The sequence below is a fragment of the Anomaloglossus baeobatrachus genome, chromosome 10, assembly GCF_048569485.1.
Source record: "Anomaloglossus baeobatrachus isolate aAnoBae1 chromosome 10, aAnoBae1.hap1, whole genome shotgun sequence".
NCBI classification, from domain to species: Eukaryota; Metazoa; Chordata; class Amphibia; order Anura; family Aromobatidae; genus Anomaloglossus; species Anomaloglossus baeobatrachus.
In genome coordinates this window covers 209,819,485-209,952,092 of record NC_134362.1, presented here as the reverse complement: position 1 = coordinate 209,952,092, position 132,608 = coordinate 209,819,485, and the positions used below count along the sequence as shown (strand labels likewise).

The window sequence follows — 132,608 nt, the reverse complement described above, 5'->3', positions numbered from 1 at the left end:
TAATACTGCCCCTATATACAAGAATATAACTACTATAATACTGCCTCCTATATATAAGAACATAACTACTATAATACTGCCCCTATATACAAGAATATAACTACTATAATACTGCCTCTATGTACAAGAATATATCTACTATAATACTGCTCCCTATGTACAAGAATATAACTACTATAATACTGCCCCTATGTACAAGAATATAACTACTATAATACTGCCCCTATGTACAGGAATATAACTACTATAATACTGCCCCTATATACAAGAATATAACTACTATAAAACTGCCTCTATGTACAAGAACATAACTACTATAATACGGCCCCTATATACAAGAATATAACTACTATAATCCTGCCCCTATATATAAGAACATAACTACTATAATACTGCCCCTATATACAAGAATATAACTACTATAATACTGCCCCTATATATAAGAACATAACTACTATAATACTGCCCCTATATACAAGAATATAACTACTATAATACTGCCTCTATGTACAAGAACATAACTACTATAATACTACCCCTATGTACAAGAATATAACTACTATAATACTGCCCCTATGTACAAGAATATAACTACTATAATACTGCCCCTATGTACAAGAATATAACTACTATAATACTGCCCCTATGTGCAAGAATATAACTACTATAATACTGCCCCCTATGTACAAGAATATAACTACTATAATACTGCCCCTATGTACAGGAATATAACTACTATAATACTGCCCCTATGTACAAGAACATAACTACTATAATACTGCCCCTATATACAAGAATATAACTACTATAATACTGCCCCTATATATAAGAACATAACTACTATAATACTGCCCCTATATACAAGAATATAACTACTATAATACTGCCTCTATGTACAAGAACATAACTACTATAATACTACCCCTATGTACAAGAATATAACTACTATAATACTGCCCCTATGTACAAGAATATAACTACTGTAATACTGCCCCTATGTACAAAAATATAACTACTATAATACTGCCCCTATGTGCAAGAATATAACTACTATAATACTGCCCCCTATGTACAAGAATATAACTACTATAATACTGCCCCTATGTACAGGAATATAACTACTATAATACTGCCCCTATGTACAAGAACATAACTACTATAATACTGCCCCTATATACAAGAATATAACTACTATAATACTGCCCCTATGTACAGGAATATAACTACTATAATACTGCCCCTATGTACAAGAACATAACTACTATAATACTGCCCCTATATACAAGAATATAACTACTATAATACTGCCCCTATATACAAGAATATAACTACTATAATACTGCCCCTATGTACAGGAATATAACTACTATAATACTGCCCCTATGTACAAGAACATAACTACTATAATACTGCCCCTATGTACAAGAATATAACTACTATAATACTGCCCCTATGTACAAGAATATAACTACTATAATACTGCCCCTATGTACAAGAACATAACTACTATAATACTGCCCCTATGTACAAGAACATAACTACTATAATACTGCCCCTATATACAAGAATATAACTACTATAATACTGCCCCTATATATAAGAACATAACTACTATAATACTGCCCCTATATACAAGAATATAACTACTATAATACTGCCTCTATGTACAAGAACATAACTACTATAATACTACCCCTATGTACAAGAATATAACTACTATAATACTGCCCCTATGTACAAGAATATAACTACTATAATACTGCTCTATGTACAAGAATATAACTACTATAATACTGCCCCTATGTACAAGAATATAACTACTATAATACTGACCCCTATGTACAGGAATATAACTACTATAATACTGCCCCTATGTACAGGAATATAGCTACTATAATACTGCCCCTATGTGCAAGAATATAACTAATATAATACTGCCCCCTATGTACAAGAATATAACTACTATAATACTGCCCCTATATATAAGAATATAACTACTATAATACTGCCCCTATGTGCAAGAATATAACTACTATAATACTGCCCCTATGTACAAGAATATATCTACTATAATACTGCTCCTATGTACAAGAATATAACTACTATAATACTGCCCCCTATGTACAAGAATATAACTACTATAATACTGCCCCTATATACAAGAATATAACTACTATAATACTGCTCCCTATGTACAAGAATATAACTACTATAATACTGCTCCTATGTACAGGAATATAACTACTATAATACTGCCCCTATGTACAACAATATAACTACTATAATACTGCTCCATGTACAAGAATATAACTACTATAATACTGCCCCCTATATACAAGAATATAACTACTATAATACTGCTCCTATGTACAAGAACATAACTACTATAATACTGCTCTATGTACAAGAATATAACTACTATAATACTGCCCCTATGTACAACAATATAACTACTATAATACTGACCCCTATGTACAGGAATATAGCTACTATAATACTGCCCCTATGTGCAAGAATATAACTACTATAATACTGCCCCCTATGTACAAGAATATAACTACTATAATACTGCCCCTATGTACAAGAATATAACTACTATAATACCGGTCCCTATGTACAAGAATATAAGTACTATAATACTGCCCCTATGTACAAGAATATAACTACTATAATACTGCCCCCTATGTACAAGAATATAACTACTATAATACAGCTCCTATATACAAGAATATAACTACTATAATACTGCCCCCTATATACAAGAATATAACTACTATAATACTGCTCCTATGTACAAGAACATAACTACTATAATACTGCCCCTATGTACAAGAATATAATTACTATAATACTGCCCCTATGTACAAGAACATAACTACTATAATACTGCCCCTATGTAAAAGAATATAACTACTATAATACTGCTCCTATGTACAAGAATATAACTACTATAATACTGCTCCTATGTACAAGAACATAACTACTATAATACTGCCCCTATGTACAAGAATATAACTACTATAATACTGCTCCTATGTACAAGAATATAACTACTATAATACTGCTCCTATGTACAAGAACATAACTACTATAATACTGACCCCTATATGCAAGAATATAACTACTATAATACTGCCCCTATGTACAACAATATAACTACTATAATACTGCCCCTATGTACAAGAATATAACTACAATAATACCGGTCCCTATGTACAAGAATATAAGTACTATAATACTGCCCCTATGTAAAAGAATATAACAACTATACTGCCCCCTATATACAAGAATATAACTACTATAATACTGCCCGCTATGTACAAGAATATAACTACTATAATACAGCTCCTATATACAAGAATATAACTACTATAATACTGCCCCTATGTACAAAAATATAATTACTATAATACTGCCCCTATGTACAAGAACATAACTACTATAATACTGCCCCTATGTAAAAGAATATAACTACTATAATACTGCTCCTATGTACAAGAATATAACTACTATAATTCTGCTCCTATGTACAAGAACATAACTACTATAATACTGCCCCTATGTACAAGAATATAACTACTATAATACTGCTCCTATGTACAAGAATATAACTACTATAATACTGCTCCTATGTACAAGAACATAACTACTATAATACTGCCCCTATGTAAAAGAATATAACTACTATAATACTGCTCCTATGTACAAGAATATGACTACTATAATACTGCCCCTATGTACAAGAATATGACTACTATAATACTGCTTCTATGTACAAGAACATAACTACTATAATACTGCCCCTATGTACAAGAATATAACTACTATAATACTGCTCCTATGTACAAGAATATAACTACTATAATACTGCTCCTATGTACAAGAATATAACTACTATAATACTGCTCCTATGTACAAGAATATAACTACTATAATACTGCTTCTATGTACAAGAACATAACTACTATAATACTGCCCCTATGTACAAGAATATAACTACTATAATACTGCTCCTATGTACAAGAATATGACTACTATAATACTGCTTCTATGTACAAGAACATAACTACTATAATACTGCCCCTATGTACAAGAATATAACTACTATAATACTGCTCCTATGTACAAGAATATAACTACTATAATACTGCTCCTATATACAAGAATATAACTACTATAATACTGCCCCTATATACAAGAATATAACTACTATAATACTGCCCCTATATACAAGAATATAGCTACTATAATACTGCCCCTATATACAAGAACATGACTACTATAATACTGACCCCTATATGCAAGAATATAACTACTATAATACTGCCCCTATGTACAAGAACATAACTACTATAATACTGCCCCTATGTACAAGAATATAACTACTATAATACTGCCCCTATATACAAGAATATAACTACTATAATACTGCCCCTATATACAAGAACATAACTACTATAATACTGCCCCTATATACAAGAATATAACTACTATAGTACTGCCCCCTATGTACAAGAATATAACTACTATAATACTGCTCCTATGTACAAGCCTCGACTACTGCAACCTCCTGCTCTCTGGCCTCCCTTCCAACACTCTTGCACCCCTCCAATCTATCCTAAACTCTGCGGCCCGCTTAATCCACCTCTCCCCTCGCTACTCCCCAGCCTCGCCACTCTGCCAATCCCTTCACTGGCTTCCCATCGCCCAACGACTCCAGTTCAAAACATTAACCATGACATACAAAGCCATGCACAACCTGTCTCCTCCCTACATCTATGACCTAGTCTCCCAGTACCTACCTGCACGCAACCTTAGATCCTCACAAGATCTCCTTCTCTGCTCCTCTCTTATCTCCTCTTCCCACAATCGTGTACAAGATTTCTCCCGTGCATCCCCCATACTCTGGAACGCTCTACCTCAGCACATCAGACTCTCCACTACCGTGGAAAGCTTTAAGAGGAACCTCAAGACCCACCTCTTCCAACAAGCCTACAACCTACAATAGCCCTCAGCCCAGTAGACCACTGCGCAACCAGCTCTGTCCTCACCTATTGTACCATCACCCATTCCCTGTAGACTGTGAGCCCTCGCGGGCAGGGTCCTCTCTCCTCCTATACCAGTCTGTCTTGTACTGTTAATGATTGTTGTACGTATACCCTCTTTCACTTGTAAAGCGCCATGGAATAAATGGCGCTATAATAATAAATAATAATAATAATAATAATAATAACTACTATAATACTGCTCCTATGTACAAGAATATAACTACTATAATACTGACCCCTATATACAAGAACATAACTACTATAATACTGCCCCCTATGTACAGGAATATAACTACTATAATACTGCCCCTATGTAAAAGAATATAACTACTATAATACTGCTCCTATGTACAAGAATATAACTACTATAATACTGCCCCCTATATACAAGAATATAACTATTATAATACTGCTCCTATGTACAAGAACATAACTACTATAATACTGCCCCTATGTACAAGAATATAACTACTATAATACTGCTCCTATGTACAAGAATATAACTACTATAATACTGCTCCTATGTACAAGAACATAACTACTATAATACTGACCCCTATATACAAGAATATAACTACTATAATACTGCTCCTATGTACAAGAACATAACTACTATAATACTGACCCCTATATGCAAGAATATAACTACTATAATACTGCCCCTATGTACAAGAACATAACTACTATAATACTGACCCCTATATGCAAGAATATAACTACTATAATACTGCCCCTATGTACAAGAACATAACTACTATAATACTGCCCCTATGTACAAGAATATAACTACTATAATACTGCCCCTATGTACAAGAATATAACTACTATAATACTGCCCCCTATATACAAGAACATAACTACTATAATACTGACCCCTATATGCAAGAATATAACTACTATAATACTGCCCCTATGTACAAGAACATAACTACTATAATACTGCCCCTATGTACAAGAATATAACTACTATAATACTGCCCCTATGTACAAGAATATAACTACTATAATACTGCCCCTATATACAAGAATATAACTACTATAGTACTGCCCCCTATGTACAAGAATATAACTACTATAATACTGACCCCTATGTACAAGAATATAACTACTATAATACTGCCCCTATATATTATTATTATTATTATTATTGTTTATTTATAGAGCACCATTGATTCCATGGTGCTGTACATGAGGGGGTTACATACAGAATACATGTACACGTTACAATAGACAGACTAGCACAGGGGGAAGAGGGCCCTGCCCTTGCGGGCTTACATCCTAAAGGATTTTGGGGAGGAGACAGTAGGTGGGGTGTAGGTGGGGCGGCAGCTCCGCACGGTGGTGGGGCGGCAGCTCCGCACGGTGGTGGGGCGGCAGCTCCGCACGGTGGTGGGGCGGCAGCTCCGCACGGTGGTGGGGCGGCAGCTCCGCACGGTGGTGGGGCGGCAGCTCCGCACGGTGGTGGGGCGGCAGCTCCGCACGGTGGTGGGGCGGCAGCTCCGCACGGTGGTGAAGCAGTGAGGTCATTGAAGGTTATAGGCATTTCTGAACAGATGAGTCTTTAGGTTCCGTTTGAAGCTTGCGAGTGTAGTAGATAGTCTGACGTGTTGAGGCAGTGAGTTCCAGGAGACTGGGGATGCTCGGGAGAAGTCTTGGAGTCGGTTGCATGAGGAGCGAATGAGAGAGGAGGATAGAAGGAGATCTTGGGAGGACCGGAGGTTACGTTTTGGAGTGTAGCGAGAGATTAGTTCAGAGATATATGGAGGAGACAGATTATGGATAGCTTTGTAGGTCAGTGTTAGTAATTTGAATTGGATACGGTGGAAGATTGGGAGCCAGTGGAGGGACTTGCAGAGAGGAGAAGCGGGGTGGTATTGAGGAGAGAGGTGGATCAGTCGGGCAGCAGAGTTAAGGATGGACTGGAGAGGGACGAGTGTGTTAGCAGGGAGACCACAGAGGAGGATGTTGCAGTAGTCGATGCGGGAGATTATGAGGGCGTGCACTAGAATTTTTGTAGATTGGGGATTGAGAAAAGGGCGGATTCTGGAGATATTTTTGAGTTGAAAACGGCAGGAGGTGGTGAGGGATTGGATGTGCGGTATGAAGGACAGGGCAGAGTCAAAGGTCACTCCGAGGCAGCGAACTTTGGGTGCTGGGGAGAGCGTGATGTTATTAATTGTAATGGATAGATCAGGTGGAGAGTGCAGGGGAGATGGAGGAAAGATGATCAGTTCAGTTTTGGCCATATTGAGCTTTAGGAAGCGAGAGGAAAAGAAGGAGGATATAGCAGATAGGCACTCTGGGATTCTGGACAGCAGAGATGTGACATCTGGACCAGAGAGGTAGATCTGAGTGTCATCAGCATATAGGTGGTACTGAAAGCCATGGGACTTTATGAGTTGTCCCAGGCCAAATGTATAGATAGAAAAAAGTAAGGGTCCCAGGACAGAGCCTTGAGGGACACCAACCGAGAGATGGCGGGATGAAGAGGTTGTGTGGGAATGGGAGACACTAAAAGTGCGGTTGGAGAGGTATGAAGAGATCCAAGAGAGAGCGAGGTCTCTGACACCAAGGGAAGAGAGGATCTGTAGTAGCAGGGAGTGGTCAACAGTGTCAAAGGCTGAGGATAGGTCTAGAAGTAGGAGTACAGAGAAGTGGTTGTTAGCTTTGGCGGTAAGTAAGTCATTTGTGATTTTAGTCAGGGCAGTTTCAGTGGAATGATGTGGACGGAAGCCGGACTGTAGGTTGTCAAAGAGAGAGTTAGAGGAGAGGTGGGAGGAAAGTTCAGCATGGACATGCTGTTCCAGGAGTTTTGAGGCAAGTGGGAGTAGCGATATGGGTCGATAGCTGGTAGTAGAGGTTGGGTCGAGGGAAGGTTTCTTTAGGATAGGTGTGACTGTTGCATGCTTAAAGGCAGAAGGGAAGGTACCAGTTGTTAGAGATAGGTTGAAGAGATGGGATAAGGCGGGAATAAGGATAGTGGTGAGGTTGGGGAGGAGGTGGGATGGGATGGGGTCAAGTGCGCATGTAGTGAGGTGCGCTTTTGAGAGAAGATGTGCAAGCTCTCCTTCGGTGATAGTGGGGAGGAAGTTTATGGGGGAGGGGCAGTGGTCTGTTATATAAAGGGGTTGTGGTGGTTCAGCAGAAAAGACTTGTCTGGTTTGGTCGATCTTTTCTTTGAAATATGTGGCAAATTCTTCTGCGGAGATGAGGGAGGTTGGAGGGGGCAGCGGTGGGCGAAGGAGGGAGGTAAAAGTGTTAAATAGCTGTTTGGGGTTGTGTGTTAAAGAGGATATGAGGTTTTTGAAGTAATTCTGTTTAGCCGAGGTAAGGGCCAAGCGAAATGTGTGAATTGCATTTTTGAATGTGGTGAAGTCTTCCTGGGAGTGCGTTTTCTTCCAGCGCCGCTCTGCGGCTCTAGACACTTGCCGTAGTTTTTTAGTGAGGCTGTTGTGCCAGGGTTGTCTATTGATTCGTCTTGCTCTGCCGTTCACAAGAGGAGCGACTGAATCAATAGCTGATGTGAGAGTGGCGTTGTAGAAAATGGTGGCACTGTTTGTGTCGTGGAGTGAAGATATGGAGGACAGCGGTAGGATAGAGTCAGAAAGGGTGTGTATGTTGATGTGTGCAAGGTTTCTGCGGGGGTGTGATATGTGCTGGACAGGGGGGGCAGGTGAGGAGGACAGGGCTGAAAAGGTCAGCAGATGGTGGTCAGATAAGGGGAGAGGGGAGGTAGTGAGGTTAGATAGAGAGCAGAGACGGGTGAAGATAAGGTCTAGTGTGTGGCCATCTTTGTGGGTGGCAGAGGTGGACCACTGAGTTAGACCAAAAGATGAGGCGAGGGAGAGGAGTTTGGAGGCCGCTGACTGGCGGGTGTCAGTGGGGATGTTGAAGTCACCCATGATGATAGTGGGGATGTCAGCAGAGAGAAAGTGTAGAAGCCAGGCGGAGAACTGGTCGATAAAGGCAGTGGTTGGGCCCGGGGGTCTGTATATGACGGCCACTTGGAGGTTGGAGGGAGAGTAGATGCGGACAGAGTGCACTTCAAAGGAAGGCAGGACAAGGGAGGGTAGAGGTGGCATTGGGGTGAAGCTGCAGTTGTTAGAAAGGAGGAGGCCCACTCCTCCACCCTGTCTATTGCCAGGGCGAGGGGTGTGGGTGAAGTGGAGGCCGCCGTAGCACAGCGCAGCAGGGGAGGCAGTGTTGGATGGTGTCAGCCATGTTTCGGTGAGGGCCAGAAAGGATAGATTGCTAGAGATAAAGAGGTCGTGAATGAAGTGCAGTTTATTACAGATGGAACGGGCATTCCAGAGCGCTCCAGAGAGAGGGGGCTGCGGAGTGGCAGAGAGGGGAATGGATTTTATGTTGGAGAGGTTGCGGTAGTTACTACTAGATGGGGAGCGGTAGGGGGGTGATAAAGAGGAGTGTCCCATCTGTGGGGGTCCAGGATTGGGAGATATGTCGCCAGCAGCGAGGAGAAGTAGAGAAAGGGAGAGCAGGTGGGAGAAGGAGAGTGGACGGCCTGGTCTGCGCGATACTAGAAGCGATCTGCGGTTTAGGAGCAGGTCAGCAGATGAGGACAGGTGGGGAGGTAAGAGGGAAGGGGAGATGAATATTTGTTTGGAGAGTGCTGGGGTTTGGGGATAGCGAAGGAGAGTGAGGAGGAGTGGAGCAAAGACTGTGAGGGCGTAAGTGAACATGGTGTGAATTGGGTTTTCAAGTGGGAATAAGGGGGAAGGAGCAAAATGCAAGTGAAAGACACAGTTAAAGAAGTAGAGTATATACAGGAATATAAGTGCTATGATACTGTATAGAGGACTATGGGGGCACATTAATATTTGGAGGGCTATATGGGGCCATTATACTGCATGGAGGGTTGTGTGGGGGTCACAGTTGGGGATCAAACTCTGTAAGACACATAAATTATTGAGCAATGCACATCTCGTGTTTAATGCATATGCCACTGTCATGATGTATGTAGTTTTCTCCATCCCATATTTTTGTATAAGATGCCATGTGATGTATTTTACCTTCTCACTGTATTTGCTGTAATACTATGTCTTGGGATGTAAGTGACCATACCTTCCCCCCGGCCTGTATCATATTGCACTCCGGCTTCAGCAGTAGCTATTGTCATTGATTTGGTGGGGGTTGCATATATATATTGTTCTTCTCAGCATGGGACTTCTCCAATCTACAACTTGGTAAACAGAACAGAGCCAGCAGTCTAAAGTCCATTCATGCATCAAATGGCCAGGGGGAGGTGTGCCCACCTAAGGGGCTGATCCCAGGAGAGAAGAACATGTTAGAGTAGTTAGTTGGAGCTCGGCTGGAGAAGGACTAAGACCTATAGCTGAGGCTGGATCCTGGGGTCTGTGTGTATGGACTGTTACAGACTGGAGATCCGCGGCCACGTGGGATTGTGTTTTGTTGTTCACCTGTTGGACTCAAGGAACTCATATAAGGACCATTGCCCTAATTCCCCTGGCATCGGAATACCAGGCGGTGCCCCTGGATCTTTTGTTTTTCTGTTGTGGACTCCTTGCAGATTTGAAGGATTTATATTTATGTTTGCTGCTTATTCTTTGTGGTTCCAATAAAGCCCTTTGGATTGTTCCTTGGCCTGTTGTCCCTCCTTGCTCTGTTGCATACCCCATCACAAACTGGTTGGCAGCGGCAGGATCAGAGCAGAAGAAATGGAGGACAACGGCCAATCAACGTCTGAAACCAGAACCTCAGGATACAGGAACTGGACTGTGGTGAGTCTACAAACAAAGGCCCGTGAATTAGGTGTCGGCTACAAAGGACTCTCTAAGGAGCAACTAATTGAGCCATTGGAAAACGCTTGCCTGCAAGATGGCACTGAGGAACAATTTCCACAGCAAGGGGAGCAAAGACGGGAGCCGGAGGTAAATAGCCAAAAAAGTCAATGGGTTGTGTGGTACGAGGAGGAGATGGCACTGCTTGGAGATGAGGCCACCATAGAATATAAGATGGAGGTCATGCGTGGAGCTAAAGAGAAGGAGCGCAGGATGGAGGAGATGGCATTGCTGGATAAGCAGCTCGCTGTGGAAGCCGCGAGAGGTTCCAGACAGACTGTAACCCCAGCACCCATCATGAGGGAACTTCCCAGGGTGTCCCGCAAAGACTTCAAGCAGTTTAATGAGGCTGCTGGTGACATTGAGGGCTTCTTCCAGGACATTGAGCATCAGTGTCGATTAATGGAAGTCCCAGAAAGGGAGCGCGTCCGGCATCTGGTTGGGCTCTTAGAGGGTGGAGCTGCTGCAGCCTATAGAGCTATGGACCCTCGGTGGAACTGTGAGTATGCGGATATTAAACAGACTATTCTAGAACATTATGCTGTAACGCCAGACACTTACAGGACTCAGTTCCGTACTCTAGCATGTGATGAGGAAGTGTCCTTCAAGATGTATGCCCACAAACTCAAACATCTGTGGCATCGTTGGCTGGAGGCAGAGGAGGCCTTAACCTTGGAGACCGTCCTCCAGGTCCTCCTAAAAGGGCAGTTTTACTTCAAGTGCCCCGCTGAGATCCGGGAATGGGTGCGTGAAAGGAGACCAGCCACTGTGGAGGAAGCTGCAGCTCTAGCTGATGAGGCTCTCACCATCAAGCCTCAATGGAAGAAGCTGCTAGCAGAGGGAGCAAAAATGACCAGCTCCCCAACACCAGAGGTTCCTTGTCCTTCAGTGTCCAATGTTCCTCGACCTAGATCACCACCTCATGTGGATACCCGTGTGTACGTGCCTCCAGTTGTTTCTACCACATTTTTTGGAATACGACGAGGAGAGAAAGTAGAAGAGCGGAGATGTTATAGCTGTGGGCATCCCGGGCATCTGCGGGCCACATGCCCATCTATCCCGTGGAGTCATCCTCCAAATCGACAACCACCTCCAGCACCTGCACCTCCCTATCAGTCACCAAGGTCTCCTACCTACTTCTCCAGAAGGCAAACTGGACGGAGTGAGACGCAGCGCAGATGTTATGGTTGTGGGCATCCTGGTCATCTGCAAGCTCACTGTCCAGGTGTTCAGAGGCAGAACAGCTGCAGACCACCTTTGCCTGTGCATTATCTACAGACACACTCAGCAGGAGAAGAGCTGGATTCAGGCCCTGATGATTTGCCAAGTGACTCTGATATGTTGACTTCCCTACCAGGAGTCTATGGGGTGCGAGCCACAGCTGCCCGTTCTTCTGATCTTCAGCATAAACATCTACAGGAGGTCGTGCTGGATGGCCAAAGAGTTGTTGGCTTTCGTGACACTGGGGCTTTTCTCACCATAGCAGATCCCCGAGTAATTCAACCAGAAGCAATTTAACAGGCACCAGGAATTGCCATTGAACTGGCTGAAGGTACTCAGAGATATATTCCAAGAGCGAGTGTAACCCTGGATTATGGCTTTGGGGCAAAACAATGCATCATCGGTGTGATGAGCGGCCTTCCTGCAGACATTCTCCTAGGCAATGATGTGGGAGATATACAATGCCGATTTGTGGGTGCAGGAAGCAGAGTTTAAGTGAAGGAGGATACGATGGAGCCGAACATTCAACCCTACATCTTCACCATACACTAAAGAACCTGGAGCCAACACCAAAATGCAGATGGACTGTCCAGGCAAGAGGAGCCTTGAGTCCTGTCAGCCATGCCTGCGTGTACTTAACCAGCGACCTGTAGAGGTCCCTAGTACATACACAAGTTGGGAGGGGAAGGAATTGTCATGATGTATGTAGTTTTCTCCATCCCATATTTTTGTATAAGATGCCATGTGATGTATTTTACCTTCTCACTGTATTTGCTGTAATACTATGTCTTGGGATGTAAGTGACCATACCTTCCCCCCGGCCTGTATCATATTGCACTCCGGCTTCAGCAGTAGCTATTGTCATTGATTTGGTGGGGGTTGCATATATATATTGTTCTTCTCAGCATGGGACTTCTCCAATCTACAACTTGGTAAACAGAACAGAGCCAGCAGTCTAAAGTCCATTCATGCATCCAATGGCCAGGGGGAGGTGTGCCCACCTAAGGGGCTGATCCCAGGAGAGAAGAACATGTTAGTTCAGTTAGTTGGAGCTCGGCTGGAGAAGGACTAGGATCCATAGCTGAGGCTGGATCCTAGAGCCTGTGTGTGGACTGTTACAGACTGGAGATCCGCGGCCACGTGGGATTGTGTTTTGTTGTTCACCTGTTGGACTCAAGGAACTCATATAAGGACCATTGCCCTAATTCCCCTGGCATCGGAATACCAGGCGGTGCCCCTGGATCTTTTGTTTTTCTGTTGTGGACTCCTTGCAGATTTGAAGGATTTATATTTATGTTTGCTGCTTATTCTTTGTGGTTCCAATAAAGCCCTTTGGATTGTTCCTTGGCCTGGCGTCCCTCACTGCTCTGTTGCATACCCCGTCACAGCCACTCCATAGAGGACTTTCAGAAAAAATTTGGAAACAGGAGTTTTAAGGCTGAGTATAAAATATAACAACTTTATTTATCTTTGGGGATCAAACTCTGTTGAAGTCACCATAATTTTCCGGTGTAGTTGAGGGGGGCACAGTAGGGTCTTTGTTCTGTGTGTGGAGGGATCTTTTGTTGGCCTCATATTTTATTGGGGGCATGGTGGCTCAGTGGTTAGCACTGCAGTCTTGTGGTGGCTCAGTGGTTAGCACTGCAGTCTTGTGGTGGCTCAGTGGTTAGCACTGCAGTCTGGTGGTGGCTCAGTGGTTAGCACTGCAGTCTTGTGGTGGCTCAGTGGTTAGCACTGCAGTCTTGCAGCGCTGGGGTCCTGGGTTCAAATCTTACCAAGGACACCATCTGCAAGGAGTTTGTATGTTCTCCCCGTGTTTGCATGTGTTTCCTCCGGGTTCTCTGGTTTCCTCCCACAGTCGAAAGACATACAGATAGGGATTCTAGATTGTGAGCCCAATGGGGACAGTGTTGTCAATGTATGTAAAGCGCTGTGGAATTAATAGCGCTATATAAATGAATAAATATTATTATTATTATTATTAATATTATTATTGTTATGAACGTGCAATCTTGGGGCTTCAATAGGGGAAATTACTTGGTAATGGCTGTAAAGTGACATTTGCTATTATGTGACCCAGCGGAATATTTTTCGGGTGAAGTGCTGTGGAATATGTTGGCGCTCTAGAAATGTGATTCTTCTTTATTATTTGCCCTCTTTTATGAGTTCAGGTGGGTCCTTTGGTAGCGAGGTTTTTTGGTTGCGGGGTCCACTGGTTACATGGTCCATTAGTTGCGGGGTGAATTGGTTGCGGGGTTCCATTGGTTGCAGGGTTAATTGGTTGCGGGGGTCCATTGCTTGCGGGGGTCCATTGGATGCGAGGTCCATTGGTTGTGGGATCCTTTGGATGCGGGGTCCATTGGTTGCGGGATCCTTTGGTTGCGGGATCCTTTGGTTGCGGGATCCTTTGGTTGCGGGATCCTTTGGTTGCGGGGTCCATTGGTTGCGGGGTCCTTTGGTTGCGGGGTGCATTGGATGTGGGGTTCTTTGGTTGCGGGGTCCTTTGGTTGAGGGTCCTTTTGTTTCTGGGTCCTTTGGTTGCGGGGTGCATTGGATGCAGGGTCCTTTGGTTGCAGTTTACATTGGTTGCGGGGTCCTTTGGTTGCGGAGTCCTTTGGTTGCTGGGTGCATTGGATGCTGGGTCCTTTGGTTATGGGGTCCTTTGATTGCGTGGTCCTTTGGTTGTAAGGTCCTTTGGTTGCGGGGTGCATTGGATACTGGGTCCTTTGGTTGCGTGGTCCTTTGGTTGTAAGGTCCTTTGGTTACGGGGTGCATTGGATGCTGGGTCCTTTGGTTGCGTGGTCCTTTGGTTGTAAGGTCCTTTGGTTACGGGGTGCATTGGATGCTGGGTCCTTTGGTTGCGTGGTCCTTTGGTTGTAAGGTCCTTTGGTTATGGGGTCCTTTGGTTGTAAGGTCCATTGGTTGCGGGGTGCATTGGATGCTGGGTCCTTTGGTTATGGGGTCCTTTGGTTGCGTGGTCCTTTGGTTGTAAGGTCCTTTGGTTGCGGGGTGCATTGGATACTGGGTCCTTTGGTTGCATGGTCCTTTGGTTGTAAGGTCCTTTGGTTACGGGGTGCATTGGATGCTGGGTCCTTTGGTTGTGGGGTCCTTTGGTTGCGAGGTCCTTTGGTTGTGTGGTCCTTTGGTTGCAGGGTGCATTGGATGCAGGGTCCTTTGGTTGCGGGGTTCTTTGGTTGTGTGGTCCTTTGGTTGCAGGGTGCATTGGATGCAGGGTGCATTGGTTGCGGGGTTCTTTGGTTGCGTGGTCCTTTGGTTGCAGGGTGCATTGGATGCAGGGTCCTTTGGTTGCGGGGTCCTTTGGTTGCATGATCCTCTGGTTGCGGGGTCCTTTGGTTGCATGATCCTCTGGTTGCGGGGTCCTTTGGTTGCGGTGCTGTGGATCGCAGCTCCCTGCTCTGTCCTTTGCTTGTCTGTAAGGCTATGTGTGCACAGTGCGTTTTTCGCGGCGTTTTTGCGCATTTTTCGTGTGCGTTTTTGGCCTCAAAACTGCAGGACTTTGCTTCCCCAGCAAAGTCTATGAGTTTTCATTTTTGCTGTCCGCACACATCTGTTTTTTTTACCTGCGTTTTTGAGTTAAAAAAAAAAATGGACATGTCAGTTCTTTCCTGCGTTTTTCTGCGTTTTCCCCCCATGCAATGCATTGGAAAAACGCAGCAAAACGCAGAGATCAAAAACGCAGCAAAACGCAGCCAAAAACGCACCAAATCGCGGCAAAAACGCACCCGCGTTTTTTCGACACAGGTGCGTTTTTGTGCGTTTTTAGCGGCCAAAAACGCACAAAAACAAAGCGTCAAAAAGACGCAGTGTGCGAACCTAGCCTAATTCCTCTTCGGGGGAGGAGGGGGATGGAGGTGGAGGGCGCAGTAATTAGTCGGGGAGACCACCAGATCCAGCAGCTATAATTATGCAGAAGACGGAGCAGGCAGATTAGTGTTCCTGAGTAATTAGGATTCGCTCGCTTTCCATCCTGCAGAACTTCTCTGGGATCCCGTCCAAGGTTCCCGCATTGTTCTCGTCGCTCTATAAATACACACATTATTCTCTCCGACGCTTTTGCTATTATTATTTTTATTCGCTGCGCGCAGTTTTGGGTAATTAGCCACTTATTTGCTGCGCTGTAATTAGTGTGGAAGCGATAAGTTCCCGGACGACGGCGGCGACTCGCCCCGATCTGCTCTCATTTCTCTAAGATCAGTTATTTTCCGCTTCTTTATTTTTTCTACTGTATAATGTAGGTAGTGGCAGGATTAGATACACAGATCACGCATGGGAGGATTAGATACAGCAGGCAGTATCACATAGGGTAGGATTAGATACACAGATCACGCATGGGAGGATTAGATACAGCAGGCAGTATCACATAGGGTAGGATTAGATACACAGATCACGCATGGGAGGATTAGATACAGCAGGCAGTATCACATAGGGTAGGATTAGATACACAGATCACGCATGGGAGGATTAGATACAGCAGGCAGTATCACATAGGGTAGGATTAGATGCCACAGACCGTGTAACATATGATCAGATGAGACACCATGCTCAGCACAAAGGATCATGCATGGAGGGATTAGATACAGCAGACAGGATCACACATGGGAGGATTAGATACAGCAGACAGGACCACACATGGGAGGATTAGATACAGCAGACAGGATCACACATGGGAGGATTAGATACAGCAGACAGGATCACACATGGTAGGATTAGGTACAGCAGACAGGATCACACATGGTAGGATTAGGTACAGCAGACAGGATCACACATGGTAGGATTAGGTACAGCAGACAGGATCACACATGGTAGGATTAGGTACAGCAGACAGTATCACACATGGGAGGATTAGGTACAGCAGACAGGATCACACATGGGAGGATTAGATACAGCAGACAGGATCACACATGGGAGGATTAGATACAGCAGACAGGATCACACATGGTAGGATTATTTACAGCACACAGGATCACACATGGTAGGATTAGGTACAGCAGACAGGATCACACATGGTAGGATTAGGTACAGCAGACAGGATCACACATGGTAGGATTAGGTACAGCAGACAGTATCACACATGGGAGGATTAGGTACAGCACACAGGATCACACATGGTAGGATTAGGTACAGCACACAGGATCACACATGCGAGGATTAGATACAGCACACAGGATCACACATGGGAGGATTAGATACAGCACACAGGATCACACATGGTAGCATTAGGTACAGCACACAGGATCACACATGGGAGGATTAGATACAGCAGACAGAATCACATATGGGAGGATTAGATACAACAGACAGGATCACACATGGTAGGATTAGGTACAGCAGACAGGATCACACATGGTAGGATTAGGTACAGCAGACAGGATCACACATGGTAGGATTAGGTACAGCAGACAGTATCACACATGGGAGGATTAGGTACAGCAGACAGTATCACACATGGTAGGATTAGATACAGCAGACAGGATCACACATGGGAGGATTAGATACAGCACACAGGATCACACATGGTAGGATTAGGTACAGCAGACAGGATCACACATGGTAGGATTAGGTACAGCAGACAGTATCACACATGGTAGGATTAGGTACAGCAGACAGGATCACACATGGTAGGATTAGGTACAGCACACAGGATCACACATGACAGGATTAGGTACAGCACACAGGATCACACATGGTAGGATTAGATACAGCAGACAGGATCACACATGGCAGGATTAGGTACAGCACACAGGATCACACATGGTAGGATTAGGTACAGCACACAGGATCACACATGGTAGGATTAGGTACAGCAGACAGGATCACACATGGCAGGATTAGATACAGAACACAGGATCACACATGGTAGGATTAGGTACAGCACACAGGATCACACATGGTAGGATTAGGTACAGCAGACAGGATCACACATGGTACTATTAGATACAGCAGACAGTATCACACATGGTAGGATTAGGTACAGCAGACAGTATCACACATGGGAGGATTAGGTACAGCACACAGGATCACACATGGTAGGATTAGATACAGCAGACAGTATCACACATGGGAGGATTAGGTACAGCACACAGGATCACACATGGTAGGATTAGATACAGCACACAGGATCACACATGGTAGGATTAGGTACAGCACACAGGATCACACATGGTAGGATTAGGTACAGCACACAGGATCACACATGGTAGGATTAGGTACAGAAGACAGGATCACACATGGTAGGATTAGGTACAGCCAACAGGATCACACATGGCAGGATTAGGTACAGCACACAGGATCACACATGGTAGGATTAGGTACAGCAGACAGGATCACACATGGAAGGATTAGGTACAGCACACAGGATCACACATGGTAGGATTAGGTACAGCAGACAGGATCACACATGGCAGGATTAGATACAACACACAGGATCACACATAGTAGGATTAGGTACAGCAGACAGGATCACACATGGTAGGATTAGGTACAGCACACAGGATCACACATGGTAGGATTAGATACAGCAGACAGTATCACACATGGGAGGATTAGGTACAGCACACAGGATCACATATGGTAGGATTAGATACAGCAGACAGTATCACACATGGTAGGATTAGATACAGCAGACAGGATCACACATGGTAGGATTAGGTACAGCAGACAGTATCACACATGGGAGGATTAGGTACAGCACACAGGATCACACATGGTAGGATTAGATACAGTACACAGGATCACACATGGTAGGATTAGGTACAGCAGACAGGATCACACATGGTAGGATTAGGTACAGCACACAGGATCACACATGGTAGGATTAGGTACAGCACACAGGATCACACATGGTAGGATTAGGTACAGCACACAGGATCACACATGGTAGGATTAGGTACAGAAGACAGGATCACACATGGTAGGATTAGGTACAGCCAACAGGATCACACATGGCAGGATTAGGTACAGCACACAGGATCACACATGGTAGGATTAGGTACAGCAGACAGGATCACACATGGAAGGATTAGGTACAGCACACAGGATCACACATGGTAGGATTAGGTACAGCAGACAGGATCACACATGGCAGGATTAGATACAACACACAGGATCACACATAGTAGGATTAGGTACAGCAGACAGGATCACACATGGTAGGATTAGGTACAGCACACAGGATCACACATGGTAGGATTAGATACAGCAGACAGTATCACACATGGGAGGATTAGGTACAGCACACAGGATCACATATGGTAGGATTAGATACAGCAGACAGTATCACACATGGTAGGATTAGATACAGCAGACAGGATCACACATGGTAGGATTAGGTACAGCAGACAGTATCACACATGGGAGGATTAGGTACAGCACACAGGATCACACATGGTAGGATTAGATACAGTACACAGGATCACACATGGTAGGATTAGGTACAGCAGACAGGATCACACATGGTAGGATTAGGTACAGCAGACAGGATCACACATGGTAGGATTAGGTACAGCACACAGGATCACACATGGTAGGATTAGATACAGCAGACAGGATCACACATGGCAGGATTAGATACAGCAGACAGGATCACACATGGCAGGATTAGGTACAGCACACAGGATCACACATGGTAGGATTAGGTACAGCACACAGGATCACACATGGTAAGATTAGATACAGCAGACAGGATCACACATGGCAGGATTAGGTACAGCACACAGGATCACACATGGAAGGATTAGGTACAGCAGACAGGATCACACATGGTAGGATTAGGTACAGCAGACAGGATCACACATGGTAGGATTAGGTACAGCAGACAGGATCACACATGGTAGGATTAGGTACAGCACACAGGATCACACATGGTAGGATTAGGTACAGCAGACAGGATCACACATGGTAGGATTAGGTACAGCAGACAGGATCACGCATGGTAGGATTAGGTACAGCAGACACTGGCACTTTTTCCCCTCTGATACAGTTGGTTGCATTGTACGGCTGTGTTCACACGTCCAGTAATCCCCGGGATCTGTTGACAGAAATATTGTGCAGAGTAGACACAATTTTTTGTCCAGTTAAAAAAAAATTATTTGCATTAGATCCATTGTTTTTTAACATTTTATTATCTGGAAAACAGATCCGTTATCTTCCATATAATAATAATAATAATAATAATAACTTATGTCTATAGCACAGACATATTCCGCAGCGCTGTACAACTAAGCGTGGACCTATACAGACAATAAAAACAAACCCCCCTCGTTCCGCCATTCTTGGGGGGACCCGGCTCGTCTCCATTAGAGGATCCTTTTTTTTCACACTTGATCAGTTTCAAATGGAAGAAAATAATTTCTATTTATTGGATCCGTTTTCCATAGACTTCAATGTTAAAATAAAAACTGATCCAGTTTAAACAAATTTTTTTTAGCCGGATTAAACTGTGGCGTCTGCCCAACTTTTAGTCATCAGAAGGGATCCAGCCTCGATCCACTGGCAGATCACTGTGGGTTGATTAACCCCTCGCTGCCCCTTTGTTTCCAGTTGGCAGCTGGTGTTTCCAGCCCCTCCCTGGAGCCCTGGAGACTGGAGCGGCCTCCTCTGCTGTGTTGTGTGTTACTATGGAGCAGGAGAGACGCTGCAGAAGGAGGAGAGCAGCTGCAGGAAGACACTGAGCCCCCACCGCAGAGACCCCCACCACTGCAGAGACCCCCACCGCTGCAGAGACCCCCACCGCTGCAGAGGCCCCCACCGCTGCAGAGGCCCCCACCACTGCAGAGACCCCCACCACTGCGGAGACCCCCAGGATGAACATCGTGCTGTCCAGGTGAGATGCCCCCAGCATGGCGCTGCCCGCTCTGTGGGGGCAGCACGCTTCATGGGTTACAGATGGATCTGTGTGGGGGGCTTCCCGTGCTGACACTTTGTTGCAGTGTATCAGTCTAGAGTTCAGGCTCCAATGGTGTTACTTGGCTGTATACAATGTTTCCATTCACTGGCTGCAATCAGAGGTATTGATATCTCCATTATATGTCTGTTAAATAGCTGTTATCATGCCTATTGCTCCGCTATTAAAATGTTTACTCATGTGCCCCCCTCCCCACCACTTAGAGATGAGCAGAGTCGGCCTGGTCAGATGTGGCCGGGGGGCTGGCAGGGGCATCTCTGGCACCTTGTAATCCTCTCTGCTACAGGGCTGTGGAGTCGGTAAGCCAAACCTTCGACTCCGACTCCGACTCCTCAAATTCTCTTGCACCGACTCCGACTCCGGCTCCTCAAATTCTCTTGCACCGGCTCCGACTCCGGCTCCGACTCCGGCTCCGACTCCGGCTCCGACTCCTACATATATTGCTTATAGTTAGGTGAAAAATTTATTGTAGTACATGAATATGTGTATGTGAACATCAGACATTTAATAATTTTTATGATACAATAATCAAGATATTTGGATAGAACATAAAATATATTTATTGGAATACAACTTTAGAACACAAAAAACTGTAATAAATTGTAAATATGTAATACACTATGTAATATACAGTAGATTACATATATATCTTGTGTGTGTATATACACTGTGTGTATATGTATATATATATATATATATATATATATATATATATATTACATATTTACAATTTATTAGTTTTTTGTGTTCTAAAGTTGTATTCCAATAAATATTTTATGTTCTATCCAAATATCTTGATTATTGTATCATAAAAACAATTAAATGTCTGATGTTCACATTGTACTACAATAAATGTTTCACTTAAATATAAGCATTATACTAAATGTTATTATTTAGTAAAATATTCAGCACATTCTGCATTGCACTACTGTCCCCAATTTATTATATATTTTAGGAGTCGGAGTCGGTGCATTTTATACCGACTCCGACTCCACCAAAATGAGCTCCGACTCCGACTCCGACTCCACGACTCCGACTCCGACTCCACAGCCCTGGCTACAGCGGCACAGAATGGCGGGGGGTTCTCTACCTGGGGACCCCACTGATCTCCTGCTCTGATGATTGTCACAGCCAGGACCATTATAATCACATCCCAATTTCTCCCACTGCACCCCGACTTAGACTGACCCTCGGGGAGCCGGTCAATCCCCTGGTGGGCCCAAGTGCTGGAGTTAGACCTCCACCCCCTATGTGAGTAGTGTTTTGCCCCGTATACTTGCTGCCCTTACAATGGTGGACACAGACCTGAAAAGACCTATGTTGAAGAACAATATATGGGCTCCTGTGCAAGAACAATATATAGCCCTGTGCAAGAACAATATATGACCCCTGTGCAAGAACAATATATGGGCCCTGTGCAAGAACAATATATGGGCTCCTGTGCAAGAACAATATATGGGCCCTGTGCAAGAACAATATATGGGCCCTGTGCAAGAACAATATATGGGCCCTGTGCAAGAACAGTATATGGGCCTGTGCAAGAACAATATATGGGCCCTGTGCAAGAACAATATATAGCCCCTGTGCAAGAACAATATATGGCCCTGTGCAAGAACAATATATGGGCCCCTGTGCAAGAACAGTATATGGGCCTGTGCAAGAACAATATATGGGCCCTGTGCAAGAACAATATATGGCCCCTGTGCAAGAACAATATATGGGCTCCTGTGCAAGAACAATATATGGGCCCTGTGCAAGAACAGTATATGGGCCCCTGTGCAAGAACAATATATGGCCCCTGTGCAAGAACAATATATGGGCCCTGTGCAAGAACAATATATGGGCCCTGTGCAAGAACAATATATGGGCCCTGTGCAAGAACAATATATGGGCCCCTGTGCAAGAACAATATATGGCCCCTGTGCAAGAACAATATATGGGCCCTGTGCAAGAACAATATATGGGCTCCTGTGCAAGAACAATATATGGGCCATATGCAAGAACAATATATGGGCCCCTGTGCAAGAACAATATATGGCCCCTGTGCAAGAACAATATATGGGCTCCTGTACAAGAACAATATATGGACCCTGTGCAAGAACAATATATGGGCCCTGTGCAAGAACAATATATGGGCCCTGTGCAAGAACAATATATGGGCTCCTGTACAAGAACAATATATGGACCCTGTGCAAGAACAATATATGGCCCTGTGCAGGAACAATATATGGGCCCTGTGCAAGAACAATATATGGGCCCTGTGCAAGAACAATATATGGGCCCTGTGCAAGAACAGTATATGGACCCTGTGCAAGAACAATATATGGGCCCTGTGCAGGAACAATATATGGACCCTGTGCAAGAACAATATATGGGCCCTGTGCAAGAACAATATATGGGCCCTGTGCAAGAACAATATATGGGCCCTGTGCAAGAACAGTATATGGGCTCCTGTGCAAGAACAATATATGGGCCCCTGTGCAAGAACAATATATGGGCTCCTGTACAAGAACAATATATGGACCCTGTGCAAGAACAATATATGGGCCCTGTGCAAGAACAATATATGGGCCCTGTGCAAGAACAGTATATGGGCTCCTGTGCAAGAACAATATATGGGCCCCTGTGCAAGAGCAATATATGGCCCCTGTGCAAGAACAATATATGGGCCCCTGTGCAAGAACAATATATGGCCCCTGTGCAAGAACAATATATGGCCCCTGTGCAAGAATAATATATGGCCCCTGTGCAAGAACAATATATGGGCCCCTGTGCAAGAGCAATATATGGGCCCCTGTGCAAGAACAATATATGGCCCCTGTGCAAGAACAATATATGGCCCCTGTGCAAGAACAATATATGGCCCCTGTGCAAGAACAATATATGGGTGTGAGGTAAATCCGGAGATATGACGATAAATCATGATATTCAAGTATGTCAGGAAGCCCTCTCCTGGTGTCACCCCCCCCTTTCCTTCACACAACTGGTTTAGCAACAAATCCCATGGCCATGTCCTGTGATATGGAAATTAGGTGGCTTTAGGACAATGGACACAGGATGACTCCCTGCCGTCACCCTGTAGTAGGAGCTGCTAGCTAGTTAGCAAGGCTATGGAAATAGCCAGACAGAACGACTCCAGTAAAAAATGGTTCATATCTCGCAAGCCATATTTCCGATAAATATGGCAACCATAAAAATGGTGTCTCCGCATGTGGACGATGCCGGCACCCCCTTTTTATGGGAGCAGGACATTGGGAAATGCCCCAGGCGTGATATCAGCCAATGGGGAACTGGCAGACAGGTCATGAGTCCCCTCGTTCTGTAGCTAAATTCATAACTGTCACAATGAGAGCATTGGCGTCTGCCTACGACGCTCCCAGGCAAAGTTATGGCCAATATCCCCTTTGCTGGATAATTCTGATCCATGCAGGGGGAGTGGCAGTGCTTCCCTGTGAGGTCACTAAGGTAGGAGGGGACCTGGATTTGCCCAGGTTGATAACCCTACTTCGGCCATTTTCCAGTGTTCTTCTGCTCGGGGGCCTGGTTGGGAAAGACCTGTGAGGGAGTTCCTGGAAACCTGGTCTACAGCGCCCCCCTGTGGCCAGACGCAACAAGGTAACTGCTGGAACTGTGTATGCCTGTTTGTAACCCATGCTTTGATTGTAACTGTACTCTGACATATGTATATTCTGTAGATTCCCTATTGTATATATTGTAGTTTCTAGTGTGCTTTAGGCTGATTAAATTATATAATTAATCTTGGGCTGTTCTGTTATCTCGATCTTGAATCCCACGTCTGTGTGTTCGGCTAATAGTTACCGTGAAGCGGTTGGTGGCAGCGAGTTTGTGCCAAGGATTATTGTGGGGAGGCCAGTGAGATTCGGGGAGATTTTATATATTCCGCCCGCGGAGGTCGGGGGGAATATATACCCTACTCTCACCGGGGACCCTTCAATAATCGGCATAAGTAGTATAGCGGCCTCCTTGCTTATCGTCGGGCAATTCCATAATTGGCCTGACTATAAGAGGGGCGCTAGAGAGCGCATCACGTGCTCTGTCTGTCGGTCGGGAGGTATAAAGGAGGGGTGACCCCCCACTTGTTACACCCCGATTGTGACGTACTGGTAGCCAGCGCGGGGGATTTCTGAGTGACCCCCCCGGTGGTTTGTGACATATTGGTGGCATAGCGGTGGGATCGAGATAATAGTGTGTGTGAGTGTGAGACCCATACTCCCAGACACTAAAGACTGCCTGCAGCAGCTGTGGCTGCTGGGGTCTTCAGACTAGCTCAACACTAGAGTGTCAGAGTGCAGATACTGTAAGGTGTGTGGAGGCATCAGGTGTCAGTTCTGTGTCAGTGACCAAAAGTCTGCAAGAATGGCTGATGGCACCAGGAGCAGAGCTATGCAACTGGCCAATGCTAAGGCAGGAGCCGAAGAGAGGGAGGACGGTGCTGTGGACGGCAATGAGGAGGTTGCCCACGAGTCCTCCAGGAGCTCGACGCCAGAAAACCGTTCTGCCGAGGACATTGCGCAACCTGGCACTGCTGGACAAGATGAGGAGGAGCTCACCCAAGGTTCCTCAACGAGCCAGATGCCAGCCCTCCGCTCTGAAAGGGACAGTGAATCGCCTAGCTCTGCAGCGTGCCGCAGATCACCACGTGCCATTCCACCGAGCCTGGGAGGCTCGGATAGCCTTCTTCAACTGGCTATGGCCCTTCTTCAGGCTGGAGACCAGAAGGGCTACAAGGAACTCCTGGCAGAGCGCAGGGCAGAGCGGCAGGCAGCGCGTGACGCTGAGGCTGCGGAGCGGCACGCAGAGCGTGAGGCTGCGGAGCGAGAGCGGCAGGCAGCGCGTGAAGAGCGAGAGCGACAGGCAGACCGTGACTACCAGCTGCAGCTAGCTCAGCTCCGGCCCTCATCAGCCACATGTGACCTTCGAGACACCAAACTTCCAAAGGTCCGTGTTGAGGACTTCCCAGTGCTGGAGAAGGATGGAGACTTGGACTCTTTCTTGACTGCTTTTGAACGGACTTGCTTGCAGCACCATCTGGACAAGGACCAGTGGGCCAAATACCTGACCCCCCGTTTAAGGGGTAAGGCCCTGGATATCCTTGGTGACTTGCCTGCTGAGGCAGATCAGGGCTACGACACCATCAAGCGGGCCCTGATCCAACAGTACAACCTCACTCCAGAGTCCTACCGCAAGAAGTTCCGGAGCCTACAGAAGGGACCAAAGGACTCCTGGGCTGACCACCGGCGGGCACTTGCCCGAGCTGCCGACCACTGGACCCAAGGCCTGCAGCTTTCCACCGGACCGGAGATCCTGGACTTGTTCATCACGGAGCAACTCTTGTGGAACTGCCCTGAGGATCTCCGCCAGTTCATCCGAGACCAGAAGCCAAAGGGGTCCACGGCTACAGCTGCCCTTGCCGATGACTACACCAACAACCGGGCCCCTGAGGCCAGGAGAGCGGCCACCAGCAGCACCTGGAGAGGGGGTAAGATGAATTCTGCGACTGCCCCACCTGCCCCTAGACTGCAGGGGGTGTCCCCCTCAACTCCCCTCTCCAGGCCCGTGGCGGAACCAAGACGGTGCCACCAGTGCAACCTACCTGGACACTTCAAGGCCATGTGCCCTCAGCGTCCCAAGGCCCCGGCTCCGTCCCCGTCCCAAGGGCCGCCCAAGGTGTATTGTGTGGGTGGGGGTGGTGGTAGGTCCCTGGACAGCTTCCAACCTGTCACCGTCGGCCGGTCTGTGACCATAGGACTGCGAGACAGCGCCTCGGAGGTGACTCTGGTGCGGCCTGAGATGGTGTCCCCCCAAGACTTGATCCCTGGAAAAACCCTCGCTGTCTCCGGGATTGGAGGCATTGACCCGGCGCTGCCTGTTGCTGACATTTATGTGGACTGGGGCGCAGGGCGAGGGGTGAGGGAGGTGGGGGTAACTGATCGGATCCCTGCAAACGTGCTACTTGGGACAGATTTGGGGCAGATAACCTCCCAGTTTGGGCCCCAACCAAGGGCTGAACCTTCAGCCCGTACTGACATGCCTCCGGACAATGTTAATGTGTTATCTATGAATGATGTAAGGGAGGAGGGAGTGAACTCTGATATTTCTGCTTGCATAGACACCATAGACACACACTCAGCTGCAGCTGTGACAGGGGAGGGGGTCAGAGAAAGGTGTGACAATGCCTCTACAAGTAACCAGCCTGTGAGCTGGGATCTGTTGCCCTCTGCAGGGATAAGCAGAGAGCAGGGTGCTGCAGGGGGAGGACCAGTGTGTGGGGTGGGGGCTACCACAGCAAATGTGGGGTCCCCAGAGATTTCACAGCGGGGTTCTGTTGCTGCAGGAGGGGAACAGGCAGGTGAGATTGGGGCCGGTCCAGGAGCGGAAGTGCTCCCAGGTAAGATCTCGGTGCATGGTTCCCCCACAACCGGGGTGTCAGGAAGCCAGGTAGGTCTGCCTGAACCGGCGACTTGGTCAGGAACGGAGGAGGAGCAGGCACGACCCACGGTCGCAGCGGCTGTGGCCGCTGTCACCCGCAGTGGGAGTGCTGGAAGCCAAGGGGCCTCCCGGAGGTCCGATAGCTCTTCCCCTTCTGACCAAGTGGCAGCCGAGTCAGGTGGAGGCCAGGACACAGGTCCCGGGGTACTGACCGAAGATGTGACAGTCTCGTCGATTCTGGCCACATCTAGTCAGGGGTTTCAGGCAGCGTTAGAAGCTGACGACAGCCTGAAAGCTCTTAAGGAGCAGGCGGCACAGCCTCCCTCGGACTCGGACCCGGAGCGAGTGGTCTGGGACCAAGGACGGCTGTACCGGGCCACGGTCCAGCAGGGTTCACCGGAGGCGTGGCCCAGGGACCGACAGTTGGTGGTACCCTATCCGTTCCGGACGGAGTTGTTGCGGATCGCACATGAGATTCCGATGGCCGGACACCTAGGGATCGCTAAGACCAAGGCCAGGTTAAACCAGCATTTCTACTGGCCAAAAATGGGGGCCGATGTGGCTGCCTACTGCCGTTCGTGTGAAACCTGTCAGAGAGTGGGGAAGGCGGGGCCACACCCCAAAGCCCCACTAGTATCTCTGCCAATCATCGATGAGCCTTTCAGGAGGGTGGCTGTGGATCTGGTCGGCCCGCTGGCCATCCCCAGCAGCTCCGGGAAACGCTTCCTACTGACGGTAGTGGACTATGCCACCCGGTACCCAGAAGCAGTGGCCTTGTCGTCCATTCGGGCTGACAAGGTGGCCACCGCATTGCTGGAGATTTTCTCCCGAGTGGGTTTTCCCCAGGAAATGCTCACTGACCGGGGGACCCAATTCATGTCCCAGCTGATGGAGGCCCTCTGTAAGCAGGTCCAGGTGCGACATCTGGTGGCCAGCCCGTACCATCCACAGACTAATGGCCTGTGCGAGCGGTTCAATGGCACCTTAAAGCAGATGCTTAAGATGTTGGTCGACTCCCATGGGCGTGACTGGGAGCGGTATCTCCCACACCTGTTATTTGCTTACCGGGAGGTTCCACAGGCCTCAACAGGATTCTCACCGTTTGAGCTCCTGTACGGGCGACGTGTGCGGGGCCCCCTGGCTCTGGTGAAAGAGGCTTGGGAAGGGGATTTGGCCACCCCTGGAGTGTCGGTTATCGAGTATGTCATGCGCTTCCGGGACAAAATGCAGGCCTTGACGCAACTGGTACACGACAATATGGCTCAAGCCCAGGCCGATCAGAAGCGTTGGTACGACCAGAACGCTTGTGAGAGGACCTACCAAGTGGGTCAAAAGGTGTGGGTACTGGTCCCCGTACCACAGGACAAGCTTCAGGCAGCCTGGGAAGGCCCATACCTCGTGTACCAGCAGCTCAACCCTGTGACGTACCTGGTCACCCTGGACCCTGCCCGTGGAAGGCGGAAGCCCTTCCATGTGAACATGATGAAGGCACATCATGAGCGGGAGGCATGTGCGCTCCCCGTGTGCAACCTGCCCGAGGAGGGAGAAGCGGAAACCCTCTTGGATATGCTAGCCCAGGTTAGGGCAGGCGGATCCATTGAGGATGTGGAGGTTGGCCACCAGCTCTTGGAGGACCAACGGTCCCAGCTGTGGGCCACCCTACACCCCTTCCGGGGGTTGTTTACCAACCAGCCCGGAAGGACTGACTTGGCTGTCCATCACGTGGACACTGGGGATCATCCCCCGATCCGGCGTTCAGCATATCGGGTCTCCCTGGAGGTGCAGCAACACATGCGCCAGGAGATTGACGAGATGCTGAAGCTGGGGGTGATCCAGGCATCCAACAGCGCTTGGGCCTCGCCTGTAGTCCTCGTCCCTAAGAAGGACCGAACCACTCGGTTCTGCGTGGACTACAGGGGGCTCAATGCGGTCACGGTCGCCGATGCGTACCCAATGCCACGCATCGATGACCTGCTCGATCAGTTGGCCGGGGCTCAGTACCTGACCATCATGGATCTGAGCCGGGGATATTGGCAGATCCCCCTGACTCGCAAGGCCAGGGAACGCTCTGCCTTTATTACCCCATTTGGACTATACGAGTCCACGGTGATGCCATTCGGGATGAGGAATGCCCCTGCCACTTTCCAGCGGATGGTCAACACCCTGCTCAAGGGACTTGAAGGGTACGCGGCCGCGTACCTAGATGACATTGCCGTCTTCAGTCCCACCTGGGAGGACCACCTAGAGCATCTAGCACAGGTGCTCAGGCGGATCCACCGGGCAGGTTTGACCATCAAGCCGGGAAAGTGTCAGCTGGCCATGAGCGAGGTCCAGTACCTCGGTCACCGGGTAGGTGGGAGAACACTGAAGCCCGAGCCTGAGAAAGTGGAGGCCATCGCATCCTGGCCCACCCCCAGGACCAAGAAGCAGGTGATGTCCTTCTTGGGGACCGCTGGGTACTATAGGAGGTTTGTTCCATGCTATAGTAGCCTGGCAAAGCCCTTGACGGACCTCACCAAGAAGAAGCTGCCCTCTGCAGTCGATTGGACAATGGACTGCGAGACAGCCTTCCGGGCCCTAAAGGACGCCCTGTCCAGCCCGCCCGTGCTACAGGCAGCCGACTTCACGCGGCCGTTTGTAGTACAGACCGACGCCAGTGACTTCGGCCTCGGTGCGGTGCTCAGCCAGGTGGACTCTGCGAGCCAAGAGCACCCAGTCTTGTACCTGAGCAGGAAGCTGTTACCAAGGGAAGTTGCCTATTCCACGATGGAGAAGGAGTGCCTGGCCATAGTGTGGGCCCTGCAGCGTCTGCAACCCTATCTATACGGGCGCCACTTCATCGTGGAGACGGACCACAATCCCCTCAGCTGGTTGCACACCGTCTCTGGGACGAATGGGCGATTGTTGCGATGGAGCCTTGCGCTCCAGCAATACAACTTCACCATTCGCCACAAAAGGGGCCGTGACCACGGTAACGCAGACGGGCTGTCCCGACAAGGAGAGGTCGCGGACGGGCGCACGGGGGAACACCGGAGTGTGCTGCCCCCTAGCGCCCTCAAAAGGGGGGAGGTGTGAGGTAAATCCGGAGATATGACGATAAATCATGATATTCAAGTATGTCAGGAAGCCCTCTCCTGGTGTCACCCCCCCCTTTCCTTCACACAACTGGTTTAGCAACAAATCCCATGGCCATGTCCTGTGATATGGAAATTAGGTGGCTTTAGGACAATGGACACAGGATGACTCCCTGCCGTCACCCTGTAGTAGGAGCTGCTAGCTAGTTAGCAAGGCTATGGAAATAGCCAGACAGAACGACTCCAGTAAAAAATGGTTCATATCTCGCAAGCCATATTTCCGATAAATATGGCAACCATAAAAATGGTGTCTCCGCATGTGGACGATGCCGGCACCCCCTTTTTATGGGAGCAGGACATTGGGAAATGCCCCAGGCGTGATATCAGCCAATGGGGAACTGGCAGACAGGTCATGAGTCCCCTCGTTCTGTAGCTAAATTCATAACTGTCACAATGAGAGCATTGGCGTCCGCCTACGACGCTCCCAGGCAAAGTTATGGCCAATATCCCCTTTGCTGGATAATTCTGATCCATGCAGGGGGAGTGGCAGTGCTTCCCTGTGAGGTCACTAAGGTAGGAGGGGACCTGGATTGCCCAGGTTGATAACCCTACTTCGGCCATTTTCCAGTGTTCTTCTGCTCGGGGGCCTGGTTGGGAAAGACCTGTGAGGGAGTTCCTGGAAACCTGGTCTACAGCTCCCCCCTGTGGCCAGACGCAACAAGGTAACTGCTGGAACTGTGTATGCCTGTTTGTAACCCATGCTTTGATTGTAACTGTACTCTGACATATGTATATTCTGTAGATTCCCTATTGTATATATTGTAGTTTCTAGTGTGCTTTAGGCTGATTAAATTATATAATTAATCTTGGGCTGTTCTGTTATCTCGATCTTGAATCCCACGTCTGTGTGTTCGGCTAATAGTTACCGTGAAGCGGTTGGTGGCAGCGAGTTTGTGCCAAGGATTATTGTGGGGAGGCCAGTGAGATTCGGGGAGATTTTATATATTCCGCCCGCGGAGGTCGGGGGGAATATATACCCTACTCTCACCGGGGACCCTTCAATAATCGGCATAAGTAGTATAGCGGCCTCCTTGCTTATCGTCGGGCAATTCCATAATTGGCCTGACTATAAGAGGGGGGCTAGAGAGCGCATCACGTGCTCTGTCTGTCGGTCGGGAGGTATAAAGGAGGGGTGACCCCCCACTTGTTACACCCCGATTGTGACGTACTGGTAGCCAGCGCGGGGGATTTCTGAGTGACCCCCCCGGTGGTTTGTGACAATGGGCCCCTGTGCAAGAACAATATATGGGCCCTGTGCAAGAACAATATATGGGCCCTGTGCAAGAACAATATATGGCCCCTGTGCAAGAACAATATATGGCCCTGTGCAAGAACAATATATGGACCCCTGTGCAAGAACAATATATGGACCCCTGTGCAAGAACAATATATGGGCTCCTGTGCAAGAACAATATATGGCCCCTGTGCAAGAACAATATATGGGCCCTGTGCAAGAACAATATATGGGCCCTGTGCAAGAACAATATATGGGCCCTGTGCAAGAACAATATATGGACCCCTGTGCAAGAACAATATATGGCCCCTGTGCAAGAACAATATATGGCCCCTGTGCAAGAACAATATATGGGCCCCTGTGCAAGAACAATATATGGCCCCTGTGCAAGAACACTATATGGGCCCCTGTGCAAGAACACTATATGGGCCCTGTGCAAAAACAATATATGGCCCCTGTGGAAGAACAATATATGGGCCCTGTGCAAGAACAATATATGGCCCCTGTGCAAGAACAATATATGGGCCCTGTGCAAGAACAATATATGGCCCCTGTGCAAGAACAATATATGGCCCCTGTGCAAGAACAATATATGGCCCCTGTGCAAGAACAATATATGGGCCCTGTGCAAGAACAATATATGGTCCCTGTGCAAAAACAATATATGGGCCCTGTGCAAGAGCAATATATGGCCCCTGTGCAAGAACAATATATGGGCCCTGTGCAAGAACAATATATGGCCCCTGTGCAAGAACAATATATGGCCCCTGTGCAAGAACAATATATGGGCCCTGTGCAAGAACAATATATGGCCCCTGTGCAAGAACAATATATGGGCCCTGTGCAAGAACAATATATGGCCCCTGTGCAAGAACAATATATGGCCCCTGTGCAAGAACAATATATGGCCCCTGTGCAAGAACAATATATGGCCCCTGTGCAAGAACAATATATTGGCCCCTGTGCAAGAACAATATATGGGCCCTGTGCAAGAACAATATATGGGCCCTGTGCAAGAACAATATATGGCCCCTGTGCAAGAACAATATATGGCCCCTGTGCAAGAACAATATATGGGCCTCTGTGCAGGAACAATATATGGCCTCTGTGCAGGAACAATATATGGCCTCTGTGCAAGAACAATATATGGCCCCTGTGCAGGAACAATATATGGCCTCTGTGCAAGAACAATATATGGGCCCTGTGCAAGAACAATATATGGCCCCTGTGCAAGAACAGTATATGGCCCCTGTGCAAGAACAATATATGGCCCCTGTGCAAGAACAATATATGGGCCCTGTGCAAGAACAATATATGGGCCCTGTGCAAGAACAATATATGGCCCCTGTGCAAGAACAATATATGGGCCCTGTGCAAGAACAATATATGGTCCCTGTGCAAAAACAATATATGGGCCCTGTGCAAGAACAATATATGGGCCCTGTGCAAGAACAATATATGGGCCCTGTGCAAGAACAATATATGGGCCCTGTGCAAGAACAATATATGGCCCCTGTGCAAGAATAATATATGGGCCCTGTGCAAGAACAATATATGGGCCCTGTGCAAGAACAATATATGGGCCCTGTGCAAGAACAATATATGGGCCCTGTGCAAGAACAATATATGGGGCCCTGTGCAAGAACAATATATGGGCCCTGTGCAAGAACAATATATGGGCCCTGTGCAAGAACAATATATGGGCCCTGTGCAAGAACAATATATGGGGCCCTGTGCAAGAACAATATATGGGCCCTGTGCAAGAACAATATATGGGCCCTGTGCAAGAACAATATATGGGCCCTGTGCAAGAACAATATATGGGCCCTGTGCAAGAACAATATATGGCCCTGTGCAAGAACAATATATGGCCCCTGTGCAAGAACAGTATATGGCCCCCGTGCAAGAACAATATATGGCCCCTGTGCAAGAACAATATATGGGCCCTGTGCAAGAACAGTATATGGGCCCTGTGCAAGAGCAACATATGGCCCCTGTGCAAGAACAATATATGGGCTCCTGTGCAAGAACAGTATATGGGCCTTTGCAGTCCAATAATGCGCAATTCCTCTTTTATTGGGAGGTGGATGTGGCCCCTGACCTCTCGGGCCCCTCGGTGGCCGCACAGTTTGCACCTATTATATGTCCGCCCTTGTCGGTTTAATGATAGATGAGATAATGCAGCATTTACACAATACCACGTTCATTATTCTATAGCAGGAAGGTGTGCGCAGGGGTCCAGTAATCCTGCACACACTGAAGGTGGCCCCCAGAATCCGTGTCCTGGGGGGCTTTTATACACTCCGTCTGTCCGTGTTCCTCGCCTTTCATGTATCAGTGAGGTCTGTCATTTCGGAGTCCTGGCGTTCGCTGCGGGTCGTGATCGCCGCTGATCATTACGTGTCCTTGTGGTTGCAGCGAGGAAGATACAATCCGAGAATCTGTTCCATAGGTTACACACAGAGGCGCTATATGCCTTGTGCCGCTAACCTCTACTTTAACCCCGTATGGGCTGCAGTTTGGTTTACAGTGTCGCAGAGTGTTTCGCCCGTTGCTCAGTATACCCCTTCTCATCCTTCCCTCCCTTTCCTGCAGAGATGCTCAGGTCAAGATCATGGAGACCACGGTGTCCAACGCAGAGCATTATTTCGGACACTTCTGCTCCATACTGGCCTCTTACACCCGCAAAACGGCCAAACTGCGGGACAAGGCGGACGAACTTGTCAAACAACTCATCGACTTCGGAAACACGGAGAATCCGGAGCTGAGGAGCGCCATGAAAAACATGGCGGAGGAGCTGGCGAAGATCCAGGACTACCGACACGCACAGGTAGGTCTTATGTGTAGAAATAACGCGGGATAAGGCCCCGTCACACGCACAGATAAAGCCGCGGCAGAGCTGTGCTTGCAGTGAAATCATGGACATATTGTTCCATTTGTACACAGCCACAAACCTGCCACTGATTGTCCACAATTTCACTGCAACCACAGATCTGCCACAGATCTACCACAGATCTACCACAGATTTACCACAGATTTACCACAGATTTACCACAGATTTACCACAGATCTGCCACAGATCTGCCACAGATTTACCACAGATCTACCACAGATCTACCACAGATCTACCACAGATCTACCACAGATCTACCACAGATTTACCACAGTTCTACCACAGATCTACCACAGATTTACCACAGTTCTACCACAGATCTACCACAGATTTACCACAGTTCTACCACAGATCTACCACAGATTTACCACAGTTCTACCACAGATTTACCACAGATTTACCACATATCTGCCACAGTTCTACCACAGATCTACCACAGATTTACCACAGTTCTACCACAGATTTACCACAGATTTACCACATATCTGCCACAGATCTGCCACAGATCTGCCACAGATCTACCACAGATCTACCACAGTTCTACCACAGATCTACCACAGATCTACCACAGATCTACCACAGTTCTACCACAGATCTACCACAGTTCTACCACAGTTCTACCACAGATTTACCACAGATTTACCACAGATTTACCACAGATTTACCACATATCTGCCACAGATCTGCCACAGATCTACCACAGATCTACCACAGTTCTACCACAGATCTACCACAGATCTACCACAGTTCTACCACAGATCTACCACAGTTCTACCACAGTTCTGCCACAGATCTGCCACAGATCTGCCACAGATCTACCACAGATCTACCACAGTTCTACCACAGATCTACCACAGATCTACCACAGTTCTACCACAGTTCTACCACAGATCTACCACAGATCTACCACAGTTCTACCACAGATTTACCACAGATTTACCACAGATTTACCACAGATCTGCCACAGATCTACCACAGATTTACCACAGATTTGCCACAGATTTATCTCTGTGTGTGACAGGGCCTTTACTATGATGCTATGTGAAACTGTATGGCCGCCATGTAGTGCTCCACCCTCGGCAGTAAGTCCAGAGTGATACTGGCAGCCCCCAGATGGGGTAACCTAAAGCATCAGGGACCCAATGCAAAATCTGTGCAAGCCACCTCAAGTTCTGTGCGGCAGAAACGCTCTGAGGTCCTCTCTCGCACCCAGGTCACTGATTGCAGCTTCTGCATTGCTAATAGCTGTGCCCCTTTGAAGACCCCACTAATCAGGGGAATGAGCTACGTCCATTCCATGGTGAATCCGGCTCCACGCCTGTCTGCAGCTTGTGTGTGGTTTTGCAGCTCTGCCCCATTTTCTACAGTTTAGCCGCGCTGCAGTACCAGACACAGCCTGTATACAGGGGCGGCACTATTGTTGGCAGAAGCAGCCATGTTTTTTTAATCCTCTATGAGGCGCTGCTGATTGTCGCAGCGTATCATTACTGTCCCCTGTGTGGTCAGTATAGATTTGCTGGCACACATCCCTTATTACGTCGCGCAGTATCGTTACGCCGGGGTTACGAGGTGTCGTATGTGGATCCTCTGCCGCAGTTACGGGTAAAATACGGTATCAGAACGCGATGGCCGCAGCGGTTATGTCTGTGCGCATCAATATCAGAGTGCGGCGCCGCGATCGTCTCCCGCAGCCTCGTCTCCATATGCGGCGCTCCGTAATCCTCAAAGCCATAATCTGCATGTAATGATTTCAGCTCCTGCTGCCGCACGCTGCTCGATGACCTTTGCTGGGTAATTTGAAACACAGAAGCGTGTTAATGAATCAACCCGCTGGCAGCTAAATGATCTCTCGACAGGAAGGAGGGCTGAGCGCAGAGGTGAGGGCAGCCGCGCAACCTGCTTAATTAGCCACTTTTCCTGGAAGCTAGACTGCCGGCGAGCTAATGATTTACTCGTTAATTGCCGGCTGCCGATCACTGGGGAGGGCTCTGCGGCCCGGTCATGTCCAGATCATCAATAAGACCCTTTAGATTACATCTCGGCGGACAGCGAAACGCGTTGGTGTGAAAACCTTCCTATTACAATGGGATATATGAAGGGGACCAGGGGTGTAGAGCCGCCCGCAACGAGGACATTGTGATTGGATGACGTTGGTGAAATGCGCTGGTATTGTGCGCGTTTCATGGCGGCCATAGTGAAGCAATAAATACCTGTATCCAATAGGAATCCTTATTACCTATAGACTATGTACTATAAGGGAAGGGGTCATCGTGTAGATCTGAATCAAAGCCCTAATGGTGACGAAGAACTGGGACCAGCACAGGATTTACACCAGATGATATGTAATGTGGGGCCCAGTCCCTGAAGTTACCGTCCACCTTCATATTTTGGCCAGTGACCATGGCCAGTGACCGTGGCCGGCTCCGTGGGGCCGTGGTCTGTGTCCTTGTGCCTCACAATATTCTCTATTCTGTAGGTGGAGAGACTGGAAACCAAAGTTGTGAACCCAATGAAGAGCTATGGCCCCCTAATAAAGGAGAAGCGGGTGAGGATATCTGCAGGTCACGTGACCGGAGGGCGCGACGTCTGTACACACCGGATACATTGTATCTGTCCAAGTGTTACACTATACACAGAGGATATCCACATCTTATCCTCCTCCTCCTTCCACTCTTTCTCTTCTATTTGTCATTATTTACTTTCACCTCTTCTTATCTTTCTTTTCTCCTTCCATGTCTTCTTCATCTTCTACTTCCTTTTTTCTTTTCTTGTTCTTCTCCTATCTCTTCTCCATCTTCTCCTTTTTCCTCTTTCTTTTCTTTTTCCTTTTTTCTTTGCAAAGTTCGCATTTTCCTCTTCTCTTCTTTCACGTTTTTGATCCTGTTCCCTCTTTTCTTCCTCTCCTTTTTCTATCTCCTCTTCCTTTTCTATTCTTCTTTTCTTTTCCCCTCCATATCTTCTCCACTAATTTATTTTCTTTTATCTATTCATCATTCTTCCTTTCATTTATTTTTTTCCTGATCTTCCTCTATCTCCTATTCTTGCCCTTTTTTCGTCTCTTCATTCTTCTTCTCATCATCTTCTTCCATCTTTCTTTTCTACCACTTCTATTAATTTGCTTCCTCTTCTCTTTTTCACGTTTTTGATCCTTTACCCTCTTTTCTACCTTTTCTATTCTTCTTTTCTCTTAACCTCCACATCGTCTCCTCTTTTTCTTTTCTTCTTCCTTTTCTTCTTCCTATTTTCTTTGCAAAGTTCGCATTTTCCTCTTCTCTTCGTTCACGTTTTTGATCATTTTCCCTCTCTTCTTCCTCTCCTTTTTCTTCTAACTCCTCTTCCTTTTCTATTGTTCTTTTCTTTTCCCCTCCACATCTTCTCCTCATTTCTTTTATTTTACCTATTCATCATTCTTCCTTTTATTGTTTTCTCCTCCTTTCCTGATCTTCCTCCATTCTCTTCTCTTCTTGCCCTTTTTTCGTCTCTTCATCCTTCTTCTCATCATCATCTTCCATCTTTCTTTTCTATTAATTTGCTTCCTCTTCCTTCTTTCTTTTCTACCTCTTCTATTAATTTGCTTCCTCTTCTTCTTCCTTCTTTCTTTTCTACCTCTTCTATTAATTTGCTTCCTCTTCCTCTTCTTCTTCCTTCGTTCTTTTCTACCTCTTCTATTAATTTGCTTCCTCTTTCTCTTCTTCCTTCTTTCTTTTCTACCTCTTCTATTAATTTGGCTCCTCTTCTTCTTCCTTCGTTCTTTTCTACCTCTTCTATTAATTTGCTTCCTCTTCCTCTTCTTTTTCCTTCGTTCTTTTCTACCTCTTCTATTAATTTGCTTCCTCTTTCTCTTCTTCTTCCTTCGTTCTTTTCTACCTCTTCTATTAATTTGCTTTCTCTTCCTCTTCTTCTTCCTTCGTTCTTTTCTACCTCTTCTATTAATTTGCTTCCTCTTCCTCTTCTTCTTCCTTCTTTCTTTTCTACCTCTTCTATTAATTTGCTTTCTCTTCCTCTTCTTCTTCCTTCTTTCTTTTCTACCTCTTCTATTAATTTGCTTTCTCTTCCTCTTCTTCTTCCTTCGTTCTTTTCTACCTCTTCTATTAATTTGCTTCCTCTTCCTCTTCTTCTTCCTTCTTTCTTTTCTACCTCTTCTATTAATTTGCTTCCTCTTCCTCTTCTTCTTCCTTCTTTCTTTTCTACCTCTTCTATTAATTTGCTTCCTCTTCCTCTTCTTCTTCCTTCTTTCTTTTCTACCTCTTCTATTAATTTGCTTTCTCTTCCTCTTCTTCTTCCTTCTTTCTTTTCTACCTCTTCTATTAATTTGCTTTCTCTTCCTCTTCTTCTTCCTTCTTTCTTTTCTACCTCTTCTATTAATTTGCTTTCTCTTCCTTTTCTTCTTCCTTCTTTCTTTTCTACCTCTTCTATTAATTTGCTTCCTCTTCTTCTTCTTCCTTCTTTCTTTTCTACCTCTTCTATTAATTTGCTTCCTCTTCCTCTTCTTCCTTCTTTCTTTTCTACCTCTTCTATTAATTTGCTTCCTCTTCCTCTTCTTCTTCCTTCTTTCTTTTCTACCTCTTCTATTAATTTGCTTCCTCTTCCTCTTCTTCTTCCTTCGTTCTTTTCTACCTCTTCTATTAATTTGCTTCCTCTTCCTCTTCTTCTTCCTTCGTTCTTTTCTACCTCTTCTATTAATTTGCTTCCTCTTCCTCTTCTTCTTCCTTCTTTCTTTTCTACCTCTTCTATTAATTTGCTTCCTCTTTCTCTTCTTCTTCCTTCTTTCTTTTCTACCTCTTCTATTAATTTGCTTCCTCTTTCTCTTCTTCTTCCTTCGTTGTTTTCTACCTCTTCTATTAATTTGCTTCCTCTTCCTCTTCTTCTTCCTTCGTTCTTTTCTACCTCTTCTATTAATTTGCTTCCTCTTCTTCTTCTTCTTCCTTCGTTCTTTTCTACCTCTTCTATTAATTTGCTTCCTCTTCTTCTTCTTCCTTCGTTCTTTTCTACCTCTTCTATTAATTTGCTTCCTCTTCTTCTTCTTCCTTCTTTCTTTTCTACCTCTTCTATTAATTTGCTTCCTCTTCTTCCTTCATTCTTTTCTACCTCTTCTATTAATTTGCTTCCTCTTCTTCTTCTTCTTCCTTTGTTCTTTTCTACCTCTTCTATTAATTTGCTTCCTCTTCTTCCTTCGTTCTTTTCTACCTCTTCTATTAATTTGCTTCCTCTTCTTCTTCTTCCTTCGTTGTTTTCTACCTCTTCTATTAATTTGCTTCCTCTTCCTCTTCTTCTTCCTTCGTTCTTTTCTACCTCTTCCATTAATTTGCTTCCTCTTCCTCTTCTTCTTCCTTCGTTGTTTTCTACCTCTTCTATTAATTTGCTTCCTCTTCTTCTTCTTCCTTTTTTTCAGGCAGAAATAAAGAAATTCAACACCGTGAGGAACAAAGAGATCAAAGAGCTGCAGAAGTTGGAGAAGTTGCGGCACCGGGCGCCGTCCGACCGTCACATGATCGTATCCTGCACATTTGTTACATTGTGTGGCTTTTACATGAGAGGAGTCATCTGCAATCTGCAGCGTGCTGATACTTGTAGTTCCTCAGACACTGACTGCCTGTAGATATATTATATATACCGCCCCTGGGTGTAGATATACAGTAGCTGCTATATTTTCAGGCCACGCAGTTCTTTGTGAATTTACCCTTCTATTATTCTGTTCTGCCATCATAGTGGGCATTGTAGAACCTCAGCGTCCAATCACAGACGCTTCTGTGTTGCCCTTGAGGAGTTGGGGCCAAGCTCAGAGGGTCCTACGGGTGAGGACTCTGCACCGGGAGCAGAATATGTGGCATTTGTAGTGGGAGGCCCTGGTGTCCTTCACTCTTCTGGAGGACGAGATCTCCCCCGGGGGAATATTCGGGCTGTTCACTCCTGTGGAATTTTACTCCTTGACTCCATCATCCAGTCCCAGGTGAGTGTCTAATACTGAGAAATGTCAGATGAGCAGGTAAGAGACTATCTGTACCAGAGAGAGTGTCAGCTCCTTGGGAAAATCCACCGTCCTCCTACATGGCCTGGAGGCTGCATGTCCACTGGATGAGTAAAGAGGAACTATAATGTATATGGTAGCATTGCAAACATACGGGACTGCCCCAAGTATGTACAGCTGGTATAACCCGGGCATCTCCTGTATATAATTATATATGTACAGCCGGTATAACCTGGGCATCTCCTGTATATAATTATATATGTACAGCTGGTATAACCCGGGCATCGCCTGTATATAATTATATATGTACAGCCGGTATAACCTGGGCATCTCCTGTATATAATTATATATGTACAGCCGGTATAACCTGGGCATCTCCTGTATATAATTATATATGTACAGCCGGTATAACCTGGGCATCTCCTGTATATAATTATATATGCACAGCCGGTATAACCTGGGCATCTCCTGTATATAATTATATATGTACAGCCGGTATAACCTGGGCATCTCCTGTATATAATTATATATGTACAGCCAGTATAACCCGGGCATCTCCTGTATATAATTATATATGTACAGCCGGTATACTCATATGTATATTGCACGGATGGTATAAGATGCGCTTGGTCCGGTTCTGTCCCGGTTACAGCACACACATAATAGCGGTGGATAATACCGCTCCTCTTGCGGCGTTGACCTCGCAGTTCCTGGAACATGAGACCAAGCTGAGAATGACCAGACAATAATAGTAAATGATGGCGGCTCCTAATCTCCGGCTTGTTACATTTGCATTATCCGCCGGTATAACGCTGCCGCACCCGCAGCACCGGAGCCGCACTCCGATGACTCACATTTAATTTCCCAGCTATTATCAGGCACTTCATGGCTCCAATGATAATATAAAGTTTATTTAAAGGGACAGAACATCAATAAATTCCTGCATCTAAAGATGTTGGAGCATGCATATACTGTGTGTATATATATATTATGCTCAAATCCTTCACTGCTATTTCTACCGTACAGAACGCAGAACAGACATAAGAAAGCCGCATGTCCTAAAGCTAGCGCTCAGAAAGAGGGGGGTGTCTGTAGCAGCCAATCAGATTCCAGCTGTCAGTGTTCTCCTGTTGGATTGGTAGTTGTGAGCCACTCCCCCGTCACACAGCACTGCCACCTGCTGGTGAAGAGGCCTCCTTGCAGCTCCTCAGGTCATACTTTACAGTGTAAATTGTGTGGAGTTTTCTCGCTTTCATCATTTCTGTCCTTTTGTTGCTTTTCAGTCTTCCAATGACGTCCAAAACAAGGTAACCTGCGGCATGTGCAGCGCGTCTGGTATACGTCACGCACAATACCGAGGTGGGGGAATGATAGGACAGTGATGCCCCGGGGTCCAGTATTAGGGGGTCACAGGATCCCCGGGGGGCACTGCATGCTCTGTCACACGTGGATGGGTTATTCCAGCTGCCACATTCCGCCTGTGCTGTAGATGTGAGGCCGCCAAATTGTGACTCTCCAGATGTTACATAATCCCAGCTCCTCGGACATGCTGACAGTTGTAGTGTATGGAGCCGCAGCTCGGAGGGCTCTGATGTAGACTCATCACTTTCACAACTTTTTATTATTGCAAATATGGTAAATAAAACCACTATGGCTGCAGTTACACCGCGCTGAAGACCTACATAAAGGAAGCTGTGAACATTGTGTGTGGGGGGCTTTGGGCTGCGGCTGTCAGGTGGGTGTTTGGAGTTGGGGTCTGACATTGCTGCTCTTGCTTTTCTCTCCCATGCTGCTTGTGAAGCTGCAGGTACAAAGCTCGGTGGGTGTTACCTGTGAGTCTGCTGTCCTTTCTCTAGCCCCTATATGTGCCCCCCCCCCTGCTCCTGCCTCTTCTCTCATACACACATGACTAGCACACGAGGACCTGGAGGACCTGCATTCTGTAACACTCCGCTCGCTGCGCTGCAGGCTCTGAGCCCGGTGGGTGTCTCCTTTGACTCCGCTTCCGCTCTCCTCAAGTCAATATGTAGCCAGTGTCTGTGTCTAACTGTCAGGAGCTGGTGCTGAAGGCTCTGAGCCCGGTGGGTGTCTCCTGAAGCTGTTCTCATTTCCTCCTTCCGTCTTACAAGACTGTAGGCGGTATCTCTGTTCTCTTACATTACTATGTATTTTGTGACTTCCCCCCCCCCAATATAATTACTTACAAAAAGCAATACGTTAGGATCACGGGATCTAATCTCCCTTTTTATACACCCTAAAGTACAAAAAGCAGAATATGATGCATATAAATAGCACCGCCCTGCCATGAATACAGTCATCCTGAAAATGTTAGCACAATGTAAGGGACTGATGCATTTCTGTAGAGTCACAATGGGCACAGGGTTATAATAATCCGGTAGATTATGGAGACCGCTCACACCTGATGGCGAGTCTGCGGAGCGGATGTATGTGGAACAGAGGAGACTCGCAGCATTCATCACATTTCCTTAAATACATTGCAATGGAATAATAATGGCTATAAAAATGTGTCCAGCCTGTGGTCTGTACCCTCACTCTGTAGCACTGCGCCCCTGGTGGTCAGATTGTGGTATCGGCAGTGTATATACAGTCATATGAATAAGTTTGTGCACCCCTATTAATGTTAACCTCTTTTCTTTATAACAATTTGTGTTTTTGCTATTTCAGTGTCATATATCTAATAACTGATGGACTGAGGAATATTTCTGGATTGAAATGAGGTTTATTGTACTAACAGAAAATGTGCAATCCGCATTTAAACAAAATTTGACCGGTGCAAAAGTATGGGCACCTCAACATAAAAGTGACATTAATATTTTGTAGCTCCTCCTTTTGCAGAAATCCCAGCCTCTAGTCGCTTCCTGTGGCTGTTAATGAGTTCCTGGATCCTGGATGAAGGTAGATTTGACCATTCCTGGTTACAAAACAATTCCAGGTCAGGTAAGTTTGATGGTCGCCGAGCATGGACCGCCGCTTCACATCATCCCACAGATGTTCAATGATATTCAGGTCTGGGGACTGGGATGGCCATTCCAGAACATTGTAATTGTTCCTCTGCATGAATGCCTGAGTAGATTTGGAGCGGTGTCTTGGATCATTGTCTTGCTGAAATATCCATCCCCTGCGGAACTTCTACTTCGTCACTGATTCTTGCACATTATTGTCAAGAATCTGCTGATACTGATTTGAATCCATGCGACCCTCAACTTTAACAAGATTCCCGGTGCCGGCATTGGCCACACAGCCCCAAAGCATGATGGAACCTCCACCAAATGTTACTGTGGGTAGCGAGTGCTTTTCTTGGAATGCTGTGTTATTTGCCTCCATGCATAACGCCTTTTTGTATGACCAAACAACTCAATCTTTGTTTCATCAGTCCACAGGACCTTCTTCCACAATGTAACTGGCTTGTCCACATGTGCTTTACCTCAGGCGACTCTGTTTGTGGCGTGCTTGCAGAAACGGCTTCTTTCCATCACTCTCCCATACAGCTTCTCCTGGTGCAACGTGCGCTGTATTGTTGACCGATGCACAGTGACACCATCTGCAGCAAGATGAAGCTGCAGGTCTTTGGAGGTGGTCTGTGGATTGTCCTTGACTGTTCTCACCATTCTTCTTCTCTGCCTTTCTGATATTTTTCTTGGCCTGCCACTTCTGGGCAAGTGGCCACCTTAAATACCTTTTCTCATGATTGGATACACTGGCCTATGAAGTTCAAAGCTCAATGAGGTTACAAAACCAATTTAGTGCTTCAGTAACTCAGTAAAAAGTAGTTAGGAGTGTTCAAATCAAGAAATTGATAAGGGTGCCTATACTTATGCACCGGTCACATTTTGTTTAAATGCGGATTGCACATTTTCTGTTAGTACAATAAACCTCATTTCAATCCAGAAATATTGCTCAGTCCATCAGTTATTAGATATATGACACTGAAATAGCAAAAACCCAAAGTGCTATAAAGAAAAAAGGGTAACATTAATAGGGGTGTCCAAACTTTTTCATATGACTGTATATTTATATGTGCAGCTGGTATAGACTAGGCATCTCCTGTATATAATTATATATGTACAGCGGGTATAACCTGGGCATCTCCTGTATATAATTATATATGTACAGCCGGTATAACCTGGGCATCGCCTGTATATAATTATATATGTACAGCTGGTATAACCCGGGTATCTCCTGTATATAATTATATATGTACAGCCGGTATACCCTGGGCATCTCCTGTATATAATTATATATGTACAGCCGGTATAACCTGTGCATCTCCTGTATATAATTATATATGTACAGCCGGTATAACCTGTGCATCTCCTGTATATAATTATATATGTACAGCCGGTATAACCTGGGCATCTCCTGTATATAATTATATATGAACAGCCGGTATAACCTGGGCATCTCCTGTATATAATTATATATGTGCAGCCGGTATAACCTGGGCATCGCCTGTATATAATTATATATGTGCAGCCGGTATACCCTGGGCATCTCCTGTATATAATTATATATGTACAGCCGGTATAACCTGTGCATCTCCTGTATATAATTATATATGTACAGCCGGTATAACCTGGGCATCTCCTGTATATAATTATATATGAACAGCCGGTATAACCTGGGCATCTCCTGTATATAATTATATATGTACGGCCGGTATAACCCGGGCATCACCTGTATATAATTATATATGTACAGCCGGTATAACCTGGGCATCGCCTGTATATAATTATATATGTACAGCCGGTTTACCCTGGGCATCTCCTGTATATAATTATATATGTACAACCGGTATAACCTGGGCATCTCCTGTATATAATTATATATGTACAGCCGGTATAACCTGGGCATCTCCTGTATATAATTATATATGTACAGCCGGTATAACCTGGGCATCTCCTGTATATAATTATATATGTACAGCCGGTATAACCCGGGCATCGCCTGTATATAATTATATATGTACAGCCGGTATAACCTGGGCATCGCCTGTATATAATTATATATGTACAACCGGTATAACCTGGGCATCTCCTGTATATAATTATATATGTACAGCCGGTATAACCTGGGCCTCTCCTGTATATAATTATATATGTACAGCCGGTATAACCTGGGCATCTCCTGTATATAATTATATATGTACAGCCGGTTTACCCTGGGCATCTCCTGTATATAATTATATATGTACAACCGGTATAACCTGGGCATCTCCTGTATATAATTATATATGTACAGCCGGTATAACCTGGGCATCTCCTGTATATAATTATATATGTACAGCCGGTATAACCCGGGCATCTCCTGTATATAATTATATATGTACAGCTGGTATAACCTGGCATCTCCTGTATATAATTATATATGTACAGCCGGTATAACCTGGGCATCTCCTGTATATAATTATATATGTACAGCCGGTATAACCTGGGCATCTCCTGTATATAATTATATATGTGCAGCCGGTATAACCTGGGCATCTCCTGTATATAATTATATATGTACAGCCGGTATAACCTGGGCATCTCCTGTATATAATTATATATGGATGGCCGGTATAACCTGGGCATCTCCTGTATATAATTATATATGTACAGCCGGTATAACCTGGGCATCTCCTGTATATAATATTATATGTACAGCCGGTATAACCTGGGCATCTCCTGTATATAATTATATATGTACAGCCGGTATAACCCGGGCATCTCCTGTATATAATTATATATGTACAGCCGGTATAACCTGGGCATCTCCTGTATATAATTATATATGTGCAGCCGGTATAACCTGGGCATCTCCTGTATATAATTATATATGTACAGCCGGTATAACCTGGACATCTCCTGTATATAATTATATATGTACAGCCGGTATAACCTGGGCATCTCCTGTATATAATTATATATGTACAGCTGGTATAACCTGGACATCTCCTGTATATAATTATATATGTACAGCCGGTATAACCTGGGCATCTCCTGTATATAATTATATATGTACAGCCGGTATAACCTGGGCATCTCCTGTATATAATTATATATGTACAGCCGGTATAACCTGGACATCTCCTGTATATAATTATATATGTACAGCCGGTATAACCTGGGCATCTCCTGTATATAATTATATATGTACAGCCGGTATAACCTGGGCATCTCCTGTATATAATTATATATGTACAGCCGGTATAACCTGGGCATCTCCTGTATATAATTATATATGTACAGCCGGTATAACCTGGGCATCTCCTGTATATAATTATATATGGATGGCCGGTATAACCTGGGCATTGTATTTGGTGCAGTTGCCCGGTTTCCTGCGATGTTATCTGGAACCTCTTGTGGTGTCAGAGTTTGGTGTCAGGCGGCAGCTGAAAGCTTCCTCATTTTTATTTTTGCGTCCGTCCACTGATCTCTCCTCTCCTCTTCTCAGGCGGAGTCCAGCGTTCAGAAAGCCTCTGTGGACGCGGCGCGCACCACTCAGCAGCTGGAGGAGATCATCGACAACTTCCAACAGCAGAAAATCAAGGACATTCAGGTAAGGAGCGCGGACCGGAGGGAGCGTCACCGCTGACTCTGCTGACTGTCTATAAGACTAGGTCCACATTTCCGTTGTTTATGATCAGTCACAATCCGCCACTGTGGTAAACAGCGCATTCCGTTTGGAGGATTCTGTTGTTTCCCATAGACTTGTATGAGCGGCGGATTGTGACTGATGCCCTTGCGTTGCATCCGCAGCGCGACTGATCAGTCGTGGAACAACTGACCATTGGGCGGCAGGAACGCAGAGAGTAACGTTTTTTGCGCAGCGGAATCCTTATGTTTTCACTGCGCATGCTCAAATCTTGTGTTTAATCATTCAAATGAATGTCTCTCTCTCTCGGCGGCCGAACGATCAGCTGATCTCCCGGCCGCCGGCTTTTGAGAGCGATCAGCTGATCTCCCGGCCGCCGGCTTTTGATAGCGATCAGCTGATCTCCCGGCCACCGGCTTTTGAGACCGATTAGCTGATCTCCCGGCTGCCGGCTTTTGAGAGCAATCAGCTGATCTCCCGGCGGCCGGCTTTTGATAGCGATCAGCTGATCTCCCGGCGGCCGGCTTTTGAGAGCGATCAGCTGATCTCCCGGCCGCCGGGTTTTGAGAGCGATCAGCTGATCTCCCAGACGCCGACTTTTGAGAGCGATCAGCTGATCTCCCGGCCGCCGGCTTTTGAGAGCGATCAGCTGATGTCCTGGCTGCCGGCTTTTGAGAGCGATCAGCTGATCTCCCAGACGCCGACTTTTGAGAGCCATCAGCTGATGTCCCGGCCGCCGGCTTTTGAGAGCCATCAGCTGATCTCCCGGCCGCCGGCTTTTGAGAGCGATCAGCTGATCTCCCAGACGCCGACTTTTGACAGCCATCAGCTGATGTCCCGGCCGCCGGCTTTTGAGAGCCATCAGCTGATCTCCCGGCCGCCGGCTTTTGAGAGCGATCAGCTGATCTCCCGGCCGCCGGCTTTTGATAGCGATCAGCTGATCTCCCGGCCGCCGGCTTTTGAGAGCGATCAGCTGATCTCCCGGCCGCCGGCTTTCGAGAGCGATCAGCTGATCTCCCGGCCGCCAGCTTTCAAGAGCGATCAGCTGATCTCCCGGCCGCCGGCTTTTGAGAGCGATCAGCTGATCGTTTTCTCTTTCATTTTACAACGGAATCCGCTTTATCATGACAATGAATTCTATTCTTGTCATCCGTTGTACAATGCATCAGTCACAAGCGTCAAGCAACGCATGTGACTGACGCAAAACAACGGAAATGTGAACCTAGCCTTAGGGAATCCATCAGAGAGGGTCAGTGAATTCCGCCAGAGCTCGATGAATAGCATCTGTGGACGGCGGTGATGACTGATCCCGCATCTGTATTGTGCCGTCTGTGCACAGCTGGCGTTATCAGGGGCTGCAATCACCCCCGGCCATAGCGTCCAGGGGACCCCAAATGTCCAGGGCTATTAAGGACTTGCAATAATTGGGGCCCCACTGGAGCTTCTGCATTGATGCCCATGAGATTCTAGTTACGCCCCTGATCGGGGGTCTTCACCAGACAAGAAGGGGATTGTATGAAATCTTTTTGTTTCATTTGTATAGAAAATCTTTTCCGATTTCCTGACGGTGGAGATGATATTTCACGCCCGAGCACTGGAGGTTTACACCAACGCCTTCCACGGCCTGCAGGACTGCGACCTGGAGAGAGATATGGAGGTAACGGGCGACCGTCGGGTGAGACGGGGGGACTCCCAGCTGCTGGGGATGACCCTTCCCCCACATTTCAGGAAGGTAGACATTTATCTATTTCATTTTTCAGGATTTTCGGTCAAAAATTCATATCAACACCGGGACACAGGACGCCCGACCCGTCCCCGCCACCAATGTCTCCTCCAACACCACCTGGCACATGAGCAGTACGGTAAGATGAGGGCACATATCCACTCCTGGGAGAGCTGGGTGGCAGCTGCTGTGATAACTGCAATATGGGCCGAGTCATAAAAAGTGATACCGGAATAAGAGGAACAGAGCCGTGCAGGATCCTGGGAGAGCTGGGTGGCAGCTGGTGTGATAACTGCAATATGGGCCGAGTCATAAAAAGTGATACCGGTGAAAAAAGAGGAACAGAGCCGTGCAGGATCCTGGGAGAGCTGGGTGAGTGCAGGATCCTGGAAAAGCTGGGTGAGTGCAGGATCCTGGAAAAGCTGGGTGAGTGCAGGATCCTGGAAGAGCTGGGTGAGTGCAGGATCCTGGAAAAGCTGGGTGAGTGCAGGATCCTGGAAGAGCTGGGTGAGTGCAGGATCCTGGAAGAGCTGGGTGAGTGCAGGATCCTGGAAGAGCTGGGTGAGTGCAGGATCCTGGAAGAGCTGGGTGAGTGCAGGATCCTGGAAGAGCTGGGTGAGTGCAGGATCCTGGAAGAGCTGGGTGAGTGCAGGATCCTGGAAGAGTTGGGTGAGTGCAGGATCCTGGAAGAGCTGGGTGAGTGCAGGATCCTGGAAGAGCTGGGTGAGTGCAGGATCCTGGAAGAGCTGGGTGAGTGCAGGATCCTGGAAGAGCTGGGTGAGTGCAGGATCCTGGAAAAGCTGGGTGAATATAAATATTGCAGCCATTACAAAGGCTGCATCTTCAGTCCTTAAAGAACCATGTTACAGGTCCAGGGGTGGCACTCAGCTTTCCTAGACCCCTGAAAGGCAAAGCTACTTAGTACTGGAACCACCATGGGCACCAATACAGCTCCCTCAGTGCCGGCCATAAAGTGATCCTGCGCTGTCATTCAGGAGCCTGGGAAAGATGGCTGACAACTGTTCGTGCGTGGCAGCTTCTGCAGAGGTTGTCACCCAGCACACAATCTTGATGATCTGGTTTACTCCAAGCGGCAGCCATTGAAGGGTTAATAAAGAAGCAGCAACAGAAAAGAAAGCAGAGTGCGTTTCCTGACTTTTCCCCTGCGGACGATAATAATCCCCCCGGCACGATCGCTCGTCACATGAGTCACCGCGCCGTGACTGAGAAGGGTTTCAGGAAATTAAAAAAAAAACACGACACCAAGAATTATCAGCGCGCAGCGTGAAGTCGTGAGAGGCGGACGAAGACGCGGGAAGGCGACAGATCCGCGGCTCGCCCGCTGCGTGTAATTACTGCTCACACGCTGAGGGCCGGAGATCAGCGGATCCATTGAAATCCTGAGCGAGTGGCGGCGGCGGCGTGGAGTGCGGCCACATCCACCAGGGCCGATATTGGGGGGCGAGGCCGATCGTCAGCAGCTTCTGTGGAATTATAAACGCTGGGGTTTCCATTTTTTGTCTGTTTGTTGCTTCAATGCAAAAAATCAATCTTTAGTTTTGGGTACGCAGCTCCTATGCAAAGAACAACAACAATCCCTGCATAGTTTATATTAGTGTGTGTGTGTATAATATATATATAATGTATATACTGTAGAGAATATTTCTCCTCTTTCCTTCATTCTCTCTATTGCGTCTTCTACTCCAGTCACAGCCAGAGCTGCATAAAAAAAAATAAAAATATATCACTGGTTGTCTTTAAATCTTCATCTTCTGTGGTGTGATGTGACCGGTGCCGTGTGAGCACCTAGACCCCACTGATCTGTGGAAACCAGCAGAATCCTGGATGCAGCTTTGGATGTGACTAGAGACCTGATGTGTGGAGTTACTTGCAGGACATGATGGGGGTTGTACCGCTGTGCTCCTCTGTTGCAGAGCCTGGCGAGCAGCCTGCAGCGACAGCAGCATGTGGATGATGAGGCTGATAGTGATGAGGAATCGGAGGAGGATGATGATGACTACAGGAAGCGGGATTATTCCAGAGTGCGGAAATGAGCGGAGCGCTGGCGGTGCTGCCCGGAGGAAGAACCCATAACATCATGGCCGACACTGTACATTCAATCACTGGACGATACCAGGGACCGCGCCGCCGCAGAAGAGACTCCGGCGCTGACCGTGGAAATCCCGGCAGATCTGATCCCTAAGAAATTCTATGCAAAATCCTAGATGTAAAGTTCTGCAATTATTCACCGTATCTGAATTTTAATCCATTTTCTTAGATCTCGGCTTGCTGTCAGTGAATGGGAAAATTCTTGTCATGATTAAAAGTTTTGCATTCACAGCAGAGGGTTTGTTACAATGTATCCAGTCTTCACCGTCCTCTGGATTCCAGACTAATGCCTGTAATTCGAGAGGTTTTCACAGGGGCCCCATGAAACAGACGCCTTTTTAGGACCAAAGCCCCTCTTCTATCTTGTGGGGGTCTGTTTGGTTTATCAGAGCCACAGGGGTCCCGGGGCTAGAATAAGGAGTGATGAAAACAGCCAAAATGTAATGTATCCGGACACATTGTAACACACCCTCAGCGGTGAAAAGTATCAAGTGTTCAATGTTGGATGCAGGAATGTTCCTACTTACTGACAGCAAGCAGAGATATAGAAAAAGGCGATTATTCGTCACAGCCGTCAGTTTCCAGGCTGCCGCTTCCGTTTCGCAGCTTTGAATGTGACTGGAGGATTTTGCCGTTTTCTGTAAATTATATGTAGGTTTGATGTTTGGTGGAGTAATCTGATCACACCCGGGCGGCCTCCGTGAATCCCTCGCACTCCGGATTCCTGACCTGTGGAGATCCGTCCGGTGCCAGCGCCGGAGGTCTGTACGTCGCTCGCAGCAGATCAGAGGGGGGGGTTTATTTTCGGAGGGATGTGGCGGTTCCTCGCGGACGCTCTGTGTGTATTTTTCTAGTCTGGGAATAAGGCGCTGAATGGAATTATGTCTCATGGCGCAAAAGTAATGGCTTCCTGCCCTCCGAGGGGCAGGGGAGGGGCAGCTGTAGAAGTTTACAGTCTGCCATAACACATCCCGGCGGCCGGGGAGCCGAGTGCGGAGCGCAGCCGAGTGCGGAGAGCAGCCGAGTGCGGAGCGCAGCCGAGTGCGGAGCGCAGCCGAGTGTGAATGTGTACAAAGATTTATTGTATCAAATGGAAATAAAATGATCATTTATCGTGCAATAACGAGAGAAAAGTGAAAAAGTGTAAAAATAATTTATTGTATGAAATTCACAAAAGTAGAAAATGACATTCGGGGGAAAGTGTGAGCGGCGAATGATACCCCACATCTCACAGCGCAAAATCCGATCATGAGTGAAGTGTACAAATAAAACAACAAAGATCTGATCAAAACTGATAACGAGAGGCTTCTCCAAATTCACCACGAAACGCCACCGATCCTGCAGAATCACCCCTTCATGATCGCGGACGAGCCTCCGCTGTGCTTCACTGTAGGAAGGTGCTAAAAAACCCCCTCCAAAAAAAAATTATATATACACAGATTATTAATAAATCACATTATACTATCGTGCTGGAGGATTCCTGTATCTGGTGGTGGCTGCTGCTCTCTGCGGGCGGCGGCTGCTGCTCTCTGCGGGCGGCGGCTGCTGCTCTCTGCGGGCGGCGGCTGCTGCTCTCTGCGGGCGGCGGCTGCTGCTCTCCGCCGGCTCATATCAGGAAGTTTTCCTCCACCATTGTTTGCATGGACAGATTTTTCTTTCCGATTTCTGATCGCAAAATCTTCACAAACTGCAAATTGGAGAGAAAAAACAAGACAATAACTTCGGCTAAGATAAGAATCATGGAGACGTTACAGCCCGTGAGCAGCGTTCAGATGGGGTCTGGATTAATGTTGGAGGTTTAGGCCCTGTCCGTACGGGCGGCGGGCAGGGAAGCGTGTCCTATATGCAGATGTCTGTGTATGTGACCCCCTGAAGAAGCCCCCCCCAGGACACCATCAGTTTGTATGGCAGGAGCAGGGGTGCGTCTCCATTATACAGGGGTCTGCACCATAATAAGCAACTGTAAATCACAACTGCATATTGTCAGACTCCCATAGAGGCCTATAGGGAAAAAAAAATATTTCTCTGGCTGGAGCCTCAGGAGTTATGTGTAGTGTGTGACCCCTGGACCCCATCAGTGTATACGGCGGGGGCAGGGGAGGCTTTTACACCCTCAGGCCCCCTATTGTCACCATGAAAGTCATCTTTAGATCTGGACCAGTGACTGCCGGATACAGGAGGCTCTCACCGTCTGCACCAGGAAGGTGATAATCGTCGCCAGCACGAAACTCTGCGTCCCAGATCAATGACGCAGAACAGGAGGGTGTCGAAGAGCAGCAGCGCCAGCTCGTTACTGTAGAAGAGCGCGCGGCCGAAGCGGAACCGATCGTCTGCAATAGAAAGAGGACAATCATCAGGAGGATGAGGGTTGTGATCCAGGAGAACCGCACAGACGGAGGCCAGGGTCTACAGACGGAGGCCAGGGTCTACAGACGGAGGCCGGCGTCTACACGCGGAGGCCGGCGTCTACACGCGGAGGCCGGCGTCTACACGCGGAGGCCGGCGTCTACACGCGGAGGCCGGCGTCTACACGCGGAGGCCGGCGTCTACACGCGGAGGCCGGCGTCTACACGCGGAGGCCGGCGTCTACACGCGGAGGCCGGCGTCTACACGCGGAGGCCGGCGTCTACACGCGGAGGCCGGCGTCTACACACGGAGGCCGGCGTCTACACACGGAGGCCGGCGTCTACACACGGAGGCCGGCGTCTACAAACCCAGGATAGGTTTTTCTATATAATTTTTGTCACCGCTCACCCAACTGTAAAACTACAACTCCCAGCAGGCGCCCACATGTCGTGGGGTCACAGTTCTCACATTAGGTTCCCAGATTCCTGGATGCTAAATTCTGCAGCAAAGGCCTGATTGTATAGGATGAGACGGATCTGCTGGTCAGGATTCTGGGAAAGCTGGATGACAGCTTGTAAGGAGATTATCCTGCGCACCGGCCGTCACCGTCCACTCACCGCTGTACAGTAGAGACTTGTCGATCGGCTGCTGGAACTCGATGTCCAGGACACTCTCCAGGAACAGCTTGTCCTTCACCGTGTAATCCATGTCCTTATAGACCTGCGGGGACACAGAAGGGAGGGTTATATACAGGGGGGGTTATATATGGGGGTGCCATATACAGGGACATTATATACGGACGTCTTCTATATGGGAGTGTTTTATAAGAGGGTGTGTCACAAACCACCGGGGGGGTCACTCAGAAATCCCCCGCGCTGGCTACCAGTACGTCACAATCGGGGGGTAACAAGTGGGGGTCACCCCTACTTTATACCTCCCGACCGACAGACAGAGCACGTGACGCGCTCTCTAGCGCCCCTCTTATAGTCAGGCCAATTATGGAATTGCCCGACAATAAGCAAGGAGGCCGCTATACTACTTATGCCGATTATGGAAGGGTCCCCGGTGAGAGTAAGGTATATATTCCCCCGACCTCCGCGGGCGGAATATATAATATCTTCCCGAATCTCACTGGCCTCCCCACAATAATCCTTGGCACAACTCGCTGCCACCAACCGATTTACGGTAACTATTAGCCGAACACACAGACGTGGGATTCAAGATCGAGATAACAGAACAGCCCAAGATTAATTATATAATTTAATCGCCTAAAGCACACTAGAAACTACAATATATACAATAGGGAATCTACAGAATATACAGTTATGTCAGAGTACAGTTACAGATAAAGCATGGGTTACAAACAGGTATACAATTACATCAGTTACCTTGTGTGTCTGGCCACAGCGGGGCGCTGTAGACCAGGTTTCTAGGATTCTTCCTCACAGGTCTTTCCCAACCAGGCCCCCGAGCAGAAGAACGCTGGAAAATGGCCGAAGTAGGGTTATCAACCTGGGCAGATCCAGGTCCCCTCCTACCTTAGTGACCTCACAGGGAAGCACTGCCACTCCCCCTGCATGGATCAGAATTATCCAGCAAAGGGGATTTTGGCTATAACTTTGCCTGGGAGCGTCGTAGGCAGACGCCAATGCTCTCATTGTGACAGTTATGAATTTAGCTACAGAACGAGGGGACTCATGACCTGTCTGCCAGTTCCCCATTGGCTGATATCACGCCTGGGGCATTTCCCAATGTCCTGTTCCCATAAAAAGGGGGTGCCGGCATCGTCCACATGCGGAGACACCATTTTTATGGTTGCCATATTTATCGGAAATATGGCTTGCGAGATATGAACCATTTTTTACTGGAGTCGTTCTGTCTGGCTATTTCCATAGCCTTGCTAACTAGCTAGCAGCTCCTACTACAGGGTGACGGCAGGGAGTCATCCTGTGTCCATTGTCCTAAAGCCACCTAATTTCCATATCACAGGACATGGCCATGGATTTGTTGCTAAACCAGTTGTGTGAAGGGAAGGGGGTAGTGACACCAGGAGAGGGCTTCCTGACATGACTTGAATGTCATGATTTATCGTCATATCTCCGGATTTACCTCACACCTCCCCCCTTTTGAGGGCGCTAGGGGGCAGCACACTCCGGTGTTCCCCCGTGCGCCCGTCCGCGACCTCTCCTTGTCGGGACAGCCCGTCTGCGTTACCGTGGTCACGGCCCCTTTTGTGGCGAATGGTGAAGTTGTATTGCTGGAGCGCAAGGCTCCATCGCAACAATCGCCCATTCGTCCCAGAGACGGTGTGCAACCAGCTGAGGGGATTGTGGTCCGTCTCCACGATGAAGTGGCGCCCGTATAGATAGGGTTGCAGACGCTGCAGGGCCCACACTATGGCCAGGCACTCCTTCTCCATCGTGGAATAGGCAACTTCCCTTGGTAACAGCTTCCTGCTCAGGTACAAGACTGGGTGCTCTTGGCTCGCAGAGTCCACCTGGCTGAGCACCGCACCGAGGCCGAAGTCACTGGCGTCGGTCTGTACTACAAACGGCCGCGTGAAGTCGGCTGCCTGTAGCACGGGCGGGCTGGACAGGGCGTCCTTTAGGGCCCGGAAGGCTGTCTCGCAGTCCATTGTCCAATCGACTGCAGAGGGCAGCTTCTTCTTGGTGAGGTCCGTCAAGGGCTTTGCCAGGCTACTATAGCATGGAACAAACCTCCTATAGTACCCAGCGGTCCCCAAGAAGGACATCACCTGCTTCTTGGTCCTGGGGGTGGGCCAGGATGCGATGGCTTCCACCTTCTCAGGCTCGGGCTTCAGGGTTCTCCCACCTACCCGGTGACCGAGGTACTGGACCTCGCTCATGGCCAGCTGACACTTTCCCGGCTTGATGGTCAAACCTGCCCGGTGGATCCGCCTGAGCACCTGTGCTAGATGCTCTAAGTGATCTTCCCAGGTGGGACTGAAGACGGCAATGTCATCCAGGTACGCGGCCGCGTACCCTTCAAGTCCCTTGAGCAGGGTGTTGACCATCCGCTGGAAAGTGGCAGGGGCATTCCTCATCCCGAATGGCATCACCGTGGACTCGTACAGTCCAAATGGGGTAATAAAGGCAGAGCGTTCCCTGGCCTTGCGAGTCAGGGGGATCTGCCAATATCCCCGGCTCAGGTCCATGATGGTCAGGTACTGAGCCCCGGCCAACTGATCGAGCAGGTCATCGATGCGTGGCATTGGGTACGCATCGGCGACCGTGACAGCATTGAGCCCCCTGTAGTCCACGCAGAACCGAGTGGTTCGGTCCTTCTTAGGGACGAGGACTACAGGCGAGGCCCAAGCGCTGTTGGATGCCTGGATCACCCCCAGCTCCAGCATCTCGTCAATCTCCTGGCGCATGTGTTGCTGCACCTCCAGGGAGACCCGATATGCTGAACGCCGGATCGGGGGATGATCCCCAGTGTCCACGTGATGGACAGCCAAGTCAGTCCTTCCGGGCTGGTTGGTAAACAACCCCCGGAAGGGGTGTAGGGTGGCCCACAGCTGGGACCGTTGGTCCTCCAAGAGCTGGTGGCCAACCTCCACATCCTCAATGGATCCGCCTGCCCTAACCTGGGCTAGCATATCCAAGAGGGTTTCCGCTTCTCCCTCCTCGGGCAGGTTGCACACGGGGAGCGCACATGCCTCCCGCTCATGATGTGCCTTCATCATGTTCACATGGAAGGGCTTCCGCCTTCCACGGGCAGGGTCCAGGGTGACCAGGTACGTCACAGGGTTGAGCTGCTGGTACACGAGGTATGGGCCTTCCCAGGCTGCCTGAAGCTTGTCCTGTGGTACGGGGACCAGTACCCACACCTTTTGACCCACTTGGTAGGTCCTCTCACAAGCGTTCTGGTCGTACCAACGCTTCTGATCGGCCTGGGCTTGAGCCATATTGTCGTGTACCAGTTGCGTCAAGGCCTGCATTTTGTCCCGGAAGCGCATGACATACTCGATAACCGACACTCCAGGGGTGGCCAAATCCCCTTCCCAAGCCTCTTTCACCAGAGCCAGGGGGCCCCGCACACGTCGCCCGTACAGGAGCTCAAACGGTGAGAATCCTGTTGAGGCCTGTGGAACCTCCCGGTAAGCAAATAACAGGTGTGGGAGATACCGCTCCCAGTCACGCCCATGGGAGTCGACCAACATCTTAAGCATCTGCTTTAAGGTGCCATTGAACCGCTCGCACAGGCCATTAGTCTGTGGATGGTACGGGCTGGCCACCAGATGTCGCACCTGGACTTGCTTACAGAGGGCCTCCATCAGCTGGGACATGAATTGGGTCCCCCGGTCAGTGAGCATTTCCTGGGGAAAACCCACTCGGGAGAAAATCTCCAGCAATGCGGTGGCCACCTTGTCAGCCCGAATGGACGACAAGGCCACTGCTTCTGGGTACCGGGTGGCATAGTCCACTACCGTCAGTAGGAAGCGTTTCCCGGAGCTGCTGGGGATGGCCAGCGGGCCGACCAGATCCACAGCCACCCTCCTGAAAGGCTCATCGATGATTGGCAGAGATACTAGTGGGGCTTTGGGGCGTGGCCCCGCCTTCCCCACTCTCTGACAGGTTTCACACGAACGGCAGTAGGCAGCCACATCGGCCCCCATTTTTGGCCAGTAGAAATGCTGGTTTAACCTGGCCTTGGTCTTAGCGATCCCTAGGTGTCCGGCCATCGGAATCTCATGTGCGATCCGCAACAACTCCGTCCGGAACGGATAGGGTACCACCAACTGTCGGTCCCTGGGCCACGCCTCCGGTGAACCCTGCTGGACCGTGGCCAGGTACAGCCGTCCTTGGTCCCAGACCACTCGCTCCGGGTCCGAGTCCGAGAGAGGCTGTGCCGCCTGCTCCTTAAGAGCTTTCAGGCTGTCGTCAGCTTCTAACGCTGCCTGAAACCCCTGACTAGATGTGGCCAGAATCGACGAGACTGTCACATCTTCAGTCAGTACCCCGGGACCTGTGTCCTGGCCTCCACCTGACTCGGCTGCCACTTGGTCAGAAGGGGAAGAGCTATCGGACCTCCGGGAGGCCCCTTGGCTTCCAGCACTCCCACTGCGGGTGACAGCGGCCACAGCCGCTGCGACCGTGGGTCGTGCCTGCTCCTCCTCCGTTCCTGACCAAGTCGCCGGTTCAGGCAGACCTACCTGGCTTCCTGACACCCCGGTTGTGGGGGAACCATGCACCGAGATCTTACCTGGGAGCACTTCCGCTCCTGGACCGGCCCCAATCTCACCTGCCTGTTCCCCTCCTGCAGCAACAGAACCCCGCTGTGAAATCTCTGGGAACCCCACATTTGCTGTGGTAGCCCCCACCCCACACACTGGTCCTCCCCCTGCAGCACCCTGCTCTCTGCTTATCCCTGCAGAGGGCAACAGATCCCAGCTCACAGGCTGATTACTTGTAGAGGCATTGTCACACCTTTCTCTGACCCCCTCCCCTCCTGTCACAGCTGCAGCTGTGTGTGTGTCTATGGTGTCTATGCAAGCAGAAATATCAGAGTTCACTCCCTCCTCCCTTACATCATTCATAGATAACACATTAACATTGTCCGGAGGCATGTCAGTACGGGCTGAAGGTTCAGCCCTTGGTTGGGGCCCAAACTGGGAGGTTATCTGCCCCAAATCTGTCCCAAGTAGCACGTTTGCAGGGATCCGATCAGTTACCCCCACCTCCCTCACCCCCCGCCCTGCGCCCCAGTCCACATAAATGTCAGCAACAGGCAGCGCCGGGTCAGTGCCTCCAATCCCGGAGACAGCGAGGGTTTTTCCAGGGATCAAGTCTTGGGGGGACACCATCTCAGGCCGCACCAGAGTCACCTCCGAGGCGCTGTCTCGCAGTCCTATGGTCACAGACCGGCCGACGGTGACAGGTTGGAAGCTGTCCAGGGACCTACCACCACCCCCACCCACACAATACACCTTGGGCGGCCCTTGGGACGGGGACGGAGCCGGGGCCTTGGGACGCTGAGGGCACATGGCCTTGAAGTGTCCAGGTAGGTTGCACTGGTGGCCCCGTCTTGGCTCTGCCACGGGCCTGGAGAGGGGAGTTGAGGGGGACACCCCCTGCAGTCTAGGGGCAGGTGGGGCAGTCGCAGAGTTCATCTTACCCCCTCTCCAGGTGCTGCTGGTGGCTGCTCTCCTGGCCTCAGGGGCCCGATTGTTGGTGTAGTCATCGGCCAGGGCAGCTGTAGCCGTGGACCCCTTTGGCTTCTGGTCTCGGATGAACTGGCGGAGATCCTCAGGGCAGTTCCACAAGAGTTGCTCCGTGATGAACAAGTCCAGGATCTCCGGTCCGGTGGAAAGCTGCAGGCCTTGGGTCCAGTGGTCGGCAGCTCGGGCAAGTGCCCGCCGGTGGTCAGCCCAGGAGTCCTTTGGTCCCTTCTGTAGGCTCCGGAACTTCTTGCGGTAGGACTCCGGGGTGAGGTTGTACTGTTGGATCAGGGCCCGCTTGATGGTGTCGTAGCCCTGATCTGCCTCAGCAGGCAAGTCCCCAAGGATATCCAGGGCCTTACCCCTTAAACGGGGGGTCAGGTATTTGGCCCACTGGTCCTTGTTCAGATGGTGCTGCAAGCAAGTCCGTTCAAAAGCAGTCAAGAAAGAGTCCAAGTCTCCATCCTTCTCCAGCACTGGGAAGTCCTCAACACGGACCTTTGGAAGTTTGGTGTCTTGAAGGTCACGTGTGGCTGATGAGGGCCGGAGCTGAGCTAGCTGCAGCTGGTAGTCACGCTCTGCCTGGCGCTCTTCACGCGCTGCCTGCCGCTCCGCAGCCTCAGCCTCACGCGCTGCTTGCCGCTCTGCCCTGCGCTCTGCCAGGAGTCCCTTGTAGCCCTCCTGGTCTCCAGCCTGGAGAAGGGCCATAGCCATTTGAAGAAGGCTATCCGAGCCTCCCAGGCTCGGTGGAATGGCACGTGGTGATCTGCGGCCCGCTGCGGAGCCTGGTGATTCACTGTCCATTGCAGAGCGGAGGGCTGGCATCTGGCTCGTTGAGGACCCTTGGGTGAGCTGCTCCTCATCTTGTCCATAATTGCCAGCTTGTGCGCTGTCCTCTGCAGAACGGTTTTCTGGCGTCGAGCTCCTGGAGGGCTCGTGGACAACCTCCTCATTACTGCCCACAGCACCGTCCTCCCTCTCTTCGGCTCCTGCTTTAGCATTGGCCAGTTGCATAGCTCTGCTCCTGGTGCCATCAGCCATTCTTGCAGACTTTTGGTCACTGACACAGAACTGACACCTGATGCCTCCACACACCTTACAGTATCTGCACTCTGACACTCTAGTGTTGAGCTAGTCTGAAGACCCCAGCAGCCACAGCTGCTGCAGGCAGTCTTTAGTGTCTGGGAGTATGGGTCTCACACTCACACACACTATTATCTCGATCCCACCGCTATGCCACCAATATGTCACAAACCACCGGGGGGGTCACTCAGAAATCCCCCGCGCTGGCTACCAGTACGTCACAATCGGGGGGTAACAAGTGGGGGTCACCCCTACTTTATACCTCCCGACCGACAGACAGAGCACGTGACGCGCTCTCTAGCGCCCCTCTTATAGTCAGGCCAATTATGGAATTGCCCGACAATAAGCAAGGAGGCCGCTATACTACTTATGCCGATTATGGAAGGGTCCCCGGTGAGAGTAAGGTATATATTCCCCCGACCTCCGCGGGCGGAATATATAATATCTTCCCGAATCTCACTGGCCTCCCCACAATAATCCTTGGCACAACTCGCTGCCACCAACCGATTTACGGTAACTATTAGCCGAACACACAGACGTGGGATTCAAGATCGAGATAACAGAACAGCCCAAGATTAATTATATAATTTAATCGCCTAAAGCACACTAGAAACTACAATATATACAATAGGGAATCTACAGAATATACAGTTATGTCAGAGTACAGTTACAGATAAAGCATGGGTTACAAACAGGTATACAATTACATCAGTTACCTTGTGTGTCTGGCCACAGCGGGGCGCTGTAGACCAGGTTTCTAGGATTCTTCCTCACAGGTCTTTCCCAACCAGGCCCCCGAGCAGAAGAACGCTGGAAAATGGCCGAAGTAGGGTTATCAACCTGGGCAGATCCAGGTCCCCTCCTACCTTAGTGACCTCACAGGGAAGCACTGCCACTCCCCCTGCATGGATCAGAATTATCCAGCAAAGGGGATTTTGGCTATAACTTTGCCTGGGAGCGTCGTAGGCAGACGCCAATGCTCTCATTGTGACAGTTATGAATTTAGCTACAGAACGAGGGGACTCATGACCTGTCTGCCAGTTCCCCATTGGCTGATATCACGCCTGGGGCATTTCCCAATGTCCTGTTCCCATAAAAAGGGGGTGCCGGCATCGTCCACATGCGGAGACACCATTTTTATGGTTGCCATATTTATCGGAAATATGGCTTGCGAGATATGAACCATTTTTTACTGGAGTCGTTCTGTCTGGCTATTTCCATAGCCTTGCTAACTAGCTAGCAGCTCCTACTACAGGGTGACGGCAGGGAGTCATCCTGTGTCCATTGTCCTAAAGCCACCTAATTTCCATATCACAGGACATGGCCATGGATTTGTTGCTAAACCAGTTGTGTGAAGGGAAGGGGGTAGTGACACCAGGAGAGGGCTTCCTGACATGACTTGAATGTCATGATTTATCGTCATATCTCCGGATTTACCTCACAGGGTGCTTGTTTGATATATACAGGGCATGGTATATACGGGGGTGTTATACACAGGGGATGGTATATATGGGCATGTTATATACGGGGGTGTTATATACGGGCATGTTACATACAGGGGTGTTATATACGGGCATGTTACATACGGGGGTGTTATATATGGGCATGTTACATACGGGGGTGTTATATATGGGCATGTTACATACGGGGGTGTTATATATGGGCATGTTACATACGGGGGTGTTATATATGGGCATGTTACATACGGGGGTGTTATATATGGGCATGTTACATACGGGGGTGTTATATATGGGCATGTTACATACGGGGGTGTTATATACGGGCATGTTACATACGGGGGTGTTATATACGGGCATGTTACATACGGGGGTGTTATATACGGGCATGTTACATACGGGGGTGTTATATATGGGCATGTTACATACGGGGGTGTTATATATGGGCATGTTACATACGGGGGTGTTATATATGGGCATGTTACATACGGGGGTTTTATATATGGGCATGTTACATACGGGGGTGTTATATATGGGCATGTTACATACGGGGGTGTTATATATGGGCATGTTACATACGGGGGTGTTATATATGGGCATGTTACATACGGGGGTGTTATATATGGGCATGTTACATACGGGGGTGTTATATATGGGCATGTTACATACGGGGGTTTTATATATGGGCATGTTACATACGGGGGTGTTATATACGGGCATGTTACATACGGGGGTGTTATATACGGGCATGTTACATACGGGGGTGTTATATACGGGCATGTTACATACGGGGGTGTTATATATGGGCATGTTACATACGGGGGTGTTATATATGGGCATGTTACATACGGGGGTGTTATATATGGGCATGTTACATACGGGGGTGTTATATATGGGCATGTTACATACGGGGGTGTTATATACGGGCATGTTACATACGGGGGTGTTATATATGGGCATGTTACATACGGGGGTGTTATATATGGGCATGTTACATACGGGGGTGTTATATATGGGCATGTTACATACGGGGGTGTTATATATGGGCATGTTACATACGGGGGTGTTAATACCCAGGCACCTTCTCACCACCACCTTTATTACCTTCTGGTTTATTTTACTTTTTCCTTGTTTAGTTTATAAACATCTACAAAAGATTTATTATTATTTGCTTTTATTATTATTTATTTTTTTTAAATCCTCATCCTCTTCTAATCCTCTGCTTGCAGACACTGAATAGTAACATTCATGCTTGTCACAGCAGAGGGGTTGTTACAATGTGGACCCATTGCCACTCTTCCGTCAGGATGCGTTTTCCCTCGGAGACTGTAAACATGAAAGTTCCCATTCGCTGGCAGCAAGCAGAGATCTTGAAAATGTAAAAGCTGTAAAATAAAGTGTAAAGCTGTACGTGATTTACATGAAGCGGAGACCCCCCGGCCTTTCCACCCCCCACCATAATAACACAATGTGACCCCGTTAACACGATGAATAGAAATGTAAAGCGTCAGCTCACGTGCTCCAGGAAGCAGGACAGGAAGCGGTTAATGGTGTAATAGGTTTTTATCCTTTGCTGTAACATCGGGTTCTTTTCGTTTCCCCCTTTCGGGCCCCTGGGACCCTGAAACACAAAGGATTCAGCATCAGGAGCCCAAACTGCAGTCAGAAATGTGAATAATCCAGACCCCCAGCACCCCTATAAGATCCGTGCACCCCTCATATACTGGCGCCCGCAGTCAGGTCCTTTACCTCCATCAGCGGCTGCATGATCTTCTCATACTGCTCCCGCACCCGCTCGCTCAGGAGCAACTCAAATGTCTGCAGCTCCGAGCCGGGCTCCAGCCCCCGCAGAGAACACAGGTTCTCCTGCAAGAGGGACAATAAGCCACCGTCTGATTGGACAAGGATTCCAGCCGCCCTGCTGATTGGGCTAATCAGATCACATGACTGCGGACTATAAATCACAGGGTTCTCCAATGATCGCACTGACCTCTTCTTTACGCAGGTGATCCAGCATCGTCTCCATACTGACGTCTGCCAGTCCATGCACCGACCGCCCGTGTATGTAATATCCGTAACACCTGTGCGTCAGGATGAAAACGGAAACCTGCCGAAAATATCACATACACCATACATCATGTATCTCTGTATACAGGGAGCTCCCCCTAGTGGTGGCTGCAGACAGGATCTTATCATGTATCTCTGTATACAGGGAGCTCCCCCTAGTGGTGGCTGCAGACAGGATATTATCATGTATCTCTGTATACAGGGAGCTCCCCCTAGTGGTGGCTGCAGACAGGACCTTATCATGTATCTCTGTATACAGGGAGCTCCCCCTAGTGGTGGCTGCAGACAGGATCTTATCATGTATCTCTGTATACAGGGAGCTCCCCCTAGTGGTGGCTGCAGACAGGATCTTATCATGTGTCTCTGTATACAGGGAGCTCCCCCTAGTGGTGGCTGCAGACAGGATCTTATCATGTATCTCTGTATACAGGGAGCTCCCCCTAGTGGTGGCTGCAGACAGGATATTATCATGTATCTCTGTATACAGGGAGCTCCCCCTAGTGGTGGCTGCAGACAGGACCTTATCATGTATCTCTGTATACAGGGAGCTCCCCCTAGTGGTGGCTGCAGACAGGATCTTATCATGTATCTCTGTATACAGGGAGCTCCCCCTAGTGGTGGCTGCAGACAGGATCTTATCATGTGTCTCTGTATACAGGGAGCTCCCCCTAGTGGTGGCTGCAGACAGGATCTTATCATGTATCTCTGTATACAGGGAGCTCCCCCTAGTGGTGACTGCAGACAGGATCTTATCATGTATCTCTGTATACAGGGATCTCCCCCTAGTGGTGGCTGCAGACAGGATCTTATCATGTATCTCTGTATACAGGGAGCTCCCCCTAGTGGTGGCTGCAGACAGGATCTTATCATGTATCTCTGTATACAGGGAGCTGCCCCTAGTGGTGGCTGCAGACAGGATGTTATCATGTATCTCTGTATACAGGGAGCTCCCCCTAGTGGTGGCTGCAGACAGGATATTATCATGTATCTCTGTATACAGGGAGCTCCCCCTAGTGGTGGCTGCAGACAGGATCTTATCATGTATCTCTGTATACAGGGAGCTCCCCCTAGTGGTGGCTGCAGACAGGATGTTATCATGTATCTCTGTATACAGGGAGCTCCCCCTAGTGGTGACTGCAGACAGGATATTATCATGTATCTCTGTATACAGGGAGCTCCCCCTAGTGGTGGCTGCAGACAGGATCTTACCATGTATCTCTGTATACAGGGAGCTCCCCCTAGTGGTGACTGCAGACAGGATATTATCATGTATCTCTGTATACAGGGAGCTCCCCCTAGTGGTGTCTGCAAACAGGATCTTACCATGTATCTCTGTATACAGGGAGCTCCTCCTAGTGGTGGCTGCAGACAGGATCTTATCATGTATCTCTGTATACAGGGAGCTCCCCCTAGTGGTGTCTGCAAACAGGATCTTATCATGTATCTCTGTATACAGGGAGCTCCCCCTAGTGGTGGCTGCAGACAGGATCTTATCATATATCTCTGTATACAGGGAGCTCCTCCTAGTGGAGGCTGCAGACAGGATCTTATCATGTATCTCTGTATACAGGGAGCTCCCTCTAGTGGTGGCTGCAGACAGGATCTTATCATGTATCTCTGTATACAGGGAGCTCCCCCTAGTGGAGGCTGCAGACAGGATCTTATCATGTATCTCTGTATACAGGGAGCTCCCCCTAGTGGTGTCTGCAAACAGGATCTTATCATGTATCTCTGTATACAGGGAGCTCCCCCTAGTGGTGACTGCAGACAGGATATTATCACGTATCTCTGTATACAGGGAGCTCCCCCTAGTGGTGTCTGCAAACAGGATCTTATCATGTATCTCTGTATACAGGGAGCTCCCCCTAGTGGTGGCTGCAGACAGGCTCTTATGTATCTCTGTATACAGGGAGCTCCCCCTAGTGGTGGCTGCAGACAGGATCTTATCATGTATCTCTGTATACAGGGAGCTCCCCCTAGTGGAGGCTGCAGACAGGATCTTATCATGTATCTCTGTATGCAGGGAGCTCCCCCTAGTGGTGGCTGCAGACAGGATCTTATCATGTATCTCTGTATACAGGCAGCTCCCTCTAGTGGTGGCTGCAGACAGGATCTTATCATGTATCTCTGTATACAGGGAGCTCCCCCTAGTGGTGTCTGCAGACAGGATCTTATCATGTATCTCTGTATACAGGGAGCTCCCCCTAGTGGTGGCTGCAGACAGGATCTTATCATGTGTCTCTATACAGGGAGCTCCCCCTAGTGGTGGCTGCAGACAGGATCTTATCATGTATCTCTGTATACAGGGAGCTCCCCCTAGTGGTGACTGCAGACAGGATCTTATCATGTATCTCTGTATACAGGGAGCTCCCCCTAGTGGTGGCTGCAGACAGGATCTTATCATGTATCTCTGTATACAGGGAGCTCCCCCTAGTGGTGGCTGGAGACAGGAGCTTATCATGTATCTCTGTATACAGGGAGCTCCCCCTAGTGGTGACTGCAGACAGGATCTTATCATGTATCTCTGTATACAGGGAGCTCCCCCTAGTGGAGGCTGCAGACAGGATCTTATCATGTATCTCTGTATACAGGGAGCTCCCCCTAGTGGTGACTGCAGACAGGATCTTATCATGTATCTCTGTATACAGGGAGCTCCCTCTAGTGGTGACTGCAGACAGGATCTTATCATGTATCTCTGTATACAGGGAGCTCCCTCTAGTGGTGACTGCAGACAGGACCTTATCATGTATCTCTGTATACAGGGAGCTCCCCCTAGTGGTGACTGCAGGCAGGATCTTATCATGTATCTCTGTATACAGGGAGCTCCCCCTAGTGGTGGCTGCAGACAGGATCTTATCATGTATCTCTGTATACAGGGAGCTCCCCCTAGTGGTGACTGCAGACAGGATCTTATCATGTATCTCTGTATACAGGGAGCTCCCCCTAGTGGTGTCTGCAGACAGGATCTTATCATGTATCTCTGTATACAGGGAGCTCCCCCTAGTGGTGACTGCAGACAGGATCTTATCATGTATCTCTGTATACAGGGAGCTCCCCCTAGTGGTGACTGCAGACAGGATCTTATCATGTATCTCTGTATACAGGGAGCTCCCCCTAGTGGTGATTGCAGACAGAATCTTATCGTGTATCTCTGTATACAGGGAGCTCCCCCTAGTGGTGGCTGCAGACAGGATCTTATCATGTATCTCTGTATACAGGGAGCTCCCCCTAGTGGTGGCTGCAGACAGGATCTTATCATGTATCTCTGTATACAGGGAGCTCCCCCTAGTGGTGACTGCAGACAGGATATTATCATGTGTCTCTGTATACAGGGAGCTCCCCCTAGTGGTGGCTGCAGACAGGATGTTATCATGTATCTCTGTATACAGGGAGCTCCCCCTAGTGGTGACTGCAGACAGGATCTTATCATGTGTCTCTGTATACAGGGAGCTCCCCCTAGTGGTGACTGCAGACAGGATCTTATCATGTGTCTCTGTATACAGGGAGCTCCCCCTAGTGGTGACTGCAGACAGGATCTTATCATGTATCTCTGTATACAGGGAGCTCCCCCTAGTGGTGGCTGCAGACAGGCTCTTATGTATCTCTGTATACAGGGAGCTCCCCCTAGTGGTGGCTGCAGACAGGATCTTATCATGTATCTCTGTATACAGGGAGCTCCCCCTAGTGGAGGCTGCAGACAGGATCTTATCATGTATCTCTGTATGCAGGGAGCTCCCCCTAGTGGTGGCTGCAGACAGGATCTTATCATGTATCTCTGTATACAGGCAGCTCCCTCTAGTGGTGGCTGCAGACAGGATCTTATCATGTATCTCTGTATACAGGGAGCTCCCCCTAGTGGTGGCTGCAGACAGGATCTTATCATGTATCTCTGTATACAGGGAGCTCCCCCTAGTGGTGGCTGGAGACAGGAGCTTATCATGTATCTCTGTATACAGGGAGCTCCCCCTAGTGGTGACTGCAGACAGGATCTTATCATGTATCTCTGTATACAGGGAGCTCCCCCTAGTGGTGACTGCAGACAGGACCTTATCATGTATCTCTGTATACAGGGAGCTCCCCCTAGTGGTGACTGCAGGCAGGATCTTATCATGTATCTCTGTATACAGGGAGCTCCCCCTAGTGGTGGCTGCAGACAGGATCTTATCATGTATCTCTGTATACAGGGAGCTCCCCCTAGTGGTGTCTGCAGACAGGATCTTATCATGTATCTCTGTATACAGGGAGCTCCCCCTAGTGGTGACTGCAGACAGGATCTTATCATGTATCTCTGTATACAGGGAGCTCCCCCTAGTGGTGACTGCAGACAGGATCTTATCGTGTATCTCTGTATACAGGGAGCTCCCCCTAGTGGTGATTGCAGACAGAATCTTATCGTGTATCTCTGTATACAGGGAGCTCCCCCTAGTGGTGACTGCAGACAGAATCTTATCGTGTATCTCTGTATACAGGGAGCTCCCCCTAGTGGTGACTGCAGACAGAATCTTATCGTGTATCTCTGTATACAGGGAGCTCCCCCTAGTGGTGGCTGCAGACAGGATCTTATCATGTATCTCTGTATACAGGGAGCTCCCCCTAGTGGTGGCTGCAGACAGGATCTTATGTGTCTCTGTATACAGGGAGCTCCCCCTAGCGGTGGCTGCAGACAGGATGTTATCATGTATCTCTGTATACAGGGAGCTCCCCCTAGTGGTGACTGCAGACAGGATCTTATCATGTGTCTCTGTATACAGGGAGCTCCCCCTAGTGGTGACTGCAGACAGGATCTTATCATGTGTCTCTGTATACAGGGAGCTCCCCCTAGTGGTGACTGCAGACAGGATCTTATCATGTATCTCTGTATACAGGGAGCTCCCCCTAGTGGTGGCTGCAGACAGGATCTTCTCATGTATCTCTGTATACAGGGAGCTCCCCCTAGTGGTGACTGCAGACAGGATCTTATGTATCCCTGTATACAGGGAGCTCCCCCTAGTGGTGGCTGCAGACAGGATCTTATCATGTATCTCTGTATACAGGGAGCTCTCCCTAGTGGTGGCTGCAGACAGGATCTTATCATGTATCCCTGTATACAGGGAGCTCCCCTAGTGGTGACTGCAGACAGGTTCTTATCATGTATCTCTGTATACAGGGAGCTCCCCCTAGTGGTGGCTGCAGACAGGATCTTATCATGTATCTCTGTATACAGGGAGCTCCCCCTAGTGGTGGCTGCAGACAGGATCTTATCATGTATCTCTGTATACAGGGAGCTCCCCCTAGTGGTGGCTGCAGACAGGATCTTATCATGTATGTATGTATACAGGGAGCTCCCCCTAGTGGTGTCTGCAGACAGGATCTTATCATGTATCTCTGTATACAGGGAGCTCCCCCTAGTGGTGGCTGCAGACAGGATCTTATCATGTATCTCTGTATACAGGGAGCTCCCCCTAGTGGTGACTGCAGACAGGATCTTATCATGTATCTCTGTATACAGGGAGCTCCCCCTAGTGGTGGCTGCAGACAGGATCTTATCATGTATCTCTGTATACAGGGAGCTCCCCCTGGTGGTGGCTGCAGACAGGATCTTATCATGTATCTCTGTATACAGGGAGCTCCCCCTAGTGGTGGCTGCAGACAGGATCTTATCATGTATCTCTGTATACAGGGAGCTCCCCCTAGTGGTGGCTGCAGACAGGATCTTATCATGTATCTCTGTATACAGGGAGCTCCCCCTAGTGGTGGCTGCAGACAGGATCTTATCATGTATCTCTGTATACAGGGAGCTCCCCCTAGTGGTGGCTGCAGACAGGATCTTATCATGTATCTCTGTATACAGGGAGCTCCCCCTAGTGGTGGCTGCAGACAGGATCTTATCATGTATCTCTGTATACAGGGAGCTCCCCCTAGTGGTGGCTGCAGACAGGATCTTATCATGTATCTCTGTATACAGGGAGCTCCCCCTAGTGGTGGCTGCAGACAGGATCTTATCATGTATCTCTGTATACAGGGAGCTCCCCCTAGTGGTGGCTGCAGACAGGATCTTATCATGTATCTCTGTATACAGGGAGCTCCCCCTAGTGGTGGCTGCAGACAGGATCTTATCATGTATCTCTGTATACAGGGAGCTCCCCCTAGTGGTGATTGCAGACAGGATCTTATCATGTATCTCTGTATACAGGGAGCTCCCCCTAGTGGTGGCTGCAGACAGGATCTTATCATGTATCTCTGTATACAGGGAGCTCCCCCTAGTGGTGGCTGCAGACAGGATCTTATCATGTGTCTCTGTATACAGGGAGCTCCCCCTAGTGGTGGCTGCAGACAGGATCTTATCATGTATCTCTGTATACAGGGAGCTCCCCCTAGTGGTGATTGCAGACAGGATCTTATCATGTATCTCTGTATACAGGGAGCTCCCTCTAGTGGTGGCTGCAGACAGGATCTTATCATGTATCTCTGTATACAGGGAGCTCCCTCTAGTGGTGGCTGCAGACAGGATCTTATCATGTATCTCTGTATACAGGGAGCTCCCCCTAGTGGTGATTGCAGACAGGATCTTATCATGTATCTCTGTATACAGGGAGCTCCCCCTAGTGGAGGCTGCAGACAGGATCTTATGTATCTCTGTATACAGGGAGCTCCCTCTAGTGGTGGCTGCAGACAGGATCTTATCATGTATCTCTGTATACAGGGAGCTCCCCCTAGTGGTGGCTGCAGACAGGATCTTATCATGTGTCTCTGTATACAGGGAACTCCCCCTAGTGGTGGCTGCAGACAGGATCTTATCATGTATCTCTGTATACAGGGAGCTCCCTCTAGTGGTGACTGCAGACAGGATCTTATCATGTATCTCTGTATACAGGGAGCTCCCTCTAGTGGTGACTGCAGACAGGATCTTATCATGTATCTCTGTATACAGGGAGCTCCCCCTAGTGGTGGCTGCAGACAGGATCTTATCATGTATCTCTGTATACAGGGAACTCCCCCTAGTGGTGGCTGCAGACAGGATCTTATCATGTATCTCTGTATACAGGGATCTCCCCCTAGTGGTGGCTGCAGACAGGATCTTATCATGTATCTCTGTATACAGGGAGCTCCCCCTAGTGGTGGCTGCAGACAGGATCTTATCATGTATCTCTGTATACAGGGAGCTCCCCCTAGTGGTGGCTGCAGACAGGATCTTATCATGTATCTCTGTATACAGGGAGCTCCCTCTAGTGGTGGCTGCAGACAGGATCTTATCATGTATCTCTGTATACAGGGAGCTCCCTCTAGTGGTGGCTGCAGACAGACTGAAGAATAAAACTCACGTTGCTGAGAGAACACAGATCCACAAATTGTTTAATTTTGTCTTCAAAGAATCTCTCATAGATAAAAATGAAGAACAGAACCTGAAATGCAGAGCAGGAGACATTAATGGACCCGGCCCTGGTCCAGTCTTCATCATTACACAATCCAATCCCCACTGACCTGTACGATCCCGACGGCCAGCCACATGGAGGCGGAGATGCCGAACCTCAGGATCGGGCTCATTGGAGCTTGGTAGCTCCCGGCTGACGGGGTCAGGTCCAGGGTAAGGTCCTTAGTTGCAATGTTTTTAAGGCCGACAACCTAAAAGAAAGAAATGACAAAACAATTATATATATATTTTAATAATTCTCACTATTTTTTTTTTCCATGTTTGTTAAATAAAAAAATCAGAGCAGCGGCACAGCGGAGGCGGCACAGCAGAGGCGGCACAGCAGAGGCGGCACAGCAGAGGCGGCACAGCAGAGACGGCCATGTCTGACTACCTGGTGTCTGCACTCTGATTGGTCCGCAGGTGGGAGCACATGATAGGCTCCTTCCCTCCTAAAACCTATATAATGTAAACTCATCCGGCTTTTTTACCTCCAGCAGAAGCAGAACCAAGAAGAGCTGCAGCAGCGGACTGAGCTTCCGGTGAGTCTGGATCTCATTCCACTCGTTGGCCACCAAGATGGTCCTCCAGAAGCTGACATTGGACTTTCCTAGAAAATATGGCTGTGAGAAGGAGCTTGTTCCCTACTGGCCTATTTTCAGCTTAGGAGTCCAGTGGGCGGTCCTATTCACTATACTATAGTCACACTCACAGGGAAATCACTGATTAGCCCCGCCCACCGGACTCCTACAATATAAATGGTGGAGCATATAAAATACAAGTTAGTCTTGTCAGTAAACAATTTATCAATCTCCCCCGTGCCGCCTGCGCTACACACGGGACAGCGTCACCCTAAATAACAAAAATACGTGAACATGACGAGACCCCGGCGTGGCGTAACGGACCAACCTTGTGCACTAGATGGAGCTTTATCCTTTGGTTTTTCCCAGTCAATCAGGAAAATGTTGTATGTGAGCTGTGAGACGAGCAAATGGATGAGCTGCAGCGCCTGAAGAAACGGAGCGAGAATCAGCCGAGGACGGAGGAAGAGCAAGAAAACCTTCACAAACACCCCCCCACCGCCACCCAACCCCTCCATACCGCCCTCCCCCGTACCTTCAGAGAAAACGCCACGGATAAGTAAATAATGAAATCTGTCTCCACCTGACCCCCAGCGGGAGGTAAAGTCACACCGACCACCGACGTCTGACCCTGCAAAAGTAATGTGCCGCTAATGAGAGGTAGTATTATAGAAGTTATATTCCTGTACATAAGGGGCAGTATTATAGTAGTTATATTCTTGTATATAGGGGCAGTATTATAGTAGTTATATTCTTGTACATAGGGGCAGTATTATAGTAGTTATATTCTTGTACATAGGGGCAGTATTATAGTAGTTATATTCTTGTACATAGGGGCAGTATTATAGTAGTTATATTCTTGTATATAGGGGACAGTATTATAGTAGTTATATTCTTGTATATAGGGGCAGTATTATAGTAGTTATATTCTTGTATATAGGGGCAGTATTATAGTAGTTATATTCTTGTACATAGGGGCAGTATTATAGTAGTTATATTCTTGTACATAGGGGCAGTATTATAGTAGTTATATTCTTGTACATAGGGGCAGTATTATAGTAGTTATATTCTTGTATATAGGGGACAGTATTTTAGTAGTTATATTCTTGTATATAGGGGCAGTATTATAGTAGTTATATTCTTGTACATAGGGGGCAGTATTATAGTAGTTATATTCTTGTACATAGGGGGCAGTATTATAGTAGTTATATTCTTGTACATAGGGGGCAGTATTATAGTAGTTATATTCTTGTATATAGGGGGCAGTATTATAGTAGTTATATTCTTGTATATAGGGGCAGTATTATAGAAGTTATATTCCTGTACATAAGGGGCAGTATTATAGTAGTTATATTCTTGTATATAGGGGCAGTATTATAGAAGTTATATTCCTGTACATAAGGGGCAGTATTATAGTAGTTATATTCTTGTATATAGGGGCAGTATTATAGTAGCTATATTCTTGTATATAGGGGCAGTATTATAGTAGTTATGTTCTTGTACATAGAGGCAGTATTATAGCAGTTATATTCTTGTACATAGGGAGCAGTATTATAGTAGTTATATTCTTGTATATAGGAGCAGTATTATAGTACTTATATTCTTGTATATAGGAGCAGTATTATAGTAGTTATATTCTTGTACATAGGGAGCAGTATTATAGCAGTTATATTCTTGTACATAGGGGGCAGTATTATAGTAGTTATATTCTTGTATATAGGGGCAGTATTATAGCAGTTATATTCTTGTATATAGGAGCAGTATTATAGTAGTTATATTCTTGTACATAGGAGCAGTATTATAGTAGTTATATTCTTGTATATAGGGGCAGTATTATAGTAGTTATATTCTTGTATATAGGGGCAGTATTATAGTAGTTATATTCCTGTACATAGGGGCAGTATTATAGTAGTTATATTCCTGTACATAGGGGCAGTATTATAGTAGTTATATTCTTGTATATAGGAGCAGTATTATAGTAGTTATATTCCTGTACATAGGGGCAGTATTATAGTAGTTATATTCTTGTACATAGGAGCAGTATTATAGTAGTTATATTCTTGTATATAGGAGCAGTATTATAGTAGTTTTATTCCTGTACATAGGGGTAGTATTATAGTAGTTATATTCTTGTATATAGGAGCAGTATTATAGTAGTTATATTCTTGTATATAGGAGCAGTATTATAGTAGTTATATTCCTGTACATAGGGGTAGTATTATAGCAGTTATATTCTTGTATATAGGGGGCAGTATTATAGTAGTTATATTCTTGTACATAGGGGGCAGTATTATAGTAGTTATATTCTTGTACATAGGGGGCAGTATTATAGTAGTTATATTCTTGTATATAGGAGCAGTATTATAGTAGTTATATTCCTGTACATAGGGGTAGTATTATAGCAGTTATATTCTTGTATATAGGGGGCAGTATTATAGTAGTTATATTCTTGTACATAGGGGCAGTATTATAGTAGTTATATTCTTGTACATAGGGGCAGTATTATAGTAGTTATATTCTTGTACATAGGGGCAGTATTATAGTAGTTATATTCTTGTACATAGGGGGCAGTATTATAGTAGTTATATTCTTGTACATAGGGGGCAGTATTATAGTAGTTATATTCCTGTACATAGGGGCAGTATTATAGTAGTTATATTCTTGTACATAGGGGGCAGTATTATAGTAGTTATATTCCTGTACATAGGGGCAGTATTATAGTAGTTATATTCTTGTACATGGGGGCAGTATTATAGTAGTTATATTCTTGTACATAGAGGCAGTATTATAGTAGATATATTCTTGTACATAGGGGGCAGTATTATAGTAGTTATATTCTTGTACATAGAGGCAGTATTATAGTAGATATATTCTTGTACATAGGGGGCAGTATTATAGTAGTTATATTCTTGTACATAGGGGCAGTATTATAGTAGTTATATTCCTGTACATAGGGGCAGTATTATAGTAGTTATATTCTTGTACATAGGGGCAGTATTATAGTAGTTATATTCTTGTACATGGGGGCAGTATTCCTGTACATAGGGGCAGTATTATGTTGCTTTACCTTGAATGCTATCAGCCAGTAGATCGCGGTCCCGTAAGACACGAGGAAGAATGTATTTGCCAATGTGCCGCTCAGGAAGGCCAGGAATTTTATTATCAACTAGAGAAGAAGGGAATTTTGTTACTTACCGTAAATTCCTTTTCTTCTAGCTCCTATTGGGAGACCCAGACGATTGGGTGTATAGCACTGCCTCCGGAGGCCACACAAAGCATTACACTAAAAAGTGTAAGGCCCCTCCCCTTCTGGCTATACACCCCCCGTGGGATCACGGGCTGCTCAGTTTTAGTGCTAAAGCAAGAAGGAGGAAAGCCAATAACTGGTTTAAACAAATTCACTCCGAAGTAACATCGGAGAACTGAAAACCGTTCAACATGAACAACATGTGTACCCGAAAAAAACCAACAATCCCGAAGGACAACAGGGCGGGTGCTGGGTCTCCCAATAGGAGCTAGAAGAAAAGGAATTTACGGTAAGTAACAAAATTCCCTTCTTCTTCGGCGCTCCATTGGGAGACCCAGACGATTGGGACGTCCAAAAGCTGTCCCTGCGTGGGTAAAGAAATACCTCATGTTAGAGCTGCAAAGACAGCCCTCCCCTACGGGGAGGCAACTGCCGCCTGCAGGACTCTTCTACCTAGGCTGGCGTCCGCCGAAGCATAGGTATGCACCTGATAATGTTTGGTGAAAGTGTGCAGACTCGACCAGGTAGCTGCCTGGCACACCTGCTGAGCCGTAGCCTGGTGTCGTAATGCCCAGGACGCACCCACGGCTCTGGTAGAATGGGCCTTCAGCCCTGATGGAACCGGAAGCCCAGTAGAACGGTAGGCCTCAAGAATTGGTTCTTTGATCCATCGAGCCAGGGTGGATTTGGAAGCCTGCGACCCTTTGCGCTGACCAGCGACAAGGACAAAGAGTGCATCCGAGCGGCGCAGGGGCGCCGTGCGGGAAATGTAGATTCTGAGTGCTCTCACCAGATCTAACAAATGTAAATCCTTTTCATACCGAAGAACTGGATGAGGACAAAAGGAAGGCAAAGAGATATCCTGATTAAGATGAAAAGAGGATACCACCTTAGGGAGAAACTCCTGAATGGGGCGCAGCACTACCTTGTCCTGGTGGAAGACCAGGAAAGGAGCCTTGGATGACAGCGCTGCTAGTTCAGACACTCTCCGAAGAGACGTGACCGCTACCAGAAAGGCCACTTTCTGTGAGAGACGAGAAAGTGAAACATCCCTCAGAGGCTCAAAGGGCGGCTTCTGGAGAGCAACTAGTACCCTGTTTAGATCCCATGGATCTAACGGCCGCCTGTACGGAGGGACGATATGACAAACCCCCTGCAGGAACGTGCGCACCTGAGAAAGTCGTGCTAGACGCTTCTGAAAAAACACGGATAGTGCCGAGACTTGCCCTTTAAGGGAGCCGAGCGACAAGCCCTTTTCCAACCCAGATTGCAGGAAGGAAAGAAAAGTAGGTAACGCGAATGGCCAGGGGGACACTCCCTGTGCAGAGCACCAGGATAAGAAAATCTTCCACGTCCTGTGATAGATCTTAGCAGACGTGGGTTTCCTAGCTTGTCTCATGGTGGCAACGACCCCTTGAGACAATCCTGAAGACGCTAGGATCCAGGACTCAATGGCCACACAGTCAGGTTCAGGGCCGCAGAATTCAGGTGGAAAAACGGCCCTTGTGACAGTAAGTCTGGCCGGTCTGGTAGCGCCCACGGTTCGCCGACCATGAGATGCCACAGGTCCGGGTACCACGACCTCCTCGGCCAGTCTGGGGCGACGAGGATGGCGCGGCGGCAATCGGATCTGATCTTGCGTAGCACTCTGGGCAAGAGTGCCAGAGGGGGAAACACATAGGGTAGCTGGAACTGCGACCAATCTTGCACTAAGGCGTCTGCCGCTAGAGCTCTTTGATCGCGAGACCGCGCCATGAAGGTTGGGACCTTGTTGTTGTGCCGAGACGCCATTAGGTCTACGTCCGGCATTCCCCAGCGGCGACAGATCTCCTGAAACACGTCCGGGTGAAGGGACCATTCCCCTGCGTCCATGCCCTGGCGACTGAGGAAGTCTGCTTCCCAGTTTTCTACGCCCGGGATGTGAACCGCTGATATGGTGGATGCTCTGTCCTCCACCCACAACAGAATCCGCCGGACTTCCTGGAAGGCTTGCCGACTGCGTGTCCCTCCTTGGTGGTTGATGTATGCCACCGCTGTGGAGTTGTCCGACTGAATTCGGATCTGCTTTCCTTCCAGCCACTGCTGGAAGGCTAGTAGGGCAAGATACACTGCCCTGATTTCCAGAACATTGATCTGAAGGGTGGACTCCTGCTGAGACCACGTACCCTGAGCCCTGTGGTGGAGAAACACTGCTCCCCACCCTGACAGACTCGCGTCTGTCGTGACCACTGCCCAGGATGGGGGTAGGAATGATCTTCCCTGTGATAATGAGGTGGGAAGAAGCCACCATTGCAGAGAGTCCTTGGCCGTCTGGGAAAGGGAGACTTTCCTGTCCAGGGAAGTTGACTTCCCGTCCCATTGGCGGAGAATGTCCCATTGAAGTGGGCGCAGATGAAACTGCGCGAACGGGACTGCCTCCATTGCTGCCACCATCTTCCCTAGGAAGTGCATGAGGCGCCTTAAGGAGTGCGACTGACCATGAAGGAGAGACTGTACCCCTGTCTGTAGTGACCGCTGCTTGTCCAGCGGAAGCTTCACTATCGCTGAGAGAGTATGAAACTCCATGCCAAGATACGTTAGTGATTGAGTCGGTGCCAGGTTTGACTTTGAAAAGTTGATGATCCACCCGACAGTCTGGAGAGTCTCCAGCGCAACATTCAGGCTGTGTTGGCATGCCTCTTGAGAGGGTGCTTTGACAAGTAGATCGTCTAAGTAAGGGATCACAGAGTGTCCCTGAGAGTGCAAGACTGCTACCACTGCCGCCATGACCTTGGTGAAAACCCGTGGGGCTGTCGCCAGACCAAATGGCAGAGCTACGAACTGAAGATGGTCGTCTCCTATCACAAAACGTAGAAAACGTTGGTGCTCTGTAGCAATCGGTACGTGGAGATAAGCATCTTTGATGTCTATTGATGCAAGGAAATCTCCCTGAGACATTGAGGCAATGACGGAGCGGAGGGATTCCATCCGGAACCGCCTGGCGTTCACATGCTTGTTGAGCAGCTTTAGGTCCAGAACAGGACGGAACGAGCCGTCCTTTTTTGGAACCACGAAGAGATTGGAGTAAAAACCTTGCCCTTGTTCCTGAAGAGGAACAGGGATCACCACTCCTTCTGCTCTTAGTGAGCCCACCGCCTGCAGAAGAGCATCTGCTCGGCCGGGATGTGGGGAAGTTCTGAAGAACCGAGGCGGAGGACGAGAACTGAACTCTATCCTGTACCCGTGAGACAAAATGTCTGTTACCCACCGGTCCTTGACCTGTGGCAGCCAAATGTCGCAAAAGCGGGAGAGCCTGCCACCGACCGAGGATGCGGAGGGAGGAGGCCGAAAGTCATGAGGCAGCCGCCTTGGAAGCGGTTCCTCCGGTTGCTTTCTTGGGGCGTGAGTGAGCCCGCCAGGAATCTGAGCCCCTTTGCTCCTTCTGAGTCCCTTTGGACGAGGAGAATTGGGCCTTGCCGGAGCCTCGAAAGGACCGAAACCTCGACTGCCACCTCCTTTGTTGAGGTTTGCTTGATCTGGGCTGGGGTAAGGAGGAGTCTTTACCCTTGGACTGTTTAATGATTTCAGCCAATTGCTCACCAAACAGTCTGTCTACAGATAGTGGCAAGCTGGTTAAACATTTTTTGGAAGCAGAATCCGCTTTCCATTCTTTTAACCACAAGGCTCTGCGCAAAACCACCGAGTTGGCAGACGCCATTGAGGTACGGCTCGTAGAGTCCAGGACAGCGTTGATAGCATAGGTCGCAAACGCAGACATTTGCGAAATTAAGGACTCCACTTGCGGCACTGCTGGACGTATGATAGAGTCCACCTGTGCCAAACCAGCTGAAATAGCTTGGAGCGCCCACACGGCCGCGAATGCTGGAGCAAACGACGCGCCGATAGCTTCATAGACAGATTTCAACCAAAGGTCCATCTGTCTGTCATTGGCATCTTTAAGTGAAGCCCCATCCTCCACTGCAACTATGGATCTAGCCGCAAGCCTGGAGATTGGGGGATCCACCTTTGGACACTGGGTCCAGCGTTTGACCACGTCAGGGGGAAAGGGATAACGGGTATCCTTAAGACGTTTGGAGAAACGCTTGTCTGGGTAAGCATGGTGTTTCTGGACTGATTCTCTGAAGTCAGCGTGGTCCAGAAAAGTACTCAGTTTACGCTTGGGATACCTGAAATGGAACTTCTCCTGCTGTGCAGCTGCCTCCTCTGCAGAAGGGGCTGGGGGAGAAATATCCAACAGTCTATTGATGGCCGCTATAAGGTCATTTACCATGGCGTCACCATCAGGAGTATCCAGATTGAGAGGGGCCTCAGGATTAGACTCCTGATCACCCTCCTCTGTCTCATCATACAGAGACTCTTCTCGCTGAGACCCTGATCCGCGTGATGACGTGGAGGGTCTTTCCCAGCGAGCTCGCTTAGGCGGCCTGGGACTGTCATCTGAGTCAGAGCCTTCAGCCTGAGATGCCTGGGACCCCCTTGAAGCACGGATTAACTCCAACTGAGGGGGACCGGGGAACATTGACGCAGCAGTGTCCATGGTCTGAGTGACCGGCCTGGACTGCAAGGTCTCTAGGATTTTTGTCATAGTGACAGACATCTTGTCAGCAAAAACTGCAAACTCTGTCCCCGTCACCGGGACAGGGTTCACCGGTGACTCTGCCTGGGCCACTACCACCATAGACTCCGGCTGACGAAGTGGCACAGGGACCGAACATTGCACACAATGGGGGTCCTTGGAACCTGCCGGTAGATCAGCCCCACAAGCGGCACAAGCAGTGTATACAGCCTGTGTCTTGGCACCCTTGCGTTTTGCGGATGACATGTTGTCGTCTCCTCAGAGCAATATAGGGTATACAGCCAAGAAGCGACCTTACAGTGCAATATATATATATATATGGTATAGAGAAAAAAATACCCCAATATAACACTGTGGCACTAGTGGGGCCAGCACTAATGTGCTGCTTACCGCCCGCTTAACGCGGGTGTGTGGTCGCCAGAAATCCCTTGTCTGGGTCTCCCAGAGCCTGCGTCCGTTCTCCAGCCAGACTGCATGTAGGAATGGCTGCCGGCGTCCTGTGGAGAGGGGCGGGCCCTGGGCGTATACAGACAAAGTGCGGGAAACCTGCGTCCCACTGTGCTCAGTGAGAGGGCTGGAGCATGTAAATAAGGCTCCAGCCCTCGGCGCTGAATAATCGTACAGCGTCTCTCCCTTGCCCTGATTGACAGGGTGGGGGCGGGAACGAAGCGGAGCTAGGCCGCAAAAGCCGGGGACTAGATTTATAAGCGCCGCCGTCGTAAAAGCACGGTCGGCGCTAAGTCCCCGGCGCACCACAAGTCTCAGCCGCGCCGCCGCTCCAGGGGCGGCCGGCGCGGCAGTTCCCAACACATAAAGTCCCTCAGAGAAACTGCAGTGACTGTAACCCCAGCGCGCAGCGCTGTCCCCGGCGCACTAGCACACCCAGCAAGGCTGGAGTGTGCGCGGCCTGTCCATACGGGGACACAGAGTACCTGAATGTTGCAGGGCCTTGTCCCTGAACAGTACCCAGCTCCGTATCCAGCAGGTTCTACGGGTCTGTGGATGGAGCCCGGCCTCAGGGCTTGGGGGCCGGTAAGATCCCACTTCCTCAGAGCCCCTCAGGGGGATGGGGAAGGAAAGCAGCATGTGGGCTCCAGCCTCCGTACCCACAATGGGTACCTCAACCTTAACAAACACCGCCAATAGGAATGGGGTGAGAAGGGAGCATGCTGGGGGCCCTAGTATGGGCCCTCTTTTCTTCCATCCGATATAGTCAGCAGCTACTGCTGACTAAACAGTGGAGCTATGCGTGGATGTCTGACCTCCTTCGCACAAAGCTTGAAAACTGAGCAGCCCGTGATCCCACGGGGGGTGTATAGCCAGAAGGGGAGGGGCCTTACACTTTTTAGTGTAATGCTTTGTGTGGCCTCCGGAGGCAGTGCTATACACCCAATCGTCTGGGTCTCCCAATGGAGCGCCGAAGAAATAGAATTGTCTGAGAATCGCTATCTATACATGTGAATATATACATATAATGTGTGCTGTATATCAGGTCGGTTGTGGATGTCGGGGTCTCCAGTTATCGTCGCAGAGCTAACATTTTGTATTAAGGAAAATCACTGAATATATTCATATATGAGTTAGTAGGAAACAAAAGCATTTATAAATTGTTAGGTTGCATCAACTAGACTACATTTTAGTATTTGGAATCGGCAGAAGTGAGTCTTTAGGGGGGACTGTTGAGGGTCCGAATTGAGTGATCTAAAATACTTATTTGTTTCATTTCCGGAAAGAAGAACCATAGACAATCTGTAGCAAATGTTTTTTGGTTATGTGCTAATTTTAAGATAAGATCTAAATTCAATTTTCCTTGGTCAGGATAGGGGGGGACTAGAGCCTGTGGTGCTGTATTAAACAACAATCTCATGGAAAGCCCACTATATATATACCGTGTTTTGCAAAAATAAGACACTGTCTTATATTTTTTTTGCTCCCCAAAAAAGCACTAGGGCTTATTTTTGGAGGAGGTCTTATTCTTGGAGAAACACGGTTGGGGGTATAAGTTTACCCCCCAAAAAAGAAGACCCCCCCACTTCCCAGGAGACTCATACTCACCAGACCCGGACGTCTGCATGGTTCCCAGGTCCTCCTGTGATCTCCGGTCGGTGCTGCACGCCGTCCTACCCTGCTGCTAGCTGACACACACACACACACACGAACACACAGCAGATCACACACAGCAGATCGCAGATATACACAGCCGATCACAGGCACACACAGCCGATCACACACGAACACACAGCAGATCACACACAGCAGATCACACACACACGAACGAACACACACACACGAACACACAGCAGATCACACACAGCAGATCACACACACACGAACGAACACACACACACGAACACACAGCAGATCACACACAGCAGATCACACATACACACGAACACACAGCAGATCACACACAGCAGATCACACACAGCAGATCACACACACACAGCAGATCACACACACGAACACACAGCAGATCACACACACGAACACACAGCAGATCACACACAGCAGATCGCAGATATACACAGCCGATCACACACAGCAGATCACACACAGCAGATCGCAGATATACACAGCCGATCACACACAGCAGATCACACACAGCAGATCACACACAGCAGATCACACACAGCAGATCACACACAGCAGATCACACACAGCAGATCGCAGATATACACAGCCGATCACAGGCACACACAGCCGATCACAGATACACAGCCAATCGCCGGCACAAACACAGCAGATCACAGATATACACAGCCGATCGCAGGCACACACAGCCGATCGCAGGCACACACAGCCGATCGCAGGCACACACAGCCGATCGCAGGCACACACAGCCAATCACAGGCAGACACAGCCAATCACAGGCAGACACAGCCAATCACAGGCAGACACAGCCAATCACAGGCAGGCACAGCCAATCACAGGCAGGCACAGCCAATCACAGGCAGGCACAGCCGATCACAGGCAGGCACAGCCGATCACAGGCAGGCACAGCCGATCACAGGCAGGCACAGCCGATCCCAGGCACACACAGCCGATCCCAGGCAGACACAGCCGATCCCAGGCAGACACAGCCGATCCCAGGCAGACACAGCCGATCCCAGGCAGACACAGCCGATCCCAGGCAGACACAGCCGATCCCAGGCAGACACAGCCGATCCCAGGCAGACACAGCCGATCCCAGGCAGACACAGCCGATCCCAGGCAGACACAGCCGATCCCAGGCAGACACAGCCGATCCCAGGCAGACACAGCCGATCCCAGGCAGACACAGCCGATCACAGATACACACAGCCGATCACAGGCACACACACAGCAGATCGCAGATATACACAGCAGATCACACACAGCAGATCACAGATATACACAGCAGATCACACACATACACATCACATCACATCCAGCACTTACGGCAGCAGGGAATGAGAGCAATTCACGTGTCCGGCCGCAGGTCCTGTTCGTTGCGCTCCACTGCACTGCCTCTCAGGATTCTCCCGGCGAGAAGAGATCGGTGTCACTGGATGAGGTGAGTGTGTATGCGATCCGATGTGTGTGCGATCCGATGTTTGTGTGTGAGATCTGGTGTGTGTGTGAGATTTGATTGTGTGTGTGTGTGAGAGCTGATGAGTGCGGGTGTGTGATCACTGCAGGTCCTGCTGCTCAGTGTCGGGTGAGTGTAATTGCCGGGTGCCGCTGTGTCCTGTCCTGAAGTGTCCTGTAGTATCTGTAACTTTTTTAGCTGCACGGACACTTCATTATTGATCCAAGACTAGGGCTTATTTTCGGGGGAGGGCTTATATTTAAACCTTTCTCCGAAAATGTTGAAAATCCCTGCTAGGGCTTATTTTTGGGGGAGGTCTTATTTTTGGAAAAACACGGTATATATATTAAAATTCCAAGGGGGGGTAAGTCACAAATAAGTTTCAAATAAAATATATCTAAATGGAAAAAAAAATAATTTAAATTTAAGGTTGACAACATTCACAGATATCTTGTTAAGGGGGGGGGACTGTGAAGGTAGCCTGAGCTATAAATTGTTTGTTCAAATGTAATAAGATGATCTTTGTATGTAAATAATCAAAATATAGATGTAGTAGCATAATTATCTGTGTGTCTATATGACAATTGCACAAACACCATAATATGATTCTAAACTGTATATACAAGAAAGAGTTAACCAAGGTACAAATCAACAAGGGAGATATTCATTAAGTTAATTGGGAGCCTTATCAGTTGTTTCACACACAGAAAGAAGGAATAATGAGCAGAGAGGTATTTTATAACATACTGGGAAAAACTGGGGAGTTGAATACTCCCTACTCCATGATCTAGTTTCAAGGTCAATGTTGCATTCTGTATAATTGAGTCTTTTTCAATACACGAGTCCAGACTATGACATTGGCTCATACGGTGAACACATCTTGTGTGATCATTGTCTGATTCATTAATATCTGCGCAGATATATAGCTAATTCGATCCGTGCCTCTGCATACCCTGAATGAAGATACCATTAGCTATCTTCACCTAACTTTCTCCCTTGACACCTGTATTATGGGATGTGGAGCGCTGACCTGGTTGTAAACTTTGTGCAGATTTTTGGATGTGAGAATTCGGTGATATTTGTAGTTGGAGACACTCTTTCCTGTGCAGTGAATGTGGAGATGACAGGTAGCAGGGGTATGATCGCCTCATGCTGCCATCCATCCTGAGCGCTGCGGGCACTCACCATGATGCCAATGCTCTGCTGCCCCGATCTCCTCAGCCAGCTGCTGGTCTCCAGTATGGCCAGTAATGCGGCCACAGAGCCAAGGACGCCCAGAGTGATCTGCGGAAGACATGAATGCGATAGCTTCAATTCACTGACAGCGGCGATTTACTGAATTCCTGATGGCGTCACTTACGTCCGTGTCCCGCTTGAACGTCCCCGGGCTCTGATCGTACGTGACGGCAAATGACACCTGACGGGGAAGAAACAGGGTCAGGTGGAAGATATCGGCCATGACGGCACACTCCACTCACAGCCAGAGCTGCCGTCACCTGTGCCGCTGCCTGCAGATTCAGCCTGGTGTACCGTACAGTCAGCTGGACGGGGGGCTCGCTGCTCGGGGGGCTGAGCGGCAGGTACACGCTGTAAAGAAGGAGGTCATGTGACTGGTGCTGGCGGAGGAGGGGAGTGGCTTGTTATAGGGGGAGGGGCACAGATTGTGACCTCACCTTAGGGTCAGGCTTGTGGCGACGATGACGGAGGAGGGAACGCTGGAGAGATTTACCCGTCTGTCCGAGACGCCGTCAACCAGGAAGAACCGCCTGAGGGCGCGGGAGCCGAGCGTGCCTGGAAGATCAGGTGCTGTCAGCCGGGCAGCGAGCGGCACCTGACGGTCACCGTCACGTGTAAGTAACCAGTCACCGGAACATACCGTCGCTGCCCCGGATGTTGGCATTCCACACGGGCACCGGCCACAGCATGGCGGCGCCGCTGGCGGAGGTGTACAGCAGGAACAGCTCGTAAAATATGGGCTCCGGCACATTCTGGAAGAGATCGGCGACCGGCAGAGAACACTGCAAGCGACAGGAGGAGCAACGTCAGGTTTAGGCCGCTTCATCCCAACCAGGGATGTGCCCCACTGAAGTGACTGGAGCCGAGCCGCAGAGCCAAGCCGCAGAGCCAAGCCGCAGAGCCACGCACAACCCCTGCAGTGCCGCAAGATCCTAACTCACCGTCAGGCTGTAAAACGTTCCGAATTTAAAGGCGGCGTCCAAGGCGTTCTGCGTAGACGGACACATCTGCAAAACACAAAACAAGGGGTCAATAGCAGCGGCAACCGCCATGCTTTTCACTGCGGCGCCGCTCTCTCCTGACTTACCTGCAATGTGCCTCCTTTAAGAGTTTCCCAGCCGAGAAAATTCCCGCGGACGTCGTACTTCACCAATCGGAACTGCATCTGTCGGGAGCAGACACCGAGTAAATACGGTGGGAAGGACGGACGGACGGCGGGCGATGGACGGACGGACGGAGGGCGGGCGGGGTCTCATCACAGTAAAGCCCTCACTGACATAGGACTTCAGGGTCTGATACGGTTGTGTGCAGTCGGGAGCCAGCACTGATTTTTGTTACAATGTATCAGGACGCGAGAGGGATTTGTGCTGATGATGTGCAGACGGCAGGCGACTGTAGCAAACCCTCAGCTGTGAGAAGACATCAGCGATGGTGAAGCCTCCGTTACTCACCGCCGCGTTCTTCTGGTAGGACAGGTTGGTCGGCGCCGTGCTGCCGAGCTGAGACACCGCGCTGTAGATCACCGGGGGTAGAAACTCATTGGATGAACTGAAGGGAAAAAACACAATGAGCTACTGCCTGCAGGGGGCGCCAGCTGCGGGGTCCGGAGCGGGGCCTGACTCGCCTGATGCCGCCGTACAGCTCGTAGGCTCTGCTGCTGCTGGAGAAGACGTTCATCACCACCATGTTGGCGAGGGCCTGGCAGGCGGTGGCGTTGTAGTTGTCCTGAGGACATGAGCACACGGATTATGAGATGCTGGAGCCGCCATATTGGGGGTGAGCGCGGCGGTCTGATGCCGGAGGACCCCCGCGGACGCCCTCCCTGCATCACTATAATCACTCACCCGGCAAACCGCGAAGCTGGAGAAGAGGAAGAGCGACTCCCAGAGCGTCACCGATGTCAGGTCCTGCGGAAATACCGACACACAGCGACCGGTGAAAGGCGATCCACCGACACACAGCGACCGGTGAAAGGCGATTCACCGACACACAGCGACCGGTGAAAGGCGATACACCGACACACAGCGACCGGTGAAAGGCGATACACCGACACACAGCGACCGGTGAAAGGCGATACACCGACACACAGCGACCGGTGAAAGGTGATCCACCGACACACAGCGACCGGTGAAAGGCGATCCACCGACACACAGCGACCGGTGAAAGGCGATCCACCGACACACAGCAACCGGTGAAAGGCGATACACCGACACACAGCGACCGGTGAAAGGCGATCCACCGACACACAGCGACCGGTGAAAGGCGAAACACCGACACACAGCGACCGGTGAAAGGTGAAACACCGACACACAGCGACCGGTGAAAGGCGATACACCGACACACAGCGACCGGTGAAAGGCGATCCACCGACACACAGCGACCGGTGAAAGGCGAAACACCGACACACAGCGACCGGTGAAAGGTGAAACACCGACACACAGCGACCGGTGAAAGGTGATACACCGACACACAGCGACCGGTGAAAGGCGATACACCGACACACAGCGACCGGTGAAAGGTGATACACCGACACACAGCGACCGGTGAAAGGTGATCCACCGACACACAGCGACCGGTGAAAGGCGATACACAGCGACCGGTGAAAGGCGATACACAGCGACCGGTGAAAGCTGATACACCGACACACAGAGACCGGTGAAAGGCGATCCACCGACACACAGCGACCGGTGAAAGGCGATCCACCGACACACAGCGACCGGTGAAAGGTGAAACACCGACACACAGCGACCGGTGAAAGGTGAAACACCGACACACAGCGACCGGTGAAAGGTGAAACACCGACACACAGCGACCGGTGAAAGGCGAAACACCGACACACAGCGACCGGTGAAAGGCGATACACAGCGACCGGTGAAAGGCGATACACAGCGACCGGTGAAAGCTGATACACCGACACACAGAGACCGGTGAAAGGCGATCCACCGACACACAGCGACCGGTGAAAGGCGATCCACCGACACACAGCGACCGGTGAAAGGTGACTATGGCTTATAAGGGAGGGTGACATGATGGCTGATCACCAGGATATGGGGTCACTAACCGCAGAAGAGCAGGTGATCGGGGTGCCGCAGTGCAGAGGTACAGCATCAGGGCACAAATCGGGGTGCCACTGTGCAGAGGACGGGCAGCAGAGCAGGTGACCGGAGTGCCGCTGAGCAGGTGACCGGAGTGCCGCTGAGCAGGTGACCGGAGTGCCGCTGAGCAGGTGACCGGAGTGCCGCTGAGCAGGTGACCGGAGTTCCGCTGTGCAGGTGATCGGAGTGCCGCTGTGCAGGGGACAGGCAGCAGAGCAGGTGATCGGGGTGCCGCTGTGCAGGGGACGGGCAGCAGAGCAGGTGACCGGAGTGCTGCTGTGCAGAGGACGGGCAGCAGAGCAGGTGACCGGAGTGCTGCTGTGCAGGGGACGGGCAGCAGAGCAGGTGACCGGAGTGCTGCTGTGCAGAGGACGGGCAGCAGAGCAGGTGATCGGAGTGCCGCTGTGCAGGGGACAGGCAGCAGAGCAGGTGATCGGAGTGCCGCTGTGCAGGGGACAGGCAGCAGAGCAGGTGATCGGGGTGCCGCTGTGCAGGGGACAGGCAGCAGAGCAGGTGATCGGGGTGCCGCTGTGCAGGGGACGGGCAGCAGAGCAGGTGATCGGGGTGCCGCTGTGCAGGGGACGGGCAGCAGAGCAGGTGATCGGAGTGCCGCTGTGCAGGGGACGGGCAGCAGAGCAGGTGATCGGGGTGCCGCTGTGCAGGGGACGGGCAGCAGAGCAGGTGATCGGAGTGCCGCTGTGCAGGGGACGGGCAGCAGAGCAGGTGATCGGGGTGCCGCTGTGCAGGGGACGGGCAGCAGAGCAGGTGACCGGAGTGCTGCTGTGCAGGGGACGGGCAGCAGAGCAGGTGATCGGGGTGCCGCTGTGCAGGGGACGGGCAGCAGAGCAGGTGATCGGGGTGCCGCTGTGCAGGGGACGGGCAGCAGAGCAGGTGAAGTTGCGGCTGAGGCATTGTAACGTCGTCAGTAATTGTCCCGGGTGCAGATTACCTGTTTGTCGATGGAAAGACAGAGGCCTCCGCTCTGCAGAGAGAAGAACAAAGGGTGAGTACAGAGACGAGAGCGACCCCCCGGGACGGGCGAGGTGAGGGGGCACCTACCTCCCGGGTGACAGGGCAAGTACAGTCCGGTCCGTAGGTCGGAGGACACAGTTCACACCTGGAGGAGAGAGACAGCGTGATACATTGTAACCCCGCCATATCCACCCACTGAGGGATGATCAATGCACCGAGGAGGCGTCCATGGAGCCAGAGGCCGGGCTCCCGGGAGGAGACGCCACTCACCGGTCTCCGGCTGCGTTCGGACGCGTTCCGCTCGTACATAAGACGCATCGGGACGATTTATTTATTAAATCTTCCTCTAAAAATGAAGAAACAAGTAAGAAATCTCCAAGAATCTGCTGATACGCAAAGAATGGTGCAGATGGAGCAGCATGAGGTGCAGCGGCGTCACAGCTCACCTCTGGCCTCGCCGCTGGCACAGCTGCAGCTTCCACCGGTGCAGTCCAGGCAGCGCCGACCGTCCACGGACACAAGCGTATTCTACAGAGGGGAAATCACACAGAAGATCAGACGCTCCGCCACGAGGCCGGCCATTATATTACATTTACGTGGCCCGGGGAGAGCAGAATATGGGGGGCCCCTGGGGGCCATATTGCTCGTCACCCAGCTTTCCCAGAGGCAGGTATTCTGCAGACATGGCTGAACAGGGGTCCCGGGATCCCAGCGCTGCCCCTCCCCTGGCATGTAGTGGGTTAATGTGCTGCGGCGTATACTGCACTCACCGGGGGGCACTGGTTACAGGTCACTTGTGGGGATCCCAAATCTTCAACAGTGAATCCAGAGGAACAGGAGCAGCCGAGACCTGGAACCGGGAGACACCGGGGATCAGAACCAGCAAAACATTACGAGACACTGGGACTTGTGGTGCCGCTGTGCACTATACAGGACACGCTGGGACTTGTGGTGCCGCTGTGTCTATACAGGACACGCTGGGACTTGTGGTGCTGCTGTGTCTATACAGGACACGCTGGGACTTGTGGTGCCGCTGTGTCTGTACAGGACACGCTGGGATTTGTGGTGCCGCTGTGTCTATACAGGACACGCTGGGACTTGTGGTGCCGCTGTGTCTATACAGGACACGCTGGGACTTGTGGTGCCGCTGTGTCTATACAGGACACGCTGGGACTTGTGGTGCTGCTGTGCTCTGTACAGGACACGCTGGGACTTGTGGTGCCGCTGTGCTCTGTACAGGACACGCTGGGACTTGTGGTGCCGCTGTGCTCTGTACAGGACACGCTGGGACTTGTGGTGCCGCTGTGTCTATACAGGACACGCTGGGACTTGTGGTGCCGCTGTGCTCTGTACAGGACACGCTGGGACTTGTGGTGCCGCTGTGTCTATACAGGACACGCTGGGACTTGTGGTGCCGCTGTGCTCTGTACAGGACACGCTGGGACTTGTGGTGCCGCTGTGCTCTGTACAGGACACGCTGGGACTTGTGGTGCCGCTGTGCTCTGTACACGACACGCTGGGACTTGTGGTGCCGCTGTGCTCTGTACAGGACACGCTGGGACTTGTGGTGCCGCTGTGCTCTGTACAGGACACGCTGGGACTTGTGGTGCCGCTGTGCTCTGTACAGGACACGCTGGGACTTGTGGTGCCGCTGTGCTCTGTACAGGACACGCTGGGACTTGTGGTGCCGCTGTGTCTGTACAGGACACGCTGGGATTTGTGGTGCCGCTGTGTCTATACAGGACACGCTGGGACTTGTGGTGCCGCTGTGTCTGTACAGGACACGCTGGGACTTGTGGTGCCGCTGTGTCTGTACAGGACACGCTGGGACTTGTGGTGCCGCTGTGCTCTGTACAGGACACGCTGGGACTTGTGGTGCCGCTGTGCTCTGTACAGGACACGCTGGGACTTGTGGTGCCGCTGTGCTCTGTACAGGACACGCTGGGACTTGTGGTGCCGCTGTGTCTGTACAGCACACGCTGGGACTTGTGGTGCCGCTGTGCTCTATACAGGACACGCTGGGACTTGTGGTGCCGCTGTGCTCTGTACAGGACACGCTGGGACTTGTGGTGCCGCTGTGCTCTATACAGGACACGCTGGGACTTGTGGTGCCGCTGTGTCTATACAGGACACGCTGGGACTTGTGGTGCCGCTGTGTCTATACAGGACACGCTGGGACTTGTGGTGCCGCTGTGCTCTGTACAGGACACACTGGGACTTGTGGTGCCGCTGTGTCTATACAGGACACACTGGGACTTGTGGTGCCGCTGCTCTCTATACAGGACACGCTGGGACTTGTGGTGCCGCTGTGCTCTATACAGGACACGCTGGGACTTGTGGTGCCGCTGTGCTCTATACAGGACACGCTGGGACTTGTGGTGCCGCTGTGTCTATACAGGACACGCTGGGATTTGTGGTGCCGCTGTGCTCTATACAGGGCACGCTGGGATTTGTGGTGCCGCTGTGCTCTATACAGGACACGCTGGGATTTGTGGTGCCGCTGTGCTCTATACAGGACACGCTGGGACTTGTGGTGCCGCTGTGCTCTATACAGGACACGCTGGGATTTGTGGTGCCGCTGTGCTCTATACAGGACACGCTGGGACTTGTGGTGTTGCTCTGCTCTATACAGGACACGCTGGGACTTGTGGTGCCGCTGTGCTCTATACAGGACACGCTGGGACTTGTGGTGCCGCTGTGCTCTGTACAGGACACGCTGGGACTTGTGGTGCTGCTGTGTCTGTACAGGACACGCTGGGACTTGTGGTGCCGCTGTGCTCTATACAGGACACGCTGGGACTTGTGGTGCCGCTGTGCTCTGTACAGGACACGCTGGGACTTGTAGTGCCGCTGTGCTCTGTACAGGACACGCTGGGACTTGTGGTGCCGCTGTGCCTATACAGGACACGCTGGGACTTGTGGTGCCGCTGTGTCTATACAGGACACGCTGGGACTTGTGGTGCCGCTGTGTCTATACAGGACACGCTGGGATTTGTGGTGCTGCTGTGTCTGTACACGACACGCTGGGACTTGTGGTGCCGCTGTGCTCTGTACACGACACGCTGGGACTTGTGGTGCCGCTGTGTCTATACAGGACACGCTGGGATTTGTGGTGCTGCTGTGCTCTGTACAGGACACGCTGGGACTTGTGGTGCCGCTGTGCTCTGTACAGGACACGCTGGGACTTGTGGTGCCGCTGTGCTCTGTACAGGACACGCTGGGACTTGTGGTGCCGCTGTGTCTGTACAGGACACGCTGGGACTTGTGGTGCCGCTGTGTCTGTACAGGACACGCTGGGACTTGTGGTGCCGCTGTGCTCTGTACAGGACACGCTGGGACTTGTGGTGCCGCTGTGTCTGTACAGGACACGCTGGGACTTGTGGTGCCGCTGTGCTCTGTACAGGACACGCTGGGACTTGTGGTGCCGCTGTGTCTATACAGGACACGCTGGGACTTGTGGTGCCGCTGTGCTCTGTACAGGACACGCTGGGACTTGTGGTGCCGCTGTGTCTATACAGGACACGCTGGGACTTGTGGTGCCGCTGTGTCTATACAGGACACGCTGGGACTTGTGGTGCCGCTGTGTCTATACAGGACACGCTGGGACTTGTGGTGCCGCTCTGCTCTGTACAGGACACGCTGGGACTTGTGGTGCCGCTGTGTCTATACAGGACACGCTGGGACTTGTGGTGCTGCTGTGTCTGTACAGGACACGCTGGGATTTGTGGTGCCGCTGTGTCTATACAGGACACGCTGGGACTTGTGGTGCCGCTGTGCTCTGTACAGGACACGCTGTGACTTGTGGTGCCGCTGTGCTCTGTACAGGACACGCTGGGACTTGTGGTGCTGCTGTGTCTATACAGGACACGCTGTGACTTGTGGTGCCGCTGTGCTCTGTACAGGACACGCTGGGACTTGTGGTGCTGCTGTGCTCTGTACAGGACACGCTGGGATTTGTGGTGCTGCTGTGCTCTATACAGGACACGCTGGGACTTGTGGTGCCGCTGTGCTCTGTACAGGACACGCTGTGACTTGTGGTGCCGCTGTGCTCTGTACAGGACACGCTGGGACTTGTGGTGCTGCTGTGTCTATACAGGACACGCTGGGACTTGTGGTGCTGCTGTGTCTATACAGGACACGCTGGGACTTGTGGTGCTGCTGTGTCTATACAGGACACGCTGTGACTTGTGGTGCCGCTGTGCTCTGTACAGGACACGCTGGGACTTGTGGTGCTGCTGTGCTCTGTACAGGACACGCTGGGACTTGTGGTGCTGCTGTGCTCTGTACAGGACACGCTGGGACTTGTGGTGCTGCTGTGCTCTGTACAGGACACGCTGGGACTTGTGGTGCCGCTGTGCTCTATACAGGACACGCTGGGACTTGTGGTGCCGCTGTGCTCTATACAGGACACGCTGGGACTTGTGGTGTCGCTGTGCTCTATACAGGACACGCTGGGATTTGTGGTGCCGCTGTGTCTGTACAGGACACGCTGGGACTTGTGGTGCCGCTGTGTCTGTACAGGACACGCTGGGACTTGTGGTGCCGCTGTGCTCTATACAGGACACGCTGGGACTTGTGGTGCCGCTGTGCTCTGTACAGGACACGCTGGGACTTGTGGTGCCGCTGTGTCTATACAGGACACGCTGGGACTTGTGGTGCTGCTGTGCTCTGTACAGGACACGCTGGGATTTGTGGTGCTGCTGTGTCTGTACAGAGCGGTTGTTCTGGTACCTGTGGTTCTCCAGGACACTCTACAAAACTCACCGCCCGGTGCTCGCTGTCCGGAGCCGCAGATGCCGCAGGAGAGCCGGGCCGCGTTGTAGAATTGGCCGCCGCTGCAGTCTCCGGGCTGGAGGAAGGGAATGGACGTGGACTGCGGCAGACAGAACCGGGAGAGACCGAGGATCAGCAGGAGAATGGAGGGCGGCATGGCGGAGAGAAGGCCACCGTGTCCATAGCAACCGCGGGCCCATAGCAACCGCCACACAGCAACAAGCTCAACGCCCATTGGAGCCGGGGACGGAAGCCGCGTCACGTGACTGCCCGTCAGAGAAAAAGGAACAATAGAAAAGAGACGAAAGAGAGAGAAAAATAAACCAAATAAAAAAAGAAGAAAGAGGCGGCAACAGGAGAGAATTGTACAGAGCACAGTATATAGTGAATTATCTGTGTGATGCAGTCAGGCCTGTAATTTTACTGCTCACCACCAGGTGGCGATATAACACAACAGGTGGAGTATGAGGCGGCCACAAATCTATACAAGTCTGCAATTCTAGTGCTCACCACCAGATGGCGCATGAAGCGGGCACAAATCTATACAAGTCTGCAATTCCAGTGCTCACCACCAGATGGCGCATGAAGCGGGCACAAATCTATACAAGTCTGCAATTCCAGTGCTCACCACCAGGTGGCGCATGAAGCGGGCACAAATCTATACAAGTCTGCAATTCCAGTGCTCACCACCAGGTGGCGCATGAAGCGGGCACAAATCTATACAAGTCTGCAATTCCAGTGCTCACCACCAGGTGGCGCATGAAGCGGGCACAAATCTATACAAGTCTGCAATTCCAGTGCTCACCACCAGGTGGCGCATGAAGCGGGCACAAATCTATACAAGTCTGCAATTCCAGTGCTCACCACCAGGTGGCGCATGAAGCGGGCACAAATCTATACAAGTCTGCAATTCCAGTGCTCACCACCAGGTGGCGCATGAAGCGGGCACAAATCTATACAAGTCTGCAATTCCAGTGCTCACCACCAGGTGGCGCATGAAGCGGGCACAAATCTATACAAGTCTGCAATTCCAGTGCTCACCACCAGGTGGCGCATGAAGCGGGCACAAATCTATACAAGTCTGCAATTCCAGTGCTCACCACCAGATGGCGTATGAAGCGGGCACAAACCTATATAAGGCAGTCTGCAATTCCAGTGCTCACCACCAGATGGCGATATTATTATTATTATTATTTATTATTATAGCGCCATTTATTCCATGGCGCTTTACAAGTGAAAGAGGGTATACGTACAACAATTATTAACAGTACAAGACAGACTGGTATAGGAGGAGAGAGGACCCTGCCCGCGAGGGCTCACAGTCTACAGGAGGAGAGAGGACCCTGCCCGCGAGGGCTCACAGTCTACAGGATGAGAGAGGACCCTGCCCGCGAGGGCTCACAGTCTACAGGATGAGAGAGGACCCTGCCCGCGAGGGCTCACAGTCTACAGGAGGAGAGAGGACCCTACCCGCGAGGGCTCACAGTCTACAGGAGGAGAGAGGACCCTGCCCGCGAGGGCTCACAGTCTACAGGAGGAGAGAGGACCCTGCCCGCGAGGGCTCACACTCTACAGGAGGAGAGAGGACCCTGCCCGCGAGGGCTCACACTCTACAGGATGAGAGAGGACCCTGCCCGCGAGGGCTCACAGTCTACAGGAGGAGAGAGGACCCTGCCCGCGAGGGCTCACAGTCTACAGGAGGAGAGAGGACCCTGCCCGCGAGGGCTCACAGTCTACAGGAGGAGAGAGGACCCTACCCGCGAGGGCTCACAGTCTACAGGAGGAGAGAGGACCCTGCCCGCGAGGGCTCACAGTCTACAGGAGGAGAGAGGACCCTGCCCGCGAGGGCTCACACTCTACAGGAGGAGAGAGGACCCTGCCCGCGAGGGCTCACACTCTACAGGATGAGAGAGGACCCTGCCCGCGAGGGCTCACAGTCTACAGGAGGAGAGAGGACCCTGCCCGCGAGGGCTCACAGTCTACAGGAGGAGAGAGGACCCTGCCCGCGAGGGCTCACAGTCTACAGGAGGAGAGAGGACCCTGCCCACGAGGGCTCACACTCTACAGGAGGAGAGAGGACCCTGCCCGCGAGGGCTCACACTCTACAGGAGGAGAGAGGACCCTGCCCGCGAGGGCTCACAGTCTACAGGGAATGGGTGGTGGTACAATAGGTGAGGATATAACACAGATGCTGGGACTTGTGGTGCTCCTCGTCTGCATCCCCTGAGCAGGCTGTGGCGGGAGCTTCTCATACTTAACCCTTCATGGTCTGAACGCCCCTGGATTGTCTTCGTTTGCAGACGATAATCCTATGTTCAGCAAATATCACAAGCGTTTTCAGTATCAATGTGAAATCTGCAGCGAGTTACAGGTTGGTGCAGAATCTGCGGCAATATGAGACCCCCGACCATGAAGGCTCCGTCCTGGAGGCTGCACGCTGGATCTCCGCTCAGTCTATACCTTCCAGACGATCCAGGTGATTGGTGCCGGATTACTGGAATTGCCGGAATATCGGACGACGTATTCCAGGAATATTCCTGTATTTCTGGAGGACGCGGCTTTCACCGCTCACGTTGTCACTTCTCACCTCCTCTGCACACATTCTAGCGTCGCACCCCTTCTACAATCACAAGGTCCAGCATCCAAGGAGTTAACACTAACACATTCAGATGAAATATTCATTAACCTTCGCAGCGCCGCACGCTCCCGTCTTCTGAAGTTCACAATCAATTATCCAGGGGGAAAAGGGGGCGATAAGCGGCGACACATTGAGAAGATGCAAGAAACGCGTCACTCCCCCAGTGACAGCCGAGCGGTCACAGATTATCCAGATACGACTGTCAGAAGAAATGTACCCCCCCAAAAATTACCTTTGGAAATCAAAAATGCAGAAACCTCTGCTCATGTAAAATAACCCAATATTAGCACCATGAGCCCCATGTATAATGTGCACCAAAGCAGAAGACCGGTGTGTGGCCCTTTAAGAGCACGGTGTAAACCAGGAGGGTTTGTAAGTTTGCATCAGAAGGAAAAATATCCTACAAAAAGGCATGCGGCTGGATACAAATTGTTACAAACTCCCTGCTATGGCGCTTACCGGGGATGGAGGTCGTGGAAGCATGTGCTCTTTTAGTGAATGGGAACAGAGACCCCCAGTGTGGAAAAAAACCCAGAGAGACCCAGGGAGGAAAAAAAAAAAAAAAAAAAAAAAAAAAAAAAAAAAAAAAAAAAAAAGCCAGAAAAACCCATGGAGAAAAAAAAAAGCCAGAAAAACCCATGGAGAAAAAAAAAAGCCAGAAAAACCCATGGAGAAAAAAAAAAGCCAGAAAAACCCATGGAGAAAAAAAAAAGCCAGAAAAACCCATGGAGAAAAAAAAAAGCCAGAAAAACCCATGGAGAAAAAAAAAAGCCAGAAAAACCCATGGAGAAAAAAAAAAGCCAGAAAAACCCATGGAGAAAAAAAAAAGGCAGAAAAACCCATGGAGAAAAAAAAAAGCCAGAAAAACCCATGGAGAAAAAAAAAAAGGCAGAAAAACCCATGGAGAAAAAAAAAAGGCAGAAAAACCCATGGAGAAAAAAAAAAAAGCCAGAAAAATCCGGGGAGGAAAAAAAAACAAAAAAAAAAATAAAAAAACAGGGCTCTGGGAAAATGAGACCATCTGTAGCACAGAGTTGATTGGAAAGTTGCAGAGCTCTTCCTGTTGCAATAATTAGGGGATAAATTCTGAATTTCCCTCCCCCCACAGCAATATATCACCCAGAAGAAATCAGAGTCGGGGTCTCAGACAAATGTTTATTCTTCAGAAACAATAATAAATACAAAAACACAAAACTCACCCCCCAAATACAATGTAACAGAACCTCCACAACTCCAGCTTATACGACTGATTGCCCCCCACCCACCAGGGTCCGCACGGCTGACTGCCCCCCCACCCACCAGGGTCCGCACGGCTGAGAAGCCCCCCACCCAGCAGGTCTAGACCCAGGAGTGGGGGATGTGGACTGGACCCAACTCTGCAGCCCCCTATGGCAGTTCTACCAATAATCTCCTGATTTGGGGCAGTACAGCTCCAGGCGTCCCCTGCCCGAGCATGATGGGCGTCATTACTACAGATTGGAGTTATTCCTTAGGCAGGAGCCGGGGGAAGATTTTAACATGTAACCTCTTTATCTTAACACTTTGTGATTGGTGGGAGTCCGGGTGCAGAGACCCCCCAGCACGGGGATCTATTCTGTGAGCCATTATAGACCATCCCCAGCTGCCAATAAGAACTGCTCCCCCTACAGGCGTTACCCAGAGTAACCCCAACTGCACCCAGGACGTCGCCCCTTTAAAGATGGTGGTCAGTGGTTGTGACAATGAGCCTGATGGCGCGAGACCTCGCAGAACATTCAGCAGTAGATGCACCTGATGGCGGTACTGAGCTGCGGACCCTCCACACGCATCACCATAAGAGATACAGAACGACTCGGGGACACTTCACAGCGCACAGGGGGTTAATGTTTGCTCCGGCCTCATATGAAGAATATCACAAGATACAGAACCCACAGGAGCACGAAGCAGAGACCGGCCCCCACAATGTACGGACCCCCGGGGAACCCTGGACCCTCCAACGGCACAGGGGGGCGGCTCCTCCGCTTCATGTCATGCCTGGTCCAAACAGCGATGCCGCGGTTAGCGATACTACGGCTGGCGATACTACGGCTGGTGATACTTGGGGCTCACTACTATAGAGACTAGATATGGGGCCGACCAACGACAGTCTCCCGTCATCGGCAGGGGGGGGGCACAGTGCCTTGCTTTATTAGGGGGGCAAATGTGGCTGTCATCATTATTGGGGGCACCTCTGGACGGCTCAGTTATAAGGGGGCACCGTGCAGCTGGCTCAATCATGGTGTGTAGGGGGGCATAGCGCCTGGCTCCAGTTTGGGTAGAGGGGCACAGCGCCTGGCACAGTTATTGATTGGGGGGTAGGGTGGGGGGGCACAGCGCCTGGCTCCATTACCAGGGGGGGGGCACAGTTATTGGGGGGTGGCGCACAGTGCCTAGCTCCGTTACCGGGAGGGGGGGCATAGCGCCTGGCACAGTTATTGGGGGGGGGGGGGGGGGGGTGTACAGCACCCGGCACAGTTATTGGGAGAGGGGCACCCATGGCATTCTCCGTTATCGGGGGTGGGGGACACCACAGATGGCGCTGTTATAGGGGTCACCACGTCTGGCTTTGGTCTTTCAGGTCTCATATTATTCGCGACGGACAGAACATGGGAGGTGCGATCTGATTGGTCACTATGCGTTTTTTTGGCTTCTCGGCCGATCTCACTTTAACCCTTTTTGTGCCTGTAGGGGCAGCCGCGGGCAGATTTCTATAAGTTCCTGATCTCCCCAGCGACAGATAATCCCTTTAAACTGCAAACGCGGCAACAAAGGCTCCTCTCCCTGCACTGAGACAGCAAAACGCCTAAATCTGCAGACACCTGAGCGATGCATTTACGCCGCGTCCCCAGGGAAATAAAACGGCGCCGAGCTCCGATCCGCCACTGCACAGTCTGACAGTTGCTCCTTAGTAACAGATTTCTAGTTGATACATTTTTGAATCTACTGATGGTGACAAAGTATCAGTTTGTAGTCTGTTGCTAAGCAACGGATGAGGAGCAACTGACAAAGCAAAAAAAGGAGGCTGAACGCATAAATCAACCGTGCACTGGAAAATGTGTGTCACTAAGATCCGCCATCACTATACGGGGGGGGAAAATCGCAGCATTGTTGTGGGGGAGGGGGAGAATACGAACTAAAAACAGATAAAAGTGACCAAGTATCGCCAGCCGTATATTGCTTCAGCTCCCATGATGCATCATTTCCAGCCATGGGAGGGGCCTCAATTGTCACATGACTGCGGGATGAGAGTCTGACAACCATTTCCAGGCCTGGGAAACTAGTTGTCAGGGAGAAAATGACCATGAGCTGCTCCAATATGGGGACCGGACGCGTTATTGTGGGGGAGGGGAGGCCTTTCATATCCAACGCTGCAGTCCCAAGAGAAATAAATTACTGATCGCGGTTTCTTCCAGCCGTCACCTTTAAAAAATAAATATATATATATTCTCTATAAACCCCCGATAACGACGTGGAGACCGGGGGACGAGTGCTCCTAGTAATAAATATATATCTGCAGACGTCCTATGTACTGTATATATACTCTTCTATAAGACTAGAAATATCTACACACCGGGGAACGAACCAATACACAAAGCGCACTACAACACCCAGCAGGGGCGGGGGGGGCACCATGAGCATCCTTTCCTGCTTGTATAAAAAAATATAGACTTTTCGGGTCTCCTCTGATTGGCCGGCTCTCGCCCTCCTCCCGCTACACGCACAGCACACACGTCTAGCAAATACTCGGAGCGGACAAAAGACTGCTGGAAAATATACAGTGTGTGACTGCCCCGGCCCCCGCCGCCCCCCGACAGACCGGGCTCGCCACGGGGCAGAGGTGGGAGAAGCATGCAAGGCGCCCTCAGCCCAATACTGGCACACACGGACTGCGCTCCGCCCCGGCAGCCGCTACTCCACCGCCGTCCGCTCAATGTAGTCCGTCAGCTGCTTGAACTTCTCTGCAAGATAAAGCAGAAGAAACAATCAATACCGCGACCTGATACTACAACTCCCAGCATGCCCTGACAGCCGCACAATCTGCTACTCTAGTCACCTCCGGAGCAGAACTCGCACTTCAGGTGAGGTGTGAGGGGTCACTAGGTGGCAGCACTGTTCACTTTACAAATGGGCATGCTGGGAGTTGTAGTCACAAGAGCCTGGGAACCTGCTATGGACAGCGAGAGGCGGACAAGAACCGCTCACAACAGCTCACCTTCATCCAGATTGCCGATCACCGCCTGCTTCTTCAGAAAATCGCTGCACAACTTCTTATTGAGCCCGAAAGCCAACATGTTATGTGTGAACGTCCTGCAGAGACATTGAGAGAAAGCGTGAGAAAAAGAGCGAGCGAGCGCGAGAGAGCGAGCGCGAAAGAGAGCGAGCGAGCGCGAAAGAGAGCGAGCGAGCGCGAAAGAGAGCGAGCGAGCGCGAAAGAGAGCGAGCGCGAAAGAGAGCGAGCGCGAAAGAGAGCGAGCGCGAAAGAGAGCGAGCGCGAAAGAGAGCGAGCGCGAAAGAGAGCGAGCGCGAAAGAGAGCGAGCGCGAAAGAGAGCGAGCGCGAAAGAGAGCGAGCGCGAAAGAGAGCGAGCGCGAAAGAGCGCGCGCGAAAGAGCGCGAGCGCGAAAGAGAGCGAGCGCGAAAGAGAGCGAGCGCGAAAGAGAGCGAGCGCGAAAGAGAGCGAGCGCGAAAGAGCGAGCGCGAAAGAGCGAGCGCGAAAGAGAGCGAGCGCGAAAGAGAGCGAGCGCGAAAGAGAGCGAGCGCGAAAGAGAGCGAGCGCGAAAGAGAGCGAGCGCGAAAGAGAGCGAGCGCGAAAGAGAGCGAGCGCGAAAGAGAGCGAGCGCGAAAGAGAGCGAGCGCGAAAGAGAGCGAGCGAGAAAGAGAGCGAGCGAGAAAGAGCGAGCGCGCGAGCAAGAAAGAGAGTGCGCGAGCAAGAAAGAGCGAGCGCGCGAGCAAGAAAGAAAGAGTGAGAGTCACAGACAGACAGACACAGTGGAGGTGACCCCCAGACGTACCCCAGCTGTCCGAACGTGATGTTCTCGTTGAATTGGAGGCTGTCGTCGCGCTCCTCCTGCGTCATGTGATACCACTTATCTCTGAGGCGACAAATCAGAAAACAAAAGTCATCACCTGCAGCAAAACCGCAGCTCCGAGCAGTCACACATCACAGGAAGAGGACCTGTGCCGCAGAAAGAAAGCCAGGCTGCGCCGCCATCACTGAGAGCCAGGCTGCGCCGCCATCACTGAGAGCCAGGCTGCGCCGCCATCACTGAGAGCCAGGCTGCGCCGCCATCACTGAGAGCCAGGCTGCGCCGCCATCACTGAGAGCCAGGCTGCGCCGCCATCACTGAGAGCCAGGCTGCGCCGCCATCACTGAGAGCCAGGCTGCGCCGCCATCACTGAGAGCCAGGCTGCGCCGCCATCACTGAGAGCCAGGCTGCGCCGCCATCACTGAGAGCCAGGCTGCGCCGCCATCACTGAGAGCCAGGCTGCGCCGCCATCACTGAGAGCCAGGCGGCGCCGCCATCACTGAGAGCCAGGCGGCGCCGCCATCACTGAGAGCCAGGCGGCGCCGCCATCACCGTGACCTACGCGGAGTCGCCATCACCGTGACCTACGCGGAGTCGCCATCACTGAGCGCCAGGCTGCAACCGCCATCACTGAGAACTAGGTGGCACCGCCATTCACTGGACACCGCCAGCACTGGGCACTTCTATTATGGAGCACTGCACGTGACTGCAGGAGGTTCCGATCTAATGGTGGAGACGGTGACATACGGCACAACTTGCTAATGCTCTTCTCCAGGACCCCGGGCACAGGGTCTATTTCGGGCCGCACATTGTCAGCGGGATAATGAGGCAGGCGGTGACGCGGCTCCTCTACTTCTCCCAATATATTATCTCTTACCGAAATGTCAAAAACTACAAGAGGGTCCTGACGCTGCGGGAGATAGCGCGCCGCGCGGCAATGTGGGGGCTGTAATTAATCCACGGCAGCTGACGCCAAGAGCAGTCATTAGCCGCCATCTTCTGCTGGGGGCGTCCCCGTGTGCAGCTGCAAGACACAGGAGCTGTCACCAGCAGCCTGCGGGGAGAAGAGAGGGGCTGACGGCTGTGAAAGCGGCATTTATCCCATCACAGCCCCAGTCCCAGCGCTGCAGGTGGGTCACAGCCATCATCATCATCATCATCATCAATGAAAGCTCCAAACAGGAAAGTGACCGAAGAAGGACAGTGCTTGTACCAGAGTGACCTAGAAGAAAAGGCAAAACTCCTCACAGCTGAGGGTTTGTAACAATCGCATCCAGTCTAAGCAATCCTCTGAGTATCAGTCTTGAGGGTTTCAGCTCCATCTCTGGTGATGGATAGGAGGTGTCCTCAGTGATGTCACCGCTGATCTCTGGTGATGGATAGGAGGTGTCCTCAGTGATGTCACCGCTGATCTCTGGTGATGGATAGGAGGTGTTCTCAGTGATGTCACCGCTGATCTCTGGTGATGGATAGGAGGTGTTCTCAGTGATGTCACCGCTGATCTCTGGTGATGGATAGGCGGTGTTCTCAGTGATGTCACTGCTGATCTCTGGTGATGGATAGGAGGCGTTCTCAGTGATGTCACCGCTGATCTCTGGTGATGGATAGGAGGCGTTCTCAGTGATGTCACCGCTGATCTCTGGTGATGGATAGGAGGCGTTCTCAGTGATGTCACCGCTGATCTCTGGTGATGGATAGGAGGCGTTCTCAGTGATGTCACCGCTGATCTCTGGTGATGGATAGGAGGTGTTCTCAGTGATGTCACCGCTGATCTCTGGTGATGGATAGGAGGTGTTCTCAGTGATGTCACCGCTGATCTCTGGTGATGGATAGGAGGTGTTCTCAGTGATGTCACCGCTGATCTCTGGTGATGGATAGGAGGTGTTCTCAGTGATGTCACCGCTGATCTCTGGTGATGGATAGGAGGTGTTCTCAGTGATGTCACCGCTGATCTCTGGTGATGGATAGGCGGTGTTCTCAGTGATGTCACTGCTGATCTCTGGTGATGGATAGGAGGTGTTCTCAGTGATGTCACTGCTGATCTCTGGTGATGGATAGGAGGCGTTCTCAGTGATGTCACCGCTGATCTCTGGTGATGGATAGGAGGCGTTCTCAGTGATGTCACCGCTGATCTCTGGTGATGGATAGGAGGCGTTCTCAGTGATGTCACCGCTGATCTCTGGTGATGGATAGGAGGTGTTCTCAGTGATGTCACCGCTGATCTCTGGTGATGGATAGGAGGTGTTCTCAGTGATGTCACCGCTGATCTCTGGTGATGGATAGGCGGTGTTCTCAGTGATGTCACCGCTGATCTCTGGTGATGGATAGGAGGTGTTCTCAGTGATGTCACCGCTGATCTCTGGTGATGGATAGGCGGTGTTCTCAGTGATGTCACCGCTGATCTCTGGTGATGGATAGGCGGTGTTCTCAGTGATGTCACCGCTGATCTCTGGTGATGGATAGGCGGTGTTCTCAGTGATGTCACCGCTGATCTCTGGTGATGGATAGGAGGTGTTCTCAGTGATGTCACCACTGATCTCTGGTGATGGATAGGAGGTGTTCTCAGTGATGTCACCGCTGATCTCTGGTGATGGATAGGAGGTGTCCTCAGTGATGTCACTGCTGATCTCTGGTTATGGATAGGTGGTGTTCTCAGTGATGTCACCGCTGATCTCTGGTGATGGATAGGAGGTGTTCTCAGTGATGTCACTGCTGATCTCTGGTGATGGATAGGAGGTGTTCTCAGTGATGTCACTGCTGATCTCTGGTGATGGATAGGAGGTGTTCTCAGTGATGTCACTGCTGATCTCTGGTGATGGATAGGAGGTGTTCTCAGTGATGTCACCGCTGATCTCTGGTGATGGATAGGAGGTGTTCTCAGTGATATCACCGCTGATCTCTGGTGATGGATAGGAGGTGTTCTCAGTGATGTCACCGCTGATCTCTGGTGATGGATAGGAGGTGTTCTCAGTGATGTCACTGCTGATCTCTGGTGATGGATAGGAGGTGTTCTCAGTGAGGTCACCGCTGATCTCTGGTGATGGATAGGCGGTGTTCTCAGTGAGGTCACCGCTGATCTCTGGTGATGGATAGGAGGTGTTCTCAGTGATGTCACCGCTGATCTCTGGTGATGGATAGGAGGTGTTCTCAGTGATGTCACTGCTGATCTCTGGTGATGGATAGGAGGTGTTCTCAGTGATGTCACTGCTGATCTCTGGTGATGGATAGGAGGTGTTCTCAGTGATGTCACCGCTGATCTCTGGTGATGGATAGGAGGTGATCTCAGTGATGTCACTGCTGATCTCTGGTGATGGATAGGAGGTGTTCTCAGTGATGTCACTGCTGATCTCTGGTGATGGATAGGAGGTGTTCTCAGTGATGTCACCGCTGATCTCTGGTGATGGATAGGAGGTGTTCTCAGTGATGTCACCGCTGATCTCTGGTGATGGATAGGAGGTGTTCTCAGTGATGTCACTGCTGATCTCTGGTGATGGATAGGAGGTGTTCTCAGTGATGTCACTGCTGATCTCTAGTGATGGATAGGAGGTGTTCTCAGTGATGTCACCGCTGATCTCTGGTGATGGATAGGAGGTGTTCTCAGTGAGGTCACCGCTGATCTCTGGTGATGGATAGGCGGTGTTCTCAGTGAGGTCACCGCTGATCTCTGGTGATGGATAGGAGGTGTTCTCAGTGATGTCACCGCTGATCTCTGGTGATGGATAGGAGGTGTTCTCAGTGATGTCACTGCTGATCTCTGGTGATGGATAGGAGGTGTTCTCAGTGATGTCACTGCTGATCTCTAGTGATGGATAGGCGGTGTTCTCAGTGATGTCACCGCTGATCTCTGGTGATGGATAGGAGGTGTTCTCAGTGATGTCACTGCTGATCTCTGGTGATGGATAGGAGGTGTTCTCAGTGATGTCACTGCTGATCTCTGGTGATGGATAGGCGGTGTTCTCAGTGATGTCACCGCTGATCTCTGGTGATGGATAGGAGGTGTTCTCAGTGATGTCACTGCTGATCTCTAGTGATGGATAGGAGGTGTTCTCAGTGATGTCACCGCTGATCTCTGGTGATGGATAGGAGGTGTTCTCAGTGATGTCACCGCTGATCTCTACAGCCCCTTCCCCAGATATAAGCCATTACAAACCATTACAAGCCATATAACAGCACAAACCTCTCCTCCTCTTCCTCGCCTTCGGTCCCTCTGCAGCGGCAGCAGAAATAAGTTCAGCATAGATTAGAGGTTAAAGGTCACAGCATAGGGAAGCGTTAGAGAATGACATCACAACAAGCAGGAGGGAGACTATGACATCATCAGTCGCTCCGGTGATTGGTTTATATCTGACTCCAGTGTGACCCTGTGACCTCCTCCGCGGACACCGGGGGCGATATAAACGTCTCAGCGACACTTTTCTTGCGCCATTAAGGCCGCTGCAGATGGCAGCGCGGCTCGGAGAACACCTGCCACCGCTCATCAGAGCCGCCACCGCGATCTACGGGGACGGCGAGAGGCTCATTACAAGAATGTCAACATGTTTACAGGAGCGTTATCTGCTGATTACGTCTCATTAGCGGATTTATGAGAAGACGCGATCATGGCCGCCGGCGCCCGTTATCCCAGCGGATGAAGCTCTAACACTGGCAATACTCAGGCTGGGGGTGAAGGAAGACATTTGGGGGTGAAGGCGGTCTATTTAACCCTTCACATACAGAAATCCCCTCACCTGGTCGTTGGCGATCGCTTCCTCCTCTCACAATGTACAGCGTCAAAAAACGCAGCGTTCCAGAACCGCAGCGAGTGCCTGTGACGGGGACAACAAGTACCAGCAGAACCTCCGATTAACCATGTATTTGGAAATACTATTATGCAACATGAAAATACATAAAAACGTGAATGTGTCCTGCCGAGAGCGCCGCCACACAGCCGCTGCCACCCATAGTGGCGGAAACCTCAGCAACCAATCAGAACGCAGCTCACAGTAATCCACCTGACCGGCTGTAAATGTCCAATAATCCGGCATCACATTGATGGATCCCCGGCAGTCAGGATCCCTCAGATGCCGGACTCTTCCCATCATTCTACATCGCAGGGATAATGATCCCCTCCCCCGTGTCGCGCTTCCTCATGCTTTGCGCCTCCGCGTCTTACCATATTGGCTGCTGCTTCAGGTGTGAGTACAGGTAATTCTTCTCCCCTTTCTTCTCCTCCGGACTTTGCAGTGGAACTGAGGAAAAAAACAACAGACATGATATAGCGGTATAATGTAAGGGGGGGGGGGGGGGCTGAGGTGCAATGTACGGGAGGGGGGGGCTGCGGTGCAATGTACAGGAGGGGGGTGGCTGCGGTGCAATGTACGGGGGGGGGGGAGGCTGCGGTGCACTGTACGGGAGGGGGGGGCTGCGGTGCACTGTACGGGATGGGGGGGGGCCGCGGTGCACTGTACGGGGGGGGGGCCGCGGTGCACTGTACGGGGGGGGGGGCCGCGGTGCACTGTACGGGGGGGGGGGGCTGCGGTGCACTGTACGGGAGGGGGGGGGCTGCGGTGCACTGTACGGGAGGGGCCGCGGTGCACTGTACGGGGGGGGGCCGCGGTGCACTGTACGGGAGGGGGGGGCCGCGGTGCACTGTACGGGAGGGGGGGGGCCGCGGTGCACTGTACGGGAGGGGGGGGCCGCGGTGCACTGTACGGGAGGGGGGGCCGCGGTGCACTGTACGGGAGGGGGGGCCGCGGTGCACTGTACGGGAGGGGGGGGGCCGCGGTGCACTGTACGGGAGGGGGGGGCCGCGGTATAATATCTGGCACAGTTCGGGAGCGGGGTGACTCACTGTCATCGGGCGGCTTCTCCCTCGATGGCTCATCACATTGCCTGGTAAAATACAAGTAATGGACGCGTTACTGTCCCTCCTACAGACCATAAACCCATGTGCCACCATTTACAATATCTCTGCTGCCTGTCAGTGAGGCTGTAACTCTGTCCTGACATCTCACAGCTGAGGGTTTGTCACAATGGCATCCAGCTTAGCCGCTCCTCAGGGCCGCACCCTTCGCTCTCCCCGTCTTGCTGCTTTGTTACAATGTATCAGTCCGGAGTACAGGAACATTGTCACTTTGGGATAGATACAATTGTAACAAACCCTCTGCTGTGAGAAGATTCCAATCAGGAACAGGAATGTCCACATTCACCGACAACAAGCAGAGAATCTGCACCTTCATTACAGTATTGTCATGCCTGCTGGGACCTGTAGCTCTTCCGCCATGCATAGGTAGTGATGGCCCCATAGGTTACTCACTCGTTCTTTTTGGAGAGGGGGGCCTTCAGTTTGCTCTCCAGACCCCCGAAAAAGCCCTTCATGTTCTCGGTAGTGACGGACGTGGTCCTCAGCAGCCGCTCCACGTTGTCCTTCTTCTCGGCGAGCCAGCTGTTGGCGGACTTCAGATAGGCGTCAATGCTGCCCGTGCTCACCGGCTTCTCCCGCGAGTCCGTGGGGGACACGTGCGGTTTACCTGGGGACAGTGCCACATCCGTTAGTCCCGGTACCAGGCTGCACCCCCCGGCAGTGGCCCCTGCTCCCCACTCACCGACATAATAGTAGGTGAAGCACATGGTCATCAGGTTTTTGGCCGGACCAAAGTCGTCCATCTGGTAGCACCTAGAGAAAGCAGAGGAATCACGGGAGGGGGCAACAAGGAGACCACGGCGCCGAGCGGCCACGGTGCGGACACCTACTCAAAGAGGACGACCGCGAAGGACTGCACCAGCCGGTAGAAGGTCTGCTCCGACACACACTTGGAATTGCAGCGCTGTGGAGACAAAGGGGTTAATTACACGGGAGCCGGTATACGTGCGGCGTCACCGGACGGTGGGAGTTGAGGTTTTGTAACAACAGTAGTAAAGTGGATGATAACACACAGCGGACCACACAGCGGACCACACAGCGGACCACACAGCGGACCACACAGCGGACAACACAGCGGACAACACAGCGGACAACACAGCGGACAACACAGCGGACAACACAGCGGACAAGACGACGGCAACTGAGCGCAAGATCCGCGGCGATCACCTGAGCGCTGACGAAACGCGCAAACCATTCTCGGCCCTTGCCGTTTTCCGTGCTGCAGAGCTCCGCGAATCGAGCCTTCTCGTCCTGGTCCACGTCCTCCCTGGAGGGAACAAGACACGGGTTACACAGGGGCACAGCCAGCGTCCGAAACGGGGCCTGGAAGCCCACAAATACCCCACAAGGGCCAACACGTGCCCAGTGGGTGACAACAGAGGGGGCGGCGGGTGACAACGGAGGGGGCAGCGGGTGACAACGGAGGGGGCAGCGGGTGACAACGGAGGGGGCAGCGGGTGACAACGGCAGCGGCCTCCTACCATAACCGCCATGATGAGACACCAAGGCGGCCTCCAGGAGCGGGGACACTCCCGGCCCCCCACATCTATTACACATTACAGGCTATTATTTTCCGCTCCCTTATCCCTCACACGTCACTTGGCTGAAGCCCTGGAGCGCAGTGATCTGCACCGGGGGCCATTAACCCTCTCCCCTTATTCAGGACCCCCCTGCCAAGTGGATTTCCACAGTTTTTGCAGCGTCAGCTACATCCCCAGATCCCCCCACATCCAACCTCTAATCCGGGAGCACAGCAGCCCCCCCCCCCTTCCCCCCCATCCCCGCTCCGCAGATCCTCGCCTCTCTCCCCCGGAGCCGGATTCTGCTTGGGTTGCAGTTGTTAGTTTCGGATGAGTGAATTCAGAGCAGAGATTAGAAATAAAATGGCTGCGAGGAGAAGAGGACGAGCACAGAGCCCCGGCGACGGGGGGGAACGAGCACAGAGCCCCGGCGACGGGGGGAACGAGCGCAGAGCCCCGGCGACGGGGGGAACGAGCGCAGAGCCCCGGCGACGGGGGGAACGAGCGCAGAGCCCCGGCGACGGGGGGGAACGAGCGCAGAGCCCCGGCGACGGGGGGGAACGAGCGCAGAGCCCCGGCGACGGGGGGAACGAGCGCAGAGCCCCGGCGACGGGGGGGAACGAGCGCAGAGCCCCGGCGACGGGGGGAACGAGCGCAGAGCCCCGGCGACGGGGGGAACGAGCGCAGAGCCCCGGCGACGGGGGGGAACGAGCGCAGAGCCCCGGCGACGGGGGGAACGAGCGCAGAGCCCCGGCGACGGGGGGAACGAGCGCAGAGCCCCGGCGACGGGGGGAACGAGCGCAGAGCCCCGGCGACGGGGGGAACGAGCGCAGAGCCCCGGCGACGGGGGGAACGAGCGCAGAGCCCCGGCGACGGGGGGAACGAGCGCAGAGCCCCGGCGACGGGGGGAACGAGCGCAGAGCCCCGGCGACGGGGGGAACGAGCGCAGAGCCCCGGCGACGGGGGGAACGAGCGCAGAGCCCCGGCGACGGGGGGAACGAGCGCAGAGCCCCGGCGACGGGGGGAACGAGCGCAGAGCCCCGGCGACGGGGGGAACGAGCGCAGAGCCCCGGCGACGGGGGGAACGAGCGCAGAGCCCCGGCGACGGGGGGAACGAGCGCAGAGCCCCGGCGACGGGGGGAACGAGCGCAGAGCCCCGGCGACGGGGGGAACGAGCGCAGAGCCCCGGCGACGGGGGGAACGAGCGCAGAGCCCCGGCGACGGGGGGAACGAGCGCAGAGCCCCGGCGACGGGGGGGAACGAGCGCAGAGCCCCGGCGACGGGGGGAACGAGCGCAGAGCCCCGGCGACGGGGGGAACGAGCGCAGAGCCCCGGCGACGGGGGGAACGAGCGCAGAGCCCCGGCGACGGGGGGAACGAGCGCAGAGCCCCGGCGACGGGGGGAACGAGCGCAGAGCCCCGGCGACGGGGGGGAACGAGCGCAGAGCCCCGGCGACGGGGGGAACGAGCGCAGAGCCCCGGCGACGGGGGGAACGAGCGCAGAGCCCGGTGAAGAGGACCATCGGGCATTTAATCATGCTGCGGTTGTTAATATGAAGCGATAAATGTTCAGCCAAAATAATGTATCCAAGAACAATCAGCCTGGCTGATAACAGGGAACAATAGATTGGATTTAATTGGGCAACCTAAAAATGGCTGCTAACAGCGAGCATTTTTCCGGCCGTGCAGGGGCAGTGTCAGCCGGAGGTTCATGGCGCTGCCGGAGACGAGCGCGTTACACAGTCCAGCGGTGAAGCTTGGCGCGGCTGCCGCTCCCCGGGGGGCGCAGGCGGCAGGATTGTGGGATCGGCACATTTTCTGCGCTGACAGCCGGGACACAGCTTCTCATGTGATGCGGTTTGGCAGCTGGAAACATTGGCGCCCGGGGGAGGGGGGAGCTGCGCTGCTGTATTGTGCAGTCACCTGATAACCGCCATCTCTGTATAAATACTGCTCACAGCTGAGGGTTTGCTACAATGTATCCTTTGTGAGCAGCGAAAATCTCCACCCACCACAGCTTGTTACAATGTATCAGTCTGGAGGGCTGACGGTTCCCCTCATGTCACTTCTTCCCGATTTTCCACACCTCTGCTTGCTGTCAGTGAGTGCCCATTACTTGCCTGCATGTCGTGCCGCCGCTGACACAGGTGCAGTTTGTTACAGTGGATCAGGACATCTCAGAATGTAAATATTATAAGTTTCCACTCACTGACAGCAAGCAGAGCCCGGACAATGGTGAGGAATGGAAATACCAACTCCATGAGAATGTGATTACAGTCACTGCGCTGTACGGCCGGCTACACGTCATGCACTACAAGCGCCAGCATGCACCATCACAGTCACTGTGCTGTACGGCCGGCTACACGTCATGCACTACAAGTGCCAGCATGCACCATCACACTCACTGCGCTGTACGGCCGGCTACACGTCATGCACTACAAGTGCCAGCATGCACTACCATCTTCTGCCACTCACCCTCCGGTGAAGATCTTGTCCACGTACTGCCGGATGAATCCTTTCTGTTCGGCCATTTGCTCGTCGCGGGCGGATTCTGTGCTCTGATTGGAGGAGAAGGACTCTGAGGAAGAGCGCTGCGAGTGATTCCAGCAGCGGCGGTTGGGGGACGCCATCTCATTGTCGCTGTCGGCGGATTCGGTGGCGTCGCTCTCCTGCCCCCTCTCCCCATTCTCAGGGGTGGGCTCATCCAGCATCAGCAGCTCGTCGGTGTCCAGCTGCGGGGGGCCCTCCGGGACCACCACAAGGGGTTCAGTATCTAAGTCTATCAGGTTCCCCACAGGGACGTCTGGGGTCTCCATGGCTCGTGCCCCTGGATCTCAGCACCGGGTGGAGAGGAGAAGGTCCAGAATGAAAACTATGAGGATGACCCCCGATGCCGCGGCCGTTTCCACACAGCGTCAATCACCGCGCAGCCCCCAACGTGCAGACATCGCAGGAAGACTGGGGATAGAGAAAGACGGCGAGATTAGAGACCAGCGCAAAAACAGCCAGATACAAGGTAACGACCGCCAAACCCTGCAACACTGGAGGCCGGACCCCGGAAAAGATGGGGGCCAACCACAGCATAATGGCGGCCAGTCACCAGACCGCAAAGAGCCTACAGCCGCCATTACAGCCGCCATTACAGCCGGCACTGCTCTAGAGTCCTGAACAGCAAAAGGATGGGGCCAGGGTGCAGACGTCAGACATTCAGGAATCTGGGAAAGCTGGGTGCCACAAGCCAAGAGCAGACTCCGCTACACAGGTGACGACTAGTGATGAGCAGCCACTACTACATATGAGTACCGAGCACCCGCGCATGGTAGTGCCCGCTCATCATTAGTTACCAGTACTGACCACCTGAGCATGGTAGTGCCCGCTCATCACTAGTTACCAGTACTGAGCACCCGAGCATGGTAGTGCCCGCTCATCACTAGTTACCAGTACTGAGCACCTGAGCATGGTAGTGCCCACTCATCACTAGTTACCAGTACTGAGCACCCGAGCATGGTAGTGCCCGCTCATCACTAGTTACCAGTACTGAGCACCCGAGCATGGTAGTGCCCACTCATCACTAGTTACCAGTACTGAGCACCCGAGCATGGTAGTGCCCGCTCATCACTAGTTACCAGTACTGAGCACCTGAGCATGGTAGTGCCCGCTCATCACTAGTTACCAGTACTGAGCACTCGAGCATGGTAGTGCCCACTCATCACTAGTTACCAGTACTGAGCACCTGAGCATGGTAGTGCCCGCTCATCACTAGTTACCAGTACTGAGCACCCGAGCATGGTAGTGCCCACTCATCACTAGTTACCAGTACTGAGCACCCGAGCATGGTAGTGCCCGCTCATCACTAGTTACCAGTACTGAGCACCTGAGCATGGTAGTGCCCGCTCATCACTACTTACGAGTACAGAGCACCTGAGCATGGTAGTGCCCGCTCATCATTAGTTACCAGTACTGAGCACCTGAGCATCGTAGTGCCCGCTCATCACTAGTTACCAGTACTGAGCACCTGAGCATGGTAGTGCCCGCTCATCACTAGTTACGAGTACTGACCACCTGAGCATGGTAGTGCCCGCTCATCACTAGTTACCAGTACTGACCACCTGAGCATGGTAGTGCCCGCTCATCACTAGTTACCAGTACTGAGCACCTGAGCATGGTAGTGCCCGCTCATCACTAGTGACGACATCTATACTTTGTGTACCGCGGAGGCAATTCTGGGGGTCCTTGTGTCAGGAGCAGACCCTCCATATTCCTTTTATCACTACGGCAGAAGGCAGCACAAATCCTTCCCTGCAGCTTCGCCCACGCAGACGGATTAGATGGCTGCCGCTGTGGGTGGACGTCCGCGTCCTCGCTGTCTGCCCGGATCCCCGTTATCAGACCTGATGAGGCTCAGCGCTCCGGACAGATCTCATTATACGGACAATTATCTGAGAGCGGGCAGTGCCAACCAGACGCCAGGAACTACAAGTCACAGCACGTCCTCCCCGGACGATCAACCCCTCACCCCAATCATTACATACAATGTAGCAATATTGGTCTTTACGCTGTGCTCTAAATCTCTTCTGCTGCCAGAGAATGGAACAGTTGGGTTTACAATTAAAGCCCGGCCTGACCTAATACCTCTCACAGCTGAGGGTCTGTTACAATCCAATCTGCACAATCCGGTGTCAGTTAAACCCATCAGCAGCGCAGAGCCATTGTATCAGAGGATGAGGGGAAGAGGCAGGAGCAGAGCTCATGTCACTAGTCACAGCCAGAGCTGCGGCTGCCAAGCATCGGGTCAGAGATCACTAGCAGAATTGTGCATGCAGCTCTGGATGTAACTGGAGCATGATTTTGGACAGGAGGGGGATGTTAACCCTTGCTGGACCCTAGAACAGACCCCATCCTGCAGCCTCCGGAGTTACATAACCCGCACAATGAAATGTCGACGCTTCACAAGTTCAGAGCCGTCTCCTCGAATTAATGTCGAGCGTGGAAGCAGCGAGGGGCGCAGTCACCGCTGCTGCCAGTCCCCCCTCAGCCCAGGAGGGCACGGCCGGCTGAAGACGGGAGAGGATGGGGCCGAGCAGCAGAGACGAGCGGCGCGGTGCGCTTCACTAATCTAACACTGGCTCCACTACCTCCAGATCCAGAGCGAGACGTGAGCGGACGGGCGGCCGCCGGCTCCTCATCACTAGCCAGAAACAGAGGGGGTGCAGCACACACCACCCCCAGATAAGGGGGCACAGGGCGGCCGCCGGCTCCTCATCACTAGCCAGAAACAGAGGGGGTGCAGCACACACCACCCCCAGATAAGGGGGCACAGGGCGGCCGCCGGCTCCTCATCACTAGCCAGAAACAGAGGGGGTGCAGGACACACCACCCCCAGATAAGGGGGCACAGGGCGGCCGCCGGCTCCTCATCACTAGCCAGAAACAGAGGGGGTGCAGGACACACCACCCCCAGATAAGGGGGCACAGGGCGGCCGCCGGCTCCTCATCACTAGCCACAAACAGAGGGGGTGCAGGACACACCACCCCCAGATAAGGGGGCACAGGGCGGCCGCCGGCTCCTCATCACTAGCCAGAAACAGAGGGGGTGCAGGACACACCACCCCCAGATAAGGGGGCACAGGGCGGCCGCCGGCTCCTCATCACTAGCCACAAACAGAGGGGGTGCAGGACACACCACCCCCAGATAAGGGGGCACAGGGCGGCCGCCGGCTCCTCATCACTAGCCAGAAACAGAGGGGGTGCAGCACACACCACCCCCAGATAAGGGGGCACAGGGCGGCCGCCGGCTCCTCATCACTAGCCAGAAACAGAAGAGGGGGTGCAGGGGACACCACCCCCAGATAAGGGGGCACAGGGCGGCCGCCGGCTCCTCATCACTAGCCAGAAACAGAGGGGGTGCAGGACACACCACCCCCAGATAAGGGGGCACAGGGCGGCCGCCGGCTCCTCATCACTAGCCAGAAACAGAGGGGGTGCAGGACACACCACCCCCAGATAAGGGGGCACAGGGCGGCCGCCGGCTCCTCATCACTAGCCAGAAACAGAGGGGGTGCAGCACACACCACCCCCAGATAAGGGGGCACAGGGCGGCCGCCGGCTCCTCATCACTAGCCAGAAACAGAAGAGGGGGTGCAGGGGACACCACCCCCAGATAAGGGGGCACAGGGCGGCCGCCGGCTCCTCATCACTAGCCAGAAACAGAGGTGGTGCAGGACACACCACCCCCAGATAAGGGGGCACAGGGCGGCCGCCGGCTCCTCATCACTAGCCAGAAACAGAAGAGGGGGTGCAGGGGACACCACCCCCAGATAAGGGGGCACAGGGCGGCCGCCGGCTCCTCATCACTAGCCAGAAACAGAGGGGGTGCAGGATACACCACCCCCAGATAAGGGGGCACAGGGCGGCGGCCGCCGGCTCCTCATCACTAGCCAGAAACAGAGGGGGTGCAGGACACACCACCCCCAGATAAGGGGGCACAGGGTGGCCGCCGGCTCCTCATCACTAGCCAGAAACAGAGGGGGTGCAGGATACACCACCCCCAGATAAGGGGGCACAGGGCAGTCGCCGGCTCCTCATCACTAGCCAGAAACAGAGGGGGTGCAGGACACACCACCCCCAGATAAGGGGGCACAGGGCGGCCGCCGGCTCATCATCACTAGCCAGAAACTCCATATACAGAGGGGGTGCAGGATACACGACCCCCAGATAATAAGGGGGCACAGGGCGTAACTTTTGTATTTTCCGATTGATCAGAGATTGATTTTCGCGGCACGAGCTGCAACGTTGATCATGGCCGTTCTGGGGGCCAAACAATTTTTTGATCTTTTTATTCCGTTTTTTGGGGAAAGGGAGAAACCAAATCTGCACTCGTCTGGGCGGGCTTCATAGATGTGTAAACATGGAAGACTCCAGGGTCTTCAGTAAGCCCCAATACCATCCACACCCCACAATCATGGTGTGTGTGTGTGTGTGTGTGTGTGTGTGTGTGTGTGTGTGTGTGTGTGTGTGTGTGTGTGTGTGTGTGTGGTCTGTGCCCAGGGGACACTTTCCACATTTCAAAACTCTCAAATACCGAAGTCATCAATGACATCAGCATTTAGAAGGTTAACCTACAGCAATTGGCGCTCGCTCTATCTGCAGCAGTTACTCTCTGGTGTCAGCTCCTGTGCCCGCTCCATAAATCTAATGTAGATATACGGCAGATGGCGCAAGTTGAAGCCTGGGTGAAGCGCAACCTGCTGGCACCACGGGCAGTGGCACGTGCCGGGATTCATCAAGAGCTGGGTGCAAAGGTGAAAGGCACAAATCTGCGGGGGCCAGAGCCGCGTAAGACCCCAGTGATATCCCAGAAATGAGCAGTGGAGACCTGGAAGGGTTCTGGCACCGAAACCCCGAACCTGCAGTGTTCATCTATGGAGGGGGGCGGCTATCCTGGCACTCAGTGTGCTGATAGTCCTATACCCCGTATACAGGATGATGGGGGCTGTATATAGGAGCTGTCCCTGGTGCTGCACGAGCTCCGCCACCGACACAGGCTCCAATATACAGCTACTGAGGATTACTCCCAGTATACAGGAGAAGTGGTACTGTGCAGTGCATATATACAGAATAATACAGGTACTGAGGATTACACCCAGTATACAGGACAGGAGAAGTGGTACTGTGCAGTGTGTATATACAGAATAATACAGATACTGAGGATTACGCCCAGTATACAGGACAGGAGAAGTGGTACTGTGCAGTGTATATATACAGAATAATACAGATACTAAGAATTGCACCCAGTATACAGGACAGGAGAAGTGGTACTGTGCAGTGTATATATACAGAATAATACAGGTACTGAGGATTACACCCAGTATACAGGACAGGAGAAGTGGTACTGTGCAGTGTGTATATACAGAATAATACAGATACTGAGGATTACGCCCAGTATACAGGACAGGAGAAGTGGTACTGTGCAGTGTATATATACACAGAATAATACAGATACTGAGGATTACACCCAGTATACAGGACAGGAGAAGTGGTACTGTGCAGTGTATATCTACAGAATAATACAGATACTGAGGATTACGCCCAGTATACAGGACAGGAGAAGTGGTACTGTGCAGTGTATATATACACAGAATAATACAGATACTGAGGATTACGCCCAGTATACAGGACAGGAGAAGTGGTACTGTGCAGTGTATATCTACAGAATAATACAGATACTGAGGATTACGCCCAGTATACAGGACAGGAGAAGTGGTACTGTGCAGTGTATATCTACAGAATAATACAGATACTGAGGATTACGCCCAGTATACAGGACAGGAGAAGTGGTACTGTGCAGTGTATATATACAGAATAATACAGGTACTGAGGATTACACCCAGTATACAGGACAGGAGAAGTGGTACTGTGCAGTGTATATATACAGAATAATACAGATACTGAGGATTACGCCCAGTATACAGGACAGGAGAAGTGGTACTGTGCAGTGTATATATACAGAATAATACAGATACTGAGGATTACGCCCAGTATACAGGACAGGAGAAGTGGTACTGTGCAGTGTATATATACAGAATAATACAGATACTGAGGATTACACCCAGTATACAGGACAGGAGAAGTGGTACTGTGCAGTGTATATATACAGAATAATACAGATACTGAGGATTACACCCAGAATACAGGACAGGAGAAGTGGTACTGTGCAGTGTATATATACAGAATAATACAGACACTGAGGATTACACCCAGTATACAGGACAGGAGAAGTGGTACTGTGCAGTGTATATATACAGCATAATACAGATACTGAGCATTACACCCAGTATACAGGACAGGAGAAGTGGTACTGTGCAGTGTATATATACAGAATAATACAGACACTGAGGATTACACACAGTATACAGGACAGGAGAAGTGGTACTGTGCAGTGTATATATACAGAATAATACAGGTACTGAGGATTACACCCAGTATACAGGACAGGAGAAGTGGTACTGTGCAGTGTATATATACAGAATAATACAGGTACTGAGGATTACACCCAGTATACAGGACAGGAGAAGTGGTACTGTGCAGTGTATATATACAGAATAATACAGGTACTGAGGATTACACCCAGTATACAGGACAGGAGAAGTGGTACTGTGCATTGTATATATATACAGAATAATACAGATACTGAGGATTACACCCAGTATACAGGACAGGAGAAGTGGTACTGTGCATTGTATATATATACAGAATAATACAGATACTGAGGATTACACCCAGTATACAGGACAGGAGGAGTGGTACTGTGCAGTGTATATATACAGAATAATACAGGTACTGAGGATTACACCCAGTATACAGGACAGGAGAAGTGGTACTGTGCAGTGTATATATACAGAATAATACAGGTACTGAGGATTACACCCAGTATACAGGACAGGAGAAGTGGTACTGTGCAGTGTATATATACAGAATAATACAGATACTGAGGATTATACCCAGTATACAGGACAGGAGAAGTGGTACTGTGCAATGTATATATACAGAATAATACAGGTACCGAGGATTACACCCAGTATACAGGACAGGAGAAGTGGTACTGTGCAGTGTATATATACAGAATAATACAGATACTGAGGATTACACCCAGTATACAGGACAGGAGAAGTGGTACTGTGCAGTGTATATATACAGAATAATACAGATACTGAGGATTACACCCAGTATACAGGACAGGAGAAGTGGTACTGTGCAGTGTATATATACAGAATAATACAGATACTGAGGATTACACCCAGTATACAGGACAGGAGAAGTGGTACTGTGCAGTGTGTATATATACAGAATAATACAGATACTGAGGATTACACCCAGTATGTCAATATGAAGTGAGAGAGCTGCTTCTTGCGCTCTATTGTCCAGCAGTTGTCAGCCTCTGCCCAGTGTATACAGTATCATGGTTGGTGCCATCTCCCAGCATGCACCCGTCTTTATTAGATGGCAGAAATGAGTCATTGTGGATAAAGCCGCTGCGGCCGGATATGAGAAGAGGATAAATTGATGGCGGCAGCAGGATGGCAGAGCGCTGTGTACGGCGAGGAGGAAGGGAACAGACGGTGAGATAACAACATAGGAAGCCTGGCGTATCCACACCGAGCCGCTGCCAACACCGGGAGGCTGGCATCAGAGAAGCCCAACCGCGGCATCCCAGCTGTAATGTCACTCACTCCAGAGCTGCAATCACAATTCTGCTGTGTGACATTACCCAGGAGAACTAAACCCCCTAAAATCTTTGTGATTCTCCTCTGTTCTGTGGGTTTAGTCTCCAAATTCATCAAATGGTTTTTGCTACATTGTTTCGTGCCTAATTTTCAGACTTTCGCTGTTTTTCCATCAGTCCTGGTTAGATCCGGTAACAGTGGACAGAACGCCAGGATGAGGGGTGCGGACGAACGAGGCCGAAAATCAGAATTTGTGCCACGGACGTGGGGTCAATCACGACAAATGTTCTCCAGTCTGAGACGCATGTTTCGTGTAATGCCGCGGCTGCTGAAAGATGCGCCAAATTCACCAGAGGCGGATGTCACTGAACGTAGGGGCATTGTGATCAGTGCAGAAGTATGAATGCAGCTCTAGAGTGGAGCATTTTCCTTTTTGTGGCATATCAATCCCCAATTGTTGGCACCTCAAGGCCCCGAGATTCAGGGCCTCCCTCCAGTCTCACGGGAGACCTCACTCTCCACTGAAATGAATGGGAGACTCAGAAGCTGCGGCGCAGGTGGAGCAGCATTGTTCTCTCCATCGCGCTCGCTCCTGCAGACGCTTCCTCATTTACAGTTTTTTCGGTTCAGCAGCTAACACCCCCGATCCCTGAGAATACAGTCACATTTCCTGTGGGCCAAGTGCAGCGCCAGTCACCCACCTTTACCAGGGTCCTGAACGGCACACATGTAATACCGAAGTCATACAATGCACAGGCGGCCATCACTGCACAACTGGATAACGCTGAGTGACAACCAACATGGCGGCCGTGGCTCCATCAGAAGATGCCAACAACTTTCTATGGGTCCATCTAGTAATGAAGATACAGGAAAACCAGGGTCCGGGCAGAAATGGTGGGCACAGTCTGAGGGGTCCACCCAAACCAGCACCTTCTCCAAGCACATAGTCCTGTGTACCCCGGGCTCAGCGGGCAGAAAAAAAAGCCAGGGAAAAGCAGGGGGCCGGCGCCGCCAGGGAAAAGCAGGGGGCCGGCGCCGCCAGGGAAAAGGGGAGCACCAGGGAAGGCAGGGAAAATGGGTGGGGCCAGGGAAAAGCAGGGTCGGCGCCAGGGAAAAGGCAACACCAGGGAAGGCAGGGATCATGTCAGAGCAGGAGCCAGGGCATCACCAGAAAACACGGGCCTGGAAAGGGGTAAAAGCAACGCTATAAAAAAGGACAGTGCCAGGAAAGCAGGGACCATGTCAAAAGAGAAGCCAGGGCAGCACCAGAAAAGCATGGGACAGCAAAGGGGTAAGGGCACCGCTAGGTCAGTGCCGGCAAAGGGGTAAGGGCACCGCTAGGTCAGTGCCGGCAAAGGGGTAAGGGCACCGCTAGGTCAGTGCCAGCAAAGGGGTAAGGGCACCGCTAGGTCAGTGCCAGCAAAGGGGTAAGGGCACCGCTAGGTCAGTGCCAGCAAAGGGGTAAGGGCACCGCTAGGTCAGTGCCAGCAAAGGGGTAAGGGCACCGCTAGGTCAGTGCCAGCAAAGGGGTAAGGGCACCGCTAGGTCAGTGCCAGCAAAGGGGTAAGGGCACCGCTAGGTCAGTGCCAGCAAAGGGGTAAGGGCACCGCTAGGTCAGTGCCAGCAAAGGGGTAAGGGCACCGCTAGGTCAGTGCCAGCAAAGGGGTAAGGGCAACGCTAGAAAGGCAAAGATTGTAGCAGAGAAGAGGCAAGAAAAGAACTGAACGAGGTGAGAAGTGCAGCGCCACTGAAGGCAGAGGCAGCACCAGGGAAGGGGCAGTGCCAGGGAGGGAAGGGCACCACTAACGGAAGGACCGAGGGCAGGAGAGGAAATGGCCGCACATAAGGAGATTAGGACAATTCTAGAAAAGGTGAGAGCAGCGCCAGGAGAGGCGAGAAAATCTCAGATAAGGAGCGAGGACAGCACCAAAGAAGGCGAGGGCAGTGCATGGGGTAACGGCATCGGCAAAACAGAAGGCGACAGCAGCTCAAAGTGTGTGGGGGTGGGGGCCGGTCTGACTGGACCTTCAGGCTGATAACCCGTGTGACAAGCAGCAGTTTTCAGCCCCTGCAGTGGGGAATGACACTATGTCGCCGGCGTATTCCACAGCTCGGTACAAGCTGCGACATTTATCGTCTCCCCTCCCCCTCTCGCCGGCAGGAGATCCACACGACTGGATAATTTCATCAGAAGCCAATTATCCTCCCCGTACGTCTGAGGACGGTGGGAGGTAAAACAGATCACCAGGAGGGAAGCGAAAAACACGAGACACAGACACCACTGCCCCGAAATACGAGAAATAACAGTCAGCCAAGCCCCCGGGTCACCGATCATACAGGGGGCGACACCCCAAGTACCAGTGACAATATTTACTGGGGTTCGGCATTGGATTCATGAACCAGGAGGCTCAGTCTGAGCCTATGGTGGATGTATATTACACCGTTATTAGAGCGGTGCCTATAGTGGAGGACTGCGCAGCAGACCCCGGTGCGACATTAAAGGCTCGGGCTATGGTGACGCAGGAGGATGACCCTCATCATCTCCACCCAGTACTAGAACTCCTCTCTGAATCTCCATTGTGTCCTCAATCTGCAACTTTGTATCAGAATTTGTGCTCCATTCTCTACATTCACAAAACCTCTGCTTGCTGTCAGTGAACAGAATCATCTCGGAGGCTGAAGATCTGCTGTCACGACCTCTGTCGGTGCGAACAGATCGAGATCAGACGTTTTCAGCCACTGAATGCAAAACTTGTTTCTATTTACTGACAGCAAGCAGAGATTTTGAAACAAATTAAAAGTATTATTAGAAAGTCCCATTCTGGATGCAGTTGTCGGGGCATGCTGGGAGTAGTAGTCTGCGGGGGCTGACAGATTGCGAGCGTCACTCCCTCCTCCTCCGCTCGGTGGTGGACACTAGACTTCTGTCCCTCGGATGCAGCAGGAAAAGCCCCAGAAAACACTCAGACAATTCGGATTAAAAGACATTAAAATGGGGATTACTATTCTGCATTCTCAAAAGGACATTAGCAGATAAAGCCGCCGGCGATTGGTTGTAATCTCAGCAATCCCCCATCGCCCTCCGCAAAATGTTATCTGGTCTGTAAGAAAAAGGAACCTCGCTGAATTGGGTCAAGTCTGCGGGAAGCCGGGGCGGGCGTCGTACCCGGGGGACGCCGGCAGGGCGGGGGTTAATGCAGATGGTCTGAATGTACAATCCGCCCCCGACCCAAAAATCAGCACAAAATCTGAGCTGCCCCTTTAAAGAAAAAAAAAATATATATAATATAATAATAATAATAATAATAGTAATAATAATAATAATATGCTGCCCTCTAAGAGGAGCGGAGCCTTTAAAGCTAGGTTCACATTTCCGTCAATTTGTATCAGTCACAATCCGCGGCTCTGGTAAACTGTATCCGTTTGGCGGATTCCGTTGTTTCCCATAGACTTGTATGAGCGGCGGATTACGACTGATGAATTTGCGTTGCATCCGCTGCGCGGCGGTCAGTCGTCTTTGGACTGACCGCCGGGCAGAAACAATGCAGAATGTAACGTTTTTTTGGCCGTCAAAATTAACGCACCGCGCAGGAATCCCTCAAGCTTGTAATGGATGTCTATGGCGCTGGATTCCGTCATGCTCTACTGAGCATGCCCAGCATGTTTAGCACACCCACTGGGCTGTCCCAAACACAAACGGATCACGACGGATCCGTCAAAAAACGGACGCCCAACGGATGTAACGTAACAGTTTTTTCACAGGATTCCTGTGAACGGAATCCTGTGAAAAACAAATCCGTTGCCATCTAAAAAAAAAAAACATGGATCCGTCGCTGACGGATTTAAAACAAAGGAAATGTGAACCTAGCCTCAGGGGCTGAGGGTGGGGAATGTGTACAATCTCTGCACCCCCATATTCATAGCGCTGTGACCCAACCTGCTGACCAGGACGCACGAGACCCGGGAGCTGATTTACTGACCGTCACTGCTGCCGGAATCAGGATCCAATTTAAAGGCGCGGAATACAATTTCTTCCTTCCCACCATCCTGCAAGCTCCTGTCTCCGCTGGCTCCTGCGGATTCTGGGGTAACAACCGGATCCCACATACTGGATCAATGAATTTGGATCGCGGATACCTTGTAACGTCTGCACCCGCCAACCACAAACCCCTCCGACGCCGAAAGCCACGATATAAATAGATTGTAGTAAACAATTGTGGGTATCACGGCCCCGGGGCGACACAATCCGCTGCGAGCTGAATATCAAGAGGCTGCAGCACACACAGAGTTAACGGGTGCCAGCTGTCTGGAGCGTGACATGTCACCGTGACACCGGGAGCGCTGCAGGAAGGAAGGGGTTAACCGCATCTCACAATGTAAACTATTTGTTCCCAAGAATCTCAGGTGATACATTGTAGCAAAAGTTCTGACGACTGCAGCGGCCGCACAGCGGAAGGAGGGACGTGGCGCAATGTCACAGACGTGACCGCGGCGAGAAATGGCGCAAGACAAAGCGCAGGCTCCCACGACACGGGCACAGTGTGTGTATATATATGTGTATGTATATATATATAATATCTCACACACACACACACACACTGTATACAGAGCAGAGACATAGTATCACATATAATGTATGCACTGCACCCTCATATATACCGTATACACCTACAGTAATATCTATGAGCACACAGTATATACGTGTGTGTATACTAACTATACATCACATATACAGTGCACAGGTTACATCAGGGCTCAGCTATAGGTTACTTGCACAATATATCCCATAGAGTGTAAGCTTTTGAACAGGGCCCTCACTCTTACTGTTGTACTGTAGCTGTAGAGTTATGTACTATTTTGTCCTATTTTTGTCTATACAACCCTCCACCGGATTGTAAAGTGCTGCGAAATATGTTGGCGCTATATAATATTAATATTTATTCATTTATATAGCGCTATTAATTCCTTTAGCGCTTTACATACATTGGCAACACTGTCCCCATTGGGGCTCACAATCTAGAGTCCCTATCTGTATGTCTTTGGAGAACCCGGAGGAAACCCACGCAAACACGGGGAGAACATACAAACTCCTTGCAGATGGTGTCCTTGGTGGGATTTGAACCCAGGACCCCAGCGCTGCAAGACTGCAGTGCTAACCACTGAGCCACCACAAGACTGCAGTGCTAACCACTGAGCCACCGTGCAGTGCTAACCACTGAGCCACCACAAGACTGCAGTGCTAACCACTGAGCCACCGTGCAGTGCTAACCACTGAGCCACCACAAGACTGCAGTGCTAACCACTGAGCCACCACAAGACTGCAGTGCTAACCACTGAGCCACCGTGCAGTGCTAACCACTGAGCCACCACAAGACTGCAGTGCTAACCACTGAGCCACCGTGCAGTGCTAACCACTGAGCCACCACAAGACTGCAGTGCTAACCACTGAGCCACCGTGCAGTGCTAACCACTGAGTCGTGCAGTGCTAACCACTGAGCCACCACAAGACTACAGTGCTAACCACTGAGCCACCACAAGACTACAGTGCTAACCACTGAGCCACCGTGCTGCCCTAAATATAAACTTTAATATTATATACATGTGCACATTTTATACATACAGCGAAGCAGATAGTCACATCTACGGTGACCATGTGCAGACATCAGCACCACAGCCGGCTTATTCCATACATGCACAGCTGTGGTCATAGGATATACAGCCGAGATGTTAGAGATAGAGATATATATATCTCTATAAATGGCCATTGGAATACGTATACATGTGATGAGAGCGGATACAATGTAAACAATATACGATGTGTCCTTGAGGAGATTAATTATATATATATATATTATACTCCTGTATCTATACACAATGCCGTATAATCTATACTTCTATACCAGATACATGCTGCCATAAGGACACATTCTATACACGGATCTGCTATATATATATATACGCACACACACACTTCCAGCTATGGGACAGTGTTATATGTATCCACCCCCATCTATACACACAGTATACAGATATCCCCCAGAGCTGTATACACTATACACACCCCCTATTTACCATATGGACACAGTCCGCTCCGCACACTCGCACTGCACACGCATGGGCACACGGTATATGCAGACACCCCCTGTGCCCCCTTCTCCCTGTGGCCCCTCCAGTCAGGGCCCCCTCAGCCCCGTGGCCCCTCCAGTCAGGGCCCCCTCAGCCCCGTGGCCCCTCCAGTCAGGGCCCCCTCAGCCCCGTGGCCCCTCCAGTCAGGACTCCTCTCACCTCCGCTCCTCGGTCCCTGCTCTCTGCTCGGTTCCCACTCGCACACTGGCAGCAGCTGGCAGATATTCGCGCATGCGCGCCTAGATACTCGGCACGGCCATCTTACTCCACCCTCAGGGGCCTGCGCGCAGAGGATGCTGGGAAGTGTAGTCTCCGCTCCGGTTCTGCAGGCTGCGCGCTCCGCCGCTGATGTACCGATATATACAGACCGGAGACAGAAGTCACCGAGCAGAATATGCTGAGGAGCCGTGTACATTACTGCGGATTGTCCGGACACTTCTTTATGACTGGGAACAAGGTCCTGAGAAACAAATCACCACAGGTAGGAAATAGGAAAAGGGAAAGAGTGGGGTCTGACAACTGCTGCAGAGAGAACCTGGGGTCTGACAACTGCTGCAGAGAGAACCTGGGGTCTGACAACTGCTGCAGAGAGAACCTGGGGTCTGACAACTGCTGCAGAGAGAACCTGGGGTCTGACAACTGCTGCAGAGAGAACCTGGGGTCTGACAACTGCTGCAGAGAGAACCTGGGGTCTGACAACTGCTGCACAGAGAACCTGGGGTCTGACAACTGCTGCAGAGAGAACCTGGGGTCTGACAACTGCTGCACAGAGAACCTGGGGTCTGACAACTGCTGCAGAGAGAACCTGGGGTCTGACAACTGCTGCACAGAGAACCTGGGGTCTGACAACTGCTGCACAGAGAACCTGGGGTCTGACAACTGCTGCACAGAGAACCTGGGGTCTGACAACTGCTGCACAGAGAACCTGGGGTCTGACAACTGCTGCACAGAAAACCTGGGGTCTGACAACTGCTGCAGAGAGAACCTGGGGTCTGACAACTGCTGCAGAGAGAACCTGGGGTCTGACAACTGCTGCAGAGAGAACCTGAGGTCTGACAACTGCTGCAGAGAGACCCTGAGGTCTGACAACTGCTGCACAGAAAACCTGGGGTCTGACAACTGCTGCAGAGAGAATCTGGGGTCTGACAACTGCTGCACAGAGAACCTGGGGTCTGACAACTGCTGCAGAGAGAACCTGGGGTCTGACAACTGCTGCAGAGAACCTGGGGTCTGACAACTGCTGCACAGAAAACCTGGGGTCTGACAACTGCTGCAGAGAGAACCTGGGGTCTGACAACTGCTGCACAGAGAACCTGGGGTCTGACAACTGCTGCAGAGAACCTGGGGTCTGACAACTGCTGCACAGAGAACCTGGGGTCTGACAACTGCTGCAGAGAGAACCTGGGGTCTGACAACTGCTGCAGAGAGAACCTGGGGTCTGACAACTGCTGCAGAGAGAACCTGGGGTCTGACAACTGCTGCAGAGAAAACCTGGGGTCTGACAACTGCTGCACAGAGAACCTGGGGTCTGACAACTGCTGCACAGAGAACCTGGGGTCTGACAACTGCTGCACAGAGAACCTGGGGTCTGACAACTGCTGCACAGAGAACCTGGGGTCTGACAACTGCTGCACAGAAAACCTGGGGTCTGACAACTGCTGCAGAGAGAACCTGGGGTCTGACAACTGCTGCAGAGAGAACCTGGGGTCTGACAACTGCTGCAGAGAGAACCTGAGGTCTGACAACTGCTGCAGAGAGAACCTGAGGTCTGACAACTGCTGCACAGAAAACCTGGGGTCTGACAACTGCTGCAGAGAGAACCTGGGGTCTGACAACTGCTGCAGAGAGAACCTGGGGTCTGACAACTGCTGCAGAGAACCTGGGGTCTGACAACTGCTGCACAGAAAACCTGGGGTCTGACAACTGCTGCAGAGAGAACCTGGGGTCTGACAACTGCTGCACAGAGAACCTGGGGTCTGACAACTGCTGCAGAGAACCTGGGGTCTGACAACTGCTGCACAGAGAACCTGGGGTCTGACAACTGCTGCAGAGAGAACCTGGGGTCTGACAACTGCTGCACAGAGAACCTGGGGTCTGACAACTGCTGCAGAGAGAACCTGGGGTCTGACAACTGCTGCAGAGAGAACCTGAGGTCTGACAACTGCTGCACAGAAAACCTGGGGTCTGACAACTGCTGCAGAGAGAACCTGGGGTCTGACAACTGCTGCAGAGAGAACCTGGGGTCTGACAACTGCTGCAGAGAGAACCTGAGGTCTGACAACTGCTGCACAGAAAACCTGGGGTCTGACAACTGCTGCAGAGAGAACCTGGGGTCTGACAACTGCTGCAGAGAGAACCTGGGGTCTGACAACTGCTGCAGAGAGAACCTGAGGTCTGACAACTGCTGCACAGAAAACCTGGGGTCTGACAACTGCTGCAGAGAGAACCTGGGGTCTGACAACTGCTGCAGAGAGAACCTGGGGTCTGACAACTGCTGCAGAGAGAACCTGGGGTCTGACAACTGCTGCAGAGAGAACCTGGGGTCTGACAACTGCTGCAGAGAACCTGGGGTCTGACAACTGCTGCACAGAAAACCTGGGGTCTGACAACTGCTGCAGAGAGAACCTGGGGTCTGACAACTGCTGCAGAGAAAACCTGGGGTCTGACAACTGCTGCAGAGAGAACCTGGGGTCTGACAACTGCTGCAGAGAGAACCTGGGGTCTGACAACTGCTGCAGAGAGAACCTGAGGTCTGACAACTGCTGCAGAGAAAACCTGGGGTCTGACAACTGCTGCACAGAGAACCTGGGGTCTGACAACTGCTGCAGAGAGAACCTGAGGTCTGACAACTGCTGCAGAGAGAACCTGGGGTCTGACAACTGCTGCAGAGAGAACCTGAGGTCTGACAACTGCTGCACAGAGAACCTGGGGTCTGACAACTGCTGCAGAGAGAACCTGGGGTCTGACAACTGCTGCAGAGAGAACCTGGGGTCTGACAACTGCTGCACAGAGAACCTGGGGTCTGACAACTGCTGCACAGAGAACCTGGGGTCTGACAACTTCTGCACAGAGAACCTGGGGTCTGACAACTGCTGCAGAGAGAACCTGGGGTCTGACAACTGCTGCACAGAAAACCTGGGGTCTGACAACTGCTGCAGAGAGAACCTGGGGTCTGACAACTGCTGCAGAGAGAACCTGGGGTCTGACAACTGCTGCAGAGAGAACCTGAGGTCTGACAACTGCTGCAGAGAAAACCTGGGGTCTGACAACTGCTGCAGAGAGAACCTGGGGTCTGACAACTGCTGCACAGAGAACCTGGGGTCTGACAACTGCTGCACAGAGAACCTGGGGTCTGACAACTTCTGCAGAGAGAACCTGGGGTCTGACAACTGCTGCAGAGAGAACCTGGGGTCTGACAACTGCTGCACAGAAAACCTGGGGTCTGACAACTGCTGCAGAGAGAACCTGGGGTCTGACAACTGCTGCAGAGAGAACCTGGGGTCTGACAACTGCTGCAGAGAGAACCTGAGGTCTGACAACTGCTGCAGAGAGAACCTGGGGTCTGACAACTGCTGCAGAGAGAACCTGGGGTCTGACAACTGCTGCAGAGAGAACCTGCGGTCTGACAACTGCTGCAGAGAGAACCTGGGGTCTGACAACTGCTGCACAGAGAACCTGGGGTCTGACAACTGCTGCACAGAGAACCTGGGGTCTGACAACTGCTGCACAGAGAACTTGGGGTCTGACAACTGCTGCAGAAAGAACCTGGGGTCTGACAACTGCTGCAGAAAGAACCTGGGGTCTGACAACTGCTGCACTGAAAACCTGGGGTCTGACAACTGCTGCACAGAGAACCTGGGGTCTGACAACTGCTGCACAGAGAACCTGGGGTCTGACAACTGCTGCACAGAGAACCTGGGGTCTGACAACTGCTGCACAGAGAACCTGGGGTCTGACAACTGCTGCAGAGAGAACCTGGGGTCTGACAACTGCTGCACAGAGAACCTGGGGTCTGACAACTGCTGCAGAGAGAACTTGGGGTCTGACAACTGCTGCACTGAAAACCTGGGGTCTGACAACTGCTGCACAGAGAACCTGGGGTCTGACAACTGCTGCACAGAGAACCTGGGGTCTGACAACTGCTGCACAGAGAACCTGGGGTCTGACAACTGCTGCAGAGAGAACCTGAGGTCTGACAACTGCTGCAGAGAACCTGGGGTCTGACAACTGCTGCACAGAAAACCTGGGGTCTGACAACTGCTGCACAGAGAACCTGGGGTCTGACAACTGCTGCAGAGAGAACCTGAGGTCTGACAACTGCTGCACAGAGAACCTGGAGTCTGACAACTGCTGCACAGAGAACCTGGGGTCTGACAACTGCTGCAGAGAGAACCTGGGGTCTGACAACTGCTGCAGAGAGAACCTGAGGTCTGACAACTGCTGCAGAGAGAACCTGGGGTCTGACAACTGCTGCAGAGAGAACCTGAGGTCTGACAACTGCTGCAGAGAAAACCTGGGGTCTGACAACTGCTGCAGAGAGAACCTGGGGTCTGACAACTGCTGCACAGAGAACCTGGGGTCTGACAACTGCTGCAGAGAGAACCTGAGGTCTGACAACTGCTGCAGAGAAAACCTGGGGTCTGACAACTTCTGCAGAGAGAACCTGGGGTCTGACAACTGCTGCAGAGAGAACCTGGGGTCTGACAACTGCTGCACAGAAAACCTGGGGTCTGACAACTGCTGCAGAGAGAACCTGGGGTCTGACAACTTCTGCAGAGAGAACCTGGGGTCTGACAACTGCTGCACTGAAAACCTGGGGTCTGACAACTGCTGCAGAGAGAACCTGGGGTCTGACAACTGCTGCAGAGAGAACCTGGGGTCTGACAACTGCTGCAGAGAGAAACTGAGGTCTGACAACTGCTGCAGAGAGAACCTGGGGTCTGACAACTGCTGCAGAGAGAACCTGGGGTCTGACAACTGCTGCAGAGAGAACCTGGGGTCTGACAACTGCTGCAGAGAGAACCTGGGGTCTGACAACTGCTGCACAGAGAACCTGGGGTCTGACAACTGCTGCACAGAGAACCTGGGGTCTGACAACTGCTGCACAGAGAACCTGGGGTCTGACAACTGCTGCACAGAGAACCTGGGGTCTGACAACTGCTGCACAGAGAACTTGGAGTCTGACAACTGCTGCAGAAAGAACCTGGGGTCTGACAACTGCTGCACTGAAAACCTGGGGTCTGACAACTGCTGCACAGAGAACCTGGGGTCTGACAACTTCTGCACAGAGAACCTGGGGTCTGACAACTGCTGCAGAGAGAACCTGGGGTCTGACAACTGCTGCACAGAGAACCTGGGGTCTGACAACTGCTGCACAGAGAACTTGGGGTCTGACAACTGCTGCACAGAGAACCTGGGGTCTGACAACTGCTGCAGAGAGAACCTGGGGTCTGACAACTGCTGCACAGAGAACCTGGGGTCTGACAACTGCTGCACAGAGAACCTGGGGTCTGACAACTGCTGCAGAGAGAACCTGAGGTCTGACAACTGCTGCAGAGAGAACCTGAGGTCTGACAACTGCTGCACAGAAAACCTGGGGTCTGACAACTGTTGCAGAGAGAACCTGGGGTCTGACAACTGCTGCAGAGAACCTGGGGTCTGACAACTGCTGCACAGAAAACCTGGGGTCTGACAACTGCTGCAGAGAGAACCTGGGGTCTGACAACTGCTGCACAGAGAACCTGGGGTCTGACAACTGCTGCAGAGAACCTGGGGTCTGACAACTGCTGCACAGAGAACCTGGGGTCTGACAACTGCTGCAGAGAGAACCTGGGGTCTGACAACTGCTGCACAGAGAACCTGGGGTCTGACAACTGCTGCAGAGAGAACCTGGGGTCTGACAACTGCTGCAGAGAGAACCTGAGGTCTGACAACTGCTGCACAGAAAACCTGGGGTCTGACAACTGCTGCAGAGAGAACCTGGGGTCTGACAACTGCTGCAGAGAGAACCTGGGGTCTGACAACTGCTGCAGAGAGAACCTGAGGTCTGACAACTGCTGCACAGAAAACCTGGGGTCTGACAACTGCTGCAGAGAGAACCTGGGGTCTGACAACTGCTGCAGAGAGAACCTGGGGTCTGACAACTGCTGCAGAGAGAACCTGAGGTCTGACAACTGCTGCACAGAAAACCTGGGGTCTGACAACTGCTGCAGAGAGAACCTGGGGTCTGACAACTGCTGCAGAGAGAACCTGGGGTCTGACAACTGCTGCAGAGAGAACCTGGGGTCTGACAACTGCTGCAGAGAGAACCTGGGGTCTGACAACTGCTGCAGAGAACCTGGGGTCTGACAACTGCTGCACAGAAAACCTGGGGTCTGACAACTGCTGCAGAGAGAACCTGGGGTCTGACAACTGCTGCAGAGAAAACCTGGGGTCTGACAACTGCTGCAGAGAGAACCTGGGGTCTGACAACTGCTGCAGAGAGAACCTGGGGTCTGACAACTGCTGCAGAGAGAACCTGAGGTCTGACAACTGCTGCAGAGAAAACCTGGGGTCTGACAACTGCTGCACAGAGAACCTGGGGTCTGACAACTGCTGCAGAGAGAACCTGAGGTCTGACAACTGCTGCAGAGAGAACCTGGGGTCTGACAACTGCTGCAGAGAGAACCTGAGGTCTGACAACTGCTGCACAGAGAACCTGGGGTCTGACAACTGCTGCAGAGAGAACCTGGGGTCTGACAACTGCTGCACAGAGAACCTGGGGTCTGACAACTGCTGCACAGAGAACCTGGGGTCTGACAACTGCTGCACAGAGAACCTGGGGTCTGACAACTGCTGCACAGAGAACCTGGGGTCTGACAACTGCTGCACAGAGAACTTGGGTTCTGACAACTGCTGCAGAAAGAACCTGGGGTCTGACAACTGCTGCAGAAAGAACCTGGGGTCTGACAACTGCTGCACTGAAAACCTGGGGTCTGACAACTGCTGCACAGAGAACCTGGGGTCTGACAACTGCTGCACAGAGAACCTGGGGTCTGACAACTGCTGCACAGAGAACCTGGGGTCTGACAACTGCTGCAGAGAGAACCTGGGGTCTGACAACTGCTGCAGAGAGAACCTGGGGTCTGACAACTGCTGCACAGAGAACCTGGGGTCTGACAACTGCTGCAGAGAGAACTTGGGGTCTGACAACTGCTGCACTGAAAACCTGGGGTCTGACAACTGCTGCACAGAGAACCTGGGGTCTGACAACTGCTGCACAGAGAACCTGGGGTCTGACAACTGCTGCAGAGAGAACCTGGGGTCTGACAACTGCTGCAGAGAGAACCTGGGGTCTGACAACTGCTGCACAGAGAACCTGGAGTCTGACAACTGCTGCACAGAGAACCTGGGGTCTGACAACTGCTGCAGAGAGAACCTGAGGTCTGACAACTGCTGCACAGAAAACCTGGGGTCTGACAACTGCTGCAGAGAGAACCTGGGGTCTGACAA

At 50.8% G+C, this 132,608-nt stretch overlaps 3 protein-coding genes across 4 annotated transcripts; 1 reads left to right on the top strand and 2 right to left on the bottom strand.

Annotated features, from left to right (window-relative positions):
* The first annotated feature begins 20,663 nt into the window (after positions 1-20,663).
* On the top strand, positions 20,664-52,076 carry CIBAR2 (CBY1 interacting BAR domain containing 2). Its single transcript, XM_075326234.1, has 9 exons — positions 20,664-20,930; positions 34,425-34,659; positions 37,199-37,267; positions 40,115-40,216; positions 40,667-40,672; positions 47,144-47,248; positions 48,828-48,941; positions 49,045-49,146; positions 50,942-52,076. Exons 1-9 carry the CDS (start codon positions 20,911-20,913, stop codon positions 51,059-51,061), a joined length of 873 nt encoding a protein of 290 aa, XP_075182349.1. The 5' UTR covers positions 20,664-20,910; the 3' UTR covers positions 51,062-52,076.
* Positions 52,077-52,254: 178 nt separating this feature from the next.
* LOC142254884 (meckelin-like) lies at positions 52,255-94,836 on the bottom strand. Its single transcript, XM_075326233.1, is given in 29 exon segments — positions 52,255-52,803; positions 53,305-53,354; positions 53,357-53,446; positions 54,080-54,182; positions 63,700-63,804; positions 63,933-64,049; positions 64,174-64,290; positions 71,552-71,632; positions 71,712-71,852; positions 72,132-72,250; positions 72,550-72,649; positions 72,757-72,852; positions 75,289-75,387; positions 84,777-84,875; positions 84,952-85,008; positions 85,088-85,178; positions 85,265-85,382; positions 85,468-85,609; positions 85,769-85,834; positions 85,915-85,992; positions 86,279-86,375; positions 86,452-86,552; positions 86,672-86,734; positions 88,872-88,904; positions 88,982-89,039; positions 89,165-89,240; positions 89,341-89,422; positions 89,665-89,744; positions 93,659-94,836. Coding segments are annotated over 29 exon segments (2,784 nt in total). The 5' UTR covers positions 93,903-94,836; the 3' UTR covers positions 52,255-52,722.
* A 2,610-nt stretch (positions 94,837-97,446) lies between these two features.
* Positions 97,447-125,382, bottom strand: KIAA0513 (KIAA0513 ortholog). Of its 2 annotated transcripts, XM_075326230.1 has the most exons (13): positions 125,277-125,382; positions 111,245-111,727; positions 108,418-108,517; positions 108,081-108,154; positions 107,933-108,003; positions 107,644-107,857; positions 107,179-107,219; positions 106,501-106,576; positions 106,076-106,153; positions 105,526-105,555; positions 101,334-101,414; positions 100,537-100,631; positions 97,447-100,282 (listed from the first exon to the last, which is right to left on the bottom strand). In XM_075326230.1, exons 2-13 carry the CDS (start codon positions 111,583-111,585, stop codon positions 100,233-100,235), a joined length of 1,251 nt encoding a protein of 416 aa, XP_075182345.1. In that variant the 5' UTR covers positions 111,586-111,727; positions 125,277-125,382; the 3' UTR covers positions 97,447-100,232. The 2 variants fall into 2 exon arrangements, with proteins under 2 accessions (XP_075182345.1, XP_075182346.1); XM_075326231.1 differs by lacking the exon at positions 105,526-105,555.
* Between the last annotated feature and the right edge of the window lie 7,226 nt (positions 125,383-132,608).

What these genes read in the sequence shown, in the direction of transcription:
- CIBAR2 (XM_075326234.1), top strand. Translation starts at nt 20,911, where the DNA reads ATGAACATCGTGCTGTCCAG. An exon ending in AGAAAATCAAGGACATTCAG is followed by an intron (nt 47,249 to 48,827) that starts GTAAGGAGCGCG and finishes TCATTTGTATAG; the next exon opens with AAAATCTTTTCCGATTTCCT. An exon ending in CCTGGCACATGAGCAGTACG is followed by an intron (nt 49,147 to 50,941) that starts GTAAGATGAGGG and finishes CCTCTGTTGCAG; the next exon opens with AGCCTGGCGAGCAGCCTGCA.
- KIAA0513 (XM_075326230.1), bottom strand. Translation starts at nt 111,585, where the DNA reads ATGGAGACCCCAGACGTCCCTGTGGGGAACCTGATAGACTTAGATACT. An exon ending in GACAAGATCTTCACCGGAGG is followed by an intron (nt 108,518 to 111,244) that starts GTGAGTGGCAGA and finishes TGTTCCCTCCAG; the next exon opens with GGAGGACGTGGACCAGGACG. An exon ending in ATCACGTTCGGACAGCTGGG is followed by an intron (nt 100,632 to 101,333) that starts GTACGTCTGGGG and finishes ATGTCTCTGCAG; the next exon opens with GACGTTCACACATAACATGT.